The 104,689-nt window shown below is 42.5% G+C and overlaps 3 protein-coding genes and 1 long non-coding RNA gene across 10 annotated transcripts; 1 reads left to right on the forward strand and 3 right to left on the reverse strand.

Annotated features, from left to right (window-relative positions):
* The first annotated feature begins 10,469 nt into the window (after positions 1-10,469).
* On the forward strand, positions 10,470-17,142 carry LOC102555487 (uncharacterized). Its single transcript, XR_001840884.3, has 2 exons — positions 10,470-14,091; positions 17,010-17,142. It is a non-coding gene; the product is annotated as an uncharacterized LOC102555487 (long non-coding RNA).
* Positions 14,788-32,979, reverse strand: Fmo4 (flavin containing dimethylaniline monoxygenase 4). Of its 3 annotated transcripts, NM_144561.3 has the most exons (10): positions 32,794-32,979; positions 31,613-31,739; positions 29,223-29,362; positions 27,683-27,871; positions 26,979-27,141; positions 24,058-24,200; positions 22,491-22,687; positions 20,002-20,354; positions 16,184-16,253; positions 14,788-15,497 (listed from the first exon to the last, which is right to left on the reverse strand). In NM_144561.3, exons 3-10 carry the CDS (start codon positions 29,352-29,354, stop codon positions 15,062-15,064), a joined length of 1,683 nt encoding a protein of 560 aa, NP_653147.2. In that variant the 5' UTR covers positions 29,355-29,362; positions 31,613-31,739; positions 32,794-32,979; the 3' UTR covers positions 14,788-15,061. The 3 variants fall into 3 exon arrangements, with proteins under 3 accessions (NP_653147.2, NP_653148.2, XP_038946261.1); NM_144562.2 differs by lacking the exon at positions 27,683-27,871; XM_039090333.2 differs by lacking the exons at positions 27,683-27,871; positions 29,223-29,362; positions 31,613-31,739; positions 32,794-32,979 and adding an exon at positions 27,229-27,540.
* Positions 32,980-42,283: 9,304 nt separating this feature from the next.
* Positions 42,284-74,545, reverse strand: Fmo1 (flavin containing dimethylaniline monoxygenase 1). 2 transcript variants are annotated; one of them, XM_006250145.5, is made up of 9 exons: positions 68,087-68,213; positions 67,708-67,845; positions 56,683-56,871; positions 55,486-55,648; positions 52,015-52,157; positions 48,442-48,641; positions 45,821-46,176; positions 45,252-45,324; positions 42,284-43,032 (listed from the first exon to the last, which is right to left on the reverse strand). In XM_006250145.5, the coding sequence occupies exons 2-9, from the start codon at positions 67,837-67,839 to the stop codon at positions 42,690-42,692; spliced, it is 1,599 nt and encodes a 532-aa protein (XP_006250207.1). In that variant the 5' UTR covers positions 67,840-67,845; positions 68,087-68,213; the 3' UTR covers positions 42,284-42,689.
* A 7,464-nt stretch (positions 74,546-82,009) lies between these two features.
* Fmo2 (flavin containing dimethylaniline monoxygenase 2) lies at positions 82,010-104,476 on the reverse strand. Of its 4 annotated transcripts, none has more exons than XM_063272021.1 (9): positions 104,140-104,342; positions 103,825-103,962; positions 95,016-95,204; positions 93,907-94,069; positions 92,688-92,830; positions 90,346-90,545; positions 88,847-89,202; positions 86,207-86,279; positions 82,010-85,165 (listed from the first exon to the last, which is right to left on the reverse strand). In XM_063272021.1, the coding sequence occupies exons 2-9, from the start codon at positions 103,954-103,956 to the stop codon at positions 84,814-84,816; spliced, it is 1,608 nt and encodes a 535-aa protein (XP_063128091.1). In that variant the 5' UTR covers positions 103,957-103,962; positions 104,140-104,342; the 3' UTR covers positions 82,010-84,813. The 4 variants fall into 4 exon arrangements, 3 of the variants coding, with proteins under 3 accessions (XP_063128091.1, NP_653338.2, XP_063128092.1); NM_144737.2 differs by having other exon boundaries at positions 84,501-85,165; positions 104,324-104,413; XR_005492201.2 differs by having other exon boundaries at positions 85,032-85,165; positions 86,114-86,279; positions 104,324-104,476.
* Between the last annotated feature and the right edge of the window lie 213 nt (positions 104,477-104,689).

Consider the following 104,689-nt stretch of genomic DNA (forward strand, 5'->3'; position numbering starts at 1 on the left):
ATGCTGGCGAGGATGTGGAGAAAGAGGAACACTCCTCCATTGTTGGTGGGATTGCAGACTGGTAAAACCATTCTGGAAATCAGTCTGGAGGTTCCTCAGAAAATTGGACATTGAACTGCCTAAGGATCCAGCTATACCCCTCTTGGGCATATAGCCAAAAGATGCCTCAACATATAAAAGAGACACGTGCTCCACTATGTTCATCGCAGCCTTATTTATAATAGCCAGAAAATGGAAAGAACCCAGATGCCCTTCAACAGAGGAATGGATACAGAAAATGTGGTACATCTACACAATGGAATATTACTCAGCTATCAAAAACAACGAGTTTATGAAATTCGTAGGCAAATGGTTGGAACTGGAAAATATCATCCTGAGTGAGCTAACCCAATCACAGAAAGACATACATGGTATGCACTCATTGATAAGTGGCTATTAGCCCAAATGCTTGAATTACCCTAGATCCCTAGAACAAATGAAACTCAAGACGGATGATCAAAATGTGAATGCTTCACTCCTTCTTTAAATGAGGAAAAAGAATACCCTTGGCAGGGAAGGGAGAGGCAAAGATTAAAACAGAGACTGAAGGAACACCCATTCAGAGCCTGTCCCACATTTGGCCCATACATATACAGCCACCCAATTGGACTAGATGGATGAAGCAAAGAAGTGCAGACCGACAGGAGCCGGATGTAGATCGCTCCTGAGAGACACAGCCAGAATACAGCAAATACAGAGGCAAATGCCAGCAGCAAACCACTGAACTGAGAATAGGTCCCCTATTGAAGGAATCAGAGAAAGAACTGGAAGAGCTTGAAGGGGCTCGAGACCCCAAAAGTACAACAATGCCAAGCAACCAGAGCTTCCAGGGACTAAGCCACTACCTAAAGACTATACATGGACTGACCCTGGACTCTGACCCCATAGGTAGCAATGAATATACTAGTAAGAGCACCAGTGGAAGGGGAAGCCCTGGGTCCTGCTAAGACTGAACCCCCAGTGAACTAGTCTATGGGGGGAGGGCGGCAATGGTGGGAGGGTTGGGAGGGGAACACCCATAAGGAAGGGGAGGGGGGAGGGGGATGTTTGCCCGGAAACCGGGAAAGGGAATAACACTCGAAATGTATATAAGAAATACTCAAGTTAATAAAAAAAAATAAAGTAGTAGGTTTGTGGATTATCTTGGGTGTCTTCAATCTCAACTAGGAAATGGAAACACTCATGGTTGGTTGCTTCTCTAATCCTTTATAAACATCCAAGATCAGGCTCACTCTCAGACTAGATAATAACTTGTCTCAGTGAACTATACATACCGCATCCATGCCTGACTGACTTTTCTGTCTCCAAGGCCTGTTCAGAAATACTTGATCAGCAAAGGTCAGCAGGAGCTGAGCTGAGTTTCTCTAAGAGAGCATTTCTCAGTTATTAGGATTAAAGGATTCCAGAAATTGGGTCCTGAGCTGCATCCCAAGCTTAAGCTGACAGCATATGGCCTGCAGGCCGCACTTCACTGTCGTTGTGGTAAGTGTCTGAAATTGAAAAAGTTGCCAGATGAGTTCTGCACCAGCAGACAGCACAATTGCAAACCGTACGCTTCACTCTCCTCTTTGCACTGAGGTAATGCGTGTGCACATCTAATTGACCTCTCATACCATTTATTTTTACTATTTTTTAAGTGTGTGAATACAGGTGCATACATGTGCACATGCATGAGTGTGTATATGTTTATGGAGGCCAGAGGACAACCTTGAATGTTGTTTCTGAGCTTTCATGTACTTGTCAATGACAGAGTGGCTTGAAGCTTGCCAAGTGGGCTATGTGGCTGACGAGGAAGACCCGTGGCTTCACTAGTCACCACCACCCTAGTGCTCATGTTATAAGCACTCACCACTCCTGGATTTTAAAATGTGGGTTCTAGGGCTCAGATTCAGATCTTTATACTTGCAAGGGAAGCACTTTACTAACTGAGCCATCTCCCTGAAATTCCCTCATACTGATTATTTTTATTTAAAGTTCTCTTATGTTTCAGTATTGGATCCCTGAATCTTGCTTAGGACAGAACTAACCAAAAATTCTGTCATAGTCACAACCTTAGCCTATTTAACTCACCCTCTCAGATTTGTGTAAGTTAAAGTAAATTACATAAAGAGATATGACCTGGGTATCTTAGTTAGAATTTTACTGCTGTGAATAGACACCATGACCAATGCAAGGCTGGCTTACTAGTTCAAAGGTTCAGTTCATTACTGTCAAGGTGGGAGCATGGCAGCATCCAGGCAGGCATGGTGCAGGAGGAGCTGAGAGTTCATCTGGGGCTGCTGGCAGAATATTGCCTTCCAGGCAACTAGGATGAGGGTCTTATAGCCCATACGCACAATGACACAGCTAGTTGTAGGCTACAGCTTCTGATAGTGCCACTCCCTGGGCCGAGCATATGTAAACTATCACAAGGGGGATGTTCTTAGGTTCTTAACGAATAAGAAGACATCTCACATATTTGGATCAATTTCATATTTTAAAATCAACTCTCAGCAAAGATATATGTGAAGATAATAATGAAGCTAATTTTGACTATGAGAAGCTATTTCTAGTTATAAATGAAAACAGTGTTTCATGAAGACTTAAGCCATGTAAATGCTGTCATTACATGGTAGAAAGGTGGAAGGGCAAATGCATGCATGAAAAAGGAATGAAATAAGAAGCAGCCTTGCTTCATGACAACCATTCCATGGAGACTGATTCAGAATTAATCTGTAACTTGGGCAGAAGGCAGTGGTGATGTGAAATATATGCAAAAGAAAACAAAATTGGCATGCAGGTCCAAGCTCGCAAGTATACCCTGGAGAACTGTCTTCATTTCAGAGGCTGACTCTCAAGGCATAAGTAGCAAGCTGTCACTCAGCTGAAACAGCAGCAAGCCCTGGGACATCTGGCTCATTGATGATTACCACCAAGGAAATCTGCCCCTCCAGTGTGGTTTCCAGTGATCAGAAAAATGCAAATGTATCACTTCTACAAAATACAGATTTGACCAATTTTGTTAAGCATGTAAGGGAGAGGTCAGAACTTAATACAACTAGGTGTGGTGGTGCAACTTTTAATACCAGCATTTGGGAGGCTCTGTGAGTTCTCAGTTCAAGGCCATCCCTTTCTATATAGTGATTTCTGGGCTAGCCAGTACTATTCAGTGAGACCTTGCTTTTAAAAAAAAGAAAATGGTGAAATTTGGAAGACAGACAAAAGTATAGTTCCATTTGTCCATTCATCTCTTTATCCATCCACCTGACAACTACCCACCCACCTACCTACCAGCCTACCTGTCATCCATCTTCAGTTGCACATTTACTTTATTAATTCAACATCTATTTATTCAGTCTCATCTTTGTACACTGATCCAGATTCTGCTTGTATCAGGAAGGAAAACAGATTCAGTGTTTGTCTTAGTGGCACTTTATAGCCCATTGGTTGTGATAAAATAATATCACAACCAGAATACAAGAGATTGAAGAGAGAATCTCAGGGGCAGAAGATACTATAGAAAACATCGACACAACCATCAAAGAAAATGTAAACAACTGTTGGTTATGTTAGTAAATAACATAGTTTCCAGAGTTAGGGCTGTATCACAGCCCTAGGACACAAAACCTTTCTACAGAGAGCTGGTCTGCCAGGAGCACTTTCCCTCCTGACCCACAGCCCACAGGTGGGACCCCACTTTCTCTCCATTGACTGTCCAAGGACAGACACACCAGGAGCACATGGGGCACAGGAGCCACAGGGCCGCCTGGGACTGGACCCTTCTGGTCTCCATCTGCACCCAGAGCTGCGGTGGTTCCACAGCTCTCTGACCCAAAACTTGCCTGCAGAGAGCTGGTCTTCCAGGAGTGCTCACACTCCAAAGATTACAGGCTCACAGGCTCACAGGCCCACAGGAGATACAAGCTCCAGTCAGAGACAGCAAGAACAACATCAGGGATAACCAGATGGTGAAAGGCAAGCACTGGAACATAAGCAACAGAAACCAAGACTACTTGGCATCATCAGAACCCAGTTCTCCCACCACAGCAAATTAATATCCCAACACACCAGGAAAGTATGATTTGGATTTAAAATTACATCTCATGATGATGATAGAGGACTTTAAAAAGGGCATAAATAACTCCCTAGAGAAATACAGGGCAACACAGGTAAGCAAGTAGAAACCCTTAAAGAGGAAACACAAAAATCCCTTAAAGAATTACAGGAAAACACAATCAAACAGGTGAAGGAGTTGAACAAAACCATCCAGGACCTAAACATGGAAATAGAAACAATAAAGAAATCACAAAGGGAGACAATCCTGGAGATAGAAAACCTAGGAAAGAGATCAGGAGTCATAGACACAAGCATCACCAACAGAATACAAGAGACTGAAGAGAGAGTCTCAGGGGCAGAAGATACTATAGAAAACATTGACACAACCATCAAAGAAAATGTAAAACACAAAAAGCTCCTAACCAAAAACATCCAGGAAATCCAGGACACAATGAGAAGATCAAACCTAAAGATAACAGGTATAGAAGAGAGTGAAGACTCCCAAGTTAAAGGGCCTGTAAATATCTTCAACAAAATTATAGAAAAAAACTTCCCTAACCTAAAGAAAGAGATGCCCATAAACATACAAGAAGCCTACAGAACTCCAAATAGATTGGACAAGAAAAGAAATTCCTTCTGTCACATAATAGTCAAAACATCAAATGCACAAAAGAAAGAAAGAATATTAAAAGCAGTAATGGGAAAAGGTCAAGTAACATATAAAGGCAGACCTAGCAGAATTATACCAGACTTCTTAACAGAGACTATGAAAGCCAGAAGATCCTGGGCAGATGTCATACAGACCCTAAGAGAACACAAATGCCAGCCCAGGCTACTATATCCTGCAAAACTCTCAATTGACATAGATGGAGAAACCAAGATATTCCATGAGAAAACCAAATTTACACAATATCTTTCCACAAATCCAGCACTACAAAGGATAATAGAGGGAAAACTCCAACACAAGGAGGGAAACTACACCCTAGAAAAAGCAAGAAAGTATTCTTCTTGCAACAAACCCAAAAGACGATAGCCACACAAACATAATTCCACATCTAACAATAAAAATAACAGAAAACAACCACTATTCCTTAATATAGCTTAACATCAATGGACTCAATTCCCCAATAAAAAGACATAGACTAACAGACTGGATAGGTAAACAGGACCCAGCATTTTGCTGCATACAGGAAATGAACCTCAGTGACAAAGACAGACACTATCTCAGAGTAAAAGTCTGGGAAATTTTTTTCCAAGCAAACGGTGCCAAGAAACAAGCTGGATTAGCCATTCTAATGTCAAATAAAATAGACTTTCAACCAAAAGTTATCAAAAAAGATAAGGAAGGACACTTCATACTCATCAAAGAAAAAAAACTACCAAGATGAAGTCTCAATTCTCAACATCTATGATCCAAATGCAAGGGCACCTACATTCCTAAAAGAAACTTTACTAAAGCTCAAGACATACAGTGCACCACATGCAATAATAGTAGGAGATTTCAACACCCCACTTTAATCAATGGACAGATCACAGAAATAGAAACTAAACGACACAGTGAAACTAACAAGTTATGAACCAAATGGATTTAACAGACATCTATAGAACATTCCATCCTAAAACAAAAGATATGCCTTCTTCTCAGCACTTTATGGTACCTTCTCAAAAACTGACCATATAATTGGTCACGAAACAGGCCTCAATAGATAAAAGGAGATTGAAATAACCCCATACATTTTATCAGATCACCATGGACTAAGACTGGTCTTCAATAACAACAAAAACAACAGAAAGCCCACATATACATGGAAGCTGAACAACGCTCTACTCAATGACAACTTGATCAAGGAAGAAATAAAGAAAGAAATTAAAGACTTTTTAGAATTTATTTAAAATGCAGGCACAACATACCCAACCTTATGGGACAGTGCTAAGAGGAAAACTCATAGCTTTGAGTGCTCCAAAAAGAAATTGGAGAGAGAACACATTAACAGCTTGACCTCACACCTAAAAGCTCTAGAACAAAAAGAAGCATATTCACCCAAGAGGAGTAGATGGCAGGAAATAATCAAACTCAGAGCTGAAATCAACCAAATAGAAATGCAAAGAACTATACAAAGAATCATCAAAACCAGGAGCTGGTTCTTTGAGTAAATCAACAAGATAGATCAACCCTTAGCCAGACTAACTAGAGGGCACAGAAAGTGTATCCAAATTAACAAAATCAGAAATGAAAAGGGAGATAGATATAACAACAGAAACTGAGGAAATTAAAAAAAAATCATCAGATCCTACTACAACAACCTATATTCAAGAAAACTGGAAAATCTGGAGGAAATGGACAATTGTCTAGACAGATACCAGGTGTCAAGTTAAATCAAGATCATATAAACCATCTAAATAAAAACATAACCCCTAAAGAAATAGAAGTAGTCATTGAAAGTATTCCAACCATAAAAAGCCCAGAAACAGATGGGTTTAGTACAAAATTCTATCAGACCTTCAAAAAAGACCTAATACCAATACTCTTCAAACTATCCCACAAAATGGAAACAGAAGGAACACTACCCAATTTGTTCTTTGGAGCCACCATTACACTTATTATCTAAACCACACAAAGATCCTACAAAGAATTTCAGAACAATTTCCCTTATGAATATTGATGCAAAAATACTCAATATAATTCTTGCAACTGAGTCCAAGAACATATCAAAATGATTATCCATCATGATCTAGGAGGCTTCATTCCAGGGATGCAGGGATGCATACTCAATACATGGAAGTCCGTCAATGTAATCCACTATATAAATAAACTCAAGGAAAAAAATCATATGATTTTATTAGATGCTGAGAAATTTAACACTCCCTTCATATTAAAATTCTTGGAAAGATCAGGAATTCAAGGCACATACCTAAACATACTAAAAGCAATATATAGCAAACCAGTAGCCAACATCAAACAAAATGGAGAGAAACTTGAAGCAATCCCACTAAAATAAGTTACCAGACAAGGGTCCCCAGTCTCTCCCTACTTATGCAATATAGTACTTGAAGTCCTATCCAGAGCAATTAGACAACAAAAAGAGGTCAAAGGGATACAAATTGGAAAGAAAGAAGTCAAAATATCACTATTTGCAGATGATATGATATTATACTTGTTACCCCAAAAGTTCCACCAGAGAACTCTTACAGCTGATATATAACTTCAGCAAAGTGGCTGGTTAAAAAATTAACTCAAACAAATCAGTAGCCTTCCTCTACTCAAAGAATAAACAGGCTGAGAAAGAAATCAGGGAAATGACACCCTTCACAATAGCCACAAATACTATAAAGTACCTTGGTGTGACTCCAACCAAGCAAGTGAAAGATGTGTATGACAAGAGCTTCAAGTCTCTGAAGAAAGAAATTGAAGAAGACCTCAGAAGATGGAAAGACCTCCCATGCTCATGGATTGTCAGGATTAATATAGTAAAAATGGCCATGTTGCCAAAAGCAATCTACAGATTCATTGCAATCCTCATCAAAATCCAACCCAATTCTTCATAATATTAAAAAGAGCAATTTGCAAGTTCATTTGGAAAAGCAAAAGACCCCTCCCTTCTAGGGCCATCTCCATTTCTGTGTCTTATTAGGAAAGAACAACCCTTTAAGAGCTTACAATTGGACATGATAAAATAAAACATACTAAGATGAAGTAAAAGCTATCATATTGAACTTGAGCACAGTGGAGAAGAGGAGGAGAGGAATCCTAAGAGCAGGTGCAGAAGTCAGAGACCTCTGACTCAGTCTCACAGTAAGGAGTCCCATTAAAATATTAAGCTAATGGGTAAAATATGGATGTAGAGGACCTGCTGTAGACCTGTATAGGCCTTGTCCTCGCTACTTCAGTCTCTGTGAGCTCATATGTAGCTTGCTTAGTTGATTCAGAGGACTTTGTTCTCCTAGTGTTCACAATCCCCTGACTCTTACAATTTTTCCACCTTCTCTTCCACAGGATTCCCCTAAGCTCTGAGTGGAAGGATTTAATGGAGACCTCCCATTTAGATACTCACTTCATGTAATGTCTGGCTATAGGTCTCTGCATCTTTTGCCATCTGCTTTCAGAGGAAGCCTCTCTGATGATTAGATAAGGAACTAATCTCTGAGTATAGCAGAATATCATTAGGAATCATTTCATTGATACTTTTTTTGATTAGTAGTGTTTAGTTTTACCCTATGTGGTGGTTTGAATGAAAATGACCTCCATAAGCTCATAGTCAGTGGCACTATTGGGAGGCACAGCCTCATTTGAGTAGGCGTGGCCTTGTTGGAGAAACTATGTCATATCACTGGATTTGGGGTTTGGAAGCCCAGACCAGACCCATGTCACTTTCTCTTTCTGCTGCTAGTGGATCCAGATGTAGATTTCTCAGCTACTTCTCTAGCACTAGTTTGCCTGTGTGATGCCAGCTTCCTACCATGATGGCAATGAACCAAACCTCTGAACTGTAAGACAGCCCCAACTAGATGCTTTTTAAAATAAGGACTGCTATGGTAATGGTGTCTTTTCACAGTAATGGATACTGAACCAAGACACTCTAAGTTTCTGGGCTATCGAGTCTCTCTTTCTTGGTTACTCAAGCCGTGTTGGGCATGGGTTCCTTCTCATGGAGTAGACCTTAAATTAAATCAGACTTTGGTTGGTTACTCCTGCAAGTTCAGAGCCAACATTGCTGTAGCATATTTTGCAGGCAGGACAGATTGAAGGCCAAATGTTTTGTGGCTAGGGTTGGTATCCATGTTTCTATTTTGGTAGCCTACAGAAGATCTTCCTGCACCAAGGAGACTAGAAGGTAGGGGTAAGGTTCCATCTAGGCACCAGCTCGACTTCCCCATGTTCAATGGATTTTGTGGGTATTGTTCTTGGCAATGGGGTCCCACTGTCAGTTTTTCAAGAGTGACCCTTTGTATTAGTAACAGTCTGGGTTGTTTGGAGATTTCCATGGGACCCCTTCGAGTAGCTGATTACAACCCGGTCCCTCCACTGGAAGACTTGCCTGGCTACAAGAGATGGCTGAATGAGGCTCTATCTTCCCCATTACTGAGTCCTCATTAGGATCACTTTGTACATTCCAGGAAGCTTCCACTGCACTAGGTTTCCACACTACAGCCCCCTCCCAAATGCTCCCCGCTTACAGCCATTTCTCCCTGTACTCTCCCTAACCCATCTCCCCTTCAGCCCCATCCCTCCTGCTTCTGTCTCTACCTGTCCCCAGTCCACTGGTAAAATTTGTTCTATTTCCTCCTCCCAGGGAGATAGATGCATCTCCCCCTCACCTCTCTTCTTTACTCTGGGTATATGGATTGTAATTGGTTACCACTTACCTAAAGGCTAATCTGCTAATAAGTGACTGCACACCATATTTATCTTTCTGGGTCTGGGTTACCTCATTCAGGATGACTCTTTTCTAGTCCCATCCATTTGCCCGAAAATTTCATGATGCCTTGTTTTAAATGGCTGAGTCACTTATTGTGTAAATATACCACATTTTCTTTATCCTTTCTTCTGTTGAGGTCAAAGAGACCCTTCTTCATCTAATGAGATGATTGTGTGTTTCTTTTTCTTTCAGTTTGTTTATATGGTGGATTACATTTATTGATTTTTATATATTGCACCATCACTGCATCTCTGGGATGAAGTCTACTTGATCAAGGTGCGTTATCTTTTTTTTAAATTAATGTTTTTGGATTAGGTTTGCAAGTATTTTATTGAGAATGTGTATCTGTGTTCATAAGGGAAATTGGTTTGTAGTTCTCTTTCTTTGTTAAGTTTTTCTGTGCTTTGATTATCTGGGTAACTGTGGTCTCATAAAACAAATTGGGAAATGTTTCTTCTGTTTCTATCTTATGAAATAATTTGAGGAGAATTGACATTAGCTCTTCTTTGAAAGTCTGGTAGAATTCTGTGCTAATACCATCTGTCCTTAGGCTTTTTTGGTTGGGAGAGTTTTAATAACTATTTCTGTGGTGGTAAATTCGCCAACCCAGATAAGCCTGTACAATGAAAACACAGCTCAAATTATGTGATTACAAGCTTCCTGCCTCGATTGGGCAGATCTTCCCCTACACTACTCTGCTGCCCAGCTATGAGATTCCTTATAACTTGCGGCTTCTCCAGGCCATGTGCTTCAGCTCCATCTTCCCTTCCCCTGTCCAATCACTGGCCCCGGCCTTTATTTTATTAGTTAAAATGGGAAGAAGGTCCTGATGAAGTCACCTGAGTACCATGATTGTCCTAGGCAGCCCCTCTTGGGGAAGCGTATTTCCCATCAAAATACAAACAACACCAGGCCAACCCACAACTTCTGTTTCACTAAGTGTTGTATATAAAAGTACATTATTTGCCTGAAGTAACTGCCATCTCCAGGCTTATTACCTCTGTCTGCTAACCTAGGTCTGGTCCTAGAAGCTTTGAGCTTCTGTACACTCTAATCTAGGCCTAGGGTGTTTTCAGGCTCCGAGACTTGCTGCTCAATAAGCTTGCCCCTTCCTAATATTTTTTTCTGATCTGTTCTGCCTCAAACTCCTCTCCAAGCTGACTGACTCAATCTCAAATACTGAGATTCTCTCTCAGACTGTGACTGAATTGCTCTGCTTGGCCTCAAATTAACTCTGAAAATCTGTTCTAATCTTCCAGCTCCTTCTCATTCTCTGGCCTGCTCTGTCTCTACCTGTCTATAGCTTGTTCTCTCTTTAACTTGACTCTTTAAAACTCCCCCAATAAAACTGCCTCCTCTACTCCTCTCTCTCTGTGTTGCTCTCTCTTAAGTAGCCTCTCTTTCCTCTCTCTTCTCATAAGAGTTGGTCATTTCCTATTCTGTCAAATTTTTCTCTGATTTGCCACTTTGTCTGCCTCTCAATTAGATACCACTTTCAAATATGTGTGTTTCCTTCTATGAACTAGCTTTATTTTCACTGTTTTGGACTAATGGTGAATACTAAGGGTGTGTCTGTATTCCAACCAGAGTGATTAAAGGTGTGTGCTAAGGGCTGAGCCACACAAGAACTTGAAACAGGTTTTTTTTCCCCAGTAAATAATTTGGGGGTTCACACTATCATTAAATATACTGCAACAGTTAACAATCACACTTTGACTATTAAAAGTATCAGTAATCTTGGGATCAAGAGCTGTCTCAGCAGGTAAAAAGTTTGCCTCTAAGCCCAAGCCTGATGACCTGAGTTTGACCTCTAAAGCTGGCATGGTAGACAAGGAGAGTAGGTGCCCACAAGTTATCTTTGACCTCCACATGTGCCTCCTGGGATCCGCATGCACACCCATAATAAATACATGTAATAAAAGCTTTTTAAAATAATCACTCATCTTATAGCCTAGCCTTCAAAGTAGTGTGAGACCGGAGATTGTTCTAAGTTGCTGTCATGTAAACTGTCACAAGGCACCACTTGTTGTCCAACAATCCCAGTTATAATCACTATGTGGTTAAATAAAAGACAAAGCACACTTATTTTCATAATATTTAGGTTCATTTCTGATGCTGAAGTCATGATCAAGCCTCTTATTTATTATGAGATTCTTATAATCCTTTAAAATGCATCCAGTTATGATGGCCATTTCCTGCTACCATCTATCTGTTCTTTGAGTGCTGGAGTCATGGCGTGTGGTACCCACAATATTTAGAAATCTGTTGAAAGTGTAGAGGTAGCAAGGAGGAAGAGGAAGAGGAGTGAGCAAAGAAGACTCCCTGGAGGAGGCAGAGCCACAGTGCTCATGTTAGGGCTTCAGTGACAGATAAGCTGAGGTGTCTGGAGGCAACGGCATTGCCTCTCAAGGGAGCCAGTGAAATATCCTTGGCTTTAAGTGTTCAGATCCCTGGGTTCTCCCCTATTTGTTGTGTGCACAAGGAAGAATTACTTCTCTGACACTTTGATTTCTTATTTGGAAATTTATACATAGGAAAATACAGCATATTATACATCTAAGTCATGGTAAGCTAATAAAGACATCTTAGCTCTGCTTGCTTCCTAAGGGACTCGATGAGAGACACCAATAGCACAGACAGAGACTTGTCTGTGGTTGGTCAGCTTTAGTTGGTTTGGAAGATTTGAAATTAAGTGCCCCTTGTACTGGGGAGTTGTCAGTAGGAACCTAGACACATTAACCAACTCTAAAAGAAGGGACACTTCTAATGTCTGAAAACAGTTCCTCCCTTGTTAATGTTCTCCTACTGTTGCATGTTGGAGGGCATAAGTAGGGAATGATGATGGGGGATCCAGGAACAGAACAGCAATACTAGCTAGAAAGCATTGCTATGGAGAACTCGTGGGAAGCAAAGGCCATACCTCCTGGTTATACTGCAGGAAAACAGCAACAGGAAATAGTGGTAGTTTCCTAATCTTTTAATTCAGAGAATGGAATATTTGAAACAATCGGCGGTTAGCTTACTCTGAATGACATACTCTGTGTGTTTCAGGCAATGCTTATCATAAGTTGCCTGTAGTGAGTGCCACCATTTTCCAGATGAGGTCACGGAGGCTAAGTAATTTGGCCAAGGCCTCAGAGCTCACAAGGGAGCTGGGATCAAAATCCAGGTCTCCTTCTCATTAGTTCTGGTTAGTCCGTATTCCTCCTGATTAGTCATCCTAAGCAACATGCTTGTGTCCCAGCAGTTAGAGTTCCTCTCATTGCCCCGTGGACTGTCTTCCACTTAAACAGTAACCCTTGGTAGAGGGTCCTTGTCTGTTTACAAGGCTAAGTTAATGGGAGGTGAGGCATTGTGTTGGCAGGAGAACCGGGACAGATGAAGTCAGATGAAAAATGTTAGTCTATGAAGTCACTACTTATTCATTCAATAATCAAAATATGGACTTAGATGTGCTTTGTATTAAGTAATGCTTGGGATAAAATAACGACAAATGAGAAGGATCCATCATTTATTATGAGATATAAAACATCAAGTGACAGCTGGGTTTGGTGGCACTTTTTACATTACAGCAGTTGAGCAGAGGTGGGAAGATTTCTAAGAGTTCAAGGCCAGTTTATACCAAGAGTTTTAGTCCAGCCAAAGCCATATACTGAGACTCTATATTACCCCCACCCAAATACTCCCAAAACACCAAACCCCACAAAACTCCAAACTCTCTCAAACAAAAAGTCATGTGATTTTACACATGATAGGTATTTATAATTGTCACTCTTACGCAACTTAAAATCATCTTGAAATAGATTCTCAATGGGTAATTGCCTAGATAGGTTGGCCTACAGGTATGCCTGTGAGGGATTTTTATTAAGTATGTTTATGAGGTAAGACCCACTTTGAATGTGGGTAGCACCATTCCATGGTCTGGGCTACGATCTGTACAAAAGTAGAGAAAGTTGCCTGAACATTAAATATGCATGTATTAATTTTTCTGGGATGTGATATGACCAGATGTTTTAAGTTCTGCCACCTTGACTTTTCTGCTATAAATTGTAATGTGGAACTGCGAGTTAAAACAAACCCTTCTCTAAATTGATTTCTGCCAGGGTCCTTTATCCCAGGGACAGAAATAACTAGGACATCATTGTGAGAAAAGAGTAATAACAGAGTAGGATGTGAGCTGTGATCTCTGCACTGAGGTGATCTGCTGTGCCTTGGAGTTTCAGAAAAGTCTGTACGCAACAAGATAACCATAGGAGACTGTTGGACAATGTTAGTGGGAGGACCTACCCTCTGGGTTTAGGTTGGATTCAGCCACTGGATAACATTGTCAGGAGATTAATTAGCAAAAAAGACTTTTTTTCCCTGAGGGTTTGACTTTTTGGGGTCCTCATGTTTTGTCTTCTTTATCACTTGACTGAACACTGTGGCTAGTGTTAGGTGGCTTTTGCTATGTGGGCATGTTTTTAATAACTGCTTCCTTTCTTTGCTTTTTCAGGTTCCAAGATAGTAAACCCATTGTTACCAGTCATTTGAGGCAGACATTTCATTATAATCCCTCCTTCATATCGTTTAACATAATCTCTACATTAAAACTTCACAGGTTTGTGAAATGACTTAGCAGCTGAAGGTGTTTACCTTACCTGCATGGCATACTATGTTCTGTCTCTTGAACCCACATAAAAGTAGAAGATAATGCACTGTGTAAAGCTGTCCTCTGACCTCAACACATGTACCATGACATGTGTGCCCTTACACATTACACACACACACACACGCACACACACACACACACGCACACACACGCTGTTGCTGCTACTACTACTACTACTATTACTACTACTCTACTACTACTACTATTACTACTACTCTACTACTACTACTACTATTACTACTACTCTACTACTACTTCTGCTGCTGCTACTACTACTACTACTACTGCTACTACTCTACTACTACTCTACTACTATTACTACTACTACTACTAAAATAGCCAATTTGAGTTTCATCTTGTTTCATCCAGGACCTTTTTAGAAATAGTAATATGTTTATTTAGAACAATTTTAGGTAGGGGGCATAGTCTGCATTAGAAAGCAATGTGAGAAATGTAGAATGTAGAAAATCCTGGAATTTTGGTAAGAGGTGACTGGACATCAACTTGGAAGACACTGTGGGAAGAGAGTAGGCATGCCAAGGTACTTGAGGTAGAACTCTCGTGTCTTGATGCAGATTTCACAAGCAATCATATTAATCTTCAGTGGTTAGGAATGAGGCATCTCAGACCATCATCACAACGGAATACATAAAATGGGTAAATGAAGTTTATTTTGTTCATGATTCTGGAGGCTGGAGGGCTCAAGGACACAGTGGCAGCTTCTGGTGAGAGGTTTGTACTATGTCATTACATAGTAGAAAGGTCAAAGGGCACAAATAAATGCATGAAAAAGCGATAAGAGGCAGCCTTGCTTTATGACAACCTGCCCTATGGAGACTGATCCAGTGTTTGAGAGCAGCACTAGTCTGTTTAAGGGATGTCCCAGATAACTTCCTCCATTGCCAAACTGGAGACCAACTCATGAGTTCTGGGGGATGTACCACAGTATTCGGGAAGGGGAAAACCTTCCTTGCAGCTTACTTTGCACCAGTTCAAGAAACAGTGAAGACTTGTAGATAAGTAAAAGAGAGACAATCAGGACAGGTGCCCCCCAAGTTTTTAAGTAACGTGAGAGGGAGGCAGGCTCCTGGGACTTAGGAACAGTTCGAGTCTTTAGTGGTTTCACAGTCCTGTCCCACTGGGTCAGGATGGCATTTCTGGCTCCGTCCCATCTTCCAGGGCCCATTAGGCGATATTGGTAAGGGGTACATGGTCCAAAGAAAACTTCCCACGCCAATCTTGGGTCCTTAAGGAACAGAAGTGGAATATTGGGCTTCGCGCCTATGCACTGAGTGAGCTCATCCATGTAGGAAATGAAGTCGAGTTTGTCTTGGCTGGTATCTTTAATCACACCCCTATGGCAGAAAAGATGAATGGCATTCATTACTCACTCCCTGTTCTGCATCTCCCAAGTCATAAGATCGACTCTCTAGCCTATTTTGTTACTGCCAAACTTCCGTTGGGAATGCTTTTCTAAGTCAGGAAGAAATAGCAAGGCAGGGGTGGGGGTGGGGGTGGGGGTGGGGGGGTGGGGCTGAGGGATATTTAGCAATCATAGCTGTGAGGGCAAATTCTTTGTTACAGGAGGTGGGAAGGGAAGCATTTAGGAAATGGCTTTTGGTGTTTGAGCATGACATGAGGCTAAAGCCTGGTCAGTCCAAATAAGATGTTGTTGATGAAAGACTAGATCAGAAAGCGTTTCATATGTGGACAGGGAAATGAATAATCCCAGCTACCTGGGCGGCTGAGGCAGGAGGACTACTTGAGTAATCAATTACATGATGGTATTTAAAGCCACAGGCCAGGATGAGGTCATCTAGGAGTGAGATCTAATTTTGGGGGCTCATCAAGTTTAAGGAGGAAGAAGCTAGAGAGGTAAGTATGGACAAAGCCTAACCTTGAGGTGGGAAGTAATTACATTCAGAATGGAATTCCTGGGACCACGTGAAGGCAAGGCAGGAAGACAGGGTCAGTAGCTCCGAGTCACAGGCAGATGAGTAGAATTTACTAATGATCCCCTACAGCAGGCTGTACTTCATACCTTTTAATGAGCTCTTCCTTTTTAATGGCTTCGGCCATCAGTTTCTGAGATGGAGGTATATTACAGAGCCCTATGAGGAAGATCGGAAGCAATGGGAAAGATGTTAGCTTTTCTTTTTCTTAAATTCTGCATCCTCTCATTTCTGGCCTCCTTCTGCTCCAACCTTGGATCTCAGTAACCACAGTACACAAGAAACTCTCTGGATGTAAAATCCGGTTAACCAGGGAACTTCATTGCTAGATTCTCAGATGGTGCTGGATGGCTCAATCCTCAGCCCCGCGCCACCCACCCCGGACAGCACATCGGCTCCAGCAACTGCTGTAGTTCCTCCACATCTACTGTCATACCCCCTTTCCTTCTCAACACTGTATTATACTGCTTAACACTCCTATGACACTTGAGTGTGTGTGTGTGTGTGTGTGTGTGTGTGTGTGTGTGTGTGTGTGTGTTTTAAAGGCACTCATTTAAATGGAACCAGTCTGAGCGGCCACCTTTGGACACATCTTTCATTTTGTTACTGGGAGGTCTCCGGCGGGTCAGTCTCAGCCTCAGAGTTCTGTCTGTGCATGTTGTGAGGACCACCTCTGTTGGGACTCAGTCTAGGAAAGGAGTTGAGAGAGGAGAAAACCGAGTGCTTCCTAGAACACTCCAAGAAAACAAGTCTCGTGACCTCAGTTTCTTCAAAAACATGGAATTGTTCTTGGAATGAGTTTTTGTGCTTCTCCCAGGTGTATTGTATGGGAATGTGTTTACTTCAGGTTATCCGTTATTGTTTGCTGTTGGTATTTAGTTAAATGTTTAAATTACCCTTTCTATGCCTCTACAGAAAAATACGTTTTTGGCCACGTGGAACTCGTCCTTGTGATCAGCTTGAACTCATGAGAACGTTACTCGTTCAACCTGTTGTAACCCTTAGAGTATAAACCAAGGTTCTGAATAAAATTGGCTATTGCATAAGACTTTAGTCTGCCTTATTGATTGGCTCCATTCTCCCAGGCCCCACAGCCTCTAGAGCAGTGACAAACCTTAGGACAGCTTCAGATCTTGACTTCTGCTCCTGTTCCTTTTACATCTAAACCAGATTTTAGCCTATCAGCATGGGCTCTGACCCTTCTCTCTAGTGACCCAGCTCCCAGCCTCTAAAATCTCATTCTGTCCCTTTGGTTTTCTGGAACTATACCCTTGCCTACTTTATATGAATCTGTCCACCCCTCCTCCAGCTTTTCTTACTTGCCTTGGGCTACTTGTGACCTCAGTAATCTACTCTATCCCCCATCTTGTTCTTGCCAGTCCTGCTCTACCTCATACCAAATGGCAGCTCTAGACCCTCAGAGTTAGGTCTGAGCAGCTCTGCATTATGTTTTCTGCCAGGGTTTTGTTATCTTGTCTAAGACTAGCAAGACTCTGGTAGTTGAAGTGCGTCTTGGAAGCTCTCCAGTAGACCTCACAATTACTTATGTGGTGTGAGCCAATCAAGCTGTGTCTTGCCAACTGCATCATTTTAATAAGCATTTAACAGCTCATTATGCATAAACCCCTAGGTATTTAAAGAGTCCTCTGTGGTTTTAATGTAATTGGTTAATGTTGTAAAAGCACTTTAATTGGCTTTAAAGAAATACATTTTTTTGATAATTTAATGAAAGGTTGTGATTCTTTTCCCTGCAATATAAGGACCGTTTTTTATTGAATTTTTTATTTATATAAGAACCTTCTAATTGTGTCTTATCCTCCCCCTCCATTCAAATAGCATGTCTGCAGTTAGGCTTGTGGTGAAGGCCAATGATTTGAGGTGCTCAGGAGACTGAAGCAGGAAGGTGACAAGCTCAAGGTCAGCTTGGAAATTTTAGTAGATTCTTATCTCAAAAAAAAAAGAATAAAGAAAAGAGAAAGAAAAAGAAAACAAGAAAGAAGAAAGCTGAGAGTGTAGTTGAGGGATAGAGTGTTGGTCTGGCATGTACGAGACCCTGTGTTCAAACCCTAGCACAAGAAAATACGTATTAAATAATCCCACATGAAAACATACATATACATTAAATATACATGTAGATATTGAATATGTATTAACCTAGGAGAAAACAGGCTGCTTTTAATAAATATGTATCATTTTCTGTGTATGAGTGTTTTGCCTACATGTATGCACTGGATCCCTTGATACTGGGAGTAAGCTGCCATGCAGGTGTTGGGAACTGAACCTATGTTCTCTGCAAGAGCATAAAGTTCTCTTAGCCTCCGAGCCGTCTCTTCAGCCACAAGCACAGGCTTTCAAGTGTGGTTGATGTCTATCGCAATTACAGTGTGAGATTACTGGTTTTTATTTATTAAGGGAAACCTGTTTGGCCCAAATGAGAAAGCTACTTATATTTAAAGGCAACATGGCTGCAAGATCTTTAAAACACTTGCTAATCTGAGTGGTGTGGTGGGATGCCAACAGTAAGAGCAGCACTTATCGCTTAGTGGGCTTCATGGTGGGTCAAGTACTCTGCCAACTGCATTGTACAAAGTGCCCATTAAAAAGCCCTTGATGGGCTGGAGAGATGGCTCAGTGGTTAAGAGCACTTGGCTGCTCTTCCAGAGGTCCTGAGTTCAATTCCCAGCAACCACATGGTGGCTCACAGCCATCTGTAATGGGATCTGATTCGCTCTTCTGGTGTGAATAAATATAGAGCATATATATATATAAAACACATGAATAAATTAATCTTGACAAAAGGGTCAGTCATGGTGGCAAATGCCTGTTGATCCCAGCACTTGCAGAGCAGAGGCAGGGAGATCTCTGAGTGTTTGAGGCCAGACTGGTCTACAAACTGAGTTCCAGGACAGCTGGGGCTGTTACACAGAGAAGCCCTGTCTCAAAATCCCTCCAAACAAAATAAATGAAAACTGACCCTCCAAAACAACAGAGCTGGACATAAATATACAGATGAAGGACCCGAGATCTTAAGATCTCAAGAGGTCTTTACCCAGCTGATGAGTTTCAGTGCTGGGTTGGACCCCACAAACTGAGCTTCCAGACCCTTTATTTTCTTGAAATGATAACTGACATCATTTAATTAATCAAGTAATTCCCAGGGTCAAATACTTTATAGGCATTCATGAGCAGTTATGGGGCAGGATCAAAAGGGAAATTATGAGGATGTGGGCCTCGTTCAAGCATCTCACCAAATGTTTAGGAAAGGAGTAAAGCCACACTTCAAAGTAATTTGGTTTAGGTCTTAAAGCACGGTTTCTTGTTAGTTTAATATTCTTTTCTATATTAAAGGACTCTCGTCTCTATGTGGGCAACTTTCACAGCAATTCTTTTTTTTTTTTTTTTTTTTATTAACTTGAGTATTTCTTATATACATTTCGAGTGTTATTCCCTTTCCCGGTTTCCGGGCAAACATCCCCCTCCCCCCTCCCCTTCCTTATGGGTGTTCCCCTCCCAACCCTCCCACCATTGCCGCCCTCCCCCCATAGACTAGTTCACTGGGGGTTCAGTCTTAGCAGGACCCAGGGCTTCCCCTTCCACTGGTGCTCTTACTAGGATATTCATTGCTACCTATGGGGTCAGAGTCCAGGGTCAGTCCATGTATAGTCTTTAGGTATTTCACAGCAATTCTTATCCCATCCAGAGACTCAGCATAGCTTGCCCTCAGTCACATGGAATGACATATGCACATCTCTTATAATGCCACACACATATATGATTAATTGCTCATTAAGTATGCTGCTAGTATTTTATTTTATTTTAGCTCACATCTGTTTGGCTTTAGGTAAACGGCAGGCACTAATTTTAAGATTCAATTGCTGGCATCTGTGTTTAAATAAAGCCGACATACCTTTGAATACTCTCGTGGCCCACCGTGCTTGGAACTCTGTGCCCACTAAGATAGACCCAGTAAGGCTGATCAGGCCAATGATGGCTAATGTTGATCTCTCCAAATTTGGGGGAAACACTCGCTTGTATAGTATGACCTTCTTTGTGCAAAGGCTTTTGAGAGGCTCTTCAAAAAAGGGAAAAGAAAATTCATATCCTGTAGTGAAGATCACTACATCAATGTTGGCTTCTATTGTCCCATCTTCAAAGACGATAGAGGATTCTGTAAAATCCTTCACGCTGGTTTTCATGGTGATTTTCCCACAGAGGATACAAGTTGGTAGTTCATCATTCACAATAAATTTTGGTTTTTTCCTTGGAGAGAGGAAAAAAATTCACTATAGTTACTTACAAGAGACTTAGCGAATGCTTTTCCTTCAGTCAATTGAATTAGATTATCTGCCAAGCCAAGGAAGTGAGTCGAGCAGTATTTAATTTGAAGTTGGGTATCTGATAAACAATCACTGTGTTTATAACATGCTGCCTCCATGCTCTCTGGAGAAGGCAAGTGGAAAATGACCCTTTCCTGACTTGATTTACAATTCCCTTAAAAATTACATTGAGCCATACATACATACATACATACACATACATACATACATACATACATACATACATACAGAGAGATAGCAAAATAAATAGAAGAGAGAGAGGAGGAGGAGGAAGAGGAGGAAAATTTGCAGGGCCCAGTTCTTTCTTTCTAATACATGTTCTGGGGACTGGGCTTGGGTTCTCAGGCTTGGTAACAGATACCTTTATGAGCAGTCTAATTCATTTCTAGAATAGTGTTTCTGTTTTTGTTTCTTCCTTCCCTCCCCCACCCCCCTTTTTGTGTGGAGATCGAACCAGGGGCTTCACACATACCAGGCAAATGGTTTCCCACTGAGCTATACCCCTGATATAGCAATGCTTAAAGTATAAGCATAGAATATACCACCAACCGTTTGATGATCAATTTGGGGTTCCACATCACCCAGGTCATTGGAAGTCATATTAGGTCAAGAGGAAGTCAGTACGTTACTATCTTCTAAAATTAAACACTATTCATCTGTTAACATGGAGGGCTATTTCCATCACTACTTCAGACATATGGTCTCTATAAAACTGACAGGTCACACCATCTCTGCCATATTTTTTTATACTTCAAAATAGATATTGCTAAAGCATATTTGAGTTTGGCATATATTAAAATCACATTTAATGTCATGACATGAAGTTTAACGTTTTTCCATACATAATTCTATAAAGTACTATATTAAGACACATTACTTCAGGGACTCTTATTAGGAATTCCTACCTCTAATCACTGTCAGACTAGGCATTTATTATTACATGTGGTGAGAGCCAACCATTTATACTCATGGATGCCATAAGCATTGTATTTCTGGATAATAGCAGTTTCAAGATGCCTCAGAGCCAATTTAAGTTTCCTTTCAAACTGGAATTAAAAGTTTTTTCTTTCATTTTATTGTAGCATTGTGAATTCACTACTGTGAACACTAGGCAGAGAATATGGTTGTTTCAAGGACTGCTGTGGAAATTGATGGACAATGTCTTAAGGCAATAAGTTTATAACAGGAGAAACTAAGACAATGCTGTCCCTATTGAGCATGTAGAGTTCTGATTAATACAGAACAAGAGATGCTGATTTAAAATTCCCCATCAGAAATCCAAATCAAAATGACAAGATGCTATCTCACCCCAGTTAGAATGACTATTGCTTTTCTAAAAAAAAATGTGGGTGGCTGTATGGAAAATGGAATATGTGCACTTGTGGTGGGAATGTCACCTGGTTTAGCCTATATGGAGGCTCCAAAAACAACAACAGCAACAACAACTACAGCAGCAGCAGCAGCAGCAACAAAACCCACACAACCAAACATTAAAAAACTAAGACTAGACCCACCATATGATCTGCCTAGTCACTTCTGGGAATATATCCCAAAGTAATAATAAAATCAACATTCCAAAGAGATGTCTGTATTCCCATTTTCTTATTCATAGTACCTTAGGTGTAGAGTCAATATCGGTGCTCATCAACAAATGCATGAATAAAAGTGTGACACACACACACACACACAGAGAGAGAGAGAGAGAGAGAGAGAGAGAGAGAGAGAGAGAGAGGCAGACAGACAGACAGTATTTTAGACAGACAGTATTTTCAGCCTAAAGAAGAATGGAATCTTTCATCTACAGAAAAATGGAGAGACTCAAAACTATATTACATGAAATACATTAAGCTAAAAAATGTAAGTGCAGCCCATTCATTTCCCTAAGATCAGAACGGTGACCATTAAGGTTGGAGAAGAGTGACTGTCAGGGAGAGAGAGGAAAAAAGGAGGTTGGCTTTGAACAGTTGATGCTACTCCACCAATAATTAAAATGTATACATAGCAGTAAAAACGGTTAAAAGAAACTGAAGCTTTCCCATGAAATAAAAATGTTAAGTACCCTTTTGCAATGCTTAATCCATAGTTCTCATGGTTAAATATTTTATTCATTTGCCTCTCTTGATTCCAGCTTACAAAGCGGGAGGGCAGAACTTGTGCGAGGAAGTTGCGCCATCTTGTCTGCATCATATTCAAAGGGTAGCCACCAACTGAGGAGCGGCTGCGAACCCAGGCACCAGTCCTAGTGCTGAGAAACACCTACAAAGACAGATGATAACCACATGTCCACCACTTTGTAGTACTTCTTTTGATGTGTTTAAAATGTACTATATTCTGGTTTTCTAACACAGACCTATATGTGGCCATATGCTCTTGTTGCTATAATTCTAAAGACACGTCATTTGATGTATATATGTTAGTATCTTCATTACATTATTTCTAGAATTGTGGAGATAGAACTGTAATATTTGTAGTTATAATCTGTTGGTCTGGTGATCTTAGGTGTGTTTGGGGTACGTATGGGTGCAGATGTCAATGTGTGCATGCACTCATGCAAAGGTCAGAGCTCAACATCGGATGTCATTTCTCAGGATCCATCTACCTTGTTTTTTGAGGCAGAGTCTCTCGCTCGGTCCTGGGGCTCATATATTAGGCTAGGCCGTTTGTCTGCTGAGCCCCAGACACCTGCTTTCCCGACAGAACATATATTCTGGCTTTTTATGTAGTCTCTGAGGATGGAACCGTTAATCTCATGCTTTTGTTACAAACATTTATTCGTGTGACTGAGCTAGCTCTTCAGGCTCTGGTCTTGCAGTTTTAAAACATATAAATAATACAGAATTGTAAGGTTCAGAAGAATAACTGTAACTAAATTAAGTATAAACCTATTCTTTTGAGATCTAATAACTTTCCTGTAAATTATGCACATGAAATAGATCTCTAACTTGTGAGTTGTTTGGAAATTCTAAAATCATCACACATGCTTATATACTTACACAGTTAAAGGTTGCTTTTATATTAATACAAAGAGCAGATCCGATTTCTAGTAGAAGAGTTGGAGACCTTTGGCAAACAACCTCACCACTGGGTTCTAACGCAGGACTTTGACAGAATTACAGAGGGTTTGTATAAAGGAAAGATGGGTGGGAGGAGTTGGGTGCATGTGCCTAGCGCCCCAGATATGGGGAGTCTGGAGCAAGAGTTTGAAGCCTGCTGAGCCTTTGTAGTGAGATCATAATCCAGTAGAGAGAAGTAAGAAATGGTTTCGGGGAGGGAAAAAAGAGTAGGTGTGCAAGCTGCAGCGATGAAGACTGGGAGGCAGAGAAGGAGGGAGAAAGAGAGAAGAGGGAGAGAGGGCCTTGCCTTCTGTGACAGGTTGCCTAATTGGTCACATCCCTTAAAGATCACGTTTGAACAATGCCTGTGATTAGGAGTTCACATAGTTTTTCTGTAGACTTTTGGATATAGTCAAACTCTGTGAAGTGTGTTTTCTGAAAGAGAACTTTGGGGCTTTCCTCCACTCATGCCAGCTTAATTTGCCAATTGCGAAGGCAGTTATAGTCTTGGTAGCTTCTCTGCAGCCACTATCCATGCTGATGGGAATGCAGGCCCTGATTCAGAAACAGTACCTGTGCTGCTATTCCACTGAGCTCCACTGCGACATCCCCGCCAGTGTTTCCAAGACCAACCACCAGGATGCGCTTGCCCCGAAAGGCATCTGGAATCCTGTACTCTTGGCTGTGTAGGATCTGTCCTTTAAACTTATGGATTCCTGAGGGAAGAGCAGGATGAACAGACCTGAAATACGTTATAATTCTGCGGTACACAACACTAGGGAAGCACAGTGCTTGTATCACTACTTGCCATAAGTAGAAGCAGGGAGGACAACTCTTCTGGAAATTCAGTGAGCTTAAGCACAGATCTTGTACAATCTGCCTTGTTCAAAATACTGTTCAGAGCTGGAGGGATAGCTCTGGGGGTAAAGGTATTTGCTGACAAGCCTGATAACCTGGGTTCAATTCCCAGAATCCACGTGACGGAAGGAGAGAAATGACTTGTGCAAATTGTCGTCTGACTTCTGTATGTGCACTGTGATATGCACATGGTGAGTACACGTGAATATAAGAAAAGTTCACGTAAAATAAGCTCATGGATAAAATCGTAGCAAGTGGGAACAAATTGAAAGCATCCGTCTGCCATGCGGGACAGCACACGGGCGCCTATGTTTACTACTTTCGTCCACCGCACTGCTGGTGAGAACGGTGAAGAAGAGAAGGAATGAGAGCATTCGTTTGGGAAGAAGGAAGTTAAGTTCTCATTGTTTGCATGTAAGATGACTTTATATAGAGAAAACTCCATGGATTCTCCCCTAGAAAACAACCCTGTAAGATTAATTAATTAAGCAAAAATTGTATGATACTAAATTAACCTACAGCATTATTGCTGTATATTGATGGAGAAAGATCTGACATAGAAATCAATAAAACAAATCCATATGTGATAGTTATAACAAAATAGACTGGAATAGGTTTAATCGAAGAGGGAAATATGTAAAAACATCGATGAGGAGTCAATAGATAGTCCAGTGGGCTAAGGGTCATGCCACCAAGCCACCAAACCAGATGATCTGAGTTTAATCCCTGAGTTCAAGTCCAGACACCACTTACAATACTGCTTCTTGAGAAACTATGGATTGAATTGTCACTTGATCCCTATTCCTGAGCATATTCTATTTGTGATCGATTTTTATAAGATTTATGTTGAATTTTTCCTCTTGCAATTCTATAATTTTATCCTTCATACTCTTATAATTTCTTTCTGTTTCTCAAAACAAAAACCAAAAACCAAACCAAACAACCAAACAACCAAACAAAAAACCCCCAAAAAAACATAAAACCCCCAAAACAAATATATCAAGGGCCGGAGAGACGGCTCAGTGGACAAGCATGTTTGCTATGCAAACATGAAGATCTGCGTTTTGATCCCAGCATCCATGTAAAAAGCTAGATGTGGCCTCACTTATGCCTGGAACCCAGGAGCTGTTGGAGGTGGAGGCAGGAGGTCTCTGGAACCTTCTGGCTTTCAGCCTAGTAGAAGGGTCAGTGAGAGACTCTGTCCCACCGGAATAAGGTGGAAGATGACAGAGTGGGACAACCAACATCCCCCTCTTAGGAAGTTGACAGAGCAGGACGCCCAGCAGCCCTCTCTTACCTCTGTGCATCTTGACCTATTACCCCCCCAACACATGTATATGCTACACAATAAATATCATAATCATGTACACATATACAAAATAAAAGAGTCAAAATTTTACTTTCTAATTGCTTTCAGGGTCACCAAAACCTGAAAGAATAGGAACAGTTTCACTACATTATAGTAATCCTTACTTTCCTAATTTTATTTGCCACACTTGAACTTGAATGGATGTCAGGTTTCTAAACAAGCAATTATGCCAACCAACCAGAGCTTCCAGGGACTAAGCCACTACCTAAAGACTATACATGGACTGACCCTGGACTCTGACCTCATACGTAGCAATGAATAGCCTAGTAAGAGCACCAGTGGAAGGGGAAGCCCTGGGTCCTGCCAAGACTGAACCCCCAGTGAACTAGATTGCTGGGGGGAGGGTGGTAATGGGGGGAGGATGGGGAGGGGGAGGGGTTAGGGAGATGTTGGCCCGGAAACCGGGAAGGGGAATAACACACTCGAAATGTATATAAGAAATACTCAAGTTAATAAAGATGGAAAAAAAACAAGCAATTATATTATGACCTCAGAGAGGAAGGTTTGCCAATCATGAATGTGTTACAAAGTGTGCCCCCAGTGGAAGGGGAAGCCCTTGGTCCTGCCAAGGTTGGACCTCCAGTGCAGGGCAATGTGTGTGTGGGGGCAGTAAGGGGGATGGAGGGGAGGGGAAGGGGAGCTTATGGACAGGAAACCGGGAAAGGGAATAACATTTGAAATGTGAGTAAAGAAATATATCTAATAAAAAATTAAGAAATATATCTAATAAAAAAAAAAGAGTGTGCCCAACTGGTTGCTTTCAAAGGGGATTTCAAAACACCGTGGTCTGAGAGGTATAGCAGGCAATTTTAAAAAGTGAATGCATTCATTTAAATATATAGTTTTTGTTTTGTTTCCTTTAAAACCCACCTGTTAAACTTCTGTAGTCTCTTACATTGTGTTTTTGAATCATAGACCAGCCCTGCTTCAAAGGACCACCCCCACACAAAATTAGCAGCTTTTTAAAAAATGACAGATGTGATATTTTTAAGTCTTGTTTGATTGCTGCACTTGAAATAGATATGTCCAGTAAGGCTTCAGCCACAGCATTTATATTAATACCTAAATAGTAACACCACAAACCAAAACAGAACTTTTTTTTTTTTTTTTTTTTTTTTTACCATTCAAAGTAATTTTGTGCGTGTAATTTCCAAGCAAATGTAACACTGTCTCTAAGCCTGGGAAACTATTGTCAATTATGAGCAAGTCATTTTTCTTCTAGAAGAACCCAAAAGAGTAGTGATGATCTCAGGTAGAATTGACTCACCAGGGAAGGACTCCAGAGGTAAACGTGGGCTCAGGAATTGCCCAGTGCAAACCATAACAGCATCAAATACAGCTCTGTCCTGTTTGCCCTCTGTCTCTGTGACAACTTCCCATTGGCCAGTTTCAGAGAAGTCTGGACGCTTAGTTACACTCCGCACAGTAGTCTGTAAGCAAGAGACACAGTGGTGTAATACCCACCTTCTATTTTAAATGGACCAACAGATGACACAGGTCTGTAAATATCAGCTAACCCATTCTTAGAGAAATTAAGTAGCCTGCGCCGTCTCACAGATACTCATACATGGACCAGGTCTTAGGACAGCTGACTCTCCTCCTTGGAAGGATAAAGCAGGCCATTTTTCTTGATGAGGAGGAAACGAGTTATAATTCCTGATGCAGAGAGAAGTCAGAAGAGCAAACTTTCTTCCATCATAATTTCTATGGTGAGAGCTGTAGTCATTTCTTCTCAATGGGTTTCAGAAATATAATTATTCTTACTTTATTCTCAGGGAAAAAAACCTTAAGTCCCATCCTAAACAAGGCTGACATTTGGAGGAGGACTCAGGAAATTCAGTATTTTAATGCTTTAAGTAAGGAACAATGAGGAAAGAATTCAAGTGAAGTTTCCTTAATCATCTCATTTCCATGAGGTTGCTGACTAGGTGGCCTCCATTCAGGAGTTTTCCATAACCCAACCCATCTTACCTTAAACCGAATATATTTCAGGAGGCCGAAGTGCTCAGCAAATTCTCTGAGATAGTCCCAGAATTTCTCATGGCTCATGAAATTGGGGTAATCTTCGTGGAATGGGAAGTCACTGTAACATGACATTTCCTTGCAGACATTTGTCACTAGTGACCTGTAAACCCTGGTCATTCCATCCTCAGATGCTTCCTATAGTGGAGGTATGGTTAGTTAGAAGGAAAGAAGGAGCAAGGCAGAAGAGAAGATTCTCTTGGTGGCCTTGGGGGCTCATGGGTGTCCAGCTGAAAGGGTTCAAAGCAATGAGCATTCTACTTGTAATTTTATAGAGTTCTAAAAACCCCAGCATTGGGTGTCCATCTGCCATGGTAAGATGTCCTTACTGGAGCTGGAGTAAGTAAATGCAGTCTTTTGGCCCATCACAAAGAAGGTGATGACAGTAACTCGATTGCTCTTAAATGATGCCAGGGACGCACGGCGTCTGGTCAGTCTCGGCTGTCTGCTCCTTCTTCACCTGCCATAGTGACTCCCTCCACTCACTCTGGCCATTTCTCCCCTTACTTGATAGTTTTCCTCATTGTATCCTATGCGTATTTGCTGATTGTATTCTTTCCGTCAGCATTAAGAATATCGAACGATAAGTTTAGGAGCAAACCCCAGCACCCTCATTAGCCCTTTCCCCCTCCCTCCCATCCTAGCCGTCAGGAATATTCATCATGTGCTGGCAACTTAGTTTCCCTCCTGTATCTCTTAACTCATTCTCTGGTCTTGGTCTCTGTCACTCAAAAACAAAACATCAAAGGCACCTATAAGCTAGGTACCAATGAGCTTCATTTTCCAATTTCCAATCTCCATCCCTCTCTCAAATGGGTTCTTTCCCTGTCCCGTCCCCCTAGGAGCCTGCCAAGACTCAAGGGTTTGCTGAAGGTAACTACTGTGGTCCCACAACACTGGTGACCTGCATCTTAGAGCTTCTCCCACTGCACTGCCAGGGCCTCTTTACTGTTTCTGTTCTCTTCTCAACTATGTGGAGGGTGATGGGGTCCGTGTCTGTTTTGTGCACCATCATATCCGGACAGAAAGACATGGTAAGTACGTGTAGATTGGATGAGTCTTTCATAAGATCTGAACAGTGTCTGGGAGTTGACTAACCACTGCTTAACTCCAACTTCATCCTCACCCAGTGTGTAATCCATTCTCCATTCACCAAGACTGGCCAGCTTGCTGGATGTGCTCTTGTACTTTTAGAATTTCCAAATCCAGAAACCATCAGATACCCCCAAACTATGCTGATATTATTATCAGATTTCACTCCTTTTCTATTCTCTTCTCCGTGCCCGTGACTCTGCCTTGCCTATTTCTAAGGCTCTGGACATGCCAGACCGCATCCCCCACAGCATTTATCACGAAGCCACACACATAGTTAGGTTATTGCAGTGAACCCCTGTATTGACCACCAAGGCAGGCTAATGCCACCTCAAGTGACCAGGAGCCGCACATGATTGGACTTTTGGGTGCTCGGATGGGAAGATGAACTACGCACAGCAAACTTCCACAGTCCGCCGAAGTCACTACTCCTCTCAAAACAGGTAGGCTCCAGGTTCTCGTCCAAGCAGCACTTGATTGAGGACAGGCCACTCACTCCAGCTCCAATCACTGCCACTTTCTTGGCCATGGTGCGCTCTGTGTGAAGGTCAAGAAAAGCTCTGTACAGCAGTTTTGGAAGAGAACCCTTGACCAGCTGAGGTAGTGTTGCTGATATTAAATGTTATTAATGTTAACTAAAGGCTCTTAATCTTTGGGTGGAAGCTGAATCACAGTTTGATTAAAAACTGGAGGCTCTGGAAGTCAACGGTTTTGATTTAAGTAGTGGCCTCACCTCTCGTTAGTTGCGTGACTTTGGGCTAGGTGCCACTCTTCTATGTGCCTTGCTTTTCCCATCAGTAAGGTGGGGGTGACAATGAGGATCACTAGGGTTTTTGTGAAGCTTAAATGACTGGCATGTGTTAGGATGGTTCAGAAGTACACGTGGTACTAGTAAGTGCTCAATTAAATCCAGCTGTTGTTTTTATTACCGAGTGTAGCTAGTACTTTAGCACCACGGGACTCTTATAACCCCTCCATAGTAAGGGGGCTTTTCACTATCATCTTGCTTCTCTAAATCTTCTCCTAGAGAGATGGCTCAGTGATTAAGAATTCTGGTTATTGCAGAGGACTTGCGTTCAATTCCCAGCATACGCATGGTGCCTCACAGCTGGCTGTAACTCCAGTCCCAGAGCATCTGATGGCCTCTTCTGCCTTTCTTGATGACTCATCATGCACATAACTCACATACATATATGCAGGCAAAATGCTCATATACATAAAATTGTAAAACAAACAAACCTTTAAAAAACAAAGTTAGTAATCTAGAGAAAATATTTTGAAATACACAAATACTACTATGCCTAATATGTAAAATAAGCTTATACATTAACTAATAAATTTGTATGAGAAAATAATCTATTTTCAATAAAAGCAAATAATAATAACAATAAAGATACCAATTGAGAGAATTGGCATGAATGGGCAATTTATCCGAGGAAAGAATAGCATCAGTCACGAAGTGTATGAAAACATGTTCTATTTCATTAATAACGACTTTGTTAATAACACAAAGCCTGAGGTGATAATTTCTAGTTTTCAAATATGAAGTTTGCAAAATGGAGGAATGCCTGGTAAAGCAGTGTGTGGTGTGCAGCAGAGCAACTCTGTGTGCACGCTCGATTACAGTGGTGCTTGCCTTGGGGAGCTAGCAGAGCATCTGTGTGTGAGGACCACGGGCCCAGCAGAGCATCTGTGTGTGAGGACCACGGGCCCAGCAGGGCATCTGTGTGTGAGGACCACGGGCCCAGCAGGGCATCTGTGTGTGAGGACCACGGGCCCAACAGAGCATCTGTGTGTGAGGACCACGGGTCCAGCAGAGCATCTGTGTGTGAGGACCACGGGCCCAACCAAAGAAACCCAGCATGAGTTTCCTCACTGCGGATACACACACTGCTTTGAGAGGCGGAATCTGCCATAGGTCACTTCTGGCATGGGCCTGTGCTGCTGAACTGAGGGCATCAGACATCCCGTGACCCCGTCACTAAGGCTCTCTCTGTCCCTTTGCTCAGTTCTGAGGGGCTTCTCAGGGCTTCCTATTTCAAACTTACTGCTGTCCATCTCTCTGTGAGGTTGGGGTTCCCTGTACCTGGCTCATTCATCTATCTCTTCCATTTCAACTGAGTCCATCTGGGAGTCTCTTAGTTTAGAGCGAGTTAGGGCGAAAGGAGACTGGACCTCAGAGGCAGCAACTTCTGAACTTTGCTACTGAATAAGAATGGACCCACAGGTTCATGTATGTTTAGTTGCCAGGGAGGGGGACTATTTGAAAAGATTAGAAAGATTAGAGGGTGTGGCCTTATTGAAGGAAGTGTGTCACTGGGGGTGGGCTTTGAAGTTTCAAAAGCTCATGCTAAGCCCAGAGGCTGTCTGTCTGTCTGTCTGTCTGTCTGCTCTCTGCTTGTGGATCACAAAGTAGCTCCAATCCACTGCCTTCCCACCATGATAATAATGGACTAAACTTCTGAAACTGTTAGCAAGCTCTCAGTTAAATGCTTTCTGAGTGGAGTCGGCTTGGTCATGATGTCTGTCTCTTCATAGCAATAGAACAGGGACCATGACAGCTACTGAGAAGTTATTAGACGCTACCACAAAAACAACAATAACAACACTGGTAAATGAGAAAGCTGCCTGTGTTAATGGGCTGTGTAAACAATGTAATATGTTTACATACGAGGACCCAGCACCGAATACTTACCTGGTGTTTATCCTTCCACTCTCTTTCCCTAAGAGAGACAGCGCCTGTAGACAAATTCTACCAGCAAGTTTGGACCAACATGGGAAACATACCTGTGGATTCCCTTGGGTTGTCAACACCTGGGTGGCATTCAACCAGGGACAAACGGCCTTCACCGAGAAGAACAACTTGAATTTCTGGGTGAAGGTCTGAAGTTGTCGGATCTCCGCCGTGCCCTGTCTTTGAAACGACACAGGAGAAGTGGCTGTTTGTTGAACTGGTAAAAGTATGTTAGTGAGATAGACCAACAGCAATGGAATTCATTCACTATTGTGCCCAGTCTAGAGTGAACTCTGGGGTAAAACTGGACTCTAGGACCAGTTCCAAGATTAGTAACACTAGCAATGGAAGCACATCTGTACACTGCAATATTAGTGTTTAAGCACCATGAGCTAATGGTGGTAGCCATTTGAAAATGTGGTTTATTTTAGTAAGGGAAGGTTATGGGCAAGATAGAAGCAGAGACTAGCCAGGTATGTGTCCTTGACCAAAATTCTAGAAAATACACACTTAAAGTAGTTTTATTTTTCTCTCTCAAGTTTGAAAGTATTTCATTTGAGACAAAATAGCTCATAAAATAAAAACAAATCCACAAAAAGAAAGGGGGAAAAAGCTGCAAAAATCTCAAACAAATAAAAACAACCCCCCACCCCAATTCAACTAACCGCCAAGCAAAATCCAGCCGTGAATTAAAACTTGCAGGCCTAAGAAAATGCATGGTGTGCCATCTCTGTCAGTTCTAAGGAGCACAAAAGCATGAGAAATATTGCATTGCTCTCTGGCTAGAAAGGAGACCAGAGTTTCTGAACTTAGACCTTTGTGTAACGCCCAAACCCCACCTCATATCTGATCAGTTAATAAACGCTTCCAGTATATGGAATAGCACAGCTAGGACTTCTGGGAGATTGCCATTTGATGATGTACTAATTCACCTTATCACCACTGAACTGTGCTTTTTCTATCTGGGTTTCCAAGTTTAACTCACTTCTGTATCATTCTAAGGTTAGAGTGGGACCCACTGGAGGGCCACGTGTGACTCCCTTTGGATGGTCTACTCCAACTCCGCTCCGTTTTCTATCTCCTTAACCCCATTGCTCTTACCTCAACAGGCTTCAGACGCAAATCACATGCCTTCTGCAAAAACACACTGTCTGTCCACCTTCCACAAGCGTAGTTTCTAGGAAACTCTTTCCTCTTGAAGGGAAAAAAAAAAAACTGACAACCCGGGGCTTACCTTGCAAGCATAGAGCAGGTGAGAAGCCAAAGGTGAGAGGTCAAAGGTGGAGTTTGTTTTATAAAACAACAGGAAGAAGTTTCGGTCTCAGAGCCTTGTCCTAAGGAGGAAACAGAGTGCTACTGACTTTGCTGACTTTGCTCAAACTCTCAGTTCAACACAAAAGCCCGTTGCTTCTTCTGCTATGCTATGTACAACAGGGAGTTGTATTAATATGAACTTGACACTTCCGCAATCTCGGGGGAGGGCGGAATGACGACGACTTAGAATTCAGCTTTCAGATTGGAAAGAAAGAAAAGAGTCCTGCCCCTTTCCCACACCCTTCACTGGACAAGAGCTAAAGGCAGGGGAAAGCCGGGCAGTTATAACTGTTGCCTTTAGAGGGCGCCAAACTTTCATCCTTCTTAATGACACCCTGGTTTCATTCTCTGTCTTAATTATATACCTTTTTCTTGGAGGTTTTTTTTTTTTAATGTGTATCCAGTAAAATATGATCATATCCGTCTACTACTCCGTGCCAACTTCTCCCACTCTCCCTACACATTCCAACACAATGACTTCAGTTTTAGTCTGATAATTGAGTACACTTAGTATTGCCTATGTGTGGTTGATAATAGGTTCATTGACTGGAGCATGGGGCCCTTTGAAGAATGACTGTTTGCCTCTTAAACCAACATAAGAAGGAGAAAGAGAGAGGGAGGAAGAGAGGGAGAAAGGGAGAGGGGGAGAGGGGAGACAGGGAGAGAGGGGAGAGAGGGAGAGAGGGAGGCCACACATGCTTGGTGTTTTCTAATGCTGTGTCACAGGAAGAACAACTGAGGAAGCAGAGCAATAGTTAACACCGAGGAGGAGCCAGGGCTTGTGTTTATTTCCTCTCAATACTTGAAAGCCACCACACTGATGGTGGCCCATGTAGGTTTGTTGTTGCTGAGGGACGTTTGTCACCATTAACCATTTTCTGAATGAAAGTCAGAAATGCAAGCACCTGGAGGAGTCAGGAAGGCAACTTGAGTAAAGGTGGTCAGTTAAGACCTGACTGGGAATCCCAGTGGTCTGCTCAGCTTAGCTAAACGCTGTCGTTTGGGATTAAGAGCCTAATTTCTCCAAAGTTCTCCTCTTTCTTCTTTTTGAGACAGGGATTCTCTATGTGCTCTATGGCTTTTGTGCTTTTCAGGTTTCCCATCCTTCTACGCGAACTTCCCCAGGGCTGAAATACTATCATATACCTCCATCCCTGGGTTGCAGGCAAAATTACCTGTGTGATTTCTGTGTGAATGCATTGCTTATCACAGTGTTATTTGCCTTGGGAAGTGGGACAGCATGTGTATTGTGCCCACTGGTCCAGCAAGAGGAGCCTAGCACGAGTTTCCTCACTGCTGATATCTGCACCACTCTGAGAGGCAGAGTCTGCCCACAGCTGCACTTCTGGGGCTCGAGCCAGCATGGGTGTGTGCTGAGTTGAGGACTTGAGGTGTCCTCAGATCCTGTCCTCTCGCTAGGCTCTCTTTTTCCTTCTGCTCAGTTTACTGTTGCATCATTAGGTGGGCTCGGGGAGTCTGTCCCTGCAGCTTTGCAACTTGCCTTACAACCAGGGTAGAAGCACCAGGAACAGAAACGAAGCAGGTTTACTGAGAAAACGAATCAGGGAGAAGGTCCGAGTCCTCAGACCTCCCAGACTCCACTGGTAGCAGTGATGGATATCTCAAGGCTTTCTGTCCCAAACCTAGTGCTCTTCAGCTCCTCGTGAGGTTGGAGGTCACGGTGTGTGTGTGTGTGTGTGTGTGTGTGTGTGTGTGTGTGTGTGTGTGTGTGTGTGTTAATCTCTGTACCTGGCTCACTGTGCATCTTCAAATCTGCACCTCTTCCCTTTCAGCTGAGTTCATTTGCAAGTTTCTTAGCTTAGAGTGAGGTCTGGTGGCCGGACCTCGGAGGCAGCAAACAGGGTTTGGACTTTGATCCTGACAAACCTTTGGACCCAAAGAAGACTAGTAAAACACTCTAGGATGTATTATTTGCATGAGAAAAAAAATCCTGTGGTGCATTAACCCGCACCCCTTGTACTCAGTAGTCTGAAGTTAAAGGACCGTAGGGCATTTGAGACCAGTTTACATAGCTAGTACCAAGCCAGACACAGCTACATAGCAAGACCCTGACTTATAAAGCACAGAGAAAAGCAGAAAGGGATGAAAGAAAAGACTCCACACCAAAGGACTGTGTGTTAAACAAGTGGCTGAACACAAGACTGTTTACTTGGTGTCCATTCTCTGATCACACGTCCCCTCCTGCCCTCCATACCTTCTAGAAACGCAATCTCACAGAGTTACGTTTAGCGGTTGAGTGTGGAAGCAAGTGGGCAAACATAACTGTAGATGCCCTTGAGGTGAGAAGGAGGCACGGATGGCTTTTAACCAGGAACAAATGGCTGCCACAAAGAAGAGCACTTGAATTGCTAGACCACCAAATGAAGGTCTCTCTGTCAGATTTCTGCTGTGCTCTGTCTTTGAAATGACACAAGGGAGGTGGTTGCTACTTGAATTGGTAAAGTGGACAGTGTGAGAGTGGAGTCGAACAGGGGCAAAGGAATTTATCCACTAGTGTTCCCTGTGGACCCCTTGGTGCAGGGGCTGAGCTGAGTATGGGTCCAGAGATGACTGAGACTCACTGGCAGACCAACAACCCAAAAACCAAAGAAACAACAAACCCTGTTAATTTCTAATGGAGAAAACACCCTTGGGGGCAAACTCTATTAATTCACTAAGTACCAGGTCCTGGCTGCTACTAAATCCTATGTGAGAAAAGCAAGAATGCAAGGTATCCCTTACATCTTCACGATGTAAGCTAATCGTGACCCGAAGTGTTACTACCCAAGACTTTCCCTTGTTGAGGCATGGCCTTCAGCTTCATATATTCAGAAGCAAACGGTTTGAACTGAACATGCCTGGGAATGGGCTGGCCATTGACATGCTTTCCTACATGAATCTACCTAGACACTTTGGATAAAAATCCTCATTTCCTTTACTGGAGGAGGACATTGCTTTGTAATAACTTCCGTGTTCTCCTTACCTCCCACAGCTAATAAAGCCTTTTCCCATTCTTTTATTTCTTGGCTGCCCTTGATGGGATGGGAGCCGTATTTGGTTACAAGAACAGTAACATCTGGAGACAAAGCGAAAGATTTTAAGCTGCATGGAGGGACCCTGACACGAAAGTGAGCATGAAGAAGTCCTATAAAGTCAGCGCGCCCTTGGGTCCGAATGCTGGCACAATCTATTGCTCCTGTCTAAAGGGTTGCAGGATAAGTGGATCTAGGTAAAAATACTTTGTCTTTTTTTAATCCAAAATGTGTTTGTTGGGATAGTTTCCTGGTCATCTTGAATCAGGGAGCTGTCAGGGTGCTTCTTCCCTAAGCAGCAGTCTCTTATAGGTCTTGCTTTCCCCCCCATAGACTGGCAGAGGTCAGTGGAGCAGTCAAAGCACACCACTGTGGTTTTGGCCAGCGAAGAGACACCACGGTCATGGCCACTCTTATAAAAGAAAACACCTAACTGGGGATTGCTTACAGAGATTTGGTCCATTGTCATCATGGTGGGGAGCATGGACAGGCAGACATGGTCCTGGAACAGTAGCTGAGAATTCTACATCTGGATCTACAGGCAGCAGAAAGAGAGAGTGGGGCAGTGGGCCTGTGTTAAGCCTTTGAAACCTCAGAGCTCACACCTAGGGACCAACTTTCTCCAAGATCATACCTCCCAATCCTTCCCAGGTAGGGCCACTCCCTGATGAATGAACACCCAAATATATGAGCCTAGGGTGACCATTTTATTCAAACACCACACCTACGGAAGATTGCAGGGGTTGTATAACCTCCTGGGCATTTCACATTCACGAAGTAGGAATTGGGACTTTTATGGAGGAGGACGAAGGAGATCCTTTGCAGAGGTCAAGTTCTCATAGGCAAGTCTTCACCACTCCAAAAGCTTTTCTTTTTGTGATCCTGGATATTGAACCCAGGGCCTCAGACCTGCCAGGTGGGGGCTCTGTCATGAAGATACGTTATTATCCATTTAAAGGATTATTTAGAGACACTGTTATCTACTTATTCTGGCTTCTGGTTTCAGCTTCCTAAGGTTGGGATTACAGGCATGTGCCTCTCCACTTAACACACACTGTGTTCCACGTGTATTCACATGTGTAAGTTCATTTGAAAGGCAGAGGACAGCCTTGGGTGTCATTCACGACACTCATGGTCCTTATCCAAATTTTCCAGTTTTCTAGTGCAAGCCATACCTCATCCCCACTCCCCCAAGACAGAGTCTCTCACTAGCCTGGAGCTCAGTGGGTAGCCTAGGCTGGTTGGCATGTGCAAAGCACTGATAAACTGTCCTTGTCATCTTTAGAGGGAGCCAAGCTCAGAGCCTTCTTAGTGACAGACACCGTAGTACCCCACCCGGTCTCTTGAACTGTCCATTCTAAGAGCTGTCAAACAGGAAGAGCATAGTTCAGACCACCACATTCTTCTAGTCTTCTCTATCCCTAGAAGTATAGTTCTGATTTTCAGGATTCACAAGGCATTCAAGTGGTAATGTCTCCCAGCTTGGGTCAGCAGAGGGTGCTGGTAATCTGTAATAGAGAACATTAAAAAAAATTGTTTGTCTCGAGACACATTCATCTGTGGGCAGGAAGAGCAACAGAGGAAGTAGAGCAGTAGTTAATACCGAGAAGCCAGGACTTGTGTTTATTTCCTCCCAATGCTTAGAAGCTACCACAGAGATGGTGGCCCATGTAAGTTTGTTGTTGCTGATGGATGCTTCTCACCATTGACCATTTTCGGAACCAGAAGTCAGAAATGCAAGCACCTGGAGGAGTCAGGAAGGCAACATGAGTAAGGGTGGTTGGATAAGACCTGACTGGGTATCCCAGTGGTCTCCTCAGCTTAGCTAAATTGCTGTCATTTGGGGACAGGAACCCAGTATGCTGAGGCTTTAGACTCAGACTGCCCCTTGCAGTATAGCCCAGGCTAGCCTGAAGGGGTTGGAATCCTCTTTCCTTGTGTGAATGCCTGGGCTAGTCGTGTGCACCACTGTGAGCTAGGCTCCTCTTTTCAGTAGAGGTCACAAGTCCAGGTTTTAATATGGAATGGTTTCTGAGTAACAGATTAACTCTTTCAAAAATATTGAGAAAGGTTAAACGGTTTTCATCAACAGATACAAATGTATCCCTCACTCGTGTTCTCAAGACTAAACTAATTAAATTCTTGCCCCAGTACAGGTTCTTGCTATGAGGCCCACGTTGACCTGGAACTTACTCTGCATCCTTTTTGCTCACCCTTCAGAGTGCTAGTGTTACCAACATGAGCCACCAAGCTCAACTTTATAAACCTTTGGATGCATTTTCTCCCCTGGACTCTCAGTGTCTCCCCCACACAGAAACACAGCTATTTTCTAAACCACTTAAAAGCAATCTGCCAACCTCAGGATGGTACCAGGACATTTCAGTGTGCCTCTTAAGAACAAGCAACCCTACTGCACCACTGTTAGTGCCTTGAGAAAGCTCACGCATAGTCAACAGTGTGTTGCGTACTTTCAAAATTTCTACGCAGTGTCTTAATGGAATGTTGGAATTGGCTTGTATAGAGAATGTGTGTACATCTATTTCATCGTTGAGTTCAGTATTACAAGGCGTTGGGCACATTAAGGAAAGCTGCAGGCAGTATAGTTGGCTTCCTTTACTGGGCCAGTTGTTCTGTACCAGAATATAAGCACTTTAATAGTAGCTTGAATGAAACCTGACTGATAAAAAGCTGCACATATCGAATGTAAGCATTTGGCTGGATCTGAACATTGGAATACCCCCACGAAGCCATGAGGACAATGACATCCGTCGCCTCCGACAGTTTCCTCACCCACTCTTCATTTACCGAATATCTTTGTGCAGAGGAAGGCACACAGTGCAATGTGAGACTCACTATCTTAATTCTTCAGTGACAAGCATAGGATCAGTAACTGTAGGTATTATTTACATCAGATTTATCCTAGGTGTTTTTCTCTTACATAATTGAAACTTCATACCCATTGTATGACAACTGTTCTCTCGCGTGTTCACCTTCTAGCAACTACCATTGTGCTCTCTGCTTTTATACATTAGAAAATTATAGTTGCTTCGTGGAAGAAGAACCATACAGTACTTGTCCTCCTATGACAGGTTTATTTCAGTTAGCATAATGTCCTAAGACTCATCCACCTTTGTCAGATATAGCAGAAGTTATTTATCTATCTATCTATCTATCTATCTATCTATCTATCTATCTATCTATTTATTTATTTATTTATTGAATGATTTTTGTAGATAGGGTCTTACTCCATAACTCTAGCTGACCTTGAACTGGCTATATAGACCATGCTGGCTTAGGAATAGTAAGCAACTTGCTCAACATCACATGGGCAGAGCCCATGATCAGAAGATTTGAGTTTGCTTCTCTAAGCATCCCTCCAAAGTCAGGTGTGTGTGGAAAGACCAAGAGCATTGATGCAGGAAATGGACATCTCAATTGGAGACTAATCCAACAGGGTTTGCTCAGAGGATACTTTATAAACAAGTTCAGAACCTATAAAATCACCACAAGAGACTGAATACCTCACAACAAAGTTTTGCCACTGTGACCTGGGGAGTCCGTCTGGCCCTGTCTCATGCTGGCCACTAATCATCACCTCTCTGCTCCTCGTTAGATTATTGGATGCTAAAATGTCAGCTTCACCACAGGGCATCTCAGAAGCAATCTAGGTTGTTCTCCGTGGAGACAGGTTTCTACCATGAGTACCTGCTACCAAGTGGAACAGGTCAGGAGGAATATCCTGGGATTGTTAGAAACAATCCTGGGAGCTCGCAGGGCAGATTACAATGAAATGATCTCTATTTTATTTAGCCTCAGAACTCACTCTTGCCTGATTCTAGAGTTCCTTAGTTTTCTCATCTCTGAACCTCTCTTAGGGGTTGGGGTGGGGAGTCCATATCTAAGCCTATCAATGAGGTACAGGCACCCAAGCGTGTCTTGACAGGGCCACACACTTTCATCCTACTGGACTGCCAGAGGAACTAGTTTGGTCAAATATAGCTTCTGAGATGATTTACTTTGGTTTCTTGTTGTGGAAAAATATTTCATCATAACCCAGGGTTTCTACTCTTCTGTTCAGTTCCCAGAAAAAAAGAGACACACTTTTTATATTTATAATTAGCCTTAATCAGGGATAAGGGGGATGTTTGCCCGGAAACCGGGAAAGGGAATAACACTCGAAATGTAAATAAGAAATACTCAAGTTAATAAAAAAACAAAAAACAAAACAAAAAACCAGAAAACAAAAAAAGACAAGAATTTAGGAAATAGTCAATGAGGAAACACTAGAGGGAGTTAGTAGGAAGGTAGGCAGATACCAAGTACATTGTAAAAATGTATAAATTTTTAATAATAATTAAAATGTCATTTAATAAAAAAGCAAACAAATTAATAATAGATAATTTAACAAGTATAATAGGCACAAAGGAAAGATGAAAACAAAACTTAAGTCTAAGAGAAAAAAATGAGCTTGCATAGGTTGGTTAGGGAGGATTTCTGGGATATTCTGAGCTGTGATATGACTTACAAGCATGGGATAGTATTGCGTGGATACCATTAGGTCATGGCAGGACATAAGGAAGGTTGCAATGAGCGACCTGGAGCACTGTAGAGGTGGGAGTTTTAGGAGCTATTGAAGCCAGTGGGCAGTGACATAAACTGGGTGCCTTGGAGATCCTGAGTAGGGGGAGGTATAGGTCTGTGTCAGGGATCAAACCAGAAGAGCAAGAGACCAGAGATGTAGTAGCAGGCAGTGGACATTAACTCGGTAGCACCCTATTGATTAATTCCATGCAGTCAACCTGGGTTATAAAACCCAGTCTCCAGTCTCTTCAGCATGCATAGTCATTATAAGAAGTAAGCAAGACACTTCCCAGGTAAGCCTCGTTTTGTATGTGTGGTTTCTCTGTGAGGTCCCATCTAGAATCTCTATATATGTTTCAGATGAACTAGTTTAAACTCTTCAGTAAATAGGATGACAACCTAGATTGTCAGGCATGTACTGTAAGCTCCTGTACCCTCTGAGCTATCTTGCTAGCCCCTACCTCTAGCCTAGTGGCTATATACACACCTAGGCTCTTTGAACCTGTGTCTCCTTGTATCTATCAGCTATGTAACTGTAATCTATATATTTACCATCCTATCTATCTATATCTATCTATCTATCTATCTATCTATCTATCTATCTATCTATCTATATCTATCATTTCCATCTGTCTATCTACTAATTTATTATCTATCAATTCTCTTTCATCTATCTACCATCTCCATCTATCATCTGTCATCTATTTCTTTACATTTTGAAGATGATGTGTTAAAGACAGACACATACAATACTGTCAGAATAGTGTAAGAGTGGAAGAGTAAACTAAGAACTGCAGTTCAGCCCTCACCTCCAGAAAGACTAAGGTCTTGGAAGGAAGATGATTCTGAGCAAATTGACCAGAACATAAGGGAAAAAAATTCCATTGAAAATTTTCCTATAATGAGGATGTTATAAATTATTCAGAGTAGCAACATCTGGTCTCCATGTTAACTTTTGGTAATGAGACATCTCCTACAGACCTGGTTATGTGCTTGGGACTGGGATTATGGCATGCAAAAAGTAAGACAGACTTCTGTACTTGGGGTTCTTATGTTCTATGGAGGAGACAAATAAAAGTAGTGATTATTACATAGCATAAAAAATTAGCCTTAATCAGCACTAGATCTTGGAAGACATCTATCCTTTATGCTATTTTGTCTAATTTTCGGCCAATAATCAATCCCACTATATAAATTGCCATGTTTTGTCTGGGCTGCTCTTAACTCCAGTTAGGTAACCCGCACGGCCATTATTTTAAGATTCTGAACACATGGTATCTTCTTTCTTCTACTTCTTCCTTCTCTCATGTCCTTCTCCAACCTCAAGCTCCGGAACCTCAAGCCCTGCCTATGTCTCTTCTGCCCAGCTATTGGTTGTTGGCATCTTTATTTAACCAATAGTTTAAAATCAATGATTAGGATCACATTGTAAGTGCAGATTCTCTCAGTCCTGGGAGCAATGGGGCCTCGGGAGTCAGCAATTATCATTACAATATATATCGACAGATTAAACCTCAATGGTTTCTCTTTTTCTTTCCTATTAAAGATATCTTGACTCTGTTCTTTTCCCAATGAATTCTGGTGAATTGGGTTTACTCATAAGAAAAGGCAGGCCTCATTACCTCCTAAAGCAACATGGTAAGGGACAGTTGGAGCAGGAGTCCTACCTACACTACTCCCTTGAGAACTCTTTGGGACTCACCCATCTTACCAACTTTAGACTTCATTCGTAGCTATCCACATCCTCCTTTCTTTACTCCCAGCCCACAAAAAAACGAGTACAGAAGACCACTTGGGTACACGTAGTTTCTTCCATTTTATTTGTAGTCAACTAATACACAGAGAACTATTTTAGTGCAGACCAATATTCCGCGAAGTTGGGCTTTTCATTAAGATCTAGGGAAAGCAGTTTTTTAGATTGAAAGAATGCTCAGAGTCCTCTCTGGGGGCAGATTCTTCCTGAAAGGGGGCCTGGATCCTTCCAACATTTTAAGTGAACAGAATTGCTGGACATTATTTTCTTGCACTAAACCTGATGGACTAGCAAGAGACCCAGCAATGAAGGTGCCAATGAGGTGAGTTGGGGAGAGGTAGGGGTTGGGTGTCTCTGGACGTGGTTTACAATTACGAAGGTGAAATTGTTACATTAGAGAAGTTGGAAGGTTATACTCCACACATTTGGAAAGCCAGTTAGATCTTTCACTTACAGGAAAATAAAGAAAACAGCCACAAGCAAAGCCAGAAAACTAAAGAGTTTAAGCAAAGTTTCAAAGGTAGATGGGGTTTCTTGTACGGTTCGAGTTTTGGTGACGTTCACTGTTCGGTCCCACTGGGTCAAGATGGCCTTTCTGGCTCCTTCCCACTTTCCTGGACCAGTCAGGCGGAAATGGTAAGGTGTGCATGGGCCGAAGAAGATGCTCAGAGCCAGGCGTGGGTCAGTCAGGAGCATGGCCCGCAGGTCCGGTTTTGCGTTGATCGAGGTCAGGAGGTCATCTATGTACGTTATGTAATCGGATTGCAAAGCCTTGCAGTAGCACAAGCCAAATCTTTCCAATAGGAAGCATGGGAAGAGAAGGAACAACAGTAACAATGATAATAATCCTGGAAAATGTCAACACAGTCTCTGTCCAAACAAACTCCCGACTGACAGATTGGGAATGGCTTGCTGTGTTTTCCATTATGTCCATGCGCGTCTACAAGGCTCTCTTTCTACTTTTTTTGTGCTTGTTTGGGATAGGGTCTCAAACCATAGCCCAGGCTGGCCTCTCACTCAGTGCACTCTTCCTGCCCAGGTTCCCTCCTTCTGAGATTACATTTATGAGTCACTGTACTTGCCTTCATTCTTTCTTCAATCTTAATGGTTTCTTCATTTGTGCAATAAGATGAGCCCCAAAAAGTCACAGAAATTCTCGTACTGCTGCTGTTAGTGTTAGAATCACTGGGTGACTTTTGTGATAAGAAGATTCTACTTTATCTACTAGTTCTAAGTATTTATCCATTATACCAGAGTCTGATAAGACAAGACTATATTCTAGGCTGAGGATGAAGGTAAAAAAAAAAACAAAACTCATTAGGGGCTAGAGAGATGGCTCAGCAGCTAAGAGTTTTTACTGCTCTTGTAGAGGACCCAAGTTTGGTTCCCAGCACCCACATGAGAGCTCATAACTCCCCAGGGAATCTGATGCTCTCTGTGGCTTCTGAAGTTCTGCATGCAGAAGGTGCGCGCGTGCGTGAGCATGCGCGCGCACGCGCACACACACACACACACACACACACACACACACACACATACACACTGTAACCCCTTTTAAGAGAAGAAACATCTATAACGCTCTTATTAATTTGGACTTTAATTCTTAAACCTAGAGCAGCGTTTGAAATTTGAGACTCTATAAATAAGATAAGGAAGTTATCAAAGTGGAGCAATTAAAAAAAAAAAAGAACTCTATTCTTTATTCCAGACTGGCCAGAGTTTCAGTGCATATATCCCAGATTGGACTTAGACTCTCTGCAATCCTCCTACAGCAGTCTCTGAATCACTGGGACTACAGGTGTGAGCCAATAAAATTGGCTAATTTGTTAGTGTATGTATACACAGTGTGCATGTTGGTGTGTACACACACACACACACACACACAGTTGCATTTGTATAAGAAGGTGCATATCAGCATATGTGCACGTGTGCAGATGCAAGAGAGCAGCACGAGGTATTGTTTCCTGACCTCCCTCCTCTTTTTAAAACAGAATCTTTCATCATCCTGGTAATTGCCAAGTAGGTTAGGCAGTGAGCCTGGTGAGTCTGCTTTCTTAGTCCTGAGATTGCAAGCGTTTGCCAGCAAGGAGAGCTTTCTGGGGACTGAACCAGATTTTCACATTGGAAAGGCAGGCACTTTGCAAACTGAGTTAGCACCCTAGCTCTTGTTTTGAAATTCTTTCCCCTTTAATCACCCCCCCCCCACCTAGAATCCGTTAAACATTTAAGTGAAGACTGCTTGTCAGACAGTGAAGCAGATAAAGTCAGAGGTATTTTTTGCTGCTGGGGAGCCATCGTGGATGATGCCAGGCGTCTCTTCTTTGTTGCCCGTGTCCCTTCCCTTCCATTTGGTCTTTGAGTGGGCATGAAAAGTCCAGCGCAATCAGGTCTTGAGAAGGCCCACTAGGAATGTTAACAGCTTTCAGGGCCATTAGAGGGCTTCTGTGTCTACTTTGGGATGTCTCCGTGGTAACACAGAGGCAGCCATTGACAGATGAGCACGCCCACATAGCAACAAAGTCACCTACAGTTACCCTGGCTTAAATTTTATCTAACTAGCAAAAACTGCGGAATCTTTATTTTCGACAACTATTTGAAAATGAAAATGAAAAACTAGGTCAGTGGGTCTGTCCCATAGGGCAATGTCGACTTTCTCTTGCTTTAGAGTCGCAACTCAGATGAAGTAATAAAGCCAGTACAGACCTGTTGTTGAGTAAATGGACACTCACAGGAAGCATATGGTCTGCCTGCAGATCGTGGATAAGATGTGGGATAATGAACCTGGTCTGTGAGAGTTCCTTATGCTAGGACTAGGCCCCAAACTCTAGATGGTTCTAGGGACTTTTAAAAATGCCTCAATTTAACTGTCTGCCCCCTCTCTCCTTACCCAGGCTCTCTTAAGTTTTTCTTCCGTCTCAGACTTGTCTCTTTGCAGTGTAGAGATCGCTCATCTCCACTTTACTGTTTCATCAATTTCACCATCATTCACAAAGGATACATTAATTCACTCACCCGCTATGCTTGTTCTTCTTCCGTTCATTGACTTCTTTCATCATGACACTCGGGGGTGGTAATGTAGTCGCACCTAGAAAACAATCGCGTCATGACCATGAGATCTAACTTCAGCTCTAGGCTTTGGGTGATGGCTATGGCTTCTTCCTCATTGCTTGCCTTTCATCTTTCTGGTACCCAGCTACTTACCTGTCCTGCTACAAAGGTCTCAGCCACCTGAGCTGACTGGTGGTGTGCTCTGGGCATTTAATGTTAATGCTGCTGACAAGGTGAGTATTTGGCCACCTCACTAACTTCTTAATGTGACAGAACCTCACAGCTGGTTTGATTGACTCATGTCACTTAATTGACAGAAACTTTAATTTTTGTTGAACCAGTCTATTCGATCAAAATAACAGGGAGGCACATGCCTTTTAAACCCCCGACTTATCATTTGTGCTATGATGATGACATGTCACTGTGCCAGAATAATTCGTATTGAATGGATTCCAGTTCTAACTACCACTATTAAGATTCTCATGGCAAACAACCACTTAATAAATGTACCCAGATAGTTCTCACATGGTTACCTTTCAGGACCTGAACAACCCATCGAGCTTGTGTCTCTCCTGTGGGTATCATGGAACCCAGGGGTTTGATGAGGCCAATCACGGCCAGAGTTGGTTTTGGCAGATGTGCCGGGAAGATGTACTTGTACAGTGATGCCTGGCCATCCTCAACTTTCACTATTGATTCATCGAGGAAGGGGAACGCAAAGGAGTATCCAGTGGCAAAGACGATGACGTCAATAGGCTCCTCCTTCGGTGTATTGTTAAAGACGACAGAGTTTTCTTTCACCTCCTTGATGCTGGGCTTGATCAACACTTTCCCAGTGATGATGCGGCCTGGGAGCTCATCATTCAGCACAGGCTCTCTCAGCTGAGTCCTAAACAGAAAACAGGAGCAGAGCTATGTGCAAGTCAACATTGGATGCAGTACCCTCTTTAATTCTTCTCTTGGCTGGACCAGAGCTGCCAGCCTTTGAAAGGAATGAGCAATATCTAAAGGTTCCGAAACGTGTTTATCAAGAAACTCCCGTTCAGAGTTACTAAGCAACTTGAGTAGAAAAAATATTACTTTGAATATACCTTGATGGGCTATGTTTATTATTTCACATTGATATTGTTCTAAGGCAAAATATCATGAGTATTGATTTTAGCTGGGTTATGTCAGCATCTGGTTAGCATTGATCACAATTGAGCACCATTGGCAAAATTCAGATGAATGGAGAAGGAAAATGTTAGTGAGAAGTATCTTAGAAGGCTTCGTCTTAAGACCTAGTGACATCTACAGGGATGGGCTAATTAAAATAGTTTGACCATCTCAAAAGAAAAAAAAGCCAAGGAGGTAGCAGCTAGAGCCTGCTGCAGCCTCTCTTTTTCTTGATTTCAGCATTCAGCTACTGCTGTCATTCTAAGATAGCAGACTGCTGAAGGACTATAAAGGAAACTGGGAAACTCACATCTGGCAAGACCATTTGACCCTCTATTTAGTTCCCCTTCCTAGAGGAATAATTATGTAAGGAAATTATCATTATGTTCCAAAGGAACAGACAAGCATTGTCTTTTTATAATGTACCTTTTTCTCAGCAGGGAGAAATACTTTAATGAGTTGCCTTGGTATGAGTTGAACATGTTTATGTATTATGATGAATTCACAGAAATGGTAAAATGCAAACAGCATGGGAGAAGGAGGTAGTAAGCCTGGTTCTCTTTATACTGTGTCTGCATAACAGAGTCTGGGCAAGTCAAATGGTTCTTAGGGACTTTATTCTGTTCATCTGAAAAATACATATATTGACATTCATTGGAATGAAAGGGCATGTGAAAAAGTTGTATGTGGGAATTTTGGAAATGGAAAAAAGACTGACTACATCGAGGAGAGTAGGAATTGTATTTCTTTAGTCCTGTCAGCCACCAGCCAGGCTAGATAAAGCTCATGGCAGAAAAGGCTTCGGTGAAAAGAGCCAGAGCTCTAGAGAGACCTAGAGGCAGAAGAGGAAATGCATGGAGACAGTAAAGAGAGGAAAGGGTTAAGAGAAAAGCAAACACAGAGAGACCGTGCCCCTGAAGAATTCAGATACTGACACTTCAGTGGACGAAAAGGCATACGAGAAAGCGTACGAGAAAGTATGTCTGTGGCAGTTTTAGAAATGAAAAAGGATGGACCACATTAACCGTTGTTGACATTGTTGACCACCATTGTGGTCTTGGGCTACCCATCCATATTGGTCTAGAACAAAATCTGGAGGAGACCAGAGAGGATTTGCAGTGTGCCTGGCAATGAATTCGTATTGTTGTGATGGCTATTCTTGGTTGTCAACTTGACCACATCCAGAATTAACTAAAAACTCAAGTCACTGGGGACCTTAGGGAGGGAATTTTTAGTTAATTGAATTCCTTGAGGTCCGAAGACCCATCTTAAATCCACCTTCTTGTGGCAGCCTATATAAAGACAGGCATCAAAAGGGTCTTTCTTTTTGCCTGCTTGCCTTGTTCTGTCTGGCATGTTCATTCCATCTCTGGCATTAGAGCCTACTTCTTTGGATTTCTGACATACTCTGAAGACTGACTAAGACATCCAGCTGTGTGGACTGAACAACTTCTATATTCTTGGCCTTTCCACCAATAGACAGTGTGGTCAGATTACCTGGACCAGAGTCCTAAAGCTACTCTAACAAATCTTCATATATTTGTCTGTGTGCACACATGTGTGTATACATATATTATACATATATTTTTTATGTATAAAAATTAAAACTATAAGGTTTGTTCCTCTAGGAAATTCTAATACAACTGTCTAAACTTAATGAATGACCAACCGACATTTGTTTCTTGCTAATGGGATAGGCTGTAGGTTTTAACTAAAGGTTAGACTGAAATCAAGAGCTAGGGAAAATGATTAGTCCAAGTATCTTTGTGTCTTGGTTTTTCCACTAATAGAATATGGTAATACTTACCTTAAAGAGCTGTTGGCAAAGTGAAATACAGAAGCCTGCCCTCTGAGCACTTGCTAGTTAGCTCCTCTTAGTGAGTTAACTTGTTTATGAAGTCTTTTTAATGTTCATCACAGCTACTGTCTCATTTGTAGGTACTACTGAAAAAGTTAAGAGTCCTTCTTCTGATACCCTTCATCAGTCAATTAGGTTTACCTGTCTTCTGGAGCCACACCGTAATTCACGTGGTTGAACCAGCTGTTCATCTTCTTTGATATCAACCAACTCACAACTGGAGTTGGGAGAAGATTTCTGAGCATGTTCTGAAATCGCGTCATGAATATCATGTCCCAGGGGTACCCTGAATCAAAGACTCGGCTGATCACCCATGCCCCTCCGGTGGTGCTGAGAAACACCTAGAACCAACCAAAGAGTTTCAAGAAGTGAAGACTGGAAACGCCTACTATTGTGAAAATTACACACCCGACACGATGGCCTTGATTCTTCTAATAGTTTCGAGTACACAGAGTATTAAAACACCACAGGCTTTATTATTAAATAATACCCATTGTTTACTGGGTTTGGGATACTAGAGCAACTTGCACGGAGCTTTGATTCTCATGTGAGACGGCAGCGAACAGTTGGCTGTAATTTTATACACTCACCGTAGGTGTAGGCATCAAGAACAGGGCATGGTGGGAATTGGGAGTTGTCTATAAGGGTGATATCAATACAGGTACTACTTTGACTGGCAGCAAAATTCGTTAAAGTATTAATTTCAATAGTTCCTTCCTCCCTCCTCCCTCCCTTCCTCCCTCCTCCTCCCTCCCTCCCTCCCTCCCTTCCTCCCTCCCTCTCTCCTTCCTTTTCTCTCTCTCCCTCCCTCCCTTCCTCCCTCCCTCCCTCCCTCCCTCCCTCACTCCCTCCCTCTTTCCAGCTGTCCTTTCCTCTCAGCCTCGTTGGCTGTTTGGACATTTTCATTTACCAGCTATCTGATTAAGCTAAGATGGTAATGTTTTGATACCCACACAGTAAGTAATTTTCTGGATAACTGTTTAGAAAGCAAAACATTTGGCTACCAAATCTGTTATTTTGCTGATACGAACAGATGGAACAGATTGCTTTTTCTCCTATGAGAGCAGGGCAGGAAGGCTACAGCCAATGTTGTTATTTTTGTATAACGTTATAACCTCAGAGACCAGAGGACACAGCACAGGAAAAGTGGTAAGAGGCTCTGATGTGTGAGCTATTGGCTGCGTCATGATGTAGAAGAGTAGACACTAATTCTGCTTTAAACCAAGGGGAACATTTCTTTTTTAATTCAGAGATGACAAGATGAAAGTCAAAGCATATTTTTTTAATTACAGGAATTTCTAGATAATTAGAAAAAGAAACAATGTTATCCCATGTGGGAACTGATCCTTCTAGGTTTCATTTCAAGAGTTCCTTTCTTTTTATTCAGAATAATGTCATCAAATTGCTTATTTTCTTCAAATCAATTAACCAATGTTTTAGTGAATGGACCATTCATCAATTCATTTTTCTAAAGGAATAGGAGGGGATCTCAAACCTACACACCCCAATCCTCTTTCTTCATACTTTTTTCATAATTGTTTATCTGGCATCTGATTCCCTTACAGTTTCATGTTCCATGAGAGTGGATCTTGATTTTGTTGGTTTGGGCCTGGCACAGCGTTGGCGCATTCTGAGTAGGGAAAGGTCACTTTGTACCAAGTGTACATGTAGTTTAAAATATAAGAGAAAGGTCATTGTGGGAGGAGGTGGGTGGACTGGCAAAGAGGAATTAAAGACAAGGAAGTGAAAAGGTCAAAAGCAGCTCTTCAGTAAGAATGCAAATGGCAGATTTGACCCAGGTTACGGAGTGCTCTAGGAGGTGGGGTTAGTGCATGTGCAATTTATTATTTTCTTTCAGACAATGAGAGTCACTAGGTTTTCAAACTGAGAACACCATGTGAAGGCAGGCGAGTTTATATTGTCAACTGGATACAACCAAGGCACCTGGTAAGAGGAAACCTCAACTAAAGAACTGTCTCAGCCAGAATACAGCAAATACATAGGCGAATGCCAGCAGCAAACCACTGAATTGAGAATAGGACCCCCGTTGAAGGAATCAGAGAAAGGACTGGAAGAGCTTGAAGGGGCTTGAGACCCCATAAGAACAACAATGCCAAGCAACCAGAGCTTCCAGGGACTAAGCCACTACCCAAAGACTATACATGGACTGACCCTGGGCTCCAACCACATAGGTAGCAATGAATATCCTAGTAAGAGCACCAGTGGAAGGGGAATCCCTGGGTCCTGCCAAGATTGAACCCCCAGTGAATGTGATTGTTGGGGGGATGGCAGTAATGGGAGGAGGATGGGGAGGGGAACACCCATACAGAAGGGGAGGGGTTAGGGGGATGTTGGCCTGGAAACCGGGAAAGGTAATAACAATTGAAATGTAAATAAATACCAATTTAATAAAGATGGAGGAAAAAAAAAAGAACTGTCTAGGTTCATTTAGCCTGTGGTCTTGTCTGTCTTGATTGATGATCGATGTGGGAGGTCTTAGCCCATTGTGGGCAGCAGCAGCATCTCTGGATGGATATGTGTATAAGAGAGCTGGCTGTGCATGAGTCAGTGAGGCAGTAAGCAGTGCTCCTCTATGGCTCCCTTCTTGACTTCTGTCACTGATGGACTGGGAAACATGAGCCAGTAACCATTCCCTCCCCTAAATTGCTTTTAGTTGTGTGTTTATCACAGCTTTAGAAAGCAAAACTAGCACTGTGGCTTATATGAGAGTTTGTCTGTTCGTGGTTTGAGTTTGCATGGTTTGTTAAGAATGGGAGAGTGGACTGTGTGTGGGGCTGTCAGAATGAAGGGCCGAGTTTCCTCACTCATAGACTTTGAGTCTTTGAGGCTTGGGTCTGAGAACTGGCTCTAACACTGGGTAGTGGCATGACTTTTGGCTCCTTACTTCTCTCATTCCTGGTTTACTGTCTGTAGTGAGAGGTATGAGCAGTATGTTTTGTTGACAAAGTAATGGATCAAGGGGGCATCCAGTGCAGTATTTGGCAATGAGCAATCCATATAAATATTAACTGTTTCTACAGTCTTCTTAGGACACAAGGAAGCAGGGTCAGTGTGAGGTGGTGGGGACCTGGAAGGACAGTAACTAAAGAAAGAGAAGGGTAGAGGAGAGATGTTAACAAGGAAGGTACCAGGACTGAGGGACCCTTGGGACTGAGTGAAGAAAACATGTGACTTGCAGCATCTCTGGTCGAATGATAAGTGACAAAATTAAATGTTAGAGAAGCTAGTTTTGGAGGAAAGGTGACAACTGGAATTCACAGTAGCGCATTCGACAGTAAACACTTACGTGGGCATGATTGTGCATGTCTGTAATTGTAGCACTTGAGTGTCAGGGGCAATAGGGGTTCAAGGTCATCATCACTCAGACAGCAAGTTCCAGGCTAGCCTGAATGTCATGAGACCTTGTCTTAGATCAACCCAAAAATCGGTTGTTAGCTGGATCTGGTGACATAATTCCAGGACTTGGGAGGCGGAAGCAGGCAGAGTCCTTACAAGGATTCAAGGTCAGCCTTATCTACAGATGGACGGTTACGCCAGCCTGGGTGACATAGTGAGATGCTATGAGACCCTGTACCCCCAGAATGTGTTTCCTGCTGGACATATTTAGTCTTTTAACATTATAATCTCAAACACTGTTTAATGAGACATACATGTTAAGATGAAGGTAACATGAGGTAACATCAAGAGTGATACCTTTTTCGCTAAGTGACTGGCCTCCACGGCAATGTCTGTACCAGAATTTCCCATTCCAACCACAAGGACTCGCTTGTCCTTAAATACGTCTGGATGTTTATACTGCCGGCTGTGGAAGTACTGCCCCTTAAAAGTTTGTATGCCTATAGAGAAAACAAAACCACGTAGAGAACTTATAGCATCAGTTGGGTGTAGCATAGATATTTTTCACCTGGCAACATGATGATTTAGTTATTATTTACATGATTTAGTTAATACATATGTACACACACACATGATTTTATTAATACTAGGATACTCTAGTTTGAGAAAACCTAAAGCATGAACATACGACTTTACAAAGTGTTATCTGGCAATTATATCTTTAATCACTTTAATTATGGGCAAAGGGAACCAATTATCTCTTTAGACAGATGTTTTGTTTCACTTACTAAATGATTAACTGCTAAGCTGAAATACTGTGACATAAGACATTCTGCACAAAAGTATGAGGGGCTATCACCATGTCAAGGTTGATGGGTGCCAGTGGGAAGGTAATGTTCTGGTTGCCAGGTGATTGTGTATATTGTGCAGCTTTTTGTAAACAGGCGCAAGAACAAAGTGAATCAGTGATTTTACTCAGCAGACTCTCTGGGGACCCTGGGTATGTGCCAGGGATTGTGCTAGATGATATAGAGGAATGATATCAATGAACCATGGACCTTGTTCACAAAGGTTCTGATACAATGCAGATGTTTGCCGACAGTCCACAGGTCAGGCTGAGTCCACTGAGTCAGAGTTGGCTCACATAAAAAAGGGGTTGTGTGGGTGACATAGGGTCATATCTCCTGGGCTCACTAGATAGGCAGTTGTTGCCAAATCCCATTGAGACATCAAATGCAAACAGAAAACTTTTGAAAAAAATCCTTTCAAGAATGTGTTACGCAATCAGAAGTTGGAGACCCTGACTTTTGTAGAACGAAGGAAGATAAGACATCGAGGTTCTCAGGTTAAGCACGTGTGATTTCAGGAAGTGGTTGTCTTACAAACAGGTGGCTCTGTAGTTCTCATTGAATCATTCAAACTTTAGCAGGAATCCTGGCCAGAACTTAAATCACAATTAAGATCATTTCTTATTTGGTGCAGATTTTTTTCTTTAACCAAATTCTAGTATTAACTCTTAACACAGTTCAGGAATGCCATATAAGTCAGAGACCTTTCAAGGAAAGAACAAATGGAAAGACTTAAAATGGAAAGACTTAGAGTTGTGCTAAGGTTCATAAATCACCTACTGCCCAATATCTCTAACTCAGGCGTTTGGGATGCAGATGGACAAACATGAGGCACCATGTGCGTGAGTCTCCTACGGATCAACTCCATCCTCTTACAGGAGATCAGAGTAAGAATTTACAGTAGGTGAATATGGTGGTGCTACTAAATGCCACAATTTATGTAAATAAAGAAATAAATCTAGTTATTTGGGGGAAATGTCATACTCAATTTAATTGTGATAATTATTATTTTTACAAAGACTCTTCAGAACTCCGCCTTTGGAATTCCATTCAGAACCTCAAATACATAATTTGAATATCTTCACTGAACTTAAATTCTTGTCATGGTTCAAGACCACTCCAAAGCAGGGAGGAGATGGTTGTAAGGCACCCATGTAAAGTCAGAACCAGTCTTAGAGCTCAGAGCCTCGTTGGCAATCATGGAGCCAGTGCTTTCAAACTGGTAGCGCCCAGTGAGAATGGTATTAATGTCTGTAGGCTTTGGACAGTCCTCTTCACTTGATTGTGTGACACACCCATTTGGGTAAAGTAATCTGAGTTTCTCAATCTGTTGGCAACTCTCCACTCCCAGAGGCTTGGAAAGGAGAGGGAAGAGGCCAAAGACTATTAGCTGGGGAGCCATGTGGTTTAGCTTGTGCATTTCAGATTGACAGCTTGACCAGTTCAAACCAAGCATGGTGGCTTGCATGCCTTCGGTCTGTTCTGTCTTAACCTGACCTGACTTCTGGTGCGGCTTCCAGGGTAGATCCAGGACCATATGCATCTCTGAGTTTTGAGTACTGCTATTATTTTGGCTTTTATGTAGACTGTGATTCCTCCACCAAACTCCATAAAACCCTATTCATGGCCTTTAACGAGAGGTACATGTATCCACTTTAGTGTTATCAGCACTTACTGGAATGTACCGTGAGTACTGAGTTTTTTTGATCCTATGGAACTTTATGAGTTCTTGGGGGTAGATTTTATACCAAGAGCTCCTTTAGAGAGTTTTGAGTGGCTAGGTGGCTTTGCAAGGCTTTGATCTGTAGGCAAGAACTGGAAGTGTTATGTCTCCAGAGGGCTGATTGGAGTCCATTACTGAATGTGTTCAAGTAGAAGTTTAGGGATCTTTGCTTGTTTTAGTGTGTGTGTGTGTGTGTGTGTGTGTGTGTGTGTGTGTGTGTGTGTGTGTGTATGTGTGTGTGTGTGTGTGTACACTAAGGTGACATCACATGGGTATAGAGGTCAGAGGACAACTTGTGTTGTAGTTTCTTCTATCTGGAACCTGGGTATTGAACTCAGATCATCAGGCTCTGTAGAAAGCACCTTTTCTTGCTGAGCATTCTTGGTGGCCCAGGCTTGGATTGCTTGGCAAAGCTTCCTGCGTTGGGAAGATGTCTACCATGGTTCAAATTAGACTTTCTGTTGTAGGGCAGTTTTCAGGTTATACTTATCCTAGTCTGATCTGGGCTGAGTTAGCTCTGGGGCGAACCCAGGCCCACGGGAAGTAGATGAGTTTCATGTAAGGAGGAAGAGTCCCCTTAGGCCATGTCTAAATGAGAAATATTTCCTTGTCCTAACTTTGGAAAGGTTATTGTAGGTGAAATAAGCTTTCAAGCCAGCAAATTTTCTATTTCCATGAGTTGATACACTACTGAAATTTGGATTAGAATAGTATGAACTCTGATTTCAAAAGCCAGGTACAGGAACTGAGACCTGACAATATCTTAGCTTGTATCGTAAGACTCATTTCCCAGTTGTTCCAGTGCCAGGAAGTTCTCATTTTTCCACTCTGAGGGAGGCAAGCAAGCAAGCCAGCCAGCAAGCCAGCCAGCAAGCACAAACCAGGTTTCTCATTCTGTTATCCCAACACTGTTCTTTGTGTCCTTTAAACACAAATTTAGCAACGAGAAGCAGCTGCTGAGGTGGCTTGCATAAGCACCCACATTTCAGAAGACTAAGTACGTCCTGTCACTTAAGGAGGAACAGTGAACCTCAGCGAAGCATAACACGCCTTATCCATTATTCTTGCCTGCATTCATAATTTGCTTGAAAGCCCAAAACTGTCTGACTAGGAAAATCTCTGCTTGGAAAAAAAAAACTGTTACAACACAATTTTAACTATTTAATGGACAATTCGTAAGGATTCATTCTGAGACTAACCAGGTATCAGGATAGGTCCCTTGAGACAATTCAAAATAATTTGCAGAAAATTCTGTACCTGGAAAGGAATCCAGGGGCAGATGTGGGTTAGTTAGAAACCCAGTGCAGACCATGACAGCATCAAAGGTGTCTGAGCTTTGCTTCCCTTGACAGACAGTGACCACTTCCCATTGTCCAGAGACAGCGAAATCTGGGCGTTTTGTTATACTGCACACTTTGGTCTGAAAAGAAAATCACAGACACGATTAGCAGCCATCAGATTTCCTTTAAGGGCTTGGTGGTTGATACACTAGTGGACATTTTAAAGGATGTAGAACAGAGAAACTAATCATACATAATGAACAGAACCCTAGAATCCTAATCAGGCTACCAAATCAAACAAGATGCACTGGATAGAAGGCTTCTATGTTTGGAAAAGTAAAACCCAAAGACTATGAGTGATTCACTCAAATTCCAGCTGGAAGAGATAGAACCTTGGGAGTAGTTCAAGGTTCAAATAATCTATTTTTTTATTGATTACACATATGCAAATGAGCATTATGTTTTGATTTATTGATTGTGTGTTGGGGATTAAATCAAGGTCTTCACATGTGGCATGCTAGGTAAACACTATACATTTCAATATTATTCCAGGCTTCTGATGAGGCTTGGAAACTATCCTTTCTGTTGTGAAATCTTGTTTTTCATAGAGAACACTCTTTAACAGTCATTCTTTAATAGAGACAAGGATTGTATATCATTGTAAACAAAAATATTTAACCTTATAAAAGGTCTTAGAGAAAACATTTCTGAAGTATTCCCACCTCTAGAGACTGGACGCTAACCTCATGGCCTGGATTATTTGGGAGCGACCTAAGGTTCAAATAACCGATCTTAAAAGCAAAAATCACAGGGGTTGGGGATTTAGCTCAGTGGTAGAGCGCTTGCCTAGCCAGCACAAGGCCCTGTGTTCGGTCCTCAGCTCCGGAAAAAACAAAACAAACAAAACCAACAAATAAAAGCAAAAGTCGCTTTTAAAAAAATTCAGAGAGATTGGGTTTCTTAGGTCCTTTCCACTACTGTTTGGTTTATAATATGTGAAATGCCTCTCAGGCCTCTACATCTGTAGTAGCAATACTGTCTTGTGCAAAGGCCTCATTATTCTTACCTGCTCCACAGCTTGTCTACAGAACTCAGTCAGGGCTGTGCTAGAGAGAGGTAAGAGGACACAAGGAAAGGAAAATGTCCCGACTGCTAATTGGTGTTCACAACTTACGTTGAAATAGATGCATCTCAGAAGGTTGAACTGGGTTGCATACAGCTGGAGATATTCCAGGAACAGAGAATTTGGCACAAAGTTTGGGTAGTCTTCTGGAAAAGGGAAATCGGAGTAACAAGACATCTCCTTGCTGCTGTTAGAAACCACTGAGTTGTAAAGGCTGGCTCTTCCTTCTTCAACATGTTCCTGTAGAAACAGTGCACATTCATGAGCACGCGTGCACACGCACAGGCACAGGCACATACACACAATGGATGTTAGCAGGTTTAAGTCTCAAACATTGATTGACTTTAAGGTAATCAAGATAATATATGCTACCCATCACTTTTAACATAGGATTGGCATCTGGGAAGTGACCAACATTGGGTATAGTGTAGACTACTTGACCACCATCACTATTTCAGTCGCAACATGGCACCAAATAAGTTTGGGATGAGCTCACATGTATGCAGCATTACAGCAACGTATAGAAACACATAGGCCAAACCCTGGATGCAGGCTTGGATAAACAAGAGTTGCTAGGTACTTGGGCTTTGTGGATTACTCTTGGAGCAATATGGAGGAACAGAATTTAAATTGTGAAGGCTCTGTATAAAATAATTAAGGTCTTTTGGATTTTTATAGGAAGTTCATGGTGATTCACAGTAAACTTTGAAAATATAGTTTTGGTTCTATTAAAGATGTATCAGAAATTATGGGATCAGAGGTTGATGATGAAGGAATTTGACTTATGAGCCTAAGACACAAATCTTCTTGAGGGCTACTGAGGGCCCGCACAGAGATAATGGCAGTTGGAACCAAGAGAGTGGGCACTTGGAAGACAAATTGTACAGGATTATGAGAATAATTTAGTCAGGGAGAAGAAAGGTCAGTTTCAAGACTGGACAACTATGGGAATGACACTAACCAATTTCCTACCTCAGTTTGGACTCAGTAGCAGCAACATATTACATAACTACTGCAAGATCCAGTGGTCAATTGTGCTAATCCTTTGACCATATGTTGCCTCTGTCTTTCGGGTACTATTGTGGAGGATTGTATTGATTTCAAAGGGAAATTTCTTAGTATTGTAATACACACACACACACACACACACACACACACACACACACACACACAGAGTTTCTTTTTCCAGAACAAAAAAGTTATTTTGTTCATGTGAATAGGGGGGAACATGAACCTTTCATATGGATAGGTTCATTCCGTTCCCATAAAGTACATGAATCTAAGTATGGACAAAGTGTATATCATTCATACATAATATTAAATATGATTAAAAGTCAGTGCTTCTGCTCATAATGAGTTGATTGTAAACTGGCATGTGATCTTGCACCTGACTGCTTCACTTTAGCTGCCTAAAACAAGACCTGAATGATAATCTTCATAGACCTGCTAACGCAGAAGGGAGAGAGAACTGCAGGCAACTGATACTGCTGAGAGAGGGAGAGTTAGCATCGCCCAGGGCCCAGGCCCTTAACTGATTACTCAAGACAAAGCAAAAGCCACACTAAATGAGCATAACAGGTTGTATTTGTATACTTAGATATTGCATATTATATATGCAACAATAATAGAAAAGGCTATCAACTTGAGAGGGAGTGAGGGAGGGTTGGAGAGAGAGAGAGAGACAGAGACAGAGACACAGAGACACAGAGAGAGAACTATATTTTAAAAATATTATTAATACCATCTGCTTCATTTGGATACCAGTTTTTAAACAGAATACCTTGAACTGATAAGGCTTTAAAGTCTTCCATTTCAACCAGCATACCTTCGCACTGTCTAAACGATTAGAAACAGTCTGTATTTACATGCATTTAGGAAGACCCCCGAAGGTGACAGTGAGCATGGGTGGCAAATATAAAGTTGGTTCGATTTCCTCCAAACAGTAGTGAGTGTCCCTGTGAGCTACAGGACTAAGAACAGCCACTATGAAGAGCTGAAGTCATGAGGCGTGCAGACAAATTCCCTAGAGGAGAAGCTGCATTTTCAGCAGAATAAAACATTGGAAACATTTGGGGATCAATTTGTGAAAGGTCCAAATTCTCTCATGCTTCTCTGGCTTCCAAGAACTTCACAACTATATTATTGTTGAGAGAGAGAGAGAGAGAGAGAGAGAGAGAGAGAGAGAGAGAGAGAGAGAGAGAGAGAGAGAGAGGGAGAGGGAGAGAGAGAGAGAGAGAGAGAACATCAGTTGAGAATTTTCACAAAATCTGAAGTTACAGTATTATATCAGTGTGTTTACACATCAGAGAGTAATGAGGGCCCCTGGGAACCAAATAGACCAAGCTACCCTGTATTCTACAAACTCTTACTGCCAGTGAGCAAACAAACAGAACTAGAAGGGTGGGGGTAGAGAAGCCCTCTATTTTGCAAAACTTAGAAAATGCTTGTAAAGGCTGAAAGAGAAGTTTCCAGGAAACACTAAGGCCTGTTGTGAAATAATCTATCACAGATGTTGTCCACCGAGGGGCAGCTTAAGCTTTAGGGCAGAATCCAAGGTGGGTTCTGCTCTGTTCTTTCTTTCCTCCCTACCATCGCTTCTCCTGTGTAAACATCAGGGCTTGAGCATTGAACACATGTGTAGTAAGTAAGGGTTTGTGTTACCTCTCGATGCTAACCGTGGTCTTGGACCACTCCTTCCAGAATTTACCTCAATGACTCCACACTTGTTCCCAGTGATTTCCAGACCCTCTGGACCTGTCCCCAGACAACCCCATCCCCATCCTGCACCCCTTGATCCTAAGCAGTGTCAGCAAATCTTGTGTACCTCTTCACTGTGGGCAGATATGCCTGCTGAGAATTGGTGGAGGTCACTTAGGGGAACAGTTTAGTTCTCATTAAATGAGAAAATGGATGAAAGGGAATGGGGGGAAATGGCTTTGGAGAAAGGGACAGAGAAGGAATGGGAGGGTTTAAGGTGTCTGGTCCTCTTTGATTTGGCAGCACAGTGGGATTGCCACCACCATCCATTTGGGCACTTAGTAGGACTGTGCACAAGTCAGGGTTTGCCTGACTTTTGAATTGTGAAACAGTAGAACTGCATGGCATGTTTCCACAGCACAGGAGCAGACTGCCTAGACCCACATTTGAGGTCTTTCTTTTTATTGGGCGATCTTTGGAAATCTCTTACATTCTCCCTGTCTCCATTTTTCCATCTGTATGGAGGGACAGTTGTATGCATCCTCTGGCTGAATGGAAATGGTAGTGTCAAAGGTGCCTGGAACAGCTTTGCTAAGCTTTTGTTAAAGTTAACGATTAGCTGTGGTATCGGGGAGACACTTCAGGAGAGCTGCTGACCGAAGGGCTGTGGGTCAAAGGTCTTTCTTATCTCATTTGAAGAAAGAACTTAAAGTTGGGTGGGTAGGGAGGGAGAGAAGATCTGAAAGGACTCTGGAGAGGAGAAGAATGCGATCAAAATATATTTATGTATAAAAATTGTTTGAAATAACAAAAATATAATAAAAGCAAAAAAGGGGAGGGGCCTGGAACTAAACAGAGAATTTACCAAAGGGGAAAATATAAATATCTGAGGAACATTTTAAAAAATGGTCAACAACCTTAGGCATCAGGGAAATGAAAATTAATACAACTCTTACATTCCATCAGACATCAGTCAAAATGGCTACTATTGAAAACAAAAATAAAACAGATGACAAAAAATGCAGGCACATATGTGGGGAAAAGAGGAACATATACTGATTGTTAGTGGCAATGCAAGCTGGGGCAGACACTATGGGAATCAGTGTAGGGGGTCCTCAAAACGATAGAAATAGGTTCAGCAAGTATCCACCTGTACCACCCTTGGGCATGTAACCAAAGGATTCCAGCATCTATACTCACTGATGCCTGAGTCATATTAGCCAGGAAGTGGAAATGGACAAGATGCCAATCAACTGAGGAGTGGAAAATGAAAATGTGATACATTTACTCTATGGAATTCAGTTCTTAAACAAAACTATGGCATTCACAACTACATGGATGGAGCTGGAAACACTTATTCTGAGGTAACCCAGACTCAGAGTCTTATATGTTTGCTTTTAATCTTCAAATATATGTATTTCATGTGGAAATTAGTAAGGAAATGAGTAAGGAAATGAGGTAGGGACCATGGTGGTATGGTTTTAAAGAGAGGGTAAGTAGAACGCAGTGGTATAAAGGGTTAAAGGCTGACAATGAAACAGGATCCATTAAATTGGGGGGGTGGGTGTGTGGGAAGGATAGGGTTGGAAATATAAGGAAGGGTGGATAGGGTTAAAGACTTTTCGAAAACTTGCTACTGTAACATTAGAAGAGTTACTCTATAATGAGGGGACAATGCCCCTACTAGACTCCACAGTCTTACCAAAACCAACTAACCAACCAATCAACCAACCAACAAACAAAGAAACCCCAAAACAAAAGCCCAGTGCCAGAAGTGGGCCATTCCCTTTGAACCGTTTTTTCCCCACTGTGGACACACAGACCCACAAACATTACTGCCATTGCTAGTACTCTAGGTCCCTCTCCAGAACTTGTCAGTGAGACCCCCATTGATGAAAACACCACATACTCGAGTCACAGAACATAGAGAAATCAAACTGGTACTGACCTAGAAGCTTCATTCCTGTGGGCAAGATTTCACAGTGCTGGAAGGTACTATGCATACAATTGGAGGAGAAAAGTAATCACAAGTCTTTCCCAACTATAAACCAGTGTGTGATACAGCAATGGTGTAAACATCAGGGTGGTAACAACCACTTTCTGGTTGTGTTTAAGTATTTGGTACCTTATAGAGTCAAGGACCAGCCCTAAAGACTAAAAAATGCTTACCCCTCAATGGTAGATTTATATCACAACCCCTACTCAAGGTTCTCAGGGCTTATGGTAGGAAAAAGGTGGAAATACTGCAAAAGCCAGGAGTAGTGTTTACAAGACACAAAAAGACAGCTGCATTTATGTACTCACAGGTGGTGTGACAATATGTGCAAAACCCACACAGGCTCAGACCAGAAAAGTTCCAGCATAGACAGAAAAGGTGAACAGGAAGCGCAATTCCCAGGAGAGGAGCTACTGGGAGGGGAACTGGGAAGGAGAGAGGGAGGGGAAGGGGGGAGGGGGACGGAGAAGTGGAGAAGGGAGACAAGAGGGGAGGGGGGGAAGGAAGAGAGTCAGGTTTATTTTTTTTAAAGGTATAGTCCCTGGTACATTGATCATAGGAGGTCACACATTCAAGAGTATATGGACAGTACAAATTGGACTTGATTAGATCAGGAAGGAGTTGGAGGAGAGGGGTGAATATGATTAAAATAAATTACATGAAATACTTAAAGTACAATAAAAATGAGAAAAATACCCCCACAAGGTGTAAAGTCAAAATATAAGGAAATTTTTTGTAATCATTTTAATTAATTTGATACCTTTATTTTACATATCTTTTAAAAATAATTAAATGTACATATATCACAAAAAAAGATGGTATTAAAATTCCTAACTAGTGGAGCAGGAGACGCAGCTCAGGCGATGGAGTGCTTTCCTAACATGCACGAAGCCTTGAGTTTGATCTCCACCCCATAAAACTGGACCTGTTAGCACATGTCTGTAATTCCAGCATTTGGGAGGTGGAGTCAGGGGGATCAGAAATTGAAGGCTGAGTTGAAAACTAGCCTGGGTAATAGACATTTTTTCTGAAAACGGCAAAAACAACAAAACAAACAAAATTCCACCAAAAAATTTTCCCAACTAAAGGCTTTTCTCCATCGGCATATATTTGTTCATCAAGAAAAAATATCTCTTTGTTTCTTTTGTATTAAGATATTCAGAGGCGAAGAAAGAAATTGAAGAAGATCTCAGAAGATGGAAAGATCTCCCATGCTCATGGATTGGCAGGATTAATATAGTAAAAATGGCCATTTTACTAAAAGTGATCTACAGATTCAATGCAATCCCCATCAAAATACCAATCCAATTCTTCATAGAGTTAGACAGAACAATTATCAAATTCATCTGGAATAACAAAAAACCCAGGATAGCTAAAACTATTCTCAACAATAAAAGGACTTCAGGGGGAATCACTATCCCTGAACTCAAGCAGTATTACAGAGCAATAGTGATTAAAACTGCATGGTATTGGTACAGAGACAGACAGATAGACCCGTGGAATAGAATTGAAGACCCAGAAATGAATCCATACACCTATGGTCACTTGATTTTTGACAAAGGAGCCAAAACCATCAAATGGAAAAAAGAGCATTTTCAGCAACTGGTGCTGGTTCAACTGGAGGTCAGCATGTAGAAGAATGCAGATCGATCCATTCTTATCACCCTGTACAAAGCTTAAGTCCAAGTGGATCAAGGACCTCCACATCAAACCAAATACACTCAAACTAATAGAAGAAAAAGTGGGGAAGAGTCTCAAACACATGGGCACTGGAGAAAATTTCCTGAACAAAACACCAATGGCTTATGCTCTAAGATCAAGAATCGACAAATGGGATCTCATAAAACTGCAAGCTTCTGTAAGGCAAAGGACACCGTTGTTAGGACAAAACAGCAACCAACGGATTGGGAAAAGATCTTTACCAATCCTACAACTGAGAGAGGGCTCATATCCAAAATATACAAAGAACTCACGAAGTTAGATGGCAGGGAGACAAATAACCCTATTAAAAATGGAGTTCAGGGGTTGGGGATTTAGCTCAGTGGTAGAGCGCTTGCTTAGCAACTGCAAGACCCTGAGTTCGGTCCCCAGCTCCGAAAAAAAGAAAAAAGAAAAAAAAATGGAGTTCAGAACTAAACAAAGAATTCACAGCTGAGGAATGCCATATAGCTGAGAAGCACCTAAAGAAATGTTCAACATTTTTAGTCATAAGGGAAATGCAAATCAAAACAACCCTGAGATTCCACCTCACACCAGTCAGAATGGCTAAAATAAAAAACTCCATCGACAGCAGATGCTGGCGAGGATCTGGAGAAAGAGGAACACTCCTCCATTGTTGGTGGGATTGCAGACTGGTACAACCATTCTGGAGGTTCCTCAGAAAATTGGACAGAAAATGAGGACCCAGCTATACCTCTCTTGGGTATATACCCAAAAGATGCCCCAACATATAACAAAGACACATGCTCCACTATGTTCATAGCAGCCTTATTTATAATAGCCAGAAGCTGGAAAGAACCCAGATACCCTTCAATAGAGGAATGGATACAGAAAGTGTGGTACATCTACACAATGGAATATTACTTTACCAAAAACAATGACTTTATGAAATTCATAGGCAAATAGAGGGAACTGGAAAATATCATCCTGAGTGAGGTAACCCAATCACAGAAAAACACACATGGTATGCATTCATTGATAAGTGGATATTAGCCCAAATGCTCGAATTACCGATGCACAGAACACATGAAACTCAAGAAGGATGACCAAAATGCGGATGCTTCACTCCTTCTTTAAAAGGGGAACAAAATACCCTTGGGAGGGAATAGGGAGGCAAAGTTTAGAACAGAGGCTGAAGGAACACCCATTCAGAGCCTGCCCCACATGTGGCCCATACATATACAGCCACTAAACTAGACAAGATGGATGAAGCAAAGAAGTGCAGGCTGACAGGAACTGGATGTAGATCTCTCCTGAGAGACACAGCCAGAATACAGCAAATACATAGGCGAATGCCAGCAGCAAGCCACTGAACTGAGAACGGGACCCCAGTTGAAGGAATCAGAGAAAGGACTGGAAGAACTTAAAGGGGCTCGAGACCCCATATGAACAACAATGCCAAGCAACCAGAGCTTCCAGGGACTAAGCCACTACCCAAAGACTATACATGGACTGACCCTGGACTCCTACCTCATAGGTAGCAATGAATATCCTAGTAAGAGCACCAGTGGAAGGGGAAGCCCTTGGTCCTGCTAAGACTGAACCCCCAGTGAATGTGATTGTTGTGGGGAGGGCGGCAATGGGGGGAGGATGGGGAGGGGAACACCTATATAGAAGGGGAGGGGGAGGGGTTAGGGGGGATGTTGGCCCGGAAACCAGGAAAGGTAATAATTGAAATGTAAAATAGGAAATACCCAATTTAATAAAGATCAAGAAAAATAAATAAATAGAAAAAAATATTCAGAGGCTTGGGATGTGCTTAGTGAAAGAATGCATGACTAGCATGTTCAAGGTCCTGGGTTCAGTCCTGAGAGAGAGAGAGGGAGAGAGAGAGAGAGAGAGGCATCACCATATCACACACTGCTTCTTTGTGAGAGTTACTCTCTGTGAAGGACAGGGCCTGGCTTGCTGCTGTGTGGAGATGGGCTGTAGACACCTTTGAGGAAACTCTGTTGTAGTCAAGAATGTCAGCTGTATGAGGAGCGGGCTCTGCCTAGCGTACTGCTCCATGGATAACAAAAATTCAACAAATATCATTAGAATACATGAATAAAAGGAAACCCACCAAGACTATGACGTTTTAGAACTAAGACTTAAAAAAAAAAAAGACTGTAGGGGCCAGAGAGATGGCAGTGCTCAAGTGTGGTGACCTGAGTCTGATTCCTGGAACCCATGTAAAGGTGAAAGGAGAGAACTGATTTCACAAAGGCATGCTCTGACCTTTGCATGCATGTGCCCACACTTATCCATGCCACACGCGTGCTCACACACTAATACATTAAATGTTTTTTTTAAGTTAACTCAGTTTAGGGAAGCAACAGCTGAAGAATGGTCTATTTTTAATCTCCAACTTTCCCCTTACTGAAAATAAAAATGGTGGGAAACTGTCTAGTAGGCTATGGATAAACATTTGCTGAGTGAAAGAAAGGATGGATGTGAAGACCTTGGTACACCTACAGAAGAGCATCATCCTGTGGATGGTGTAAGCCCTGACAGCTGTCCCGGGGTGTGAAGGAAGAAGCAGGATGTGCGTCAGCCAGTCCTGTTAATCTTCCTTAGACAATGTTGGTATGGTTTTACTTAAAAGACTACTTCCCAAGTTCCCTTCCTACAGCCAAATTCTATAAAAGCAATATTCTCTGTTAGTGGCGAGACAAACCCTCGCGTTCTTTTCCTTCAACTAGGGACTCTCAGTCTTCAGTCACAGCCATCTCGGGGCCTTCCTGTCGTGCATATATTCAAATAGAGCAACAGCAACAGCTGCTGCGGGGCCCGCACTAGCAAAGACTTTTCTAAATTTTGCTCGCCTGCCTTGCTATTGAAGTTGAGCAGACATTCATCTCTTTGTTTGCCGTTTGTCGCTCCTCGCAGAAGCATCCCACGCACCGAGAGTCGCTCCTCTCGGACGCACCAATAAGTGGCCTTTATATTTTCTGAGCATGCTCTCGTCTGTTTATTGGACTCTTCCGACACCCATTCTGTCCATTCTGCACAGCCTTTCTCGTTTCCCAGCAGTGGCTGTAATCCTTCCCTCACCTACAGGGCTGTTTGTGACTTGTAAGACCCCTAGACTTTTTTCCGCCAGTAGTTTTCCAGAAAAGTGGGGGGGGGGGGGCTGTCTCAGTTCTGTGTCCCCTACAGTGCTCTTTGTGTAGCTGTTCGATCTGCTTCCATTAGCGGGGCACAGCTGGATCATGACTGATTTCTCTTGATTTTTTGCATAAGTGAATTTAAGTGAATTTTAGGGTTAATAGTTGCATGACTGTGACCCTAGTGAGCCTTTTTTTTTTTTTTTTTTTCTAGTGTCTCAAGAAGCTAAGTACAGCGTTTGATCTTTGGACTCGCTTTTTGTTTTGACTGAAATTTACCTTAGCTAAATAATGGAATTTGATGCAACTTTTTTTTTTTTTCTGTGCCAATTCTCAACCTTTGCTGATCAGATGTACTCAGGATCACTATAGAAAAGCCAACTGATTAGTGATGCCTACAATGAATGTGGACGAGGAGTTTTGGCACATACAAAGGTTCTGGCACTCTGTCAGAACAGATGCAGTTTGAAACACGAGGGCGGGCGTGCTCCTTCATTAGACCCCTGTGGAAATTTTCTCGACATCGAAGATCATGTGTGGTAGTCGAGCACGTTAAGATACGCATTTTTGTGTGAGCCACGCCTGCCTGCACTGGAGGACTTTGCCTAAACTGGCAACAGTGGCTTCTCTGAAGTTTTACTCCCTAGTTTAGAAAAAAAAATTACTTTATTTCAGTTCCAAGTTCCCGGCTTCTGTCAATGGGGATTGTTTCCCAGGGGCTCTCAGGCCAGGCTGTCTGACGCTTGCTCCTTTCCCCAGCTCCTGACAGCTTGCCTAAAGTTCGTGGGAAATGTTTTCTCCTTGAAGCGGTGGAGAGTTAAAAAACAAAACAAAACTAAACAAAACCCCAAAACAAAAACAGCAAAAAAGCTCTTTCCAGACTGAGTGCTGGAGCCCAAAGAACACGCTCTCTCTCTTGGCTTTGGGGTGTCATTGGCATGCATCAGGACTGCGGTGATCCCCACCGGGGCTCCTGGCCAGCCAAGGGTGGGCTTTCCAGACCCTGGACCATTTCACACCATCACCCCACTGAGATCCCAAAGGCTTCTATAGTTCTCTTCTCTACGACAGCTTGTGCCTGGTGTGGACGACCTTTGTTCAGGCTGCAGGATCTCTGGTTATGAGACTCCTGCTGCTTCACCAAACCCGGTATCACCGGTCACCGTGTCCCAGCCGAAGAGGGGCCAGGAAACTGTGTGACTAGAGGCAGCTCAGTTTTGTGAGTAGAGGCTGAAATTCTCGCTACAGCCTCTGTTCTGTGCAGATCCCCGCTCCGGATCCTGCACCCTTACTTATCCTGTCCTTTCCTGGTCAGACTTAGGCATTGCTTTTTCCTCTCTGTTTTGTGGGTTACTTTGGGGGTATTTCTTCCTCTTCTCCCTAGACAGTTATAAGGCTGTTGGCACCCCCCACCCCCTAGAGCTCAGCCCCTGTCTCTTTTTACTTTTCTGGGGTCTTTTTACCTTTTTACAATTCTGAGGTCCCCCTAAATTAGGTCTCCACTAGGCAGACCTTTCCAATCTTGTCAAAGCTCTTTCTCATAGACAGATAAAATTTTGGGAATCACCTACTTACCGTGAATCTCCAAAGTCCTCCCAAGTCACAGCTTCTCTCGAAGCAGGTGGGTTCTAGTCCTTCTTCCAGGCAGCACTTGATGGAGGCCAGGCCACTGACCCCAGCTCCCACAATTGCAACTCGCTTCACCATGTTTTTCTGTGGAGGGAAAAAACGGGAGAGCGGGTTTTTTTTATATTCACAAAAGCCCCACCCAAGTCTTGGCTACTCAACAAACCAGGAAAAGAATTTGGGAGATTAAGGGATTTTCTCATTTGAGTCCCGGTAGACTATCTGTGGTGTGTCAATGTGAGAAAGAAAACGGACAGGTCATTGAGTTAACCCCTGAGCTGGGCTATGTCCCCACCCCTTGGCCGGAGCTGGCTCTCTGTTCACTCACTTGTGGTCTTTAACGCAATTGTAGTTTCTGGCAGAGTGGCTGAAACCAGACCCTTCGGTGGGCAGAGTCTTGTATTCTGAACTGGCTTGCCTCCATCCTCCAGGCTCCAATCCCAGAGCAGACAGGAGAGGAGAGGGTGGCCTTGGAAAACTCTCTCTCTCTCTCTCTCTCTCTCTCTCTCTCTGTCTGCCTCTCTCTCTCTCTCTCTCTCTCTCTCTCTCTCTCTCTCTCTCTCTCTCTCTCTCTAAAAAATCATATCAAGGATACTCAGATTGGTTTGGGACATCCCAGAAAACTTCACAGCAGCTGGAAGGGTGTGGTTGGGACTAAGAGCCAAGACACTTGTGGTCACCACAGGTGCCACAGCACTGCCTTCTGGGTTCCGCCCTGGCATTCTGCCAAGGCTAGAGCTGGTCACCAATGGAGGAGAAGAGGTGACTGCCAGGGAGGACTTAAAGACAGAGGAGGTGTTTCTCCTCTCAGTCTAATGCGATTCACCTCTGTGAGCACATGGCACAGTTCGCATGGGCACAGCTTTGAGGGGTTTCTGGCCATGTGTTAAAACCATGGACTTGTAAGAACACCGTGAGGCAACATAGCACATTTGGGTAAACCCATCGACTGTCAGTTAAAACTGTGATCTGAGTTATTTAGTTCCTCTGGGCATTGCGAAAATGGAGAAAATCTTGTAGCTTCTTCACAGTGTTTTCTGAGGATCAAATGAATTACCATGTGTCCTGAATCTGAGAATAGGTCCCGGTAACATAGTAAATGCTCAATGATGTAAGCTATTTCCGAAGTTGGTTTCTTCTTTTCTGTATTTTCTCTGAATTTCTGATCAAGAGCATACGTATTCAGCACATACTAAATAGAATATTAGATGCTCTTTCCCAATATGTTTCTGACATAATTTTATCCCTTTAAGTTTATATCTTAATTCCCTCTCTAGCCCCCTTTGAGACAGGGTCCCACTAAGCTGGGTTCATCCCAAATTCACTATGTAGCCAAGGTAACCTTGGACTTCTCATCCTTCTCCCTGAGAGCTGGCCTTGCAGGCCTCTGCCACAACACCCTGTTTTTGTGGTCCTGGGCTTCACCAATCCTTGGCATGCACTGTGTGACATGAGCCATAGCCAGTCCCATCCCTCAACTACAAGGATGTACCCAGTGATGACATTTTCCTGAACACTTTCTATTTTTGTGTTTCCCACATGAACTGTTCACAGAGTTGGGTATGTTTTATTTGTATTTTTAGGACTGGAAACCCTAGGAACTGAGAAGCAGTTCAGCCAGGAGGGTTCAGGCTGTTTTACTCTCTGCTATGTGCTCTTTCTAGGGAAGTTCTGAGGATATGGTGTAATGGATACAGAACTGCTTTTACTTTGTTTTTATTATTTATTAGTAATTTATTACATATCACATATTACATGTAAATATATTTATATATAAAATAAATTTACATTATATACATTTATATAGTATGTATGTTATATTAATTATATATTTATTATTTATTATTTTAATATACATTATTTATTTATTTATTTTAAATTTAAGTTTTTACTCATTCACTTTACATCCCCCCTCCTAGTCACCTCCCACAATCCTTCCCCCATCTCCTTCTCCTCTGAGCTGGTGGGGGTCCCCTGGGTATCCCTCAACCCCTGAACTTCAAGTCTCTGCAAGGTTAGGTGCGTCCTTTCCTACTGATGTCAGACAAGGCAGCCCGGCTAGAAGAACCTGTGTATAGGCAACAGCTTTGGGGATAGTCCCCACTCTAGTTGTTTGGGAACCACATGGAGACCAAGCTGCATATCTGTTACATATGTGTGGAGAGGCCTAGATCCAGCCTGGGTATGTTCTTTGGTTTTTAAATTTTACCTGGAAATTGAATAATGAAGGTGGGGTAGAATAATTAAAGGTGGGTTAGAAGCCTTGATTGGGATTAAATATATTCCATAACACAGAACTGTCTTCTTGTATCAAAAGTTCTCCTCTTCGGGTGTCTGTAAAAGTGTTGTTAAGATAGGTTACTTCCTATAGCAATTACCTATAAACTGCCAGGGAAGTCTAGAAGGTTCCTTTCAGAAGAGGCAAGTGTTAGACTACAATGGATGCTATAGAATGGCACACTTATATCGTCCATCTTCCTGGATGCCAGAGGGGCACCTTGACCCTATGTTTAGAGAGAGAGAGAGAGCTGGAGCTCAGGTACTAGGTCAAGATGCATCTGTTTTGGGTCCCTGTTCTGTTAGGAATCGGTGTGGTGATGTGGGGAAACCGCTCATCTTTTTTGGGCCCCAGTTTCCTCACTGTGACACAGAGTATAATGCTGTTTACTTACGAGTCATTCAATAAAGAAAAACCACCATTTTTGAAAAGAGCAACCCTAGGGGAAGAAAAGGGGGCAGTGCATTGAAATGTTGACATTGAATGCCGTGTACAGAAGCACGGCGGCTCTGGAGAGAGTGTGAGCAGGGCAGCCAGAAGCAATGCAGGCTACTTTTTACTCTCTGGAAAGGTGAGGAACCTTTTCTAATAGCCGGGTTAAGAAAGAGAGGGAGGTAATTCCCCTGTGGCTTTGCTGAAACTAGAGAGGAGGTCAGCAGGGCGAGTGTGGCTGTCTCAGAGAAAGCTACTTAGCAGGGGCTGGCCCTTCCTCAGTGACCCAGAGAACAATGTGTGTTCAGACAGCAGAGACCAGCCGGTCAGTTTCCGTGCCTGGAGTGTTCTTGTTTCAGGCACAGGCTTGCTGGTGGGAGGAAATAAGAACATATTATTCTATTGTTAATAGAAGTAATGTGAGTAAGTCAGACCGTGGCTCTGCTGTGAGGCTACTGGAGTCTTCAGACAAGGAATTAAAGTGCCCCAGTGTCACTTTGCAGAAGAGTGCAACATAGTGACTCTTACCCAGAGAGTTTGGTATAGTAACAAAAACACTTGCTTTTCCCTCACAGAGAAAAGAATTAGGAACAGGACTAGAGGTGCAATTGCAAAGGTCACCATAAAACATTCACCAGTGTTTCACACTCTGAGCTTGGCTTTACCTAAGCCCTAAGCGGAGTCTAGATCACAAAATTTTGGAGACAGTCTGGATAGGAGATGAATAGTTCATGTAGAGAGTGGAATCAGATGCCCTCAAGGATCCTAGTTGAGGATTCTGGAGATCATTCTCTGCTTAATTCAGGCATCAAACAGCCACCGGGTGGCTTCTTTGTAGACAACACTGGTATTTTAGGCTTTTATTGAAACTTTGTTTAGAGCAGTGACCAGATTGGTTGGAAAGTCAAACTTGAAAAGCAAGAATTTAAATTATTTTTTGTTTACACACTAATATATTTTCTCTCTACATTGTAGTAAGAGCTGGAAAGAGACAATGCTAATGCTGCCATTGGAGTGGCAGGAAAGTGACAGGGGCACAGTGGTTGCTGTAGGACTTGAGGGGTCATTAAGACTTCTGCAGTCAGAGGGGGGAGGCAACAGGCTCCAGAGTCAGGGAACAGCTCTGGGATGGCAATGAGACATATGTAGCTGTCTGACTACATGGTGAGCTCAGCTCTCTCTTTATTCCTAGGAAAACTATAGCATGCATCCATAGGCACACACTACATTTTATTATTGATTAAGTTGATCTTATCTGTGGATCTTCTTCCTACACAAGGCCATTCTACAAAGTAAGATATTTTCTTTGATATGTGTGTGTGTGTGTGTGTGTGTGTGTGTGTGTGTGTGTGTGTGTTCTAGTCTGGTGTTTGTGTTCTAACAGTGTTGAATAACTATTTGGTAATGGGTTGATTTCTTGTTGGGTAGAATGGATCCATCATCTTACATGATTTTCAACTAAAAACCTAACAGAGCAAGTATGTATTGGAGGTTAACATCCTGAGTCATATATTGATGCCTCATAGCCTCCTTTTATCAACTACACAGCACATGGCACACCTCCCTCCACCAGTCTGCCACTGTAACCCAGGGTGAACCAGACTCCCTCAGCCACTTCTCAGCCGTACATTTCCTTGGGGGCTTCGTTTCTGTATTTACAGTGTTGCAAGTTAGAGACATGGGTTTGAATTTCAGTGCTGTTTAACTATCGGTAGAAGCAGAAAATTCAATATTTCTGTATCTCCATTGCCTCGTCCCTAATATGAAGCTAGAGGTATACCTGACCTCAGGTATTTTACGAATCAGTCTGTCAATGTACAGGAGGCACCGAGAGTAGCTCTTGGGTCAGGCCCTGAGAGGAAGTAACTCGTGTCAAATATGCCTGTTGCCATATGCCTGTAATTCCAGCACCGGTCGGGTGACTGAGGCATTTCATTAATGGAAACAGCTCAGCAATGTTACTAATTGTTGTGGGGTTATTTTACCTCTTGACGTAAAATTAGCATTTAAAGTAGTATTACTCTTTAGAACTTCTAAAAAGTAGACCAATTATTATTTGTAAGTTTTAAAGGAAAAAATTACTATTGCTGTGAAGGAAACATTGTCAAGGTCAAGTGAGAATGGAAGACAGCAGGTCATATATTAGGAAGCCACAGTGAACTTGCTAAGGTTGGTGTTACAGAGGGAATAGGAATTTAACAAAAATAATAAAACAACTCAACCACACGGATTTCCAAATGAGTTAGGAAATCGCACTTGGTTACACAGAAGTTGCTAATGTTTAGCGGCAAGGTCAGAAATGACTGTGCTTTCCTATGGATTTTGTATTGTGTCCTCCACAGCAAGGAAGGAAAATGCAAATAATTAAACAAGGTCAGGTTGAGTATGCCCCTCTATTATTGAGATAATATGTGGGCATGGAGGTCTCATTCCTAAAGACAGAGGGGACTTGAGTTGTTTAAAAGTGTCAGAGAACACAGTGGTATTCAGTATTTTGAACGAGATATCTCGTTAAGTATTTTTATTATTTTTTATTGGTTATTTTATTTACTTACATTTCAAATGTTATCCCCCTTCCTGGTTTTCCCCCGAACCCCTACCTCCTGCTTCTATGAGAGTGCTCCCCTGCCCCACTCCCGCCTCACCGCCCTAGCATCAGACAGGGCCTCGTACTTTATCTCAGACTGGTCTGGACTCACAGTGTAACCCAGGCTGGCCTTGAGCTTCTTGCGATCTCTCAAGTCAGCCTCTAGAGTGCTGGGATATGGGCGTGAGCCTGGAGCATGTCGCATAGTTTTAACATGAGGCAGGGCCGTGTTCCATTCCGTAGCCCCCAATGCAGTTTTGCGAAGCAGGGGTTCAAAGGCTTCTCTGATGGACGTGGGGAAGTGGATATGGAAGAACAAATGAGGAGGTCGTGTCTTAGCTGACTCTAAGACTCGGGATTTACAGTGCTCGGCAGCCCCTTGAATCCACACTGAGTGCGATTACAGTGAAGTAAAAATGACTCTGCTTTCAATTTCCTTATTATTCCAACTACAACAGTTAGAACACGAGCGTAGAGTTGTTTGAGCTTGACTACTTAACAAGAGGAACTTTGCCTGGGGGGCACTGTGAAGGAACTGCTGACACGCAGGTTATAACTTTAAACCCGGGAACTCTGGGAACCTCCAAGCAAAGTCTTACCTTTTGAGTGTGTTTTAAATTGACTTGGAGACCGTATTGACTTTTTCAGGAATTTATCCTATACCTGAGGTCAGCACTGGATCAGTTAACCAGTGTGACTCACTTACACATTTACTAGGAAGTTCTCTTTATCCATGGAGGCAGATACCCACACATTCTTCTGTAGTGTGTGCAGCTATGTGAGGCTACTGATGGACACAGACTGTCCAATAAGAGCATATCCCTAAATGTGTTATCAGTCAACTCAAATGTTTTCAGTGGTAGTAAATTCAGATGGATAATTAGTATGGATGAAGGGACCTATAGCTGCTTAACTTAGAGCGAGAGCTGGTGAGACCTGGGTTGGAACAAGAGTATGTTCTGGGATTTATAACCTCTTAACAGCAGATACTTACTTTCTCAAGCCTAGTCCTAACCCAGCCACCACACAACACCAATTCTGCCTCTTACAAGGTTATAACAAGTTCCCTAAGAGAGCAGAAACTTCAAGGAAACAACTGGACATTGAGACCCACTTTTCCTATGAGTAAAATATATGGAATTAAACTGTAGAAGTGACTCTTGAACCCTTGATCTTGATACTTGTGCATTTAGGATTAGCAGATAAGATCTATACATAGCAAAAAAATCAAGAAAATTTAATCCTAGGCACAGAATAGAGCAGGAAACACAGCAACAGAAAATTGATGATGGGCAAACCTATGTTAGTCAACTTTCCAGATTGGCTTGCTTTTATGCTTCAGTTAATGTAACCTACCAACACTTGGTAGATATACCTTCCAAACCATTAACTCACAGCACGCTAGAGGCTGCTGAGGGAAGCACTTAGTAGTTCATCCAGCGTAGGACTTACCAGTCGACACAGAAGTTTAGCAATCTGACTTTATGTTCCTGTGACAAGGTCTCAAGTTCTGTTCCTTGCTTTGGAGCAAGGAATGGTTTCAGAGTTCCTTGAGGGTCACTCAAGGAGGGAGCTGTGTTCTGCTGAGACGATTCCTCTCTGATGCACACTAAGAAAAACAGGAAAACCTCAGCTCCACCTTCTTCATCCAGAGGAATCGGAGATTTGTATCAGGTTACCGACTATAGTAGTTGTGATTGCTCATTCCAATGGCCCTGACACAATTAGGATTCCAGAGCTAGTAAAAATCAAAATAGTCTACGTGAGCCAGTGTTTGGGAGTTCCTTGCACACAGGATGAGCCTGGTCTAAGAGATAAGAAATGTTACGAAATAATTGGAACCCAAGGTTAGCTGTTGTTTGTATTTTCAATTGATTAATTGCAACAGTGGTATACTGAGAGACAGACTGCCTGGTGATATGTACTTAAAACTCATCCTTCTGTTTGCAAACTATAAATTAGATTGGATACCTTATAACAACATCCTTAATTTCACTCTTGCAAGGGCTAAGGATAAAATTAACAGCTGCTGTATAAAAAAAATCACAATTATATTAACAGCTGCTACATCAAACCTGCATTTTAAGACATTTGCTCCATTTCTCATTTAGAGAAAATTATTATTTTAAAATAAATACATCACTCACATTATTAAATACATTTTAAAGCTTCTTTAAGTGTACATGATTGTCCAGGTGCTTGGGAATGACAAGACAGACGTGTGAGAAGTACATGGCCTGTGAAGTCACGAGTCATGAGCTCTAATGTGTCCACTAGCTCTATTATCAAAGTAATCTTTGAAGAAAATGTATGATTTTGCTCAGCCCCAGCTTCCTCAGTGTAAAATCCATAATTTAATGGCTGCCTCAAATAGTTATTGTGGAATTAGATAAGGTAATCTATGGGAGAAGGTCACATGCATAGAAAACTCTGGTGCATGATGGCGTTGATGGTGTTATGCATCGCCCAACTAATAATTTATCATTGATTCTCAATGTTGAAGAGCATCCCGCCAGCATGAAGAGAAAGCTCCAAGAGATACTGGTGGACTGAGGCAATGAGAAGACTCTTGGCACACTGAATCTTTTCTTAACTTCGCTTCTGGAGGACACTATACAACATCGAATATTCTGCTTACTCACTGGGCTCAGCTCTGACCTTCAGGACTCATTAAATACTTGGCAAGGAGACAACGTTGCTAGCTGTCAGTTGTTAGTTCAAGTTACCCTCCTGCAGCTCTGAAGGTGGTAGTAATGACTGATTTCAAACTTAAATTTTACCGTAAAGTTAGCCTTCAAGACTAGGTCAAATGTCCCCTTGAGTGTCTAACAACATGTGGCCTTCAGTCAGAAGCATCTTGAGAGTTAGGACCAGGTTATTTTCCCAAAGTTTAGTACTCAGACAGATTACCTTGATGTATATATAGAGAACACTAAAGGAGTCACTTGGCCCTGATGGAGATACACAGCACATAAGGGATATTAGGGTGCTGGCTGGTCATAAACATGATCATGTCTCATTTCCATAATTGGCCAGAGACAACAAGAGACTTGTGTTAATTATGAATGGATGAGCATATGGCCTTCACTGATACTTTCCATTCTGGCTGCTTTTAGGGCTTGATGTCAGTTGCCTATAGTTAAGGATACAGGATGAAGAAAGGTCTCTAGGCTGTTAGAGGATCTGGACCTTTAGAAGCCACATCAATAGCCAATAATTCTCTTTAGAAAATAGTATGGACTTGCACTGCATTTCCCCCCCCCCTCCCCGCAGTGGCTGGTCAGAAACATGGTTAGTCTATTCAAATAACCGTGAGCCAAAGCAAGAAACATGTCCTTTCTGGGCTCTTTATTTTCAGAATGATAAACATCTGCTTTCAAGAAGGATGGTCTTCTGTCTTGGACAGCTGAGTAAGAAGTGCTTGAGACATTTCTGAAAGACCCCAATGTCTAAGAAAAATTCTGTTTTATTTCCAAGTATCGAGAATTGGTGATGAACACGTTGTGCCCAGCCACCACTAAGCAAAGAAATAGAAGCTTGTTCCCAGGATCTTTTATCCTATCTCAAAACCATCTCCATTTAAAAATTTCCTTGTAGTTTTAATTAGTGTGTGGGAATGTGCCCATGTGAGTGCAGGTGCCTGCAGGGTCTGGAATAGGGCATTCAGTCCCCTGGGGCTGGAGTTCCAGGAGGCTGTGAGTTAGCTTATGTGGGTGTTGGGAACTGGAATCAGGTCCACAGCAAGATTAGTACTTGCCTTGAACTGCCAGGTCATTTCTCTGGCCCCGTCATCTTATGTCTCCTTTTTTGTCTTCTACTTTGATTCATTCTTAAAGCCATATTAGTTTAGAGCTGAAAAAGCTGCATGGGGTTAGTTTTAGCCCTAGTTATAAATTAAACCATTACATCCTTTTTCTTTCATGCCATGCCAAAAACCAGCAACCAACCAACCAACCAACCAACCAACCAACCCAACCAACCAACCCAACCAAACAACCCAACCAACTAACCCAACCAACCAACCCAACCAAACAACCAACCCAACCAACCAACCCAACCAACCAACCCAACCAACCAACCCAACCAACCAACCCAACCAACCAACCCAACCAAACAACCAATCAACCAACCAACCCAACCAACCAACCCAACCAACCAACCCAACCAACCAACCCAACCAAACAACCAATCAACCAACCAACCCAACCAAACAACCAATCAACCAAACAAACATTAAAATATATGCAGCTCCCCATTCCTCAACACAAAGTACTTTTTCTTGGCTGTGTTTCATTAAGAAAGCAAACATTGCCAACAGGAGCCAATTCTCTCAGGAGCTTACACATTGATGTTCCTTTTATCTGTGAGAACATGCCTGTTGAATGGCGGAAGATGGAGGGGAGCCCCAAGGCTAGTCAATGTGTCTCTGCTGGAACCGGTGAGCAGGTGATGCACACCTTTTGTCTGTGAGGACTTTTTATAAATTGCTTTTAATGAAGGATTTTTTTTTTAAAGAAGTCTTGGCTTGAGGATACTTTCTAGAAAAGTATCCGGTTGTGACTTACAAACTCACATCACATATTGCATCTTCCTGAGGAGATCGTGGTCAGTTGGAATTGCTTACTTGTATTTAGACTAATCTAACACAAGGCATGCAGCAGGGAGGCAGATCCACTGAGCCACCAGTGCTCCTCTAACTTGTCATAATGTGTAGTTTGTATAAAAAGTATGCATGTGCAAATGCATGTGCACGTGTGGGCACGTATGTATGGAAACCAAATGGGGGCATTGGGTCCCTTAGAGCTGGAGTTAAAGAAATTTGTGAGCTGCCCAGTGTGTGCTCTGGGATTTGAGCTCAGGTTCTCTGATAGAGCACTAAGTCCTCTTAGAGGCAGAAAAATCTCCCTAACCCCAGTATACACTTTTGTTTGTTTGTTTGTTTGTTTGTTTGTTTGTTTGTTAAGTAAAACGAAGGTTGGGCATAAGTTCAGTGCTTGCCTTATAACTCATTAATCTTAAAATGTTGACATTTGATTTTTCTTTGGTCGTGTAGGTATAACCAGCTATAGTATAGTGCCTGGCACAAAGGAGAGATTACTGAATGTTGAATGGATGAATGGATTACTCTTGCTTGTGGCCTTTTCTATAATGTTATGAAGACATTAGGAGTTTAAGCTGGTCTCTATGTGAGGAATAGACCCCTTTAAGAAACCTTTCTAAGTTTAGATAATCAGAGCACTTATTTGAAATACACGTGACTGGATAGCAACTGGTATACTCCTGTCCCTGGATACATGTCCCTGACTTGACACTGTCCCCCTGACTCTATTTACTGCTCTATGATATTTTACTAACATAAAAATCTCAACCTCTGACTCCGTTGCTGCTGTCTGCTCCACATCAGCCCAAGTTCAGCTCAGCTTCTCTGATTTTTAAAAACTCCATTTTCATTCATGTTTATCACTTTACCGAATACCCAAGAGGTCATAGGTGAGGTGTCACTGACCCCTACACAGCATCCTCCCATCCTACAAGCTTCATGTTTTTTATTTTCTTATTTCTATTCCTTTCTTCTTTAAAAGTAACTTGTCAAGCAACAATATCAACCGACCAGAGCTCCCAGGGACTAAACTACCACCCAAAGAGAACACATGGACAGACCCATGGCTCCCTCTGCATAGGTAGCAGAGGATGGCCTTGTTGGACACCAATGGGAGGAGAAGCCCTTGGTCCTGCCAAGGCTGGACCCTCCTCCCCCCAGTGCAGGGGAATGTCAGGGTGGAGAGGCGAGAAGGGGTGGGTGGTTGGGTGGGGAACACCCTCACATAAGAAGGGGGAGGGGGAATGGGTTAGGGGGTTTATGGACAGGAAACTGGGAAAGGGGCTAACATTTGAAATGTAAATAAAAAATATTCAATAAAAAGTTATAAATCAAAAAAGTAACTTGTCTTCAAAGTCCTGCTTTTATTTCCTCTAGCACTTGTGAAGCTGTCTCCTATAACAACACACAGTTCCCGTTCTTTAGATACTGTAATAGTTAATTTAATGTAATATTTATTGCCATGTACATCAACACAGTTTTATTCTATGACGTCAGACACAAACATTCAAATTTTTTTCTTTGACAACCTGCACTTCACAGTATTGCTAGAATAATTTCCATCTTTGATGAATAGAGGTGGAATATGCAGAATGATATAATATGCCATTTTTTGATTTTAGACGAAGTAATAGAAAATACAAACATATCATGGCTTTGTTATCCTGTGCAGCTTCACCCAGTGAAGGCTTGAGAGTGGGTGGTCCTAGCTGTGAAAGCCTATGATCCCATTTACAAGTCATAAAACTTGGGCCACATGTCCTAGTCAGGGTTTCTATTCCTGCACAGAACATCATGACCAAGAAGCAAGATGGGGAGGAAAGGGTTTATTCAGTTTACATATTGCTGTTCATCACCAAAGGAAGTCAGGACTGGAACTCAAGCAGGTCAGGAGACAGGAGCTGATGCAGAGGCCATGGTTTGCTCAGCTTGCTTTCTTATAGAACCCAAGACCACCAGCCCAGGGATAGCACCACCCATGATGGGCTGGACCCTCCCACCCTTGATCACTAATTGAGAAAATGCCTTACAGCTGGACCCCATGGAAGCGTTTCCTCAAAGGAGGCTCCTTTTTGTGATAACTCCAGCTTGTGTTAGGCTGACACAGAAAACCAGCCAGTACACTGTATGATATACTTTGATGGCAATCTTAAGACAGGCTGCTGTAACTAAACATAGTTAAGTAAAATCGAATTGTTTATGACATACAATGGCTCTGAGTATTTTATCCAGGCCACAAAGGTTGTTGAAACCTAAAAATACCCAGGAAGAGCTATATTTAAGAGAAACTGATGCCATTATTCAACCATCCACCGTCTACCCGCCAGCTGCTTAAGGATAAAGCTGTTCAGCAGCAAACTTCCTCATTACTTGTGAGTAGAATCCTGCCTCAGCATCTGTAGTGTTTATAGTCAAGTGTCTAAGCACAGTCCTCTGCTACAAGCCTCAAAAGAACACTTGTTACCCACATGGTAGGACAGTCAGTCCTCATGATGGTTTGTTTGCATTTGTAGGTCAGAGACACTGGCACCTCTGGACCTCTTTGACAGAGACAGCTCTGTGGCCCCAAGTTCTCTTGTACATCAGTCTGTGCTGTTTACACCCAGTCTTTCTCCCGTCTCTCCTTCACGGAGGCTGGGGCTTGCACTGCGCGCTATGATGGCTAGCAGCTTTCCCAGGCTCCCCTCTTAACTCGCCGACACAGATCTCTTCCTTGATAATACCTTGCATGTTTCAACTCGCTTTGGCATTTGACCTGGATCAAGTAGAGTCCAATCCCAAGAGGCTTTTCATTAGCTGCTTTGATCTATTCCTAGGTCATGGGGCAGGATGGACACGTGAGTTTTGCTTGGTGTCAGCACATTGCACCTCCTGCAAGCAGGCCAAAGTTGTTCCAGGTCAGGAGCGGCGGCTTCCAGGGTGGAAAGCGAGCTTCAAAGAAGACTCTCTGGGTTAAGCTTTCAAAGCCTTCATGTTTTCGAATGGTTGTTTGAAATTCTTTGTTATGTCCTGGCCTGGGTAGTTCACTCTAACAATGTCTTTGCTCTTCTGTACAGAACAAATGTGACACATCTGGTTTTTATAGAGGAAACCAAGGAGCTCCCATGCAGAGGAGGGTTATATGAAAGAGTAGTAAGGAGACTCCTCATGGAGAGAGACTTGGAGGAGGATGGGAACCAGCTCACATTTTGTTCAAAAGAGCAAAAGTGCAGACTGCAGCAGGAGTGGAGGAGGAATTTGGCTCCAGGAGAGGCCAGGACAGGGACTCATTCCTGAAAGGAACATTCCTCTTCTCCCCTCCCTTTCCTTCTCTCTTACCCTCCCCCTTTCTTTCTCTCCCCTCTCCTCCCCTCTCCACATCTGTCTGTCTGTCTTCTCCCACCCCTTCCTTATGCCTTGTAGCCCAGGGTGTCCTCATACATGTCTCCCTCTCTCAGCCTTTTGAGTCTGAGGATACAGGTGTGTGCTACCACACCTGGTTGAAAGCAGCTATCCTGCCTCCTCTCTCTCTCTCTCTCTCTCTCTCTCTCTCTCTCTCTCTCTCTCTCACACACACACACACACACACACACACAGAATGGTCTTTCTTTTCAAATTCACCAGTTCCCGAGTTTAATGTGCACAGCTTTTGAAACAGCAGAGATCCTGACCAAGCAGGCTATTGCTATATTTATGTTCAAAAATTCATAAGAACTGTGAGGTTCTCTGAAGTAGGTGGTCTGTGGACTGTGGTTTGGAACAAAAAAACGCTAGAAAGTTGGTCTGGGATAGCTTCCCACTCAAGATGCCCAGAGGCAAAGGGAGACTGAATGACTTCTCAGAGGAGTTTTGATTAAAAAAAATGATTAGCAGAAGATTTGTGGAGAAAAATGAAGAGATTAGTAAAAATTTTAGTGCTGTTAATTTAATAATACTTTTGTCTGGGAACCAATCCCCCTGTAGAGCCACTGTTTTGGCACCGATCTAACCGGAGTTCTTTATCTCTTCTTCTGTGGAGGTGAAGCTGCCCCGGGGGGCAGTCACGTGGTAAATGAGTTGAGGTCTGAGAAAGCATCAGTGTTGTTCCGCACATGTAAAGCAGGTTGGCACGCTTTGCAAAGGGTCAGCCACTAAAGATCTTAGGGTTTGAGGCTCACACACTCGGTCCTGCTGCACGTACTCCACTCTGCCTTGGCAGCACCAAAGCAAGGTTAATAAATGAGTGTGTGTCTGTGTCCTCCTGAAACCAGCAAAAAACTCACGTTTTGGTCCCCATACAGTAGTTCGCTGATGTTTTTGCTTTTCAGACTTGGTAATTTAATGTATTGATTTGAAAAGAATTTTTCATAGTTGACCACAAGGGAATCTGCTTTCCTTTATTTTTACTGCATTTTATTCATTTATGTATTGTGTGTGGGTGTAGGTCCGAGTGCCCATACAGAGGTCAAGGAACATCTCGGAAGAATTGGTTCTCTCCTCCTGTGAATTGAACTCAGATCATCACGCCTAGTGGTAAGTTCTTCTACCTGCTGGGCCATCTCGTCTGGCACAAGTAATCAGCTTCTCACCAAGAGCTAAGAATATATATTTCACTTGTAATTTTTAGTTTAAAAATCTTTTGTTTGAGAATCTCATAGGTGCACACAATACAATACATTTTCATTTGTAGTTTTTGAAAGGAATTTGCTTCTAAGTACAGTAAAGTGTCTTAAATGTGAATGCATATTGGCGAACTTTTATATGTATGTGTATGTCTATATGCTTGTGTGTGTTCAAGTGTGTGTAGTTGCATGTGTGTGTGTGCAGGGGTGCATGCAAAAGTACGCAAGCATGTGTACGAGGGTCAGAGGTGAGGCTCTGGTATTGCTCCTCAGGCATTGTCCACTTTCGTTTTCTGAGGCAGGGTCTCTCATTGACCTGGAACTCATTAAAACAGACGAGGCTGGCCAGGGATGCCCAGGAAACCGTTTTCATCTCCCTGCCCAGTGCTGGGATTAGAAGTGCATGCTGCCACAGCTGGCTTGTAGAATGTGGGTTCTGAGGCTCAAATTCATATTTTTATGCTCATAAGGCAAGTGCTTCACCAATTGGGCAAACTGCAGCCCAGATCGGTGGACTTAAAAGAAAGAAGTTTCTGTGGAAGAGATTGCCATCTGATTGGAAAGTGGGGGGAGGAGATTGAGGGGAGAGAAACGAGAGAGGGGCTGGGGTTAGGGTTAAAGATAGTTTCCACAAAGCTTTGAAACGGTAGTTCTCAACCAGTGGGTTGAGACCCCCACCCTCCTGGGGTCACATATCAGATATTTACATTACGATTCATAGGAGTAGCGAAATTACAGTTATGAAGTAGCAATGAAATAATTTCATGGTTGGGGGTCACCACAACATGAGGAACTGTTTTAAAGAGGTGTGGCATTAGGAAGGTTGAGAATCACTGCTTGGGGGATAAAGAAGAGCTATTTACCCTAACCTTCAAAGTCCTGACCTTTGGCTTCTCTGCAGAGATAGCACTGGTCTGGGCTCTGGGCATGGTTTATCTTTCACAGTGCAGTTTGTGGAAAGAGCTGCTATCAGGAGTGTTTGTAGCCTGGTGTTTGCTATGTTGCTCAAGGTTTGTTAGCATTGACTTGCTCGTGTCTCCTTTAATTTTCAGTTCCAAGAAAATGTCTCTCATAACTGACTCCCGCCGTCTGCCAATCGAACAGAGAACGGCTGAGATTGCCTTTCTTACCTACAATGTTCACTCTAGACCCTCGCTCAGTCATCTGTAACATTTTTCATCTGCTTGGGAGACAGGCTTTACTTCGACTGTTACTCTTTCAGATGTTGACGATTAAGGATTACCGCGGAGCTATTTTTCATTCTAAATCTCTCTGAGATTGTTTTTCTTTTGAGGCAGGGTGTCACCATGTAGCCCTGGCTGGCCCAGATGTTGCTATGTAGACCAGCCTGGCCTCGATGGGGATCTACTTGCCTCCTTAGTGCTGGAATTAAATGTCTGTACCATTGTGCCTACCTCAAGTGCTTTATACACTCCAGCCAACACATAGACCTCATATTGTAAATGAACCTAGATGGATTCTATTTGTAAGGAGAGAGACATTTCCTATAATGGTTCTAGGAAACTTTACGTTAATGAAAAGAACTATAGTGTGATCTTAAAATAAAAGATTAGTAAGGACTTCACCAAGAGTGGTGTTTTTATAAATAAGCCTATTGCATGGTGAGTTTAGGACCCTTAGTTCCTGAGATCAACAAACGGCTTCGATTGAAGCCTCATCTTAAGGCCAGCTGTTTAGGGAATGCTCTATAGTGTCTCCCCCTCAGTGTCATCTGTGCAATGAGAATTACAGATAACTCTACCCATTTCACAGTTGCTGTGAGGATTAAATAAAATAACATACATAATGTACACATAGCATGATGTCTAGTCTGTGAGAAGCAATATCAATATGTTGTAGTTAGGGGATCAGTGTTTCTATCAATATACCAGAGTTGGGTCTATTTGCTTAGCTTGCAATATGAGGACTTAAAGTATATCTTTAAGCATTGTCGTTGCATTTGGTCTGTCCTCTCATTTTTGTCCACCAGTATTTCTGAGTGATCTCTTATCAAGACAAGAGAGCAGACATTAATAAGTGGGAGCTGTGACCAGAGTAGGCATAGGAATAACACTGAGCATAGTGTACAAGATGCAAAATGTCTACCACAATTTAACTTCTTCAGCTTTCTTTTTTTTGGAGTCAGGGTCTCTCTACGTAGTCTTGGACTCAACCTTTAGGTCAGGCTGGCCTCGAACTCATGGAGATCTATCTGTCTCCCAGGTGCTAGGATTAAAGGCATGTGCTAAGATGCTCAACTACAACTTTTTATCCTGCATAATTTTATTGAGATTTTTTTTATCATTGTAACTCAAAACTTGCCATGACTGGTGGCACTATCTACCTGTGCTGGTGTTATTACAGAATACCACGTGAAGACTGATGAATTGGAGGAGATAGTAGAATGATAACAGCATCCTGTGACCTTAATTTAGCTTTATATCTAGACCTAATTCTTCTGATCTCCCTACAATCAGTCCCCCTACTTGTTCCCCTGAAGTAAAATTATAATGAGGATGTAATTTCTTTAGTCTCCCTTTCAAAGAGGCGGTGATGGAGAAAAGTGTCATGGGACAGATTAGAACCCATGAAGCTTGAAAAAGAAGGCCAGAACAATAGCAAGCAGCCCCAGGACCTTAATCAGGAAAGACACTGGGGCACTAGCTGAGGTCTGGAGAGTGCGAGTCTTTAACGGCTTCAGGATCCGCTGCTTCTGGGTGAGGATGGCATTCCTGGCTCCTTCCCACTGCCCAGGTCCAACTAGGCGGTACTGGTAGGAATTGCAGGGTCCGAAGTAGAGTTTCACAGCCAGTTTAGGGTCTTTGAAAAGGAGAGAGATGAAGTCCGGCTTCGCACCTATCTCCAAGGCGAGTTCATCCAGGTAATCAATGTAATTGGTCTGCAGAATCTGGCTCTGGCTTTTTCCAAACCTTGATTGAGTAAATAAAATAAAATGATTCATAAAATGTTCTAAGGTGTACCTTAATAGGCACATGATAGCGGTTTAAGTAATAATGGGTGAATGAAGACACGGGTTTTGAATGAATCTCTGGGAGGCTCCATCAGAAGGCTTGTATCTCAGATTGATAGGTAGCCCACAAAATCATTTGACAAATTGATGGAGACTCCAGAAATGTAATGATACTGAAATGGCGACTGTTATTTGTCACTTATTAGGCTGCTGTAAGTGCCCAAATAAGAATGTATGACTCAGGTATTGATGCAAATGCTCGTGAGATGGCAGAGAGATAATGTCTTCCTTCGAAGGGATGCATAGTATTCCCTCGTTACACTGCTAGAGTACCCTGTAGTCTGACTGACATCTAGTATCTGCTTAATGTATGTTAGATGACCTAGAACTTGCACATGAGACAACTCCTTATGTCTGCAAGGCAAGTCAGCCTTCCAAGGGTACCACCTGATTGCAGCCAAGCTCTGTCCCACCTCAACAACAATGACAAACCCAAGTAAGTTTTGAGAGTGCCTCAGACTACCGTCACCACCACTGCCACCACTGCCCCATGACGTTCACGGAGTGTGGGTGGCCTGAAAGGATATAGAATCTCCCATGGGCATCACAGAAGACAGAAATGAGGGGTTGGGGATTTAGCTCAGTGGTAGAATGCTTGTCTGGCAAACGCAAGGCCCTGGGTTCGGTCCCCAGCTCCGAAAAAAAGAAAAAGAAAAAGAAAAAAAAAAAAAGAAGACAGAAATGAGGAAAGATGTTCTGACTTGGCATTCTTGCTTTTTTGAGTAATGGGTTCTTAAACTCGGATGTCTGAGAACCAAATAAAGGATCATCAATTTACAAAGTGCCAGTCTCATCTGTGGAACGTTTGACTCATAGGTTTGGACTGGGCCGTGTCCTAGGACTGCACCTTTAATAGCTAGCTGAGGCTCACAGGCAGCCAGGTCCTGGTGTTTTGTGACTCACTGCTCCATGTAGACCATGTTATAAGGAAAGTGCTTACAGGTCAATTCTTTTCTCATTTCTTTCAGCAATGTCTGCCATCATCGTCGTCTCCGAAGGCAAGCGACACACGCCTAGAAAACAAAAACAAAAGCAACAAAATTTGGTTTGAATAGTGAGTTTGGTTCCATGTCATTGATTTGTGTGGTAGTTGTTTTCTAAAATTGCGTTTGGGTCATTTAGTTGTCGTACCACGCAGGACCTCTGTGCTTCTGAACGGCAGGAGTGAGAGCTCCACAGAACGAGCATAGCCAATGGCATAGAATATTGAATTGGGGAAGCCAGAAAGGGTTCTGGTGGGGTTGGGTTCTATTCTGGTAGTGGCAGGATGAGTAGAAGAGTTTCGTGGATGAGTAACAAGATTAGATTTGCCCTTTGGAAGGATTGGTCTGGCTCCTTGACTTAAAAAGGAGGGTTTACTATTAGAGAAACTAGGTAAAAGGTAGTTGAAGGAAATCTGGTGAGAGATGAGAGTGGCCCCCACTGCTGAGGGCAGTGTGACTAGATAAAATAGTGTGGTGATTCTCTTTCTCTCTCTCTCTCTCTCTCTCTCTCTCTCTCTCTCTCTCTCTCTCCCTCTCTCTTTCTCTCTCTCTCTCCCCCCTTCCCTCTCCCCTTTCTCCATCCTTCTATCCCTCTCTCTCTCTTCTTCCCTCCCTCCATCTCTCTCTGCCTTCCTCCCTTTCTCCTTCCTCCCTCTTTCTCCCTCCCTCCCCCTCCCCCTCTCTCTCCCCTCTATCTCTCTATCTTTCTATCTCTATCTCTATCTCTATCTATCTCTATCTCTATCTCTATCTATCTCTATCTCTATCTCTATCTCTCTCTATCTCTATCTCTATCTCTATCTATCTCTATCTCTATCTCTATCTCTCTCTGTGTCTCAGCCTATCTCCCATGCTCAAGTGTCCAAGGCTTCGTTTGGGAGAAATGGCCAGGCATCTAGCATCTCAGACTTTAGTAGCCCAAAGCTGAGTTTGCCCCTGAGACCCTCCTGTCTCTGTTCTCAGCCACAGCCAGTCTCCAGTGCCAGGTCCATGGTTCTTCTCCTTTCCTGTGTTGAACCACAGAGCATGCTCTGGGGCCTTTATCCCTGCCAGTTTCTAGCACGTTTGTTTTACTCCATGTTTGTTTGTTTTGTTTGTTGCCTCCCAGCTCTGGCCCGACCGCGTCGTACTTTACACAGGTGAGTGCTGGGCTTTCTCCGTGGTCTTTGAGTCTCTGTCCCTGAGTATTAAATCTGTGTTCCCAACTCCTGATGGACTTACCTTAAATGTAAAGAAGACACTTTCTATTCTTCCAGTATAAGCCCCTCCCTGGTGCCTCTGACTTAAGAGCTTTCTAAGATTCAGATTCCAGGTTTGCGGGGCTGACTTAATCTATATGGCTCCCTAAGGACCATCTAGATAGTTCTTGGGCACACTCAACTTAGGAAGAACTGATTCTTCCTTCCTTCCTTTCTTTCCTTCTTTCTCTTCTTCTTTCTCTTCTTCTTCTTCTTCTTCTTCTTCTTCTTCTTCTTCTTCTTCTTCTTCTTCTTCTTCTTCTTCTTCTTCTTCTTCTTCTTCTTCTTCTTCTTCTTCCTCTTCTTCTTCCTTCTTCCCTCCCTTTTTACCCCTTTTCTTCTTTATTTTCAAGAAAGTCTTTCTAGAAGCCCTAGCTGGATTGAATTTGCTACGTAGCTCAGGCTGCCTTTGAACTCTCATCCATCCTCCTGCCTCTGAAGTGCAAAAAGTATAGGCCTAGAACCCCTTGAGAGGTAGAAGCATGTGATCTGGAGTTCAAGGCCAGCCTTGGCTACATAGCAATTCTGAGGAGAGCCTTGGTTATAATAGATTCCTTTTCACCCCCTTTCCTCAAAAAAGAAGCAAAACCAAAACCCAAACCAATAAACTATAACTATATATATATATAATTTTTATAATTCTGAATCCTTAACACAGTATACAAAACCCTTGTGTCCACCAGTTCTTCTCTAAGATTAACCTCTCATCCCCTCCCACCTCCAGCAATGTGGGGCTCAAAGTTCTCCGCAGGTATCCTGCCTCTGTGAATTTCGCTCAGGAAATTCCTTTTCTGGATCTGTGAAGCTCAGACACCAGGAAGCTTTCCCGGACCTCACGCATTCTGACCGGACCAAACTCCGGTCTCTTCTGTGGTATGCGTTCTACCAGCAAAGTGCTTGTCAAGTTATTAAAACGACTTGTTTAAATTTCTTTCTGACTCACTAGATCTCAGCACAGGCTAGTTGTCAAATGAGACTTTTGTTGAACAGAATTGAAGCCCCCAAACGGGAGAAAAATTAGCCTTTTGAGGAAGGTGAAGTGCTGCACAGATGCTCTTTTGAAAACATTTAAAACCTTATCCCAATGAGATTGCTCAGTGGGTAGAGCCATACTAACCCGCAGGCAAACTGAGATCTGCCTCCGTGTTCCACAAGGTGGCAGCAGAGAGACAACTCCCCATAGAATAGCTGTCCTTTGGTCTCCCCATCCACCCCTGTCTTTTACACACAGACACACAGACACAGAAACAGACACACAGACACAGAAACAGACACACACACACACACACACACACGAATACAATTTTTAAAATTAAGAAAAAAATGTAAAAATTCTGCCGTGTTTAGCAGCTCACTCACCTTTGAAAACTCTTGTCGCCCACCGCGCCTGAAGCTCTACGGTTGGGAAGATGGAGCCCAGAGGCTGGATGAGACCTATGCACGCAAGGGTTGGCTTCTCCAGGTGAGGGGGAAACATGGCTTTGTACAGCGAGACCTTATTATCCTCTACTTTAACAAGCGAGTCTTCCAGGAAAGGAAAAGAGAACGTATACCCTGTGGCAAAGACAATGACATCCACGTCTTCCTCCACCGTGCCATCCTCGAAGACCACAGCTGTCTCCGTGAGCTCCTTTACCCGTGTTTTTACTTTGATGGCTCCGTACAGCAGGCGGCTGGGGAGGTCGTCGTTTAATACAGGTTCTTTCATAAGGTATCTAAGGCACACAGGAAAGAACGCATTCAGAGGGGTCACTTGACAGTTTTAGGGGTGGCGCTAAAAATTTTGGGGATTTTCAAATAGCCAGGAAACTCCAACTCAACTAGTTTGCTGGCCCCAAACTGTGTTATTGGACTCACTCTAATCTTGACAATCTCAAGTAGGTGGTAAAAGCAATATCAACCGGAAGGTGGAAGCCGCTCCAGGGGCTTAGATGTGATGCCCGCACCTACTGTTAACCTTTGGATGTGCTGGTAATTATTGCCCTTGGGCGCCTCTCTCAGTTTTTATGTTATGTAGTTTTCATTATTTGTAACTTCATTTAATCTCTACCTGATAGCAAATAAGGGAAATCGGACTGCATTAGCAATGAGACCTACTATGGGGCCAGTGTGAAAATCAATGCATAAAATGAAATTTGCTGATATTTACTCAACCCAATATCCATAGGAACCCTGTCTGTGGTGGAGCAAAGTCTGCTTGTAATCCTGGAGTTCTTGGTGTGTAAGTCCTCTCTCTCTCTCTCTCTCTCTCTCTCTCTCTCTCTCACACACACACACACACACACACACATAGATACTGGACTCATCATTCAGCGTAATGGCGGCATCTATGGCAAGACTCTCAGTTATCTTCCCATCCTCAGGGGAAGGAGATTGCTATCAATTGAAGAAGGTAAACATCAACAATGCTTATTTTGATATTAGCAAATATTTGTCTTCTGGCTACCAGAGAGAGATATGTTCCCATGGGAGCAGCCTTCAGGGAACACGGGCGTGGCAGAGGTTGACCTATCAAATGGAAGCTGTCTTTTCCCAGCTCTGAGAGGACCGCCTGACTCTTGAGGAGACTCGGATGGTCTGAGCGTTAGAAAGCTCGTCCAATCAATCCCAACCCCGAGTTCTGGAGCAGCTAAGCCTCTATCCCAGCTTCATAAATGTGTGGATTTTTTTGTTTTTGTTTTTGTTTGTTTGTTTTGACATAGTACAAATGTGGAATTAAAACTCCAGGACCAATCCAATTACACACACTACTGGCTTACAGCCTGAGCTGCCATAGCAAATAGGACCTTGGCAAAGACAGGCAACCTCAGGTGGCCTTGGCTGTGGTGAGTGTACCGCAGAAAGACAAGTAGCCGTACTTGTTCTGAGGCACCAGGCCGTAATTCTCATGGTTGAACCATCGATTCATCTGTCGTTCCATCATCCACTTGACGACCGTGCGGGGCAGGACATTCCGGAGCATGGAGCTAAATCTAGTGTGGAACACCATGTCCCAAGGGTAGCCATCTTCAGAGATTCGGCTCAATACCCAGGAACCATGTCTGGTGCTGACAAACACCTGGTGAGCAGAAATTTCGACAGCAGGTGAAGTTACCCGGCTCTGACCAGCTGATATGAAAGGTGTTTGGTAGCACAGTTGGCTAAGTTCTATTTACTGTGTTAATTTGTGGGCAGTGTGTGTGTGTGTGTGTGTGTGTGTGTGTGTGTGTGTGTGTGTGTGTAAGAGGTCAGAGGTCAACCCTGAGTATCATTTTCATTGTTATCCATCTTGGTTCTCCCCCTCCCGTCCCCCCCCCCCTTTTTGAGACAGGATTCTCATTGGCCTGGAGCTCACCAGTTAGGCAAGCCTGGCTGTCCAGTGTCCAGGAATCTGCCTCCATTTGCCATCCCAGCTCAGGAAGTTCTTTTGTCTCCCTCCCTCCCTCCCTCCCTCCCCCCTCCATCCCTCCCTTCTTCCCTTCTTTTTTCTCCTTTTCATTGTTTAATAGTCTCATATATTTATATAATAATGGCTTATAGTCATTTCCTTCCCCCATTTCCCTCTCTAGTTCTGGAGGTTGAGCCCAAGTCCCTCCCTGCTTGTGAAGAAGTCATTTTATCTACGGAGCTATTGTCCCAGCCCCCAGGTTCCATTTTAAAAATCTTTGACTTTCTCTTCTCTTCAGCAGCTATGTCCCGACAAGGGCTACCTGGTAACTCGCACTGATAGAGGTCCAAAATCACTGACCTGAGCACATGCAGTGCCCTCGGATGGCTCTTTACTTGGCTGATGGCAAAGGTAGCTCAGCTTTTAATCTATCTGTCTATCTGTCTATCTATCTATCTATCTATCTATCTATCTATCTATCTATCTATCTATCTATCATCTACGTAACATATCTATCATTTATCCAAAATCTATCAACTGACATATATCTACCTATCATATCTATCATGTATGTCTATTATCTATCTATAATCAATCTATGTATCTATGTATCTATGTATCTAGGAATCTGTGTGACTGTCTATATGTCTGTCTGTCTGTCTATCTATCTATCTATCTATCTATCTATCTATCTATCTATCTATCTATCTTTCTGAGACAAGCTATTTCATTGGACTAGAGCTTGCCAAGTAGATAGGCCCTGGTAACAAGCCTGTGGTACCTACCTGTGTTGACCTCCCCAACACTGTGTGCTATCATGCATGATTTTTAAAAAACATCAGTCCTCATGGTTGTACACTAAGCACCTTTGTAACTGAGTTATCTCCTGGCCCTTGCACTAAATTTCTAAAAGTCAGTATTTACAAGATTAACAGATGAGACCATGCATGCTGGTATATGCCTTTAATTTCTGCATTCAAAGGCAGGCAGATCTCTGAGTTTGAGGCAGCCTGGTCTATAGAGCAAGGTCCAGGACAGCCAGGGCTGCACAGAGAAACCCTGTATCAAACAAAGAAAGAAAAATTAACAGGCCATTTCTCATTAGGTCCCTTGGGTAAAAACTAGGCCTTCTACAGGAAGACTAACAGAGTCAACTAGCCTGGACCGTTGAGGGCTCTCAGAGACAGAAACACCAACCAAAGAGCACACACAGGCTGGATCTAGGCCTCCCCACACATATGTAGTACATGTGGGTCCCCCAACAACTGGAGTGGGGGCTGTCCCAAAAGCTGTTACCTATGTGTGAATTCTGTTCCCTAACTGGGCTGCCTTGTCTGGCCTCCATGGGAGGCCCTGCAGACACTTGATTGGCAGGGTAGGGGGATGGCTAGGGGGGCCTTCACCCCCTTACATTAAAAAGTGATGGGTGCAACTGTGTGAGGTGAGGACAGGGAAAGTGGGTAGTGATTGGGAGGTAAAGTGAATAAATTAATTAATGGAGACAAGGAAACAACAACAACAACCACCACCACAACAACAGAGCAACAAGAACAGATGTAGGCCTCGTGTACCAGGAATATCTAGTTGAAACATTTCATTAAAAAAAACCATGAAGGCACCACAGCTCAGAGAAGCAGAACAGTGAGCTCTAGGATTCATGGCTGGTTAGTTGCAGAGGTGGGAGTTAGGCTCTTGCTTCTCACCTTCTAGATTTCTTATGCTATTCCAACTGGCAGTCACCTACCTAGTAATGGACCCTTGGTGCACGCCTGGGTGCTCCAGGCGTCTCCTCCCACCGCCCCGCACAGTACAAGATAAGCAAAGGCATCTCACCTGCGCGGCCCTCTTACTCAGTTCAGAGGCAATGTCTGCGGCGGAGTTTCCTATTCCAACCACTAGGATGCGTTTCCCCTCATACCCCACTGGGTGCTTGTATTGGCGGCTATGGAAATACTGGCCTTGGAACCTCTCGATACCTTCGGGAGGAAGAAGAGGTAAGCGGTGAGCTCCCAAGGAAACAATTATGACAAGTTAATTTTAATGAAACTCCACAGTTAGCTTTCTCTTCCTGATTCTTAATTCTCCTCTTATGGAAGCCACAATAGTCAGTTATTAATCTCTAAGTGTAGATTCCATAAGAAACACCAGGTCCATGTGAGAGGTTGGAGTGTGTGTATTCATCAATGGCAAACAAATGGCTTCGCTGAGGGCACAGCCTAATGCTGGCGTCTCTCTAGCTATTCTATTTTGGACAGTTTCTCACATAGTAGATACATTTAAAAACTATTTTGAAATAGTGCTGTTGTAATTGCGCAATGATTAGAATAGTATTTGTTATTTTGCGAAAGCGAATCAAAATGAAAAGACTCTAAAACTTAGGCCGACAGACGTTGCCAGTGAGCAACTCAGTGAGCATTCGACTGGTAATCATCTGTCCTTCTCACGAGCCACTTTTATATTTCCCAGGGATATACGGCTTTATTAAAGCGCTCTTCACTTTTAGTGAGGGCAGTTCTCATATGGATCCTGGTCCTGACCCACTGTGTCGTATTTTCCTGGAGGACTCTGGGAAAGTTGTTCTCTATGGAGGAAGGCGGGGGCATCAGGACAGCTGGCTTCAGAGCTCTTCCCTTGAGGACTTCACTTCTGCCCTGCCTCAGAGCATATTTCTTTCCAATACTTCTTTAGTAATCCTTGACAGGTAGAAAGGGCTCCAAGGACGAGCAAATTTACATGGGTTTGTCAGGAGAGAGCAATCAAGGTAGGCATATGGTTATAAGGGCCTCTCATAGACAATGAGTTTCTGTGAGAATTCTTTGGCATTTCTAGGGAAAAAAAACCCCATAAACGATGCTGGAGGAAGTTAGCCAAGCTACGTGTAAAGACTCAGAGAAACCAACAGAAATAAAGATGGTGGTCGGCATTTTTCAGCTCCCCAGCTGTATTCCAATATTACTCTTGGTCCTGTGCATGGCAGCACACCCCACCTGTCCATAAAAGATGCTGGCGAGATTCCTGGAAGCCTCCAGGCTGGGAAGCCCCGCAGCCTCACCTGGAAACGACTTGAGTGGCAGGTGGGGCTGGATGTGATGGCCGCTGCAGACCATAACGGCGTCAAAGACAGCACGCTGCTCCTTGCCATTGCTCTGAACATACACGTCCCACTGCCCAGAAGATGCGAAATCTGGGCGTTTCTTCACACTAATGACGGTTGTCTTGACCAAACACAGAAAGCCTCATTAATGATTCTGGCAGGGGCTGCAAGTAGGGATTCCTGGAGTGTATCGTGTAACCTATTGGGTTTTCTTGAGTCCACTGCCAATCTCTAAAGAACTTTGACAAGCGGGCTCTTCTTAGACATTGTCAGGCAAACAGGAAATCCTTAGAAGACAGGATGGATCTACCAGGAATTGGAGGGGAACCATAGGAAGTAAGACTAGACATTGCGATGGTATTTACAAGTACAGATTTCATGACGACCAGCTGTTATAAATTAATATAACACTAGCCTGGTACTTGTACAAAATTAAATTGCTAAGAATTTGCAATGTATTAAAAATAAGCCCCATTAAGGTATATTTATTCAGAACAACTTCAAATTTAACATTGCAGCATCTTAATGATAACGCGTTTCTTTGCTGTTGTTTCTGTTCGTAGAAAGCACAGGAAATGGTAATTCCAAATATAATACAAAATGACCTGATTATCTATCTGTTGGTGTAGATAACGTGGAGAAAAACATCAGGAAAAGTAGTTACTGCACACACCTGATATAAATGGAAAGTAGAAAGTGTGTTTAACCTGTCTCTATGAAGAAGAACTTAAAAAAAAAACAGTTTGACACACTTTCACATATCCTTTCAAGAGAGACTAGGCTTGGAGACATCAGTGGGAGCAGTGATTAAAACATAGTATTAACATTATTTTTTTATCATTATCGGAGTTTTCAATGTTAATGGGTGGCTTTCCACTTCTGTTTATGTGTACCATTAAAAACATCAAGAGGCACGAGGCTACTCTTTGGGCCTAACACCATGCTTTTGGCTTTAACAAACACACCAAAATGGGATAGTTTAATTTCTTTCATTGCCAGAGTCCCTTTTCTGTTAGAACATGAGCTGAGCGGAGGCAGAGAAAGCCACTCCCCTCCATGTATAGTACCTGAAACTGAATATATTTTAGGAGATCAAATTTCTTGGCAAAGATCCTGAAGTATTCCAGGAGTTTAGAGTTGTGCAGGAAGTTGGGGAAATCCTCCGGCATTGGGAAGTCACTGAAGCAGGACATTTCTTTGCTAGTGTTGGTGATGACAGAGTGGTAGATGCTGGCTCGGCCATCTTCCACGTTTTCCTAAAAGTATCAAGATAAAAAGAAAAATCAGCGGTAGTGATTCAACTCACGTCTTGCTTGTATTAAGAATCTTCTTCCGGAATCTAAGTCTTCAGAGCCGTGAATCGCTTTCCCTGCTGTATCCTGACTAAAAACTCTGTGTGCTGAGGGGCATTGGGCGTAGCCGCACAGCGCCTTGTTCTGGATCATGAACCTGTTTGTTGCCAACTAATACTGTTCAGTGGATGTGCTATCGGCGCTGAGTTTGTTTTTAAAAAACTTTTATTCTTTTCTCATAACTTCCTTCTGGGCTGCAGTTTGCCCTCCCTCCATCCCACCCAGAACCCCTACCCCTGTTTCTCTTCCGAGGAAAAAAAAGAGCAGGCCTCTCAGGGACATCCACCAAACCAAACATGGCTTCACGAGATACAGTAAGACTGGGTATAAACCGTCATATCAAGGGTGGATGAGGCAACCCAGAAGGAAAAACAGGGTCCTAAGTGTAGGTAAAAGACTTAGAGACACCCCTTACTCTCACAAGAGCACTAAGCTACGCTACCACAAGGCACATGCCGAGGACTTAGCTGACTAATACCGAGCCGGTGTTTACTGCTTCGATCTCTGTGAGCCCCTATGAGCCTCGCTTAGTTGATGCTGTAGCTGTGTTCTCCATCCATCTGGCTCCTATAATCTTCCCTCCTTTTCTTTGGGGTTCCCCTCGCTCTGCCTAGTGTTTGGCTATGGGCTACGGAGGTCCAGCCCACTGTGGATGATGGGCAGGTAGGCCTGAGCTGTTTAAAAGAGCAAGTTGAGCAAGCCAGGAAAACGCATTTCTCTATGGTCTCTGCTTCAGTTTCTGACTCCAGGATCCTGCTTTGAGCTTCTGCTTGGCTTCCCCTGAGGATGGACAGTAACCGACACATAGAAATGAACCCTTCCTCTCCGAGCTGGTTTTGGTCGGAGTTTTGTCATAGAAACAGAAAAACGAGCTCAAGCACTAACTGATCCTTAAGCCTGATTTTTAATGTTCACAATTGTGCCCTGGTAAAAATTCCCATAGCGCACATGTTATGATTGAATTAATATTTTCTCCTAAAGTCATGCTTGTGCAATATCCTTCATGTAAATTTATGTAAATAGCCAAGACCGAAGATCAGAGCCTATAAATCAACTTATGACCAGAGAGGCTTTTATTAGAAAATTTAAATAATGGTACCCAAGAACTCTTCAGAAGATGCTTCTGTGCTTACAAAGACTAAGCTATTAATCCAGGAAAGTAGTAATTGCTATTTGACTATGCACTAGGGTGGGTGTAAAGACCATAGTTTGCAGAACTCATTAACGGGACGAGATCACTTACTTAGTCTTGCTTTTGCATGGGGCTGTCATCTCTCATGCAGAGAAGTTTAAAAGGAAAAATGAAACATTCACTTGCAATCCAACCAGCATTTTAAATCAAGTGTGCATGTTCCTTCCTTGTAATTTTCCTTGTAATTTTTGTTAGTAAAATATTATCCCTTGCCTTCCAAGTCTTTCAGCTGCTTAGTTTTGGGCAAGACTCCATCTCAAAAAAATAGTATACATAAAGAAATAAAGCCAAAGAAAACAAAAGATAAAAGAGGTAACCAGGACTAGAAGAAAATGAGCTTAGTTTTCCAAGTTAGATGTGGGCATCAACATCTCTTTCTCTTTAAAGACAAAAGTCTGGGCCAGGGATGGGAGAGGTGCTCCATTGTCAGGTCCATTGTTCTGAAGGATGCCTTTAATCCCCAACATTGATACTCTCAGAGCTTACTGTGGCGTTGAAGGTTAATGGGGGTAACAGTCACTCTGCTGATGAAAAAGAACTGGTAGAGAAACCCTCCATTACACATGGATGTTCCACAAGAGAGGCTATGCTTGGTCTAGGCGAGTTACAAAAAGAACAAGCTGAGTAGAAAGTACTCTGCATTATGGAGCCTCACTGGGTCTTAACATCAGGGTCATCTTCAATGTATACTCACTGTCAGGGTAGACATTGAAACATTCAGAATTCTTGCTAAATGTGGATTTGTTTATAAATATCCTCCTTCCTTACCCCCTCTTCCTCTTTCTTCCTTCTCATTTATTCATTTTTCTATTCTCTTGTGCCTACAATAGGACTTTGCCCATGAGTTGTGTGTTTATTTTTTCTGGACTAGAATCTTAACTTGAATAATAACCCTGTCCTAGTTGTAGGTGGCGTGGGCAAAGATGTCCAGAGCAGAGTATGAAGCTTTTAGAGTATGCTGGTCTCTAGACAGAAAGCATTTATAGTGGTCCTATTGGGAACTACCTGTGTGTATACAATTAAAAAATGTGTTATAGTAGAATGAAGTGTTTTTTCTGACTTACACAAAGGGACACAATGATTTGAACTTTATTTTCAAATGCCAGCTTCAAATTGCATAACACTACAGTCATATCGTTATATAAACTTTTTTTTTTTCTGGTTGTTTGGTCATTGAACACAATGTCCTTGGCAAGACTGAATATTTGGGGTTTCTTGGCCACCATGGTCTTAAAATAGGAAATATTTTATTAAGCAAAGGAATGTGTTTCTCCTCCACTCCCCCCACACCTCTCAAGACTACAGAATTTTGAGTAGTGAGGAGTAAACAGTAAGGATCCTGTGAAGACGCTGACAAGGCTGATCCCACTGCCTCCCCTAATGCTTCTGCAAAGACAGACACGTTACACAATTCAGTTTCTTCATGTTTCCCTGTAAAGTGGGATTGGTCAATGATGCAAACGTTAAACAGTTGTTTCAAGGTTTACAGAGATTAGATAAAGTGCATAGCCCAATGCCTGCCTCCAAATATGCGATCAGTCAATGTTTGCCTCTCTCACTATTGTTAACAGACCACGAGAGTGAACTTTGCCAAGGCAGAAATACATCACTCATCTGAACTAGGAGTGTTTGTAGCACAGTAGCCAAAAACATTAGGACTTTTCCAAGAATGGACACACTGCATAGAACTTATCTCTGTCGGGTATAGCTTAAAAGGAGGGTTCGAGAGTGAGAAGACCTCATTCTGATTCTTTGGGTCCTAACACAGATTTTAAAGCCAGGCTGAAATGGTCTTCGGAAGGTTCACTCGTACAGATTTCCACCAAACTGCAATGGTAGCCCAGTCTTTTTCTGAGAAGAAGGCAATAATCTTTCCTGTAGACTTGATTGGTAGAAGCAGTTCTTTTGTTTGTTGTTTTGTTTTGTTTTGTTTTGTTTTGTTTTGACAAAAGCAATGTCTGGTTGGGAGCAGTAGAATGCTTATCTCGAATGTCTAAAGCCCCATGACTCTTCTGCAAGCCCCACCCCAAACCCCATTTCTCCACCACTGCTTCCCCCACCCCCCACCTCCACCAAATTCCTCATACATTGTATGTTGTAAGTGCTTCCTCATACATTTAGTTGGTTGAAGTAGAAGTCTATGCATTTGGGTAAATGTAGATAAAAATTGGCACAATTTTCATAGTCGTGAAGCGACAATGATTAATACTGACTTAATAAACAGGTACTTATCAAGTGCTTATCTTGGCCGGACTGGAGCTGGGGGTTGGGGACAGGAAGTAAACAATACAAGAATAGTTTCTGTCTTTGTAGACCTCATTACTGTATTGAATTAAAATGCATCTGGAGCTTGGAGCTGTAAAAGTGAAGATGGAGGAGGAGGAGGGGTTTTCCTCTCTGCTAGGTAAAGACACAGAAATGCCTCCAAGTGGTGAATTTTGACCCCGTGTTTAGTATTTACAGAGATGAGCGAGGCATATGGTGATATTTATACAAAAATAAAAATAGTCTGACTCCCTTACCAGTAGTATTTGCTGTAGTTTATTTGTTTAAGATAAATAAAAAAAATTGTTAAAGGATATTGCTAATTTATACTGTTCAGCATTTCCTAAAGCTATACAGCGGAGCTGAGTGAATTCAGGAAGAACTGGTTTTAAATTTATCATCTTTTGATCATGGGTTGGGCTGGAAGTTTGTCTTTGACTCTGGTAAAATGAAGAGGTGTTAAAATCCAAAGCAGGATGACTACCAAGGTGGACTGTAACTCCTCAAGTCAGGGGCATGATCACAGCAAAGACTGTGTATTTCTGTTTTTAGCAATGTCTAGAAGGAATCAAGCAGTCAGTACGTTGGCCAAAAGAACAAAAGAGTAAATAGTGTCAGTCACTAGCATTCCTCAGTCTTTATAAAAGGAGCTTGATTGTGCTGAATAGACATCAAGTAGCCTAAATGGATTAGAAAATAGACTTTCGATAGCATACTATAAATGTCTTTGTATCTTCTGCATTAAAACATTATTTTTTGTTTTGTCCTCTCTGAGGAACTGGGGATTAAGCTCAGGTACCTATACCTCTAAGCACATACATGGGATATATACTAGGATATATCCGTAGTCTGTTTTTAAAATTTTTAATTCTGAAACCTGGTCTCAGTAAGTTGCCCATGCAGACCTTACATCAGCCGGCCTCTCAGGTAGTTGAGCTCGTAGGCTTACACTACCAGGTCTGGGCTTAAAAACATGTTGGTTGATTGTTTTGTTTCATTTTTTCCCCTCACTGTATGCTATAACTTTCTTCTAGTCTATGCATGCAAGCATCACTTCTTCAAAACCGTTAGGGAGAGTCAAAGTATATTTCAGCCAACTGTGACAGGGCCTGTTAGTGCTACATATCTGATGGTCTGGAGAGATACACGTGTATTATGTTAAATATGATTATGCAGATAGTCATTAGGATGCAGATGCCTCTTACGTTGCACCATGCTCGGAGAAGTTTATCTAAGAGAATTTCGAGTTTAACAAGGCTGTCATCTCTTCCGGAAGGGACATGGAAGGTTCTCATTAATGTTATGTCCTGTGTGAACAGGATGGGCTGTTAAAAGGGCAGATGCCTAAAACAGAGGGAAGGCTGCAGTGGACACAAGCAGTAACATGCTTGGGTCAGTGTAGAGGCGCACCAAATTGCAAACCTCATTTGGGAGATACTCCAGGCGCCCACTTTATATTTTTATCTTTTCTTGATCAATATTCTGTTTGTTTCCTTAGAGACAGGGAATCACATGTACCCTAGGCTGGACTCACCTTTTTGATATAGCCCAGGGTAGCCTTGAACTGGATATCCTTGTGCCTTAGCCTCCTAAGTGTAGGGAGTACAGATGTGGCTTATCATGCCTGGCCTTGCGTTCAGTATGTCCATCAAGAACTTTGACGAAGATAAACGCAGATGATGGTGTTTGTGTACACACAAATGCGGGTGGTGTGGCAAAGATGACGATTGAAATCTCAAGTAGAATTTCTTGTCCGAGGCCAGGCAAGCTAAATAATGTTTAATATTTATAGGTACGAATTTTTTCCAACAGGGTTAGAAATCTACTTTACAGGGACAGGAAAATAATGACTTGCGCTGTTAGTTGCTCAAATGGAAAGGACCCCAGGGTTTTATTTGATTCCAAACTCAAGACGACTCATCGACATGTTGAATGCTTCCACCAATACAAGAGGAAGCGCGATGTGCTGGCGAGCCTGCTTATGTTTGCTCCGGGTGCTGCCGCTGATTGGGCGTCTTACATCCCTTACCAGCCAGTCGCAAAGGCTGAGATGAGTATCTTTGGCTTTATAGTTAAAGTGGGCTTAACAATAAACAATGCGTGAGGCTGCTGTGAATATAATCATTAAGTAATCTATATGAAAATAGCTATGCAAACAGCCTTTCGTTTTGTAAATGCTGACGGTGTAGCATCCCGCTGTTTTAGTACGGTCCGCGGTAGCCATGTGACGTTCAACGTAAATCATGGTGGCGAGACTCAGGTTGTTGAGTGCAGATTTGTTGAAGTGACTGTGTCTGCCTCATTGTTTAATGCTTACTGCAGGGTCTGGCATCTTTCTGACCTTGAAATAGGTATGTTTGAAGAAATCGATCAATGTGGAAGATTAGAGCTCGGGAGAGTCACGTGTTAAGAGATGGTCATATTTTACGCTGATTGTAGACAGAAGAGACTAAGGCGGAAAGAAATATGTAGACTATTACCTGAGGCACTGCTAGGAGAGAGATCTCTCTATAAAAATTCCGATCAGAAATCGGTACATATTAGTAATTTCCCTGTGACAGGGCATCAGAAGAAGAATAAATAAATGACTGCAGGAAGATAATGTTTTGTTTGTTTTTGTTTCTTTCGTTGTTTCTTGCAACTAACTCTTCAGTGGGCCTAAGGAATCATTCAGACTTTTCATTTTTGTTCTTTTCTTTCAACTGGGTTACCTGTGGCCAAGCTGTTTATTGCAAAACTTAGCTTCCTATTCAGCCATCAGTGAGGAGAATTGTAAGATCTACTCCTAAAGACAAGAAGAAAAATAATGCACGCCAAGCACTTCTTTGCTGGAAGAAATGCTAAAAATATTTAATAACCGTGCCTGTATCCCAAAGGTGACAGCAGGAGGCGCTAGAGACCCTTCTGCAAGAATTCAGTTCCACCTAAGCCAGGCAAAAGACATAGACTTGCATTTATTTTTGCTTTTGTTTTTTAAGTTAGCTCTTCATGTGATCTCAAAGGACTCTATGTCAATATGGGACTCAGTTATTAATTTCCCTTAGAGCCAGTTCTGGACAGTGTAACTGAGGAGCAGTATCCTGGGTATGAGCATGGAAGCCCAAAGCATCCTTTCCAGAATCTTCTCCTCTTGGAAGTCCAGTTTCCTGGTGTCCAAGATGATCATGGGGTCCCAGTGTCAGCCTGTACAATTTTGCTTAGCATTTCTCTTTGAAGGAAGGATAAAATTTGAAAGGAGAAAATTATTTATCTTCCTCTATTGGATGTAATCTTAAGAGAGGGTTGGCATGTGACATTGTTATAGATGCTAGGAACTTAGGTATTTCACTTTATCCAATAAGGATCAAATTATTCCTATTTCAACCTATTTTTTTCCAAAAAGGTATAAGAAACGGTCGCTGTTTCTGAAGTGTGATACTCTGGAATAGGGTCCTGGAAACGTCATGGGGGAGGAGCCACCTCTCTCTAATGCATCAAAAATCACATTGTTGATAGATCACTGTTTACTTCCTGTCTCCAACCCCCAGCTCCAGTCTGACCAAGATAAGCACTTGATAAGTACCTGTTTATTAAGTCAGTATTAATCATTGTCGCTTCTCTGTCTAACAAATTAATAACGAATAAGCAACAATTTTGGCTTAGATATTAAGTGTTACAAATTAAATCTGGTCCAGGCCACTGAAAGGAGTCTCTTAAAGCACAAGCCCAGTGATGAAAATTCAAACCCCACACCCCACATCAAGATAGAAGGAAAGAACCAATTCTAGAAAGTTGTCCTCTGATCTTCACATGCATGCTGTGGCCCTGGAGTACCCAAGCTCACCTCTCTCTCTCTCTCTCTCTCTCTCTCTCTCTCTCTCTCTCTCTCTCTCTCTCTGTTTGTCTCTGTCTCTCTGTCTCTCATACACACACACACACAAACACATGCACATACACATGCACATGCATGCACAGTCATGGATGTACACACATACATAATAAATGGCCACATATGCAATAACAATAAATAAAAGCTAAATTTGTTACATTTAAACTTATTTAGACACAGAAGAAAATCCTGTGTGTGAGCCGACAGCGGAGAAGATAGTTATCAATTAAGACAGGAATGATCGATCATATATTACTTTCTTGGGAAAAGTTGTAATTCCAGCAACCCATGATTATTATTAATGCGATTTATTTCTATGAAGCCACTCATCTCATATAAAGGTCAATTTCTCCATCACGAACTCTGTCTACACAGTTGGATCAATACATTTTCATTTGTCACCCATGCACCATTTGCCAAGCTGTTTCATTATCATGGGTTCATGTGTGACTTGCATGGATCTCCTCAGGAGATTTTGATCATATATATATATATATATATATATATATATATATATATATATATATATATATATATATATATATATATCTCACTCTCTAGTGGCGGGGCTCTAGGCATGTACTCCCATTCAGGAGGGAATGCCAATATTTTCATCCACAGACCCTAAATCTTTATAGTTGTCTGTGAATCTGTTGAATAACAGCTAGTATTAAGAAAAATTAGGTTGACTAAACAGAATGACTTTATTTAATAGAAAATACCCAATAAAGAGGATCATCATAGCAGCTATACTAGAATATAACCCCAAAAGCCCAGTACACAAACACAGCTTATTTTTCAGGGAAAAATAAAGTCAGAAGTGATAAGGACCCATTCTCTGAAGAAGCACTTTGCTTACTGATTAGAGATGATGTCATAAATATTTACTTCTGTTTTATAAAGTGTTCTCTAATATTAGCATCTTACTGACTTGGTATATCAGAAAATGACAGAAACATGGGCTACTTTGCAATAGCTGGATTTTAAAGAGAAGGTTCCCTACATCCCTGAATTGATCACACGGGTTGGCACAGCATTGACCTTGGAGAGGTGCCAGCCCAAGTTCATTTCCTGGTTAGCTGCATAAGTAAATAAAAATAAAATTGGGTCAGAGCTGCTTAAGACATCTTTCAAAAGGCCCATCAGCCTCCTTGTGATTTCAGCATGGCCTATTCTGAGGTAAGAAAAGTCTCACTTACTTTGAACCTCCACAGTCCTCCGATATCCTCAGTCCTTTCAAAGCAGGTGGGCTCCAGACCCTCGTCCACGCAGCACTTTAGAGAGATCAGGCCACTGACCCCTGCTCCAATCACGGCAACCTTCTTCACCATTGTCCCCTGTTAATGAGTTGACCAGTCATTACTGCTTAACAAGGACAAAAGTAAGAGAATCCTACAGTGTGGTCAGGCAACCGACTTTCCACACGACGGGTGGTAACTTCGTAAGCAGCACTAACTGAATAAAACACCTCACTAATCAAATCTTCACTCTTCCTCCCCTTAAGAGAAACTTGCCTGATCGTATGAACTTCATTGTAACCTTGTTTACAATGTCTTGGCTTAATATTAAAAAGGAATCCGCTCGAGCAAGCCAAGCTATTCAACAAAGAAGTCCCGGGTTGTGAGCCAGAGCTGGTCCTGTTCTCTAGAGTTCCGGAGAACTTCCTTCTCAGCTTCTTTCCCCGGCCTTCATCCTTACCTTTATTTGTGCTTTTTAGCACTGTCCTCTCTCCCTTTGGCAGAGGAGTTTCCCCTGAGGGTTGTGTGCAGAGAGATGGGAGTTTTTAAGAGATGGTAGAGGCTGTAAGAAGTGGGAGGAGCCTTCCTCTTGCTTGAGCACTCTGCCAGCTGAACCTCTAAGGACTTTATTAGTACTGAAATTAAGCAAGAGATCACTTCCTAAGGTCAAGAACACTGAACACACAGCGTTAGGATGGTCTAACAACGACGTTTATCATTCGTGTAGCAAATGTGAGTTAACCAATCGAAAAGAATGGATAAATAAAAAGAAGCTAAAAACACCCCTATCATCACCACCCAGAGATACCTATAACCATCCCCAAGG

The sequence above is a fragment of the Rattus norvegicus genome, chromosome 13 (assembly GCF_036323735.1).
Source record: "Rattus norvegicus strain BN/NHsdMcwi chromosome 13, GRCr8, whole genome shotgun sequence".
NCBI lineage: Eukaryota > Metazoa > Chordata > Mammalia > Rodentia > Muridae > Rattus > Rattus norvegicus.

Coding starts and splice junctions, on each gene's coding strand:
- Fmo4 (NM_144561.3), bottom strand. CDS start 29,354: ATGGCCAAGAAAGTGGCAGTGATTGGAGCTGGAGTGAGTGGCCTGTCC. Junction 27,872..29,222: donor GCGGACTGTGGAAGTTTGCT/GTGCGTAGTTCA, acceptor CCTCCACTATAG/GAAGCATCTGAGGATGGAAT. Junction 16,254..20,001: donor GGCCACGAGAGTATTCAAAG/GTATGTCGGCTT, acceptor TCTTCCTCATAG/GGCTCTGTAATATACCTCCA.
- Fmo1 (XM_006250145.5), bottom strand. CDS start 67,839: ATGGTGAAGCGAGTTGCAATTGTGGGAGCTGGGGTCAGTGGCCTGGCC. Junction 52,158..55,485: donor GCCCCTGGATTCCTTTCCAG/GTACAGAATTTT, acceptor TTTTCTCTATAG/GCATACAAACTTTTAAGGGG. Junction 48,642..52,014: donor CCAGTCACTTAGCGAAAAAG/GTATCACTCTTG, acceptor GGTTGGTTCTAG/GTGTTTCTCAGCACCACCGG.
- Fmo2 (XM_063272021.1), bottom strand. CDS start 103,956: ATGGTGAAGAAGGTTGCCGTGATTGGAGCAGGGGTCAGTGGCCTGATC. Junction 95,205..103,824: donor GAGGACTGTGGAGGTTCAAA/GTAAGTGAGACT, acceptor TGATACTTTTAG/GAAAACGTGGAAGATGGCCG. Junction 85,166..86,206: donor AATGAGAAAAGAATTGACCT/GTAAGCACTTTC, acceptor TACTCAATCAAG/GTTTGGAAAAAGCCAGAGCC.